Genomic DNA, 121,896 nt, shown 5'->3' on the forward strand with positions numbered 1-121,896 from the left:
TGAGCATCATTACTCGACACCAGAGTAACTCGCTGAGCAGATTCAACTTGTGCTCTCGCGAGAACTCTGGATTACCAGGGTACTGCTTTTGCGTCTTTCTCTGAATCGCGCTATTAACGTCATCATCAGGCCTCGTTTTTCTTAAAGGGGAGGTACTCTCTTTCTTATAAGTTCAAATGCCACCTGGCTACAAATGTAAATTTTGAACCATTCAATTTAGTAAACCATTACAAAGTTATTTAACAGTATTAATCTTTGCAAACCATGTTTCTGTTTGTTCTTTGTGTGTTTGACAGATGAAGTGAAGTCAGTGTCAGTGAAGGAGGGAGATTCAGTCTCTCTAAACTCTGATCTTACTGAAATGAAGGATGATGATGTGATTCAGTGGAGGTTTGGAGATGAAAACACTGTAATAGCAGAAATCAATAAACGGGCCAACAGAATCACTGTATATGATGATGTTCTTGATGGGAGATTCAGAGACAGACTGAAGCTGGACAATCAAACTGGATCTCTGACCATCACAAACACCACAACTGAACATGCTGGATATTATAAACTAAAGATCAACCATGTGAGAAAGAGTTTCTTTCTCATTGTCTTTGGTGAGTTAAATATTTGTTTCACTTGTTTTTTTTTTTGTTTTTTAACTGTTTTTTTTTTAATCAGCACAAAGATACCATTAATAATTCCATTTTGCTTTTGGTGTTTAATGATGATATTCATTTCAAATTTAATTTTCAAAATATTTACTTTTATAAATCATTAACTGATCGTCTTAATCTGTGACGAACCCTGTTTGTGTGTGTGTGTGGTGATTCAGGACTGGAGGCAGTGAAGGAGGGAGATTCAGTCTCTCTAAACTGTGATCTTACTGAAATGAAGGATGATGATGTGATTCAGTGGAGGTTTGGAGATGAAAACACTTTAATAGCAGAAATCAATAAACGGGCCGACAGAATCACTGTATATGATGATGTTCTTGATGGGAGATTCAGAGACAGACTGAAGCTGGACAATCAAACTGGATCTCTGACCATCACAAACACCACAACGGAACATGATGGAGATTATTATCTACAGATCAACAGTGAGATCAGAGAGAGATTTAGGCTCATTGTCTTTGGTGAGTTAAATATTTGTTTCACTTGTTTGTTTTTTTTTAATCAGCACAAAGATACCATTAATAATTCCATTTTGCTTTTGGTGTTTAATGATGATATTCATTTCAAATTTAAATTTCAATCTATTTACTTTTATAAACCATCAAGTGACCATCTTAATCTGTGATGAACCCTGTTTCTGTTTGTTCTGTGTGTGTGTGTGTGTGTGTGTTTGGTGATTCAGTCCTGGAGTCAGTGATGGAGGGAGATTCAGTCTCTCTAAACTCTGATCTTACTGAAATGAAGGATGATGATGTGATTCAGTGGAGGTTTGGAGATGAAAACACTGTAATAGCTGAAATCAATGTAACGGCCGACAGAATCACTGTATATGATGATGTTCTTGATGGGAGATTCAGAGACAGACTGAAGCTGGACAATCAAACTGGATCTCTGACCATCACAAACACCACAACTGAACATGCTGGAGTTTATCTACTACTGACCAACAGTGAGATCAAGCTTTTCATTCTCGCTGTCATTGGTGAGTTCAAAAACGTTTACACCTTTTTTTTAATGAAAAATTTTAAATTAATTCATAGCCTACATGATTTTGTTTTTGTTATTTATATTATTTATTTTTAATGTAAATTTTAAACTATTCAATTTAGTAAACCATTATAAAGTTATTTAACAGTATTAATCTCTGACAAACCTAGTAAAGTAAAGCACCATGGTACAACAATACTACGCGTGTTCTAAAGAGAGAAACCCGTAATTTAGAGCGTAAATGGAAACAAACTAACTTAGAGGTCTTTAGAATCGCATGGAAAGGCCCTAAAAGCGGCCAGGGCTGAGCATCTCCGCAAACTAATAGAAAACAACCATAACAATCCTAAGTTCTTATTTAACACCGTGGCTAGACTAACAAATAAACAGATGTCTCCTGAACAAAATATTCCATTACAGTTTAGTAGTAATGATTTCATGAAGTTCTTCACTGAGAAAATAGAAAACATCAGAACCACAATTGTAAACATTCAATCCTCAATCGCGCCTTATAATTCAGCCTCGATTATCACCCCGCAAGAACAATTACAGTGCTTTACAACTATAGAACAAAAAGAGTTAAATAAACTTATCACTTCATCTAAAACAACAACATGTTTATTAGATCCTATACCAACTAAATTATTGAAAGAAGTGTTACCTGTAGTGGAAGAGCCTCTCCTCAATATTATTAACTCGTCTTTATCTTTAGATTATGTTCCAAAAACATTTAAACTGGCAGTTATAAAACCTCTCATTAAGAAACCACAATTAGATCCACATAATCTAGCAAATTATAGACCCATTTCAAATCTACCTTTTATGTCTAAAATACTAGAAAAAGTTGTGTCCGCTCAACTGGGCTCTTTCTTACAAGAAAATGACACCTATGAAAAGTTTCAGTCTGGGTTCAGGCCGCATCATAGCACTGAAACTGCGCTCAATAAAATCACAAATGATTTACTTTTAGCTTCTGACCAAGGTTGTATCTCAAAATTAGTTTGACTTGATCTTGGTGCTGCGTTCGATACTATAGATCATACAATACTCTTAGATCGATTACAAAATTATACTGGTGTTCAAGGACAAGCATTAAGCTGGTTTAGATCGTATTTATCTGACCGCTACCATTTTGTTTATTTAAATGGAGAAAAATCTATCATAACTCCAGTAAACTATGGAGTGCCGCAGGGATCTGTGTTAGGCCCTCTGTTATTCTCAATATATATGCTGCCACTTGGAAATATTATTAAATTAAATATTAAATAATTATTATTATTATTAGTAAAAGACCTGGGTGTTATATTAGACTGCAACCTGTCTTTTGAAAATCATATTTCATATGTTACAAGAACTGCCTTTTTCCACCTTAGAAACATTGCTAAGCTACGTAATATGCTATCTGTTTCTGATGCAGAAAAGTTAGTTCATGCATTCATGACCTCGAGACTAGATTACTGTAATGCGTTATTAGCCGGTTGTCCTGCATCCTCAATAAACAAGCTACAGTTAGTCCAAAATGCCGTCGCTAGAGTTCTAACTAGGTCAAGAAAATATGATCATATAACACCGATTTTATCATCACTACATTGGTTACCTATAAAGTTCCGTATTAATTACAAGGTACTGCTACTGACTTATAAAGCCCTAAACGGCTTAGCTCCAGTCTATTTAACGGATCTTCTATCGCCCTATAATCCATTGCGCTCTTTAAGGTCACTAAATTCGAGGCTTTTGGTCATACCTAGGATATCCAGATCCACCAAAGGAGGGAGAGCATTTTCACATTTAGCACCAAAACTCTGGAATAGTCTTCCGGATACTGTTCGTTGCTCAGACTCGCTCTCCCAGTTTAAAACTAGATTAAAGACGCATCTCTTCAGCCAGGCATTCATTTAATATTTTAATCTTACAGTTAAATCCGACCTCTAGTTTATAAACGCCAGAGGAGAACTGGCCCCCGACTGAGCCCGGGTTCTCCCAAGGTTTTTTTTTTCTCCATTAGGTCACCTGATGGAGTTTTTCGGTTCCTTGCCACTGTTGCCTTTGGCTTGCTCAGTTGGGGATATTTGGGGATATTTAATTTAATCAATCAATCAACGATACTATTGATCAGCCTTTCCAAACGTAGACGTTCCACTAGAAACAAACATTGATGTATTGTTTTAATTTATTACTGTGAAGCTGCTTTGATACAACCTATGTTGTGAAAAGCGCTATATAAATAAACTTGACTTGACTTGACTTGACAAACCCTGTTTCTGTTTGTTCTCTGTGTGTTTGACAGATGAAGTGAAGTCAGTGTCAGTGATGGAGGGAGATTCAGTCTCTCTTAACTCTGATCTTACTGAAATGAAGGATAATGATGATATTCAGTGGAGGTTTGGAAATGAAAACACTTTAATAGCTGAAATCAATAAACGGGCCGACAGAATCACTGTATATGATGATGTTCTTGATGGGAGATTCAGAGACAGACTGAAGATGGACAATCAAACTGGATCTCTGACCATCACAGACACCAGACCTGAACATGCTGGAGATTATAAACTACTGATGTTTTCAGAAAGACTGTCATCAAAAGTATTCAGAGTTTCTGTCTATGGTGAGTAGAGATCATTTGTCTTCTCCTTCAAATTTTCTTATTTACTATTTACATATAGAATTTTTTTAATCATTTTATAGTCAAGAGATCGACTACTTCAACCACTATTCGGCGCTGTCGGAAAACAATCGACTACTCGAGCGCCCATTAACCATAAATGAATTCAAAATTGCGAACATCACCAACAGACACCACACATCAGGTGTGTGGAAGTGTTTCATCAAGGATGACAAAAATATCGTAATTTGCCAACTCTGTAAGGGGCCGTTCACATATCGCGTCTAAAAACGCTCTCCCTCTTTCCACACGTGCTTGAGCTCTCATGGCGTCTGTCGTTGCTATGCAACCATGAACTGCGCTCTCCATGATGACGAGGAAGTATCAGCAAAGGATTAATAATTTCTAGCCCTTGCATTAGCTTTACTAGGCTACTAGATATATTTATGGAGATGAGAAATAAAAACCCGCCCTGTACAGCTATGATCAGCTGTTCGGCCGAGCTTTCGATGTTATTAAAGGCACAATATGTGACTTTTTTGCTTTAAAAAAAGCAAAAATCACTATATCTATGTTATATATTTTTTTAGTTGTGTACTTACATTATCCCGACTGTTTCCAACAACTTTCAAACTAGGAGAAATTTTAATTTAATTCGAAGACACGGACCGTGTCTTTATTTCCGTTTTGTCGCAGTCAATGGCGTCATATCCGCGTTGTCCCTGGTTTCCGCTCGTGCTGCCATGGCAACCAGAGCTATGAACCAGAGCCCTCTGATAGTAACCAAAGCGACAGACGTGGACCACTGTAGTTCGCAATGTCTATTTGCACGCTGTTGTTGTTTCGTTCAAACATTATGGACCATGGCAAGCAGACTTTGGATAAAAAAGGAGAACTAAAACGAGGATCAATATCAGCGCGGTGTTTTCGAGATGCCTAGAGCTCCCATAGACAGTATATAAACGAGAGCTCCACATCCGAGACTTCGACAACTCCTACATGTACTTTATTAAACAGGTGAGCACATTTACATAAAACTAATCAATGTTATATAGTTCAACAATGATAAAATGTTAGAATATGATCTGTATGTTATTCTAATGTTGATCTAGCTTACTGCTAGTCTCATACAGGCAGACTAAAACATACATTCAAACACATTCAAATGCAGTTTAGTGTGCTAGTGTAATGTTAGACCAGGTGAAACAGCGCTGCGTTACCTCACAAGTTTAATTTGTCTAATAAACTGACCTGTGAGTAGTAATTCTGCGTGTAGTTCGGTAGAATGAAATGTCCATATTCCTTTTATATCCGCGGGACTCGCGTCGCGTGTGGAGCTGATAGCTGTTTTAGCAATCCCGAACTGCTTCATATCACAGTCATGATAAAAGCATCGATGTATTCAGTCATCCATAAACATTATTAGATCGGTCGACTTGACGTTGACGACAAGATCCATAATTCTTAGCAAATGTTGCGTCATCAAACTACGCCTTTGTTATTGTAAATAGGTTAGCGACCCCTAGAGGAGAAAAAATCCCATACTGTACGTTTAAAGAAATGCAAGCTTATCAGTTGGTTTTTGTCTCATGACCTGCGGTGTGCTTGTGGCATTCTGAAAAGTTGAGATGTTTTCATTTCGCCGTGGCATAGGCGCGCCTGGAAAAACAAGGATATGAACTGGGCTAATAAACATTTATTGACAAGAACTATGTCTTTTTATTTACAGTCGCATGAAACACGAGTAGTCGAGTAACTCGAGTATTGTTTTGATAAGAAATCGACTTGCAGAAATCAGTAGTCGTGCAACCCCTAGCGCTGATATTAGTGTTTATTGACTGATCTGATCTCAGTTTGATATGTTTATTCCTCAGACTCTGAGAACAACTGTTGTGGTTCTACTGAAGCTGTGATCCGATTGGTCCTCTCTGCTCTGGTGGGCGTGGCTACTGTCATTGTGTTTTAAGAGCTGAACGAGATCAAGCACATATTCACACATCAGGTACATGATTGATGATGTAATTTCTCACAGACTGATTTTGCATATATTAATGTATGTCAGATAGATGTATGCCTTAATATGTTCATCTTTTCAGGAAGTATTGAAATCTAAAGCAAAATGCTGAAATTTAAAGGTTCTTCAAGTGTGTTTTCTGTTTTAGTTTTTTTTTTTGTTGTTGTCATAATTAATACTGAATATTTGAGATTGATTATTTTGGGATTTTTTAAAAAAATAAGTCTTTATTCTCTGTCGGATGTGAATGAAAGTGAATGAAAAAAAAAAAGTGAATAGAGAGACACAGATCTCACTTTACTACTGCCGTGTATTTGCTGTGTGTTTTTTCTTGCCTTTATCAATAAAGTTTCTCACTCTGAGGTTCAAGAGTCTCCCCATGTTTTATTAATTTATTATGTCGAGCGCCTCCTGGAGGAATACAGACTTTATATATAGTTTAAAGATTTCAGAAGTGTGGAACATATAAAGCTTTACATTATTAAAATATTATTTAAAACTAAATGTTTACATTATTAGCTCATTAATTTCTTTTCTGTCCTTCTATCCAGAATGATAAACAAACAACTTCCCCCAACTTCTCCTTTATCCTGAGAAAATACTGATTTGGGATACATTATAATATACTTTGAGATCACAGTGAAATACATAAACACAACATATCGATGCTCCATTTCCTCCAACAGGGAACAAATAAAGTCTTTAAATCTCTAGTGTGATTTATCTCTGTGGTCTCGTCTGAGGAGCAACACCTCCATCTAGTGGCTCACCCTGAACTCACATGTTATCAGGAGTTATTTACTCAGTCTCTGTAATGAGATCCAGTGATTGTGTCTGTTACCCAAGAAAGCCACTAGATGGCGCTGTGTTCAGTATTATGTGACGAATACTGTGAAACGAGTAATGAAGAATAAAACCACACGTTGAAGTGTTCAGAGAAAATAACCAGACATGTTGAAACTGCATTGAGAAATATTTTATTCAAATCACTGAACAAAACATGATACCAGGAGTGAACTCAAACTAAAAACAGCTCACTGGATATTTTCTCTTTTTCTGACCATTCTCTGTGAACCCTAGAGATGGTTGTGTGTGAAAATCCCAGTAAATCAGCAGTTTCTGAAATACTCAGACCAGTCCGTCTGGCACCAACAATCATGGCTGTGTCTGAAATCGCCCCCTATACCCTTAAATATGGCACTATTTGACAGGAAGGTGTACATTTTAGGACATCCTCAGATCTCAATAATATGTTTGACGAAAAGGCATTTGGCGCAGCGTCCTCAGAAGAAAGCATAGAAGTTTTGAAGTTAGCTAAATAACACATTGCAACTATAGCTAGCTTGTATGTTGGCAAACTACAGTGAAGTTAAAGAAATCTTTTGAGCTGGACTGTGTTTTTATAAGCACAACGCTGCATTGTGTTCAGAGGTTACCAGTGAAACAGCTTTATTTCTGCTGATCCATAAGCGCCATCTACTGTCAGAGAGTCCATTACATTTCCATTCGGCCCGTCGCTGTTTTTCTGCAGACCAATGTGAAAAATGTCATGTTCTCTTCTGTATAGAACTGAACCAGTGTAACATTTAGTTAAAACTGTGAGAATAAAATATTTCCGGTACAGCTTGCCGGTCCGGTACGAAGCGGCTATCTGATTGGTTGACCCATCTGTCCATCATCAAAATGCCGGGTGACGACACAACGCGGCTTCTCCAATGAGGGCGCGCTATGTGCCTTTAAAGAGCGCACCTGTGTGGGAAGCGATAGATGATTTGCACGCTAGAGCACTTGATCCTTTTTTGTGATGCATGTTTACCTGACCTGTTCTGTTATAGTGTTTTGAGAAATGTGTTCTTTGAGAACTTGGTACTTGAGGCTCATTTGGGTTGTCTTTCCTCTGTGAGTATTTCGCCGTTTATTTTGTTCTGGCGGTTTGATCTGTTATTAAACGGGGAAGAGAAAAGAACAGCTGAGATATCACGTGATATACATGTGCTACACTGAGTTATCAATCATGTCTAGAACACTAGTTTAGCGACCTGTGCCACTGTTTGTATTTTTCGTGTTAGTTAGTAAGAGTAGTTTATTTAGGGCGTCTTTGACGCTCAAGATCTTTTTTTTTTTTTTTTGTTGAATGTTAATTTAGTCAGATTAGATATTGTTTGTTTTTCTAGTAAGATTGGATTTGGTTTTACTTATTTCTTTGATTTGGCACGGTTTAGTTCTTTTCTCTTTACCTTTTTCCTTTTTGTGAACCTTTTCTTTGGTTTACATAAATTGTTTATATAATTAATTACTTTGAGGTGTCCATGTCATATTGCTTCTCATTGTAATAAATCACCACTTTTCTTACACTAAATTGATTTGTGTGTGTGAGATGTTTTCCAGTACGCGTTCAATATAATGTTGCATGCCTTATTCCCTCTAGACTATAACAGGGGTTTGTAACATTAATGGGGGCTCGTCCGGGAGAGTTATTTATAATAACCTTTCCCGAGAAAGTAAATATTGTTCATGTACTGGAAACACTTGTAATGGTACAGGTTATGGATTGTTGGTATGTGTAAGTTTGTATCGTTTATGTCGTGGATTATAGTGTGCTGGATAGGGATAACAGCCATGACTTTGTTTAGTTTGCAAACTTTTATTGAAAATCCAACTGTGGAGCAATTTGAAAAATGTAGAAAGGACGATTTATTATCTATTGCGGGTCATTTTCAAATTCCGGTAGTGAGACAGGCTCTTAAAAGGGAAATTAAAAGTGTTGTGTGGAATCGTCTAGTGGAATTAAGTGTATTGGTAGGACCTGTTCCAGACGTAGAGTTAGGTGGTGCAGAAGGGTTTTCTCCTGATCCTGATCTTGCGGATCGAGACAATGTGCAGAGTGAGGTATTTGAACCTGTGCTTGGAACTGCTAGGAGGTCCGGTTTATCGCCGTTTGATCCATTTTCACCTGGTTCTTCGCAGTCCAAGGAGGATATACGAAGTTAAAAGTGCATTTAGCTCGTTTGCAGATGGAAGCTCAGGACAAAGCTCATACTCGACAGGCAGACTTGGACTTGCGTCTTAAAATACGCACCCTTGAGATTGAGGCAGAGAAGCAAGTGAAGATGCGACAACTAGAGTTGGACGCTATGAGAATTGTTGGTGGGGTAGCTGTTCCTTCTGAAGTTGCGAGCGCTCTTCCTAGAGTCATAAGTGTTTCTTCGGTTCCAGTGTCAAGTTCGGCAATGAACACATTTGATGTAGGTAAATATATATCGTTAGTACCTCATTTCAGGGAAACCGAGGTTGACTCTTATTTTTGCGCTTTTGAGCGTATTGCGACTTTGCTCGCTTGGCCAAAAGAAGTGTGGACTGTCCTACTTCAATGTAGATTGTTAGGGAAAGCACAAGAGGTATTTTCAACTTTACCTATTGAAGAGAGTTTAAAATATGAGACCGTAAAGCTGGCAATTCTCCGTGCGTATGAATTAGTTCCTTCGTCATTGAAAGAAGTTCGAGAGTGTTTCTATTGCCATAAGCAAGGTCATTTAATTGCCGACTGTAACGTTTTAAAACGGAAACAACAGCAACAACAGACAGCTCAGACGAAAAGTGTTGGCTTTCGTAAACGCTGTAGGTCTATCTCATATTGGACGAGCAGAGGAGGAGAATATCCTTGATGTGAACTATAAACCTTTTGTGACAACTGGGTTTATTTCGTTATCTGATGATGGGAATGAACAAAAAGAAATCCATATATTGAGAGATACTGGCACAAGTCACTCTTTTGTCTTGGCAGAGGTATTGTCTTGGTCGGCTGAATCATATAGTGGTTCGAGTGTTTTTGTGCAAGGTATTGAAATGGGTGTGGTTAAGGTACCACTGTATCGGGTGTACCTAAACAGTGCGCTTGTTACAGGGTTTGTTCAGGTTGGAGTTCGTCCTTCACTTCCGGTGAAAGGAGTAACTTTCATTTTAGGGAATGACTTGGCAGGGGGTAAAGTCACGCCTATGCTAGAAGTAGCAGATACACCTGATATGCGGTTCCCTTCTGACGAGTTATCCCGAGATTATCCGGAGGTGTTTTCAGCGTGCGTAACTACGCGCGCACAGTCCAAGAAAAAGATTACTGATGTTGATTTGGAAGATACTTTCATGGTACACAATCTGTCTGGTGAAGAAATGATGAAAGCTACATCGGAGAAAAAGTCTAGTTTGAAAGGTCTAGACAGTGTACTTGATGACAACGTTTTAAAGTTGCCTGTAACTCGCGAGAAAATTATTTTGGCACAAAAGAAGGATCAGTCCTTAAATAAATGTTTCTCTAATGTTGTTCGATCTGAGATTGTTGAGAAGGGAAACGGACTCAATAACACGGCCTATTTTATAGATGCTGGATTGTTGATGCGTAAATGGAGTTCTGTGGCTGATCCTGATTCAGATTGGAATGCTGTCTATCAAATTGTCATCCCTAGTGAGTATCGTCAATATATTTTATCTTTGGCGCATGAACATGTATTATCTGGTCATCTGAGAGTGACAAAGACCTACCATCGCATTCTTAGACATTTTTTTTTGGCCAGGACTAAAGAGAGATGTGGCTAGATTTTGTAGATCGTGTCATATTTGCCAGGTAACGGGAAAACCGAATCAGCTGATTAAACCCGCTCCTCTGTTACCTATTCCTGTTGTGGGTGAAGCGTTTGAACAGGTGCTTGTCGACTGTGTCGGACCGTTACCTAAGACGAAGTCCGGTAATCAGTTTTTATGCACAATTATGTGTAGGGCTACTCAATTTCCCGAGGCTATTCCGTTGAGAAGAATCACGGCTCCGGTGATCATAAAAACGTTGCTTACATTTTTTTCCACTTTTGGTCTTCCTAGAGTTGTACAAACTGACCAGGGAACAAATTTTTGATCACGACTTTTTGCACAAGTTTTAAAATCTCTATCTATTGAACACCGAGTCTCAAGTTCATATCATCCCGAAAGCCAATGAGCTATTGAACGATTTCATCAGACATTAAAATCAATGCTCAGAAAATACTGTCTAGAAACGGGAAATGATTGGGATGAGGGTGTTCCTCTGGTGTTATTTGCTGTGCGAGAAGCCATGCAGGAGTCATTGGGTTTTAGTCCGGCTGAAATGGTCTTCGGACACACTGTAAGAGGACCACTCAAAGTTCTCAAAGAGAAAATGTTGGAGGTTGGTTCTGGGTCAGAGGTTCATGTTTTGGACTATGTTAGTCGTTTTCGGGAACGACTACATTATGCTTGCAGTTTTGCACAAAAATCCTTGGTGAATGTTCAGTCTGGAATGAAGAAAAGGTATGATGTGAAAGCTGTTTCTCGTTCTTTTAAACCTGGTGATGAGGTATTGGTACTGCTACCTATCCATGGTTCTGCATTGTCAGCACGTTTCTCAGGACGTTATGTTGTGTTAAAGAAGATCAGCGAGACCGATTATGTCATTTGAACTCCTGACAGAAAGCGGCAGTCGCGCGTCTGTCATATTAATATGCTTAAGTCTTATCACACTAAGATGGTTCACGGAGCGGATCTACTGAGGGGACCATAGGGCCCATGGAATCTTCTGTGGCTCTGATCTGTGGACTACCATTAAACCTGGAGGATGAGGTTAGTGCAGATGATGACATAATCCTGCATAACACTTCTCAGCAGTGTGCTAAGTTGGAGAACTCTGAGATTCTGAAGAATCTGCCGACACACCTTACTCATTTATCTGATGTTCATGTGCAGGACATTGTAGGTGTTGTCACTGATTTTCCATCCTTGTTTAGAGACGTGCCGTCGCAAACTACGGTGTTGCAGCACGACATTAATGTTGATGGCACATCCCCTATTAAGCAACATGCATATCGGATGAACGCTGTTAAAAGAACGATAATGAGACAAGAAACTGATTATCTGTTGGAGAATGGGTTAGCAAAACATAGTAGTAGCCCTTGGAGCTCTCCTTGCCTGTTAGTGCATAAGTCCGATGGTTCGTTCCGTTTTTGCACGGACTATCGTCGTGTAAATGCAGTTACAGTGCCTGACTGTTACCCACTTCCTAGAATGGAAGATTGCATTGACAATTTGGGGTCAGCGAAGTTTGTCAGCAAGTTGGATTTACTAAAGGGGTATTGGCAGGTTCTGTTAACTTCCCGCGCATCTACTATTTCTGCTTTCGTAACTCCGGATTGTTTTATGCAATATCACGTGATGGCTTTCGGGTTACGAAATGCACCTGCCACCTTTCAAAGATTAATCCAAACTGTATTGGCTGGGGTTTTCTTTGGTTTCTATTCTTTGGTTTACATAAATTGTTTATATAATTAATTACTTTGAGGTGTCCATGTCATATTGCTTCTCATTGTAATAAATCACCACTTTTCTTACACTAAATTGATTTGTGTGTGTGAGATGTTTTCCAGTACGCGTTCAATATAATGTTGCACGCCTTATTCCCTCTAGACTATAACAGGGGATTGTAACAACAACCATCATAGTAGAAAATGAAGTTAGAATTCTAATCAAAGCAGTTAAAATTACCACTGTTTTGGGAATGATCATAAATGTGCATGGCTTCTCCTGTCACACACCTCAACGGCACTACACGTCCCAGCATCCCTCTTGTTTCTCACCTGCGCACTATCAGCCATCACCGGATCACCTAATTACATCAGCACCTGCACATCATCATCTACACACTATAAAGAGGCACTTCTCCTTCACTTCGTGGTCTGGTCATCCGTCATTAGCCCGCTGTATCCACAGTCATCATCTGCATACAAGAGATCAAGATCCCCATCCAGCTAAGTTCATTATCTAGTTCAAGTTCTTCAATATCCACTCACCAGTCATCTCTGCTGTTCCACTCCATGCCTCTGTTCAAATAAAACCTGTTATTGAACTACTTACCTCTCTGCTTCTCTCAATAATGTGACACTACCACTGCTATGCAGAAGACATGAAGCTCTATCTCTATCTACAAGGTGATAGAAATGTAAAAATTCTAAAAATTCTTTAGAAATGTTGGCCCATATTGATAGGATAGCATCTTGCATTTGATGGAGATTTGTGGGATGCACATCCAGGGCACGAAGCTCCCGTTCCACCACATCCCAAAGATGCTCTATTGGGTTGAGATCTGGTGACTGTGAGGGACATTTTAGTACAGTGAACTCATTGTCATGTTCAAGAAACCAATTTGAAATGATTCGAGCTTTGTGACATGGTGCATTATCCTGCTGGAAGTAGCCATCAGAGGATGGGTACATGGTGGTCATAAAGGGATGGACATGGTCAGAAACAATGCTCAGGTAGGCCGTGGCATTTAAACGATGCCCAATTGGCACTAAGGGGCCTAAAGTGTGCCAAGAAAACATCCCCCACACCATTACACCACCACCACCAGCCTGCACAGTGGTAACAAGGCATGATGGATCCATGTTCTCATTCTGTTTACGCCAAATTCTGACTCTACCATCTAAATGTCTCAACAGAAATCGAGACTCATCAGACCAGGCAACATTTTTCCAGTCTTCAACTGTCCAATTTTGGTGAGCTCGTGCAAATTGTAGCCTCTTTTTCCTATTTGTAGTGGAGATGAGTGGTACCCGGTGGGGTCTTCTGCTGTTGTAGCCCATCCGCCTCAAGGTTGTGCGTGTTGTGGCTTCACAAATGCTTTGCTGCATACCTCGGTTGTAACGAGTGGTTATTTCAGTCAAAGTTGCTCTTCTATCAGCTTGAATCAGTCGGCCCATTTTCCTCTGACCTCTAGCATCAACAAGGCATTTTCGCCCACAGGACTGCCGCATACTGGATGTTTTTCCCTTTTCACACCATTCTTTGTAAACCCTAGAAATGGTTGTGCGTGAAAATCCCAGTAACTGAGCAGATTGTGAAATACTCAGACCGGGCCCATCTGGCACCAACAACCATGCCACGCTCAAAATTGCTTAAATCACCTTTCTTTCCCATTCTGACATTCAGTTTGGAGTTCAGGAGATTGTCTTGACAAGGACCACACCCCTAAATGCATTGAAGCAACTGCCATGTGATTGGTTGATTAGATAATTGCATTAATGAGAAATTGAACAGGTGTTCCTAATAATCCTTTAGGTGAGTGTATATATTATACAGCAGTCAACATTTGAAGTGGATCAAAACCTTTCATCAAAAGGTTCAACATACATTTCGAACAATACCCGTTCTTCTCTTTTGTTCTGTTCTTTTTTTGTTCCATTTCAAATGTTGACTACTGTCGTTTTTGGTTTGGTTTTCATTGTTTAGATGTATCTGATGATGACATCTTTGGCTTTTTTTCAAAAACCATCCCTTTAATATATAAATCTATATAGAAGTAATGCATTGAATAGGCCTAATATGTTTTTTAAGTGTACTGAGTTTGTGAAAGAGTGTAGACCTATAACTACTGTGTACAAATAGAATCACAATGCTGAAACTTTTTTATATTATTTTATAAAAGACGCTGATAATAAAAACAGTGCTTTGAAATAGAGAAATGTTGTGTTTGTGGTACAGCCGTAGATCAGTTGCGCACTGCAAACGCAGCACATGTGAAAGCACAACAGCGCGTGCTGCTCCTGCACTGCACACACACTGCACACGGAGTGTGTGTGAAACCGGCGTTACAGTTAATCTGTCGGCCGGGTCTCCTGCAATATTATTAGTTAATTACTCATTAATTGTACATTATTTCTCTGATAGATCGACAGTTATCCAGCAGGAGGCGCTCAGTGGTTCAGAGGCTTTTTTTGTTTTTTTTGGAGACTTTTGGTTCAATAAAATCATGGAATATTTTGACTCAATCTTTTTTTTTTTTCTTTCTGAGCCTTGTTACCGTTAGTATACAGGATTATAGTGTTCGCTTGTCATACTTGTATTTCAGGGAAACATTGATCCAGGCCTCTACACTTCTCAGTTTCTTCAGAAGAGAAGACCAAGGTAAACTCGCATGTGTTTCAAAGGTGTTATTTTGCTCAGATTTGCAAAAACACCAAAGTCTGCATTCATAAAACCTAGAGATCTTGTTGTAAACCCATATTTTGCAAACCTAAAATATCTGGTAACAACTGTAAATTTCTCTAAATGAACAATAACATTTACAGGTTACAGTGCTTTTTCTCATTAACATTCACTCATGAATTTGGTTGTAACAATGCAGGCAAACACTATAAATGTTATTCACTGGTTTTAGTGTAAATGGACCCTTCAATATTATTCCTGTTTGTTTTATTGGTACAAAACTTGGGTTTGATCTGTCGAGTGAGTAAACTGCTTCTGCTGGATGTTTGTGGTTGCTGTGTGTGCTAATAGTTTGTGGCTGAATTTTCTTTTCTCCATAATAAACATTGAGAGTACACACTTTCACTGCATGATATAGCCTATTATAATATAGTTAGAATGACCACTGTAGGATTGAGTGCGAAACAAACACAAATGAATCTTCCAGGTGAATTGTTCAAACATAATTTCTCACAGAACTGAACATTCCAGACACCAAATCACCAACCCCAGAGCCATAAAAGAAGGCTCCAGCCAGCCAGTCTCCGTTGACCAACGAAAACCCCCAGCTAAGAACTTTATGGCCATGCAAGCTTCAAAGAAGATGAGCCCAACTAAAGAAAGAACTGGTCAATGTAAGATAGCTTGGAAAAGAATGATTGGCTCAGAGATAGCACAATTCAGCCCGATCAAGATAACAGCAGAAGCTGCTCGAGCCCACAACATTCCAGACTCCCCCCTCCGTAAGGACCTCTGATAGACCTCAGGGTGTAAAATCGTTTCAAACCACAGAGCTGAGATTTTACCTATAACATAAATAAAATCATTCAAGAACAATTTTCAATGGACTTATAGATCAAGCATCATGCAACGACATGATTCTATATTGTTCCTACAATAGATGGGTGTATCTGATATGCTTAGATGCCATACAATTCATGTAATTGTTATAATTGTTAGATTTTTGAATGAAAATGTGTTGTGTTTCATATCGATATGATCGTATGTTCTTAATTCAAAGGATGGCTTGATTGAAATCTGTGGAAAATGTTTCGGATTCTTATAATAGTAATAATGTCTTAGCTGTGGCCTCTGTACTCTTTGCTAGAGCTTAGAGAGTAAGGAGAGCACAGATAAGCTTGATTTATGATAAGAAGTGAAGAAAACGCCACCTCCTAAACAAAGACAGTGTCTAATTGGTTAGAACTGATCCAGGAGGCTGGGCGGACATTTGAGTTTAAAATCTTAACACCAGAACAAAGTTTAGAGTTTCAGTGCAGAACCAAAAATGCAGCGGGAGATGAAGATCTAAGACAGACAAGTAACCATGTAAAACGCGCAGACGAAATAACCCAAATCAAGATCTGAAGAACATGGGTTAAACAGCTTCATTCAAGCCATCATCTACTCTTCTCAATTTCCTTTCTTTTCTTAGTTTCCTTTCTTTTCCGTTGTGAGTCTCGGTTCTAAGTTAAGTTTTGCGACAAGATTTCGAGCCACGTTTCTTCTGCAAAGCCAGCTTCAAACAAAGACTTTCATTCCGCCAGCACGCCACGTGACTGACCACGTGACCCAGACATCAGGCACGGAGACCAGCCAACGAACGGACCGGGAAAACCCTTTACACGCAACAAAAGGGGAATCCCCAAAAGCAAAGACAAGCAAGTACTGCCTCCAGACTCTTAAACTGAACTGGTGTATTTGATACTGATTTAATAACCTAGGAAACGATAAAAGGGTTAAACTAATGATTGATGGTTCATTCAGGTTGTGTTTTATAAGTGCATAGAAACTTGGGATTACATCATCTCACTCTTAAACTCACTCTTAAAACTTAATCTTTCCTTACTCTCTTTCTTTCTGCAACGCGTATGAATGTGTGTGTCTGTGTTAGATATTAGTTGTATGTGTTAGAATAATCAATAAAGTCTTGTTTGTATTTTAAAGAGAAATATTACTTGTGTTATTGTGCTTACAAATTTAATGTCTTAAACTTCTGATCTAAGTTACCTTGCTAACTATATAGTGTTTCACTATAGTTCGGATATTTATATCCGTTGCAGAGTTGATAATTGCAGCCAGTTCAAATGAACCGCGAACGAGTCATTTGCTCGGTTGTAATAAGTGACTCTTTTGAATTCCCTATAAATTAATTAATAATTCCTTTGAGCTAAATTGTAATCACTACAAATTACAAATATCTTACATATTGGTGGAGATGCTGGGGAGTTTAACCTAAAATTGTAAGCATATACGAAGTAATTATATTTTCATAGTAGCCTATGCGGAGAGATCCGAACCTCCGAGTCTGTGTGTATGAGGTATGCAGCGCGCGCCGCGCGCTCTGTTTGAATGAATGACCTGCTGCTTGAGCTGTTACTCTAGTCTAGTCTGCCTCCCCATTTTATTCTTTTTATTTGTTATTTTATTCAAACTGCAGTAAAATAACCCAAGATATAAGATCCCACGCAACGATAAGGTAACAATTGAGCGTGTCCCTCGATTCTGAAATACTTTAATTATAGCTTAAGACATCTGCGTGTTCCAGAGTCTTTCAAATAGCTATAACGTTATGTGTGTTTGTATCAGTCAGAGAGATGAATTAAATTAAAACTGCAGTAATTAAAATAACCATGTAAAGGACGGACGAGCGTGTCCCTCGTCTAACGTGAACGTTAGTCCTTATTTATCTGATCGTCACTCAGTGCGTGTTCCACTGGGACGAATATTCTCCTCACAGATTAGTCTTTGTTTCTCAGGTTGTCTGTGCGTGTCCCACGGCAATCCCGTGATAAACTATAAGCTTATCTGTGTCTGTTCAATTAATTCTCGTGTAAACACTGCGTATGTCCGAGTATAGTTGAATAGGAATTATTTAAAGTTGTGTTCAAGTAAAGCTTGACGTTGAAACTCAACCAACAGTTAAAAAACCCTGTTGTTTTTGTGTGCTCAGATAACATTGCACAGAGACGATCCACTGAGATCGTTATTCCATCTATTATACAGCGAAAAGCTGCTGTTGCTTCCTTTAAAGTTAAAACTCACTCTAAAAAAAAAAAAAAGGAAAAACTGAGTGAAGCCCCACGTCGTAAAACAGCTACGAGTGGCGTCCCATTTGTACAGGTTGAAATGCGCCGACGTTTCACGTAATATTATCAACTGTACGTGCATATTTCTTTGAACATTGTTGAAATGCGCCGACATTTCATGTAACATGCATTACTGTTACAAACTGTAATTCACATGTTTGCCACTAGAGTTTGTTTTGTCGCCATAGTTACAATCGTGACACGGAAGTCTTAACCAACGCTTCCGGAAGAACTCTGAACCCAACAAACTTCTTTGGTGGCTAGGCTAGCTAAGCTAAAGCTAAGCTAAGTAGCTGTTTACCATTGAGGCCTAAACTATGCTAAAGCCTCGAGCATTATTTACGGTTATCATTAATATTAACATCTGTGGTTAATGTGTCTGTTTGAACAACGTTAAAGTGATTTAACCATTTAAACACCTCGACTGTTACACCTGTTGGTCTTTTCTCTTCTTTCCTATTTTACCTGTCTCATACTTTACCCATATTTTTTTTCCTGTGAAAAGGAAATTTCGGTTCACAATTATTAATTTCATTTACCTGCATTTTACTTGAAAAGAAAATACTGGTTTATGATTATTAATTGCCAAATTCTAATTTGATTTAAAAAAGGAAATATTAAATCAAGATTGAAGTTTTATTTTTCTAAACAGGTAATTTCTAACGATTTCTAGATTTATTTTTAATAAATCTAATTTCATAATTTTCATAATTTCTAAATTTCTCTTTTGATTCCTAGCTTGGGAGTGAAAAACCTGAGCCTCAATAGGAGACATTGGCATCTCACTACAAGTTTCAAATAAATCAGAGATAAACCTCTCTTACAAAGTTTTATTTTTGAATGTTTAGTTGTTGGCAACTATCAATTCTATACTCGTAGTTCGACAAAGGCTCCAGAGCCATTTGTGGATCCAATCTCCTTCCCTCCTTTCCTTCTTACATCCTTCCTGTTCTGTCCTGCGTTCCCATCCTTCACATTTGTGGGAAACAAACCTGGAAGAGAACCATCAATCGAGTCTAAAGAAAGAGAAAGATAATTTTTCCAAAGAAAACAATTATTAGGTATTTGATTGGTAATCAAACCCTCTCTTGTTCTCCATACTCTCTCTGTCTTTGTAAACACAATTTACAATTTAACATCTTATCCAAGATTAATTAACAGAGACAAGTGTTGAGCAATCGTCGCCTTCATAGCATCCCGGCTGTAAGCGGTCCAACTGACGGTGTGTGGTGTCAATCCTGTAAAACTCGGAAAAAGGTATCCGCATTATTATTGTATTATTTTTCCTTGTAAACATAAACAATAATATTGTTTACCTTTCTGGAAATAGATTCTCACCGATAGGAAGCATTTACGAGAAAAATAATATTTCTCCTACTTAAGAATTTTCTTTCTTGTTTTATTGAAATTGGTTTTAACCTCTCTCTCTTTTCCCCTTTTCTCAGTGACACATCACAAGTTTAAACCAGCTTTTCATTGATAGAAAATATTTATAAAAATATTTCTCCCATTGAAAAAAAAATCCTTTCAATTGAGATTTGTTTTAACCTTTTTCTCTCTTTTTCCCTCACTCAGTTGAGTGACGAAGTTTCCACATCACTAACCTACCTGTCTACACTGAGACCAACACTTAGACATTACAACACTTCACTATTTGTTGTACAGTCACTTAAACGACACTTAGCTGTTCAACCACATAGGCTTACACCCCACACAGATCTGTGTCAGTCTCTTCACCCCAGCGTGCCAACATGTCGCGGACAACAAACCCCACTGACGTGGACGCCATGCTCAGAGGCATTACAAACTGCCTCACACCAAAGACAATTGAACTGTTATTATTTTTAATAATAATCATAATTCTGAGAAGACTCCTGACACATGATTCAAGCCAGAATCAGAACCACAACCACGTGGAACTAACCAAGATCATCTGTTCCCTAAGCAATGCCTTCACAGCCCAGCTGACACTAAGCGACAAGCACATCACCCACCTTCAGGAGGAGCTGACACGTGCCCAGAGCCGCATGGACAAGCTGGAAGTGAAAGTCCAGGACGACTTCAAGCGTCAGACCACTGAGTTCCTGAGAGAGCTGATGCACACTCAACGCTGCACAGACCAGCTCAAAACGAAAGCTCAAGACAAACTCATGCCTGATGTAGTGGAGCAAGAAACAAAGAAGCAAGTTGACAGGCTCCAAGAAGCCCTTGCAGTCACTGAATGTGACAAACAAGAATTAAAGACTGTCCAGATGCACCTGGTAAAACAACTCCAGTCTGCTGAACATCAGCTAGAGAAAGCTAAAGCTGACATTAAAGACAAGAACTCTAAAATTAATGCTCTGAAAGACAACCTGGAAAGGTGCAGTGCTGACATTGATTGTATGACCCAACAGCGAGATGACGCCAACGACGAGCTCTACGCGGTCAGAGATGAACTCCAGCACATTTTCCAACAGAAACCAGAGCCAAGAAGGGAGAGACCTCCCTCAGCATCACCACTGCTGAACAGAACAGAGTCCTCCGTCCAAGAACTGCCATACAACAGAAAAGGTGAATGGCCGCAACCCAGAACATCACCAGCCTTCACCACAGAACCGTTCACTGCCAACAAGCAACGAGAACTCATCCAGGCAGACTCCAAAGCTGCACAGGGGATGACCTTTAAAGATCTCAACCAGCTGGTTAAGAATATCACTCAGTTCAACCCGAACTCCACGGAATGCCCAGACATCCAGTCCCACATCCGAGATATCAACTTCCACCTAGAGGTGAGACCACATGTGACTGACAGAGACAGGTTCTACCTCCTCAGATCGACATCCAGTTCAGAGGTACGAAGCTTCCTAGACCGACAACCTGCTCATGTCAAGTCAAATTACCAGCTACTATGTGAGATACTGATAAAAGAATTCACAGGCCCAGAGTTGGAACACGGTGTGTTAATCGCTTTGGAAACCAAACAAGGTCGACAAGAGACTCCTCAAGCCTACTACCACCGTTTTCGACAAGCCTTCTTTGGTGCACATAACTCACCTGAACAAGAAGAGGATGTGCACTTCAAAAACCTCTTTCTGAGAAACCTGCACCCTGGATTAAGTCATCATCTTGGTCTCGAGGCCTGTGCAGACACAATGACAATTCAGCAGCTACGTGACCTGACACACAAGGCCCACATCAAACAGAAGATGTCCTCAAAGAAAGGTTTGAAAACATCCACAGTGTCAAACTCCTTCAGCCAAGACACAAGCTATGCACTGGAAGACACCCAGTGGCATGACAACACCACAGTCCTTCGCAAGGTGCCCAGAGAACGTGACCCCCAGGCCAATGACGGCTACCACACCAACCGCATGGAAAAGCCATGGGACCAGCCACGCTTCTCAATGAACCCACAAGAAGGAAACAACTGGAATCCTAACTGGATATCCAAAGGCTGTCAACCAACGCATCCAAATGCATTTAATGTGAGTAATCGACGACGAAACTCACCCCGGCACCACTCAGTCAACAAACACAACACTGAGTGTGCCCAAGAACAAGACAGTTTACCCTCAGAAGACATGGAGCAACTAATGAGGCAAATGAAAGTGTTCATAGAAAACAAGCTGAACACGAATGACCAACAAGATGAGTCAAATTCACTATGACTAGCGATGGAACGGAAGACCAATGATCATCTGGTACACCTTCATAATGAAGATGACGACCACCTGTTCTACAACAACACAGAACAGAGGGGTCTCTCACAGCCAACCACTGACAAACACCCAGAGGTACCAGAAAACACCACACTGGCTTCCCATCACTCACAAAGAAACCATCACACAAGCTCCAAACTCAAGAACCACGTGTGTGCTACAGTAACCACAGTAAGCACAGAAGGTCAGAAAGTCTGTCACAACCAGAAGGCATCACAAGAGGAGTACAACAACGGAGACAAAGTTTTGCACCACAGCTTCACGCATCCATGCCAAACTGCCTCCCAATGTCTGCCAGAGAACTTCCTGCCTTACTGGACTGACCCCCAGCAGATCATAGAAGATCCCTTTCCTAAGGCAAAGATGCAACAAGCCAATCTTCATCTAAGCTCATCAAAGCTAAGCCAAGAAGCACGTGGGCAAGCCTTCAAGAAAAGGGGGGAGCCAAACAGACTGAGACAGATCTGACCATACATACATACATACATACATACATGCATTACCCTACGCCACTAACATGCTCACTAACACGTAGAGGTTAACCACATCTACCATGGAAAACATTCAACAAACATGTTTTCCCCACAGGTAGAAAACTAACTTCAGAAACTAGCTTAACGACTTAGCTACACTTACCATAGGAAACATACTAGCTATCCATCCAACAAGTAGAACACCTCTCATTACCCTGTGATACCTGACACCTTAGCTGCACAACAGTAGTTATAAGCCATACTAGGAACACTCAATTGTTTTGTTTTACCTCTTCCTTAACTTTCCTTCTTCTTGTATTAGGTAAAATGCATGTCTACCCCCTTAAGGGTCAAGGTCATGGTAGTAGGATTGACGCACCACGCCTGACACTTGTAAGCCGCCTTAAAACGAATGTGAGCCAGAGAGCTCCATGCATGATGGTTCACATAATTGTTACCACAAATTATGTCACCAGAAAATAAAAGGTAAAACGTCTTAACGTAAAACAACTTAGAAGAGAAGATAACAAACAAACGTAATCACAGAATTTGATCAAAGAATCACCGTACCGAAACAAATTAGAATAACAATCCCAAAATTTAAACTCTACTCAATATAATAGACCATATTGAGAGAATGAACTTGAACTTTTAATACTTAAGTAATCTAATGCCCTGCACCAGTACAGTGACCAGTCATGGAGGTGTTGTCTTGTTGTTTGCTTTGTATGTGTCTGTTTCTTCTACCCGTGTTTCTCCAGCGTTCACCGATGTCTTCATCTTAACACATCGCCGTACGAAGAGGGGATATGTAGGATTGAGTGCGAAACAAACACAAATGAATCTTCCAGGTGAATTGTTCAAACATAATTTCTCACAGAACTGAACATTCCAGACACCAAATCACCAACCCCAGAGCCATAAAAGAAGGCTCCAGCCAGCCAGTCTCCGTTGACCAACGAAAACCCCCAGCTAAGAACTTTATGGCCATGCAAGCTTCAAAGAAGATGAGCCCAACTAAAGAAAGAACTGGTCAATGTAAGATAGCTTGGAAAAGAATGATTGGCTCAGAGATAGCACAATTCAGCCCGATCAAGATAACAGCAGAAGCTGCTCGAGCCCACAACATTCCAGACTCCCCCCTCCGTAAGGACCTCTGATAGACCTCAGGGTGTAAAATCGTTTCAAACCACAGAGCTGAGATTTTACCTATAACATAAATAAAATCATTCAAGAACAATTTTCAATGGACTTATAGATCAAGCATCATGCAACGACATGATTCTATATTGTTCCTACAATAGATGGGTGTATCTGATATGCTTAGATGCCATACAATTCATGTAATTGTTATAATTGTTAGATTTTTGAATGAAAATGTGTTGTGTTTCATATCGATATGATCGTATGTTCTTAATTCAAAGGATGGCTTGATTGAAATCTGTGGAAAATGTTTCGGATTCTTATAATAGTAATAATGTCTTAGCTGTGGCCTCTGTACTCTTTGCTAGAGCTTAGAGAGTAAGGAGAGCACAGATAAGCTTGATTTATGATAAGAAGTGAAGAAAACGCCACCTCCTAAACAAAGACAGTGTCTAATTGGTTAGAACTGATCCAGGAGGCTGGGCGGACATTTGAGTTTAAAATCTTAACACCAGAACAAAGTTTAGAGTTTCAGTGCAGAACCAAAAATGCAGCGGGAGATGAAGATCTAAGACAGACAAGTAACCATGTAAAACGCGCAGACGAAATAACCCAAATCAAGATCTGAAGAACATGGGTTAAACAGCTTCATTCAAGCCATCATCTACTCTTCTCAATTTCCTTTCTTTTCTTAGTTTCCTTTCTTTTCCGTTGTGAGTCTCGGTTCTAAGTTAAGTTTTGCGACAAGATTTCGAGCCACGTTTCTTCTGCAAAGCCAGCTTCAAACAAAGACTTTCATTCCGCCAGCACGCCACGTGACTGACCACGTGACCCAGACATCAGGCACGGAGACCAGCCAACGAACGGACCGGGAAAACCCTTTACACGCAACAAAAGGGGAATCCCCAAAAGCAAAGACAAGCAAGTACTGCCTCCAGACTCTTAAACTGAACTGGTGTATTTGATACTGATTTAATAACCTAGGAAACGATAAAAGGGTTAAACTAATGATTGATGGTTCATTCAGGTTGTGTTTTATAAGTGCATAGAAACTTGGGATTACATCATCTCACTCTTAAACTCACTCTTAAAACTTAATCTTTCCTTACTCTCTTTCTTTCTGCAACGCGTATGAATGTGTGTGTCTGTGTTAGATATTAGTTGTATGTGTTAGAATAATCAATAAAGTCTTGTTTGTATTTTAAAGAGAAATATTACTTGTGTTATTGTGCTTACAAATTTAATGTCTTAAACTTCTGATCTAAGTTACCTTGCTAACTATATAGTGTTTCACTATAGTTCGGATATTTATATCCGTTGCAGAGTTGATAATTGCAGCCAGTTCAAATGAACCGCGAACGAGTCATTTGCTCGGTTGTAATAAGTGACTCTTTTGAATTCCCTATAAATTAATTAATAATTCCTTTGAGCTAAATTGTAATCACTACAAATTACAAATATCTTACACCACTAAAGTCAAGATATGAGGATAAAATATTTTTGAATTTTTTATATATTTTTATGCTTATGTCACACAAGCCCAAGTTAAGCAATATCACATGAGCGAGAGTGTTGTTTTCCTGAACATTAGCACGATTGCAAATGTGATATTGAATTTATCAATGAAGTTTTCTCACTCTGAGGTTCAAGAGTCTCTCCATGTCTTATTACATTTATTATGTCCAGCGCCTCCTGGAGGAAATCTAACTTTATGTATATTTGATCAATTTCAGCAGAGCGCCACCTAGTGGCTCACCCTGAACTGACATGTTATCAGGAGTTGTTTGCTCAGAATCTTCTGTCACTGACTCGACTAGTTCTGTCTGATTGGTTTTGCTGTTCAGCTGGAGGGTTGTTTGCTTTCTCACTAAATAATTTCTTCACAAACATGGTATTACTCTTATATCATGAACATCATTTCTTTTTGGACACTAGTTTATGGATCTTGGTCTTTTCTTGTCCTATCAGATCTTGGTCCTCCACCTCAAGCTGTGAATCTCTAGCCCTGTGACGGTGAAGCCAACTTCTCTGGTTCTCTGGCCTCAACCACAGCATGAACCCTTTCAGCGGTCGGTCAATCCCCTTTTCAGAAAGAAACATTCCCATGAACACTAGCTTGTTCACATTGTATTATGTTGAGTGTCAATCCACAGTCTACGAGCCTCCGCTAGACTGCATGTCGTCTCTGATCATGTGTCTCTTGGTTTGGAGCAAGTATAATAATATCATCAGAGATATTCTCCACTCCCTCAATACCTGTGAGTGCTGATGTGACTTCATGTTGATTTTGCCCGCTGGCCGACGACACACTCTCTTGTACTCTCCATTATGAACAGCAGATGTTGTGATTCCTCTGGACTGTGCTGTAAGATCCAGTTGATCGAAATCCCATTTCAGATCACGCTTTCTGAACACAGTGGAGCCGTTCATACCTTGAAGAAGCTCGTCTAGAGTTGATTTGGGCACCGGACCCGAATCATTGCTTTATTTGCTCGCCTCATATCCAAACATTTGCTCAAAACAGCATCTCGTAACTGATTATCTTTGTCAGCTCTGACGTCACAGTCTTTAGCAGCTTGTCTGAGCCGTGTGAGAAATTATTGCACAGTTTCAGTGTTTTTGTGTGAGCGTCTCACTAATGCGTGTTCACTCTGAACAAAGTGAGCATTTAGAGCATCACATCAGGGTCATTATCCATAGCTGATGAATATTAATCATATGAAGATATCAGAGGACACTTTCATACACACAGTTATAGCAGGCGATCTGTTCCTGATCCATAAAACCATTAGAGAAACTCTGAAATCAGTCTGAGAGGAGAAACAATCGAGACATTTGATCAGAAATGAGCAACAAACGTCCTGAAGAGAGTTACAGGAGAGAGCAGAAACAAACACTCACAGGATCTCAGGACAAGATCAAACTGTTACTTTAAGATGTTTTTAACATGTTATCAGTCAGTTTATTTCTGTTGAAAGTCACACCTTTGACTTACAGGAATTGGAGGCCTACTGGAGCTCAAAGTGACAAACTGACGATGTTCAGAGTGTGAATTAATCAGCTAAGAAAGAGTTAGACAGTCACACCCATTAACACTTAAAGGTGTGCAGTTATTTTGCTGATGGTGGAGTTTCACTTCACTTTACTACAGAGCAGCTTCATATCAGTGTGTCTGTTTATCACTGAACCAGTTTTGAAGAGTTTGTCTTTTCATATTTGTGGACTGAAACTGATGAAGATGTTTCTCCCTGTTTTGCTCTGCTTGTGTTTCTGGCGTCTGGATGGTGAGTTTAAATGTGTTTTTATGGCTTCAGTTGTTTCTGTTCTGATATCATGTGGTTAAAAAAATATTCACTGTTATTCTCATATAGAAGTAATTAATCTGTTGACATTTTAAATTTTTTTATTAAAAGTTTAAATTAAGGTTTATACTCAGTTATTAGGGATTGATTTCATTAAATAAAATATTTCTGTCAGGAGGGACCACTATCGTCAAATACGATAGAGCATTAGCATATAGTTTGGATTGGTGGTATGGTTCTGTTCTGGGCGCGAACTCCCTGCGCATCCGTGCAGCCGATAGCATAATAGGATATAAAGCTTACAAAGTGTTTATGATAAACTAAGACCCGGAATCTGCCCTACCTAAATTTACAGCCAGGAGCCGCTGTTTGTGCTGTTGCAAAATATTCTTAATTTCACAGTTAAATGATTAAATGTATTTTAGTAAAGCTTCATTAAAACATCAAGTGATTTTAAAGCTTTAATCTGTGAGAAACTCTGTTTTCAGGAGTGTTTGGAGTTAATGGTGTTTGGCTAGTGTCAGTGAAAGAGGGAGATTCAATCACTCTAAACTCTGACACTGAAATGATGGATGATGATTTGATCCAGTGGAAGTTTGGATATAGCATCACTTTAATAGCTGAAATCAATAAACGGTCCGACAGAATCACTGTATATGATGATGTTCTTGATGGGAGATTCAGAGACAGACTGAAGCTGGACAAACAAACTGGATCTCTGACCATCACAAACACCACAATGAAACATGCTGGATATTATAAAATACTGACCAACAGTGCAAGAAAGAGTTTCGATCTCACAGTCTCTGGTGAGTTAAACATTTATTTCACCGGTTTTATGTTTTAATCAGTACAGAAATACAATTATTATTCCAAACTCCATTTTGCTTTTGTTGTTTGATATTCATTTCCAATTTAAACTTCAAACTATTTATTTTAGTAAACCATCAAAAAAAAAAAAAAAAAAAAACTGTTTCCGTTTGTTCTGTGTGTGTTTTGTGAGACAGTAGTGAAGGAAATATCAGTAAATAAGGGAGATTTTGTCACTCTACACAATGATCTTACTGAAATGAAGGATGACGATCGGATTCAGTGGAGTTTTGAATATGGACCTGTAATAGCTGAAGTCAATAAACGGTTTGACAGAATCACTGTATATGATGATGTTCTTGATGGGAGATTCAGAGACAGACTGAAGCTGGACAATCAAACTGGATCTCTGACCATCACAAACACCACAACCACAGACTCTGGAGTTTATGAACTTGACATCAACTATATGAAGATGATTTTCATTCTCACTTTCTACGGTGAGTTAAATTTCATTTCTCTTTCAATTCGGTTCACCTCGGCATTGCATTTGCTAACGCTTATGGAAAACCCCTTCCTCCAAGTAGGCTACTAAAACCCGATAAGTTCAGAATACTCACATTTTGAACGTGCAGGCGGCTTTAGCATATCAATATTATTCTGTGAAGCAGGGGAGTCTCAAGACGTTAACATTATTGCCCTGTTTTGACGTTAAAATTACACTATAAGCACTGACTCTAAAATAGCATTCAAAATGTGCAATCAAAAGCACTGGGGAAGCACAGCTTTACTGTTCTGCCTGAAAACAGCGTTTGCCAATGATTGAAACATGTCTTCATCATGATATTCAAACAATCAAAAAGCATATAAGAAATGTTCACAGATGTTTGATTTACTTACAAGTTGTTCCATTGAGTTTGCTCCGGTCGCTTGCGAGTGTCCGCCAGTGTTGAATGGATTCTTCTGATAACGTTGGTTAGAGTAACTGTGACGTAGTACTGTTTGGGTTTACAGTGTATTTAATCACAGCAATAACACCCGAAATATGGACGGGCTTCCCACACTGTATAAGGTGGAGCTTGAACTTCATTCACTCAGAAACTTTTCCTTCAGTCAACCTTCTGCAAGAAGCCTATCATCAAGCAAGACTTATAATGATCTACACGCTGCAGTGGACAACGTCTTCTCGTCCCTTGCTGTGTTCTGGGGAGCCTTAAGGATGAGGATAAGGACGGCCTTTTGTAATTGCTGGGCATGAGACGTGACAAGTCAAGTCACCTTATCATGATTAATTAGTTAAAAATACTAATTAGCATTTTATTTTACATCAGTAGCATCTAGGTTTATGTTTAACTTTCTATATCAAGTTGTTTAAATGCTTTACTTTTGATATTAAAGTTTATTGACTGAGCTGATCTCAGTTTGATGTTTTTATTTCTCAGACTCTGAGAACAACTGTTGTGGTCCTACTGAAGCTGTGATCCGATTGGTTCTCTCTGCTCTGGTGGGCGTGGCTACTGTCATTATTGTGGTTTATGAGATCAGATCCAGAAGAGCTGAAGGAGATCAAGCACATATTCACACATCAGGTACATGATTGATGTAATTTCTCACAAACCAATTTTTCATATATATTTGTGAGTTTTAATAATTTATGCCTTTTATGTTTATCTTTTTCAGAAAGTATTGAAATCTAAAGCAGAACACTGAACTTCAAGTGTGTTCTTGTTCCTCTAGTGTTTTTGTCATAAATACTGATGATTATTTGTGCTTGTGCTCTCTCTTTCAGTGTCAGATTTAAAAAATTCCAATTTGAAAGGCTTTTTTGTTTATATTTCTCTACAAGACACAGATATCAATTTACTACGACTGCTGTATATTTACTCTGTTTGCTTGCCTTTAGCAATAAAGCTTTCTCACCCCCTGGAGGAATAGTAATTTTATGTAAGCAATTAGTGTGCTGTATTGTGAATAAGTCCCTGAAAAACATCAGTTAACGGCCTCATCTGATGGAGCTCAAATGAAAACAGCAAGACTACAGCAAGTATAATTTTTTGGAGTTTTCATTTGATCCAATAGTGTTTCCACGACTTTCCAAAAGGGAAAATATAGAGAGATTGATTACAGCAGTCAGAAGAGAGAAAGATGTCAAATTAACCGTCACTCCCTCAGAAACACCCTCACAGCAGTGTTTACTAGTTTTTCTTTTGTAATGTAATGCCAAGGTAATATAACAACTGTTTTGATTGTTTCTCCTCTCAACAGTCTCTCACGTGACATCTCTTAACAATGATCTTAATCTTTCACATCACCTGTTGTTTACTGGAAAATCCCTGACTAAGCAAAAACTGCTCAGTGGCTGCACACTTCTCTTGTTGACCTTTGTAGTCACATATGCAAAAACACATATGGCTTGTATAGTATTCAAACTACTTCTACAATTCTTTTCTATAGAATAGATATGATATATTAACACTACCCCTCTATAATATAATGCAAGCATTCTGCCATAGGAACTCAGGTTAATTCGACTGAAGTGTGCAGCATGATAGCAAGGCAAGTTACACAGTACTCGTTCCTGTTATCTTGGAACTGAGGCTACGTTAGTAACCGACTGAACGTACTATCTATACAGTTCACTTGTAATGCGTCACTTGACCCAGTCCAATCGCTCTGCTTATAATTGCGTAACGGCAGTATTTCAAAGGCATTGGCCCAGGATGCTTGAATAAAGGCCCAGAGGGCACCAAAGCTAGGTAGGGCGAGGTAATCACTCAACATTAAGAGACTCAGACCGTATGCCGGAACCACAAGGAAGGAATCTGGTGGTCAACCTCATGTAGCAGTCAAAGCCCAGCTACACAGCGTCATTCGAATCTATAGACGGCAGGGGGTGGTGTTATCCAGCGAGCCCGACCAGTCCTCCGTGTCTGAAGCCGCCAATGACATGCTGTCATCAGGGAGATCAGATCCCCTGAACGAGACCAGGCCACTCGTGCCAGAAGAGGGGCGCTTAACTGCGTGGTAGTAGAGCACCTGAGAGTGAGGCACACAGGAACTGTGCCGATGTGAGCAAAACCACCCTAGAATGATAAAAATCCACCCAGTAGTTTTTTTACTATCTCAATAGATCATTAACACTGTCTCAGAACGAGCTGTTCTAGATTTTCCTCACTGTGACGTAGAAATGAGCTAAGCCCCACCTACGTGATTTGATTGACATCTGGTTTTGGCATAGACCCTGCCCTCGGTGATCTGCATCCTCCATTGTATCAACGACAGCCGGTAATGTCTCCTAAGAAGTGTAGGTGTTCTGTTGTGGGTTGTAAGAATGGACATTCTAGTTATTACGCCCCGCCTCTAGGGGAATATAAAACACTAAAGAGGCATAATAAATAATTAGTTGGGTTGTGGAAATGGAATCCCAGCACGCCTCCCTCCGGTCGATAATCAAAAAACAAATGCACAAAATTGAGACAAAAAGTAATACATTTATTAAAGAATAACAAGTGAAATAAAGAGCAAATCTTCAGGGTGTCCAAAAGGCCAAAATAACAAACAAAACGAATATAAAAAGAAAAGAGGGAAAAATGAATAACCTAATCAAATACCAAAAGAAAATACAATTATCTTACCTAACTCCCTGCCCAAAAACAGAGCTCAAACTATTTCAAAATAAACAAGGCAGGACACCCCTACGCTCCACACTGTTAAGATGGTTTAAGGCGGGTATACACTGTGCGATTTTCGTCCGATTTTGAGCCGAATTCTGACTCGTGCGACTCTTTTTCGGGTCGGGTCGATTTTCAGCTTTGTCGTGCGTCGTTTGTCGTGCAGTGTTCGTACAGTGTACAGGGGGAAAAGAGAGGCGATTAACCTCTCACGACCGGCAATCGTATGGTCGGATGAATTTCTGGCATGTTAGAAATTTTGGTCGCTCCTCGTGACTATATCGCACAGTTGAAGCAGTGATAAGAACCGATTGCTCTAAACTCTGTGTTTTTTCCCTCACTGCGCCTGCGCGAAAACATTTCATTGCAGCAAAAAAAAAAAAAAAAAAAAAAAACGAAAAAAAACGAAAAAAGGGAGATCTTTAAGTTCTGTAGTTCAAAGCTACAAATTACTGTTGCTTACCTCCAGTTTGTGTTGCAAAATGGATTAACCATTACCCACTTCTTCCAAGCCACTTGCCTCTTTTATTGTTAAAAAATGTTTTTGAAATAAAGCTGTTTTTAATTTTCATTGATGAATTATTGCAGTGTTCGGACATATTATAGACTGTTAATAATTAATTATATGTATATAATTAATTGTAATCGACCTAAATGTTTTAGACCATTTTTAATGAGGAGAAGTATAAGCTTCTAGCCTATGTAATATTTTATTATCCTCACAGCGCGTTGGTTATGCGGTGATGCGCTATGAAATTGTTGCGTGGCAATTTAATTATAGCCTATCACTTTAATAGCCTAGGCCTTCCCTAATAATAATAATAATAATAATAATAATAATAATACAACAATACTAGCCTACTAATAATTTAATATATAAATTGGAAATGCTAAATCTTCTTGATATTGATAGCTGATGCTTGTTTCGACAATATCTCTGGATAGGCTACATATGATATCATCCATAGGCACAACCCGGCACGAGGATTTATCGCGCTGATTCGCGCATATTTCACACGCATAGTGTGAGCAGTCAAGTCGCAGCTCGACGTTCGGACCGTACAGTGTGAGCACATAAATCCTGAGCTTTGGCTTTACATCGCATGCGATCTACTCGTTCAGTGTGAGTAGGTTCCTTGCTGAAATCGCACAGACATCGCACAGTGTATGCCCGCCTTTAAACATAGGAGAACGCGTCAGAGGTTTTCACAGGATGCACGTTCACTCATAGGAGAACGATTCAGAGGTTTACACAAGATGCACGTTCACTTGAACGAAAATAAAAGTTCTAAGACACAATTTGATCATCGGCCGGAGGAGGGATTCCGGAGCTCTCAACCCACGTGCGACTAGGCAACCAATGGCTGCTTACATCCCATGATTGGAGAACCTGTTTTGGATTAGAGAAAACAAAGAGAAAAGGAACACAAAGCAATAGAAAACAAACTAACACAGGTCGTAACAAGCCACTGGAAACGCAGCGGATGGATTTTATTTATGAAGAAAAGGAGCCACTTAAACTTCCTAAATACGAGAATCATTTCTGACTGACTGTTTAGTGAACAAGGGTTAAAGTTAATCCTCAAGTGTGGATCGTTTCCTACTGTTCGCGATCCAACGTCACCTCCAGAAGTAGTAAGTGTATTTTATTATTTTTGAGCAAATAGTCATTTCAATCGATGTCAGCCAGTTCAACAACAAATGCGTCTAAAGCTATTTATTGTCGTCGTCATAGGATGTCTCAACAAACAACGTCAGACAGTTTTATGTCACGTAGGCATTTTTTTGCAGCATTTACAAATGTAAATAAATTAAGGTCTGCTCTATCTCCATAGACAGTAGCCTATATAAACATCTATCTCCCTCCCCTTAAGAAATAAATACAAAAAATCGTTTGTACTTAGCAAACGTTATCACAGTAGTGTGTGTGTGTGTGTGTGTGTAGTTTCAAAAAATTGCACGAACGTTATCACAGTTTGTGTGTGTGTGTGTGTGTGTGTGTTGCACATCCATAATGGCAAAAGGGACGCGATTAAAACTTTGTAAGTACATAAATGTATCAAAAAAACATTCCGAGACGTTTAGTCCATTCTCATTCGTGTTTATTCTGTGCCGGAGTCTCTTCATTATCTAGGTCCAGCGGGGCGGGGATTATGCAGCTCATTTACATTTAAAGTGGTACACGACAAAACAGCTCTTTTTAAAACAGGCTCCAAAAATGACATTTTCAAATGGTTATAATAAATGGTATTTTGTGGGGTACTGTAGGGTATTTTGTGCTGAAACTTCACAAATGCTATTGCTACTGACTTATAAAGCCCTAAACGGCTTAGCTCCAGTCTATTTAGCGGATCTTCTATCACCCTATAATCCATCGCGCTCTTTAAGATCAATAAATTCAAGGCTTTTGGTCATACCTAGGATATCCAGATCCACCAAAGGAGGGAGAGCATTTTCACATTTGGCTCCAAAACTCTGGAATAGCCTTCCTGATACTGTTCGTTACTCGGACTCACTCTCCCAGTTTAAAACTAGATTAAAGACGCATCTTTTCAGCCAGGCATTCATATAATATTGTTAATCTCACAGTTTCAAACTACAATCCGGCCTCTAGTTCATAAATGCCAGAGGAGAACTGGCCCCCGACTGAGCCTGGGTTCTCCCAAGGTTTTTTTTTTCTCCATTAGGTCACCTGATGGAGTTTTAGGACACCATTAGGCCACTTAAAGGAGTTTTTTCGGTTCCTTGCCACTGTTGCCTTTGGCTTGCTCAGTTGGGGATATTTTGGGGATATTTAATTTTATTCTATCAATCAATAAATTCCACTAGAAACAAACTTTGTTGTATTATTTTATTTTAATACTGTGAAGCTGCTTTGATACAATCTGTATTGTGAAAAGCGCTATACAAATATACTTGATTTGATTTGATTTGAAATGCATTCTGGGGACACCCAAGACCAATATTACATCTTCTAAAAAGGGGCATAATAGGTGCCCTTTAAATTTCATTCAAAGTGGCATTAAAAAGGTCTTAAAAAGTCTTAAATTTAACTTGTTTATATCTGTAGACACCCTGTAACACAATATTGTAATGCATTACTTTTTTTAAGTAATTTTCCCCAACACTGACCGCGACACAGGTTCGTGGCCCTGAGTGTTGCGATTTCAGTTTCATTTCGCATATAGCCTACAGCCCTTATAATCATAGATGACGCCACGGGTTTTTATTTAAAATAAACAGTGTAGCTTACGTTTGTATGTAGGTCTATGGGCAATTTAAATTCATAATACTTACTAAAATATAATTAATATCATTTTATTGCATTTGTATTAGTTGTTTGAAGACTAAAAAAAAAAAAAATCGGTCGGTCGGTCTTAACGCAAGTTTACAACGGACTAAAAGGGGGGGGGGGGGGGGTTATTGGGTCGGTCCTAAATTGACAGGGTCGGTCGGGTTACGGCAAACAAGAATATTTTTAAGGATGGCCTAATCTGACAATAAATGTGGCACACCCAGATTTTCAGATGCACACCAAGCGGCAACCTCCCCGTCTCTCTCTTGAAACCAACACGGAAGTGAGTTAAACTGCAATTCGTTGACTGGCCGCTTGAGGCTGATGTCAAAAGTGAGTCAAATCTGTATCTCCCCCATGTTAAAATGCCAAATTTAACAGCAGAAAAAAACGTGTTTACAGCCTGGTGTCTGTATGTGGCTTTGGTCTATACAGCTATTTTTGCCCTTCATGACAACTGTGAGGGGGGTGAATTTTTTTATAACTCATCCATTTAGTTGATTAATATTTAAAGTTCTGCATAATTAAGGGTGTGGCCACTTGAGTGACAGGTGGGTTGTCGCTGACGTCAATGCTAGCCGCTTGTCTGTTGTTACCCGTCACTTCACCTCAGCAAGTGTTAGCTGCTGAACTTGCCATCTCTGCCGTGTTTTGTGCTTTTTTTTCGGGATTATTTCATACAATTGAATACACCCATTAACGTTAACTTCGCCCACGGCTTAGGATTGTTGTCGTCGAGTATCGTTCGAGAGAACAACCAGCGCTGTATTTCAGTTTTCCTCTGTGAACATGCACTAATGGATGTCTGACAATTTCGTTGCTTTTTGGAGTTTTCAGATTTAAAAACGTCAATAAAGGCTCGTTCGTTCTGCTCTCACGGAACAGATATAGATTATAATATGCTTATGTACCGTCAGATGAAATCATGCAGGCGTCGGCGCTTTCTCCGTCCATGCTATAAATGCACATCCATGAATGAGCGCGGATTTTCTAGCGCATTTACTTGAACTTCATAGGCAATATATCTATAACCCATTTAAGAGGCGGCCAAAATCAGAATTTAAAATGGACTGAATAAGCTCTATACGAACATGACGAGCGATGCCGCGCTGACGGACCATAAGAAAGAGTGACTGACGTGCACATAAATCACTTTCACACACACACTCTCAGAGTAATATTAAGTTACTGCATAATACATTTTCAACTAACGTTAGTAGAGTTCTCAACGGGCCTGAAAATTACAACCCGACCCGACCCGGCCCGTGGCTTTTAAAGCCCGGACCCGATCTAACCCGACACATCAACATAATTATCTGCCCGAACCCGGCCCGCGGCCCGACGCGCGTCGGATTTATTTTTTTCAGACACGTATTATCATGACCAGCAGACGGGAATTCAAACCAACCTTTAATGTTCACGCCTTTTAATAATACAAACAACTGAAACAATAAACTTTAAAATATCTAAATAGGCTGTAGTAGCGACGGTGAATTCACCTGCGGCAAGTTTACTTTTCACCAATACAACTCTATCTTCTTCTCTCCAGGCTAAAGGCGTGCACGCAGCGGCGTCAGGTCTGCCCCGCCCCTCTCCATGATGCACGTTGCACGCAGAAGCCAGACTTTCTTTACGGTGAACAGCAGCGATGATTAATAAATGTTTTGTTTTTTTCACTGAGCGGAAAAGATTAAGCCCGAGGTCCGACCCGACCCGAGTCATTTGATTATATTTTCGACCCGAACCCGGCCGGAACCCGCGGGTCCCGTCAGGTTTGTCGGGCCGACCCGACCCGTTGAGAACTCTAAACGTTAGCAGAATAGTACAGAATCACAATACACAGTCTCACTTGTAGCCATGTCTTTTAAATATTATAATATTTCGAAGGGCAAAAACAGGAACTTTTAATTGGCTTTACATCATCAGCTAACTCGATCACGTCGAGCCATAGATATAAACAGTGTTTATAGATATATCATAGATATAAAACAGTTTTTATATCTATGACGTCGAGCTAGGTGATTTCGGCTCCTCAGCTCCACTCACGCCCCGCCTGTTTGCCTATTTTCTGTAATCCGGGAGTGATGCAAGGCCAAGATGGCGATGGCCGGCTCCGCCTACTTTAGGCTTCAAAAATGCTCTTCAGAAACCTACGGGTGACGTCACAGACACTACGTCCATTTTTTTTACAGTCTATGATGCACACCCAGAGTCTCTTTTCTGGCTACGCTACTGTCTTGGATGTGTAATTTGATATCGGATGTTTTAAGCAATGTACGAAGTAAGAGCCTCAGGTTAAAAACTAAGCTCAGAATCGTTGGAGAGAGAATCGCGATGCATCTATGGATCAATTTTTTTCTCCCACCCCTATTAAACACGGAAGGGTCATTCCAGACTCATCCTGCATGTGGGCTCTGCGGGGGTAAACCACTCCAGTCTGAGCTCCTCGACTGCTTTTGAGAGGAGGCGGATTTACTCGCCGCCTATTCCAGCTCTAGCGTCACTCGAATCTCTATAAGGCAGGGGGGTGGGGTTATCCAGCGAGCCCGACCAGTCCTCCGTGTCTGAAGCCGCCAATGACATGCTGTCATCAGGGAGATCAGATCCCCTGAACGAGACCAGGCCGCTCGTGCTAGAAGAGGGGCGCTTCACCGCACATTAGTAGAGCACCTGAGAATCCTCTTGGGGAGAGTGAGGCACACGGGAACTGTGCCGACATGAGCTCACTCGTGCCCGATCTCTCAGTCCTCTGGCTCTGATGTTTCTTCCTCCGAGGTTCCTGGGAGGAAGAGAACAGGAGATCGTGAGGGGTGGGACCATTGTCTAAAAATGATGTCTGATAATTAAGCGGTCCACGAGCGGAGAGAGGTGAGACTCATACTCTTGCAGTGAGAACAGCTCGTCTCAGTGAGCGCAGCTTCTGTGTGGGATTTCCCCAGACAGGGGACGCACTCACTGTGCTCATCAAATGGATGCAGGGGTGCCCTGAACGTGCCACACTCATGGTGCAGCATTTGCAACAACGCCCCATGAAATTTGCTCTTTTAGAAACGCCGGATGGCCACAGGGGAGATCGCTGAATCAGCTCGAGTGCAGAGTGCTGTCAATCCGCTTGCTTGCAGAGCGCCGATCAGTCAGATTGATAGCAGGATAGTTCCTATGGCAGAATGTACGACGCAGCACGAGTGAACTGTATTGATAAGGAACGTGTTTGTTTCAAAAGAGTTATTTTACTCAGATTTGCTAAAATACCAAAGTGTGGTAAAGTCTGCAATAAAAAAAAGAGATCTCTTTATAAACTCAAGTATTTCTAGATAAAAATTTCCAAACACTAAATCTCTCTGGTAACCAAATGCAAATTTCTCTAAATGAACAATTATAAAGGTTATTGTGTTTTTTCATTATTATTCGCTGATTAGTTTGGTTGTAACAATGCAGGCAAACATTATAAATGTTATTCACTGGTTTCAGGATCAAAATGGATGCTGCAATGGTTTTTGTCTTAGTTTTATATTTACAGAAATGTGGTTAGATCTGTTGGGTGGATAAACAGCTTCTGCTGGATGTTTGTGGAACGTTTTTTTCTCCAAGTACGATAAACTCCTGCTTGTGCACTTTAAGAGTGCACGCTTTCACTGCGTGATGTAGCCTCTTATAATGCAGTGTGAATTCCCCCAAACATCAAGATATGAGGATAAAATCTGGATGACCTTTCATATCTTTCTACACTTATGTCGTAAGACCATGTTAAGCAATATCACACGAGAAAGAGTGCTGTTTTTCCTGAACATCAGCATGATTGTAAATGTGATACTGATTTTATGTAAAAGTTCAACAAACAAAAAGTTAACAGTCTTAGACACAATATTACATCTTAGACACAATATTGTCTGTTTTTGCTCTGTTTCACAAAGAATATAGTTATATCATATAGGCTGCAAACAAATCCACAGAAGAGCAGTCACATGTCTCTGAGAAACACACACACAGCAGTGTTTTGTTTGAATCTGCATTTTTTAATGAATTGGGAGAGTCAAAGATGATTCAAAGATCCATTATTACAGGGCCTTTACAGTAACAACACAAGCAAACATTATACATGTGATTTACGTGTGGATAAACAGCTTCTGCTGGATGTTTGTCGTCTCTGTGTGTGTCAGTAGTTTGTGGCTGAAGCGTTTCTTCATTTTCTCTCCTGCTAATAAGAAGCTCACAATCTTCCACTCCACACAAAACATCTTTACACTGAAATAAAGTGAATCCATCAACAGTCAAATAAGAGTCACAGGTCAGAGGTCAAATATGATTGACAGCTCACAGCACTAAATAACACACCAGTAGATACAGATATCTAATCCAATATTTCACTCTTCTGCTATTAGTTTTCATTCAGGGCCAGAATTCATTTGAAAATGTAAGATCAGCAAAAGCTTGTTGATTTTCGTGATGTTAAAGGAGACGGATGTGTGAGCGGAAACTAACTGAGGTTGGGGGAGGATTCACACACAACCAGATAAATATCACAGTTCAGTCTTTCAGATCAATCTGAGTGTTTCAGACATTAAGAGTTACCATCGTGGGCTTTTCAGTGAACCGATGAAGAAAATGTTCCTCAAATTAGTTTTGCTCTGTTTGTGTTTGTGGCGTCTGGATGGTGAGTTTTAAATGTGTTTTTCTGGTTTCAGTTGTTTCTGTTCTGATGTGATAAATTACTGGTTAAATTAGTCAGAAAGGATTAACATTCATTGTTATTCTCGTATAGAAACAAATAATGTGTGATTTTGAGAGAAAACACTCTTATTTGAGATTAAAGTCAATCTTTTTAATGCAGTTATTAATTATATAAAACTGTTTAACTATGTCTAATTTTCATTCATCATCTTTTGTCTTTGAACTGCTGCAGAATATTAATCACTTCACATTTACATGATTAAAAGTATTTTAGTGAAGCTTCACCAAACCAACATCAAGTGATTTTAAAGCTTTAATCTGTGAAAAACTCTGTTCTTCAGGAGTGTTTGGTCATGAAGTGAAGTCAGTGTCAGTGATGGAGGGAGATTCAGTCACTCTAAACTCTAATCTTACTGAAATAAAGGATGATGATGTGATTCAGTGGAGGTTTGGAGATGAAAACACTTTAATAGCTGTAATCAATAAACGGACCGACAACATCACTGTATATGATGATGTTCATTATGGGAGATTCAGAGGCAGACTGAAGTTGGACAATCAAACTGGATCTCTGACCATCACAAAGACCAGAAAAATACATGAAGGAGATTATAAACTACAGATCAACAGTGAGATCAAGAGTTTCAGTCTCCGTGTCATGTACAGTGAGTAAACCTTTTGAGGGATTTGCAATGTTCAGTGATGTCACATAACTGTCAGATTGAAACTGTTCAGACACTTTGAACTGCGGCGCAAACAAACATGGCGGCGCCATCTCACATTTTAAATCAAGATCATGACAAGCATGACGGTTTGCCATGGAAACAATAAGGGGGAAACGTTCTAAAATAAATGTCAGAAATAAATGTAAAAAGTCAGAATATCACACGTGAAAGGGTTAAATAGTATATTGGTTTCACCTGTTTTTAATGACAAAATTAAATTAAACTGCATTTTTTTCCTTTCTTGTTTTATGATATTGTTTATTTCAGTCACTCTAAACTCTGATCTTAGTAATAGTAGTTTATAGTAATCGTCATAGTTGGAGGCGTCTGCATTTCTCTTGTGGGGATCTACACCATAGATATCATATATAAAGGCTAGGGCTGCGTTCGAAACCGCATACTCAATGAGTAGGTACTTAATTTCAATAAGTACTTACTTAACAAACGCGCTAAAAGAGTAGGTACTTTATAGTAGGCTAGTGACAAATGGTCAAAAAGTCCTTTAGTTTTTGAGATACCCTTACCCAGGCACGTGCACAGGTAGGGCTCAACCATAGACAGTATAAGAAGTGGACAGAGCCATCTCATTGGATCTCAATTGAGACAAGTGAAGCCCATTTTTAGCGATTTCTTAGCACTTCCTTTCCTGACAATCATACTCAAACCGAGCAAAGCGTTACACGGACCACGTGAGCAACCCGTCTGTCTTCTAGTAGCTGTGCCAAGAGAAATCTGAATCATTCCCTTCCGAATCTTGCAGAGACGGAGAGTGTGAGTAGGAGCTGTCCATGAGCTTGGAGCAGGAGAAACTTTTGCTAGGTATTCTGATTAATTATATTGTCATTTTGCCTCCACGTCCCCCCGATTGCCTGCGAGCTTCTCCTCCTGTCCATAAGGTAATCTCTCTACTGTGCGACAGAGAGTCGCGTGGTTATGACGCAATCGTTAGCCTACTTTTACAAAAACTGCTTCTACGGGGCCATAACATAAGCTACAAGGTAATGGAGCATTTTATACATTGTCGTGTTTCTTTAGAAATAAATAATGGACAAATGGAGTCTTTAAACGCCTCAGATGTAAAGTTATTCGCTGTCAAACTGACGCCAAAATGAATGGGAGTCAATGGGATGCTAACAGCAGGTAGGGCTGCACGATTATGACAAAAATCATAATTGTCGATTATTCCCTTGAAATTGTAATTGCGATTATTAATTACGATTATCACAATTTACATTGAATATATATATATAGGCATATTATTATACATGTTTACTTAAAAATTGTGAACACACACACTGTCCCCCTTTACTTAACATACACATAAATTGTAAGAATATGACTAATAGTAAAGACTACTAAGAAATAAACATTAGGCCTATGCTAAAGCTATTAAATAGCAGTCCCAAACTAGCTTTTGTTAATACAATGTTGGTATGAGCCACCACAGTCATTTAAAATATAAAAAATAACACAAAGTGAAAATAAAGTGGCATTTTGGGGTTAAAGCAACAACATGGAACTTTTCCTCTGCAGTCGCCCTACAGGTTGGAAGCGGAATTGTCCATTACCGCTGTCGTAAAACGATTTACGGTTACTGTATATGAAGCATGCAGGTTTTTTTCATATGGGCAATGATAATATTATTAATCTTCCCCCTTTCATAATTTATACATGTTTAGTAGACTAAACATTTTAACTCAAACATTTGCGATTTGCATGTCGATTGCAATGCTCAAATCTGAACGAGAATGATAGCGATAGCATCCTAACCATCTAAAACTACCATGTTAGTGTTTACTAGCTACCAGATTGATAATTCGCTCATCTACTAGCTGATTCATGAAGATAAATAAATGGAGGACCAGATAGTTTCCGTAACGTAGCCAGGCAGACAACAGATTAGAAAAACTAAAGATAGTATGCAAGCAATTTACAGTTACTTACTAGTTCAACAGCATGACGGCCAAGTCAGCATCGGTCTGGTAACTCTCCTCCTCCATAAGCTAACGCCAGCGAGCAAACGCTCGACCAATATTGATCCTCGTCCTGCCTTTCAGTTTATCACTCTCCCTTTTCCTCTTCCGACTCTACTCCGACAAAACCTTGGACTTCTTACGTTTCGCTGCTGCTTCAGCCATGACGAAAACAGACGCACGAAAACCTATAACGGCTGACATGACAGGAACGTCCGTTTTTCTGAGGTGAAAGACTTTATTTCAGCGTACACATACGTCGCTGCCTGGTAGTTCCTTCCTATTGTGCTGGGTTTTCTGAAGTAGTTGTGATTTGCCTCTCATAACATGCTCTAAATGCACGCAGAGTGTTTTTTTTTTTTTTTTTTTTTTTTTTTTTTTTTTGTAATCGCGGCTTTGAACGATTACGTAATCGTGGCATCCATAATCGTAATCGCGATTAGAAATTCGATTAATTGTGCAGCCCTAACAGCAGGTGAAGTTCTGCTACAAGATGGTGGCACGCGGCCGGCTTCAACTTCCGGTCGACTTCCTTCCCGATTGGGCTCAACCACATGCCCTTTTTGCCCTTTCACTCCGAAGTGCCCTTATTTTGGTGGTGTTTTTATTTTTTTTAAATCAATGCTATTGGTCACCCTTTACGTCTATCTGTCTGTCTGTCTGTTTTACAAATATTTAGCCAATGAAAGTTCTTAAAACGAGCTTGTGTAAATCTTATTCGATCCTCAAGCTGTCAGTAGCTGATAACTCCGCCCCCTCTATATTCACCGAATCAACTGAAGTTCCACAGCAGCCGCACAGTAGACAGCAGCTGAACAAAGTTTTGTGAAGGGTAAATAAATATATTTTTGTTTGAATAAGTACTACTAAACACTATGTCTATAAAGGCTCATATTTTATGTATTTGATGTCTGACTCACTGACTGAGACATGTGGGACTTCGCCTGATTGAGAGGTAGCATTTGCCATCTAGTCATAGCCAATACATAGCCTACACTTAAATAGCCTGTGCGTGCATACAGTAGCATATGATCTTTTATGAAATGCGATTTTGGCCAAATGTATTTTACAACAGGAAAAACTGAGCGCCCCGCCCATATAGCTACAACAAACTAGTTTGTAACCTGTTGATGAAAATGTAATGTGATGCCGGCAGGCGCTGGCACCGTTTTAATGACGGACAAAAAAAATGCACATTTGCATGCATTCGCTGGTCAAAAACTATATATTGATAAGTAATACAACAACATATAATTTGTTTTTACCATCGGAAAATCATAACAGGTGCGCCCCCGTGCTGTTGCGTACGGGAACTTACACAAAGCGAAGAGTGATCCTTGTCACCTAGGTAACATATTTCTAAGAAATTTCTTGTTTGATTTATGATTGCTGATACACTTAATTTAATTTATTAACATTTAGGCTAATCATGTTATGGTAATAATATTAAATTATGGTTAATTCAAGGCTGTTAATATGCACATATTCGCTATCTAGCTAATTTTTTAATCTATAGTATTCTATACTCTCTGCTCGTCCTCACATGTATAAAATGTAGTAAAACATGGTTTTACTACAGTAATGTGTAGTAACTAAAATAAACATTACAGAAGATCACTGTGAAATCTTTATATTTTATCATGCATAATGTAATTCATGATTTAATTCATTCCAAGGCTTCATTTATTTGATCCAAAATACAGCAAAAACAGTAATATTGTGAAATATTTTTACAATTTAAAATAACTGTTTTCTATTTGAATATATTTTAAAATGTAATTTATTTCTGTGATCAAAGCTGAATTATGGTTGTTATTAATCGTGAATAAATCTAAAGCTTTTGAGACTATTATTTTAATATTATTTTTATATTGTCTTATTGAATTTGTCATGAAGATGTGACCATTTCTTCATTTTATGTAGGCTTACTAAATAATCTTGATATAAAAAGAAAACGGGAGGGGGTGCCCTTTTTCAGTTTCAGCACATGCCCCTCAAAAGGTCTGTGCACGGCCCTGCCCCTACCGGAGGTAGAACTAAACCCAACAATCTTTTTCCTCATCTCTAAGGTCTCCCATATATGAAATGGATTCTTGGCTCAAAATATTTTACTGCTAAGATTGTTAAATTAACAGATATTCTTATACACCCGCAAACCAAAAAAGGACTAAAATATTGCCTGTCCGTATGGGAGTTAAGGCATATTAACTAGTGCAGATCAGTCACACAAGCTCAGAGAGCTTTGAAACTTGGCATGTTTGTAGTCAGATAGTTGCTTTACCTACTAGAAAAGACTGGATGTGAATATTTTGATGTATGGAATAAATAGAGACATATAAACGCATACCTAAAATAAGCGGACATGCAAAAATTGAATATCTATGCTTGAATGTTTTCATTTACTTTGTGGTTGCTTTGCCAGGGATTATCATAGAAACACACATGATGACTTGTTGGAAAATGGGGTTGTGCTGAATCCAGCAATACCAAAAATGTAAATATAGCACGACAAATCAGGGTGTTCTATCACTCAATGTATGAGGTGTCTAAAATTAAAGAAAATGGAACACTGACACAATTTAGTCCAAATCACATCATCAGAGGTAATGGTGAGAAATTATAATATAAGATACATTTAATAATGAAACATTTCATATGGCACCTTGTACTATATGGAAACAAAGATTGATATCGAAAGATAAGACCTTACCATAGCACAAACAGGAACCCAGGGGCCTCATTTATAAAACTTTGCGTAGGATTTGCGTCAGAAGTGGCGGTACGGATAAAACATAGGACGTGCGTACGCACACAAATATTTGGATTTATAAAACTGTGCGAACACACATCCTACGCAGTTTTCCCTTAATAAATCACAATCAATTCTAAATGTAGTGCAGCTTTTGCGGCTTCACGTCACGCCCATAATTGCCCATAAATAGTCCATCTGCCCGACGGTGTTGCCATTTCTCATTTCACCTGTTTTTGTGTGTACGCCTGGGTCAGAGTTTGCGTGAAGGACCGCACATTTTCCCGTCAAGTTTGCTTTTTATAAATACCAATTATTGCGTAGAGGGCAGCGTACGCCTTCTTTTGTGCGTACGCAACGTTTATAAATGAGGCCCCAGGAGTCAGAATTGCAGTTTGACCTTAATGAGCCTTTTAATAAAACTATAACTTTACTTAACACAATACAAATTAAATGACTGTCTTAAATCAAACAAATGGCAATCTAACAAAACAAACACTCTAAGGGGGAATGAGCCCTCTCTTCTCAGGATGTTTTTTTTTTCTAGCAGGAACCATTTGGAACATGAACTGCTTTTGGTAGCCATGCTGGTGCCTGCGTTTGAAACCGCATACTTTCCTACTATTTAGTATGGGAAAAAGAGTAGGCGAGCGAAAAAGTATGTACGAATCCAAAAGAGTAAGCGAGCATTACCTGGGTGACGTACTAATTATCGTGAGATTCGGACTTGAGTGCGTTCGAATATGCCTGCTTTCAGGGCCGGCCCGCGGCATAGGCGGAATAGGCAAATGCTAGGGGCGCCACTCATCCATAGGGGCGCCAGAATTTTTTTTGTAACTTTTTTTTTATATAATACTATTTTAAAACCGTTAATTCGAAATACTACCAAATAAAGCAAAAAAAGTCAGGCTCATCAATCTTCCCCCGCCCAGCGAGTGCTTGAAGTGCGTCAGAAATGCAATAAATTCATGACACTTTTTTTTTTAAATGCAATTAATACATTGAATCAATATACAAGTTATTTTTCATATTGAAACTGTTGAAAATACACAACAAAGTAAGTTGATCCACATGACAGCCTCTGAACTCGGTCAATACTAATCTTATATTTAGCACGTACTGGACTAAACATTCAATCAGCCATCGCTAAGAAATACCTTCTGAAATTTTTTGACGGCGATCAGCTGTAAAATGGCTTGGTCCTGCTCGGTTTTCGTTGACTGAGTACAAGAATTAAAAGTTTTTTAAAAGATCCCCTGGGGTTCACGTGTCAGCATTCGACATAAGTTTGACGCTGTCGTGTGAGAACAAGCAACAGTCGGCATTTCTCTTCCTCCCACGTGCCTCATCTTGTTAATCTCCTCACGTAAATGATTAGATTTCGATGGCTTACGTTTCTTCCCTACGGCAGAATCCACCACAGGTTCATCAATGCCGTCAAATATATTAATTTTTTTGTTTGTTTGTTGATCAAAAAGTGCAAAGTAGATAAGGAAAACTAGGATGCCGGTGTATTCAAAGCACCACCGTTACTGTTTACAATGCGTGGAATGGTGCGCTGTGATTGGTTGAGCGGATTTATCACATTCTGCAGAGAAAGGAGACTGGTGTTTGTCGCGGTTTGGAAAGAAAGGGAGAAAACATGACAGAATAACACGGCGGGCGGTGTGTGTGGCGAGCTGTACCTCCGGGAATGGTACAAAAATAAATAAAAAATAATAATAAAGAAGCGTCGACACAAAAAATATGACGTCGACGTAATTTTATCGACACACCGCTACAGCACTAATAGATAGATAGATAGATAGATAGATAGCTTGTGTCAATTTTAACATCTTGTAACATCATCAGAGAATGCCCTTTTAATTGGTCGTTTCAGTCATTGTGAGTCACGTATCGTAGCAACGATGAAGACAAGTGACAACAGGGGGAAATGTAAAAATGACTACCTCCGAGCATAGACGTTGGACGTTCCCCACCCCTCTAGGGGTCAGCTAGCTGTTTGTTTCGTTGTTTTTGTTTTCCGTTGTTTTATAGAATCTGAATTAAAATGTGTTTGATTTAAGCCTATTTCAAAATTTTGTGTCATAAAATTTATTGTTTTTAAGCCTTTCGCACATATGATCACACCGGTGTGATTAGAACGGTCAGTGCATCACATGATCAACTGCTAAATTCAAATGTTGAATTTAGCCAGAGACAGGCGCGCTCAGAGCTGTCAAATATCACAACTTTTCAGTGTTTTCAACCACATACTGTTTCACGAGTTCACATGTTAATGAAATCTGATGTAATATTATAATGCGTATTTGGCTTGCTGTCCGGGGGGAGGGCTCCGAGCTCGGAATTCGGCCCGACCCCAGAGTACTCCCCCCTATGAATGTATAGATCATAGGTATCTATGAGCAGGCCCATCTGAATGTGAGGTGATGGGGTGGTGGCGGGATGCTGAGAAATTTGTCATGAGACAGGAGGTAAGGGAAGGCTTTATTTATACTGGCTTCTTCTTGTGCTGATTGGATGATTACCTGAACATGCTCCTCCCGAACTTTGTTACATAAAACTTCATTTATTTTAGGTTTCAGACATATAAATTCACATAAGTAGGCTACTAAAAAAAACAATACATTTAGAGTTTGTAAAATACACACTGATGTCTATGGAAGAGGTAATAATAATCCTTTCCATTATAATTCGACACGTTTTATTCACATCAGATACACATTGTGTAAGTAACTTTAATGTTTACTCTATTCTTCTCCCAGTTCACCAGCCACTTACTTTTAAGTATTTCGGGAGATGTGGATGAATTCACGTGTTGTAAATCCAACAGATCCGATTGACCTGCGTCTGCGGCACAAATTAACATGGCGCCGCCCATCGCGCATACAGCTCAACTAACGCGATGCGATCGTTATAAATGTGTTTAAACAACAATACAAAACATTCCACTTGCATGTATTTGACAATCGGAATATCAGATATGTCATGCCATAGCTAACACATTTGTGAATATTCTGAATAAAAAAGGGAAAAAATGACATAAAAGCAGATCATCATTCATTCAGCTCTGTTGCTGCTGCGGTGTGTCACGTGACAAGCAATGACGCGTCACCATGGAAACCATAAAGTGACATTCTAAATAACGATGAGTTTTGAATGTTAAATGTTGTATTTGTTTAAGTTAAAAATAAAACGTATTATAAACTAAACAAATCCATGGTTCATTGTTGGTAAAATGATCATGATAGCCTTTATATTTCACATCTATGTGTTTCAGTCTTGTATATTGATTAGGCCTACTTTGCTATTCTATAAATATATAAGCCTAATAAGTTGTATAATATGCTATAATGTATGAAATATATAGGCCTTTTCAGAATGTTTGTAAACAATAGGCGCCGAGTAACTTCCGGGTGGCAGAACGCGAGCGGCTTTCACTGACTAACTGAAGAGATCCAGCCGGCGACTGCAACAGTCACATAGTTAAAAACATTGTTGTTGATCAAAGTTGAAACGATGATGAAAACGTTGTGTTTGGGGTTGCGCTGCCAGATATACAGCAAAAGGTGTAACGTTAGGGGTTTTATCGATTTCCTGTGGGTGGTTATAGCGACGTCGTGTCGTCAAAAGTAGGAAATCTTAACGATCCCGCTAAATTATGATTCATCCAACGTTTACATATCTGCTGCCAACCCTGCTTGCCCTTCAACTCTGCTTCGTGTATTCTCAAAACGGTCCATCTACAAAATCACAGCAGAGCATTTATCTTCCGCCGGGGAAATTCAAGACTAATATTAGTAAATTGTCTCTTTTGATGAAGAGACTGCATTGACCGTGAGACTCACGCAATTGTATGAGGCGCCACGTAGGATTTAAATCAAACTTCGCTTATCAATAGCCTACATACATAACGCACGTGCATACACCTATAAATTACTCGCATGTACATGTATACTATTGGATGTTCAAAATACATATATGAAATACATGTGCACACTAATATGAAATTCATACATATGTTAGTAATGAATGCATATGAATATTGCATATAAACTTGACGCACGCATACACCTATACTCGCATACATATAGCCTACACAACTAAAGCATGCGCGAGTGTTTTATGGATGTGTATGCGCGCATCGAGTTTATATGTAGGCCTATGTGCGAGTGTTTATAGGTGTGTCTGCGTGCTGCGAGTGTATGTGCGAGACGAGTGTAGGTGTATATGCATGGAAGTTTATAAGTATTTATAGGTGTATGCGTGCGTCAAGTTTATATGTAGCCTATGCAAGTTATTTACAAGCATTCATTATTATAGTGTGCACGAGTATTTCATTTATGTATTTTGAACATCCAAAAAATGTATATTCGAGTAATTTATAATTGTATGCACGTGTGTTATGTATGTATTGATCAGCGAAGTTTGATTTAAATCCTACGTGGTGCCTCATACAATTGTCACTTTTCACACGCTCTCACTACACATCCATTTTCTTGCGCAACTTACCTAAATATTCCTCAAACATGATATATCGACCAATCAGTGTTTTTCAACCGCGCAAAGGTCGATATAACAGCTGGAGAACCATTGTAACATAACAGTTACCTCAGGAAAGCCATTTAATGACCATGATAGGCTATATAGCACGTTATTTTGGCTGGAAAAAAAGAGCTAGAGAGTATTTTGCTAGTTATGTGTAGGCCTACTTACTATATTACATATTTATTATATGTTTTACTTATATCATTAAACACAGTTGTTATTATGATGAAAAAATGCATTATATTTAATTAAATGTTTTATTTTTATTACACTTTTACTGTCAACGGTGGGCCTCCTTTCCAAGCAATTTACTAGCGTTGTCATAGGAACGCTTTTGCTTTTGCCACCCGGAAGAACGTCTGTTACTGTTGTGACGTCATGGTGAATTGTCGTATATATGTATCAATTAGTTTCCACAATATTCACCAGAAGTCATCATTTCAGGGGTTATTTTTCAAAATTTTCTTCCATGGGAGCATGTCAACCCACAAGCCCCCCACAAGTCACCACTTTAGTTGAGGGGCCACACACATGATGAAGTCAGATAAATAATGCTTAGTTAATGATGACTGCTGTATTTGAACGCCAACAGAATTTGTATAATATGTGCTGTGATTGGCCAATTTTGGGGTCTGTCCATTTACCTGCAGGCTATGAAGAAGACATGAACATGCTTGGAAACTCAGATCATAATTCAGAAAAAAAAGTTCTCACATTAATTGATATACTGTTCTAGCCTGTATGCATGCATTAGAAGATTATGTGGATTTTTGTACATTCCTTTAATAATTCGAAGAGTAGTCTTGCATGCATGAATTAATACTTTTTTATGCATGAATTCATGATGATTCATGTACCATAACCATAGCTGTATCCACAATGGGTGGTAAAGACCAATTTTTTGTGTGAACAAAGAAAACATCATGATCATGCGTAATAAATCATAATTCATGATGATGTACTCATCTTAGTTAATGTTTTAATTAAGGTGTTGTTCATCAATGAAGTCATGAATGAAAAACGTTGAACTCGTGTTAGTTCCTGATGATTCATGAGATATTAATGCATGAATTAATGCATATTTCATGCATGAATTTATACATGAATTCATGATAATTCATGTACTCTTACCATAAAGTGTTACCCCTAAATCTAACTGAGAGCCAGTGTAAAGACCTGAGGACTTGTGTTAGCCTGACTTTGTCATACTCATATTCTAGTCTCAACCGAACCAGGAAAAAAAAAAAAACTCTGCACTCAATTGGATAGACCTACAACCAATCAGAGCAACGGAGTAAATGACGCATGTTCTTCATTCATATTTTCAACCAACAAAATGTCGCGGCTCTCTGTTCCTCTTTTAAAATGAATGCGCTGTGGATATCTTCTATAACAGACGCGATGGCGGAACCTACACATGATGTTTCATAAACAAAGTTCGGGAGGAGCACGTACAAATAATCAATCCAATATCAACTTGTCATCAAACAATACCATGTCTAGCGTTACCCTATATCAGCATGAGGAAGCATATTCACTCTGTCAACTTACCTAACTCTCCTTGACAGTTTTTCAGCATCCCTCGGTCCCTCCACCACCCCGAATCCTCACTCTTGTCTTGTTCTCTCACAACCAGGAATACGAGTATGGGGGGAGTATGGCTACCGAGCCCACAGCCCTCTCCTCGGACAGCACGTCATATACGCATTTATTCTATCTGACTTATTTGTAAGTGTGAACTCATGAAATCTCAATTCTCCAGCTGCAGTCGTCTTTGTTGTAAACTAATTCAAATCAAGCGCTCTTTGGTGACGTGTGTGATTACGTAACCGCAGATCATCTGTCCATCATCGATTAAAGCCCGCCCTGGCAATTTGATTGGCTCGGCCTTCTAGGAGCCGAGCATAATTACTCCTCAACGGATCGAGTCCAGACCGAACTTCCCGACCAAAAAATGTTGTGGGCGGGGTTCGGGCTGGCACCCAGGCTAGACTGGTGTGATATGTTCATATTTTCTGGTTCTGCTCAGAATCCTGGCGACAGCGTTCTGTATGAGCTGCAACTGTCTTATGGTCTTTTTTGAAAGGCCAGTGAGGAGTCCATTACAATAATCCACCCTGCTGGTGATGAAAGCATGCACAAGTTTCTCTAAGTCTTGTCTGGAAACAAAGCATCTAATTCTTGCAATATTTTTCAGATGATAGTATGCTGATTTAGTTATTGCTTTGACATGACTACTGAAGCTAAGGTCTGAATCTAGTGTCACACCAAGATTCCTGACTTGATGTTTGGTTGTTTGACCCCTAGAGTGAAGGTATGCGTTCACCTTGAGAACTTCATCTTTGTTTCCAAACGCAATGACTTCAGTTTTGTCTTTGTTTAACTGAAGAAAGTTTTGACACATCCAACTGTTGACTTCATCGATGCATTGGCACAGGGAGTCAATGGGGCTGTAATTGTTAGGCAATAGGGCTAAGTAGAGCTGTGTGTCGTCTGCATAGCTGTCGTAAGAGATTCGGTTCTTTCTCATTATTTGGCTCATTGGGAGCATATACAGGTTGAACAGGAGTGGCGCAGGAATTGAGCCTTGAGGGACTCCGCATGTCATGGATGTCCACTCAGACTTATGGTCTCCTATACTCACATAATAACCTCTCCCAACTAAGTATGACCTGAACCATTTTAGGACTATCGCAGAAAGCCCCACCCAGTTTTCCAGCCTGTCAAGAAGTATGTTATGATGGACAGTGTCAAATGCAGCACTGAGGTCGAGTAGTACCAGCACCGATAATTTGCCTGAATCAGTATTTAAGCGAATATCATTTATTATCTTTATGAGCGCTGTCTCTGTGCTGTGGTGCGGTCGGAAACCAGATTGAAAATTGTCAAAGTATCCATTCGAGCATAAGAATTTGTTCAGCTGATTGAAGACAACTTTTCAATGATCTTGCCTATGAAAGGAAGATTTGAGATCGGCCTATAGTTGCTTAATATGGTCTTATCCAGATTGTTCTTTTTCAGGAGGGGCTTGACAACTGCAGTTTTCAGGAGAAGTGAGGCATTTACCACTTCTAGAAGATCTGCTTCTAAACTGTTTAACACACTTTTGAAAAATTATGTGGGAAGTGTGTCAAGAGCGCAGGTTGATGTTTTAAGGTGCTGTACGGTTTCTTCCAAAATTTTGCCATCAATTTCTCTGAAATCAGACATAGTAACTACTTTCTCGGGTGGTTTGATCTGTCTGACCCCAGTGCAACTCAAGGATGTGCTGATCACCTTTCTGATATTATTGATTTTCTCAGAGAAGAAAGAAGCAAACTCACTGCACTTGTTGTCTGAGAGCATTTCACTGGGAATCTGGCTTGGGGGGTTTGTCAGTCTCTCTACTAGGGTTGGGAATCGTAAGACATTTTCCGGTTCCGGTTCCGATTCCAGTTCCGCCAAACGATTCCGGTTTCGGTTCCGGTTCCCATTCAATACAAATTATTAAAACAACTAATAAAAAAATAGTAGTAAGGCAAAAATCCTTTTTGTGTTTATTTCTTATACTTGTCAAATGAGTTTAACAGACTGGTAATGTTAACAAATTCAACATATTATTTAGCAATTTTTGCAAAAATAATTAATTTTTCTGAAGGAAAATAAATATTTCTGCATTCTCTAGGATAATTTGGGACCTCTCCTATAGCTTAAGCCTAATTGTATCTCCAGCAGTGGAGAATACCCTCTCAGAAGGGGTAGAATATGATTGAACACACATGTAAGATCTAGACAGGTGAAACATAATATTTCGATTTGAATGATTGATTCATAAAGACTTCACTTCATTACTGGATGAATCAGCGCTCTAGCAGTTAAATAAACAGAACGTTTTGCGGAAGAACATTGTAGCCGGAGCTACTTCTCTATGTTTATTTCTATGATGCGGGTGAGTCACTCAGGCACTGTGCTACTCCGCAGCGGTGCCGGTGTAAAGTAGTCCGAGTATAAATGCTTATTACAGGCTTGCAAGGCAAAAAATTACAGGCAAAAAACACTACCGGTTCTGGATAAGAACCGGTTTTCGGTTCCCAACCCTACTCTCTACAGTAGCAAAAAGAGTGCGTGTGTTGTTTAAATTACTGTTTATAATATTTGAGAAGAAAATCTGTATAGCTTTGCCTAGTTCCATATTGAAAGCATGAAGGCTGTCTATGTAGATGTTATAATGGACTACAAGTTTTGTCTTCCGCCACATGCGCTCTGCTTTTCTGCATTGTCTTTTCATATTTTGCACCGCTGTTGAGTTTCTCCAAGGTGCTTTTTGTCTTTCACTCTTCTTCCTGACTTTCACAGGAGCAATATCATCAATTACACTTTTAACTTTTGATTTAAAAGAATCAAGGAGAAAATCAACAGAGTCTGCAGATATGCTTGGTGTTAAGGATATGTCACATGCCTGTCCTGTCTTGTGCTGCACATGGGTGTTTTGTTATTTTGGGCCATGTGCTCATGTCATTGTCTGATCCCTCCCACTTGTTATCTGATTATTGTTTGAGTTCTTCCACCTGTTCCCTCTTGATTAGTTCCCTTTATAAGTCCCCTCTTGTTTGCAGTATGTGTCGGTTCGTTGTCTAATGTTTCCTGTTCCCTGTCATTTCCCAGTAAGTTCATGTTCTGTTTTGGTTTTGTATTTACTAGTTGTTTTCCCCCCGTGGGTTTTGTTTTGTATTTGTTTTTGTTTTTGTTTTGTATTTGTTTTTGTTTTATAATAAACTATATTTCTCCTATATTAGTCCTCCTATAACTATATTAGTCCTCGCACCTTTTGCATTTACCCCACCGTGACAGAACGAACCGACCAAATGAGGACTCAGCGGAGAAGAGAGGCGCAACCAGTCTCCTGTCCGCAATGGGAGCGGATTCTTCAATTTAATGAGCTAGTCTCCCTCCGTCAGCAGGGGACGGAGGTAAGAGAGTTCAGCCAGAGGTTCTGTAGTGCAGCTGAGGGGCTGAAGCACTTAAGGATTTATTCAATCATGCACTTGACGAACCGATGGACTGGCTGATCCGAAGAGCATTTGATCGGGTCAGTTTTGTGGCAATGGTAGAGGGTCTTATTCGCCATCGGGGGAGAATTGCCAGGGGTGTGGTCCCGGGTCCGGTGGTCCCAGTTCCGGCGGTCCCAGTTCCGGCGGTCCCAAGGCGCAGGAGGAGGAGAAAGGCTCCCTCCGTCCCTGTTCCGGTGGTCCCTGTTCCGGTGATCCCGAGTCCGGTGATCCCGAGTCCGGTGATCCCGAGTCCGGTGATCCCGAGTCCGGTGATCCCGAGTCCGGTGATCCCGAGTCCGGTGATCCCGAGTCCGGTGATCCCGAGTCCGGTGATCCCGAGTCCGGTGATCCCGAGTCCGGTGATCCCGAGTCCGGTGATCCCGAGTCCGGTGATCCCGAGTCCGGTGGCTCCTAACATGGAGACCATCCCGGTGGTGACTGCCATCCTTGATGCACCGCCCAGGCGTCTTGCTCTGCCCGCGCCGCCCAGGCGTCTTGCTCTGCCCGCGCCTCCCCGGTGTCCTGCTCTACCCGCGCCGCCCAGGCGTCCTGCTCTGCCGGCCCCGCCCGAGCTGCTCGCACTGCCTGTGCCACCCCAGCGATCCGTCACGTCTGCCCAGCCAGAGACGGTGCACGTCACGTCTGCCCAGCCAGAGACGGTGCACGTCACGTCTGCCCAGCCAGAGACGGTGCACGTCACGTCTGCCCAGCCAGAGACGGTGCACGTCACGTCTGCCCAGCCAGAGACGGTGCACGTCACGTCTGCCCAGCCAGAGACGGTGCACGTCACGTCTGCCCAGCCAGAGACGGTGCACGTCACGTCTGCCCAGCCAGAGACGGTGCACGTCACGTCTGCCCAGCCAGAGACGGTGCACGTCACGTCTGCCCAGCCAGAGACGGTGCACGTCACGTCTGCCCAGCCAGAGACGGTGCACGTCACGTCTGCCCAGCCAGAGACGGTGCACGTCACGTCTGCCCAGCCAGAGACGGTGCACGTCACGTCTGCCCAGCCAGAGACGGTGCACGTCACGTCTGCCCAGCCAGAGACGGTGCACGTCACGTCTGCCCAGCCAGAGACGGTGCACGTCACGTCTGCCCAGCCAGAGACGGTGCACGTCACGTCTGCCCAGCCAGAGACGGTGCACGTCACGTCTGCCCAGCCAGAGACGGTGCACGTCACGTCTGCCCAGCCAGAGACGGTGCACGTCACGTCTGCCCAGCCAGAGACGGTGCACGTCACGTCTGCCCAGCCAGAGACGGTGCACGTCACGTCTGCCCAGCCAGAGACGGTGCACGTCACGTCTGCCCAGCCAGAGACGGTGCACGTCACGTCTGCCCAGCCAGAGACGGTGCACGTCACGTCTGCCCAGCCAGAGACGGTGCACGTCACGTCTGCCCAGCCAGAGACGGTGCACGTCACGTCTGCCCAGCCAGAGACGGTGCACGTCACGTCTGCCCAGCCAGAGACGGTGCACGTCACGTCTGCCCAGCCAGAGACGGTGCACGTCACGTCTGCCCAGCCAGAGACGGTGCACGTCACGTCTGCCCAGCCAGAGACGGTGCACGTCACGTCTGCCCAGCCAGAGACGGTGCACGTCACGTCTGCCCAGCCAGAGACGGTGCACGTCACGTCTGCCCAGCCAGAGACGGTGCACGTCACGTCTGCCCAGCCAGAGACGGTGCACGTCACGTCTGCCCAGCCAGAGACGGTGCACGTCACGTCTGCCCAGCCAGAGACGGTGCACGTCACGTCTGCCCAGCCAGAGACGGTGCACGTCACGTCTGCCCAGCCAGAGACGGTGCACGTCACGTCTGCCCAGCCAGAGACGGTGCACGTCACGTCTGCCCAGCCAGAGACGGTGCACGTCACGTCTGCCCAGCCAGAGACGGTGCACGTCACGTCTGCCCAGCCAGAGACGGTGCACGTCACGTCTGCCCAGCCAGAGACGGTGCACGTCACGTCTGCCCAGCCAGAGACGGTGCACGTCACGTCTGCCCAGCCAGAGACGGTGCACGTCACGTCTGCCCAGCCAGAGACGGTGCACGTCACGTCTGCCCAGCCAGAGACGGTGCACGTCACGTCTGCCCAGCCAGAGACGGTGCACGTCACGTCTGCCCAGCCAGAGACGGTGCACGTCACGTCTGCCCAGCCAGAGACGGTGCACGTCACGTCTGCCCAGCCAGAGACGGTGCACGTCACGTCTGCCCAGCCAGAGACGGTGCACGTCACGTCTGCCCAGCCAGAGACGGTGCACGTCACGTCTGCCCAGCCAGAGACGGTGCACGTCACGTCTGCCCAGCCAGAGACGGTGCACGTCACGTCTGCCCAGCCAGAGACGGTGCACGTCACGTCTGCCCAGCCAGAGACGGTGCACGTCACGTCTGCCCAGCCAGAGACGGTGCACGTCACGTCTGCCCAGCCAGAGACGGTGCACGTCACGTCTGCCCAGCCAGAGACGGTGCACGTCACGTCTGCCCAGCCAGAGACGGTGCACGTCACGTCTGCCCAGCCAGAGACGGTGCACGTCACGTCTGCCCAGCCAGAGACGGTGCACGTCACGTCTGCCCAGCCAGAGACGGTGCACGTCACGTCTGCCCAGCCAGAGACGGTGCACGTCACGTCTGCCCAGCCAGAGACGGTGCACGTCACGTCTGCCCAGCCAGAGACGGTGCACGTCACGTCTGCCCAGCCAGAGACGGTGCACGTCACGTCTGCCCAGCCAGAGACGGTGCACGTCACGTCTGCCCAGCCACTGGGCAGACGTGACGTGCACTGTTCCTGAGCCTGTGTCTTCGGACAAGATGGCCGCCGCCGAGCCTGTTCACGTCACGCCTGCCGAGCCTGTGTCCCCGGACAAGATGGCCGCCGCCGAGCCTGTTCACGTCACGTCTGCCCAGCCAGAGACTGTTCCTGAGCCTGTGTCTTCGGACAAGATGGCCGCCGCCGAGCCTGTTCACGTCACGCCTGCCGAGCCTGTGTCCCCGGACAAGATGGCCAGAGACGGTGCACGTCACGTCTGCCCAGCCAGAGACGGTGCACGTCACGTCTGCCCAGCCAGAGACGGTGCACGTCACGTCTGCCCAGCCAGAGACGGTGCACGTCACGTCTGCCCAGCCACTGGGCAGACGTGACGTGCACTGTTCCTGAGCCTGTGTCTTCGGACAAGATGGCCGCCGCCGAGCCTGTTCACGTCACGCCTGCCGAGCCTGTGTCCCCGGACAAGATGGCCGCCGCCGAGCCTGTTCACGTCACGTCTGCCCAGCCAGAGACTGTTCCTGAGCCTGTGTCTTCGGACAAGATGGCCGCCGCCGAGCCTGTTCACGTCACGCCTGCCGAGCCTGTGTCCCCGGACAAGATGGCCGCCGCCGAGCCTGTTCACGTCACGTCTGCCCAGCCAGAGACTGTTCCTGAGCCTGTGTCTTCGGACAAGATGGCCGCCGCCGAGCCTGTTCACGTCACGCCTGCCGAGCCTGTGTCCCCGGACAAGATGGCCGCCGCCGAGCCTGTTCACGTCACGTCTGCCGAGCCTGTGTCCCCTGACAAGATGGCCGCCGCCGAGCCTGTTCACGTCACGTCTGCCGAGCCTGTGTCCCCTGACAAGATGGCCGCCGTCGAGCCTGTGTCTGTTCCTGAGCCTGAGCCGGTGGTGTCTGTTCCTGAGCCGGTGGTGCCAGTTCCAGTGCCTGAGCCGGTAGTTCCAGTGCCTGAGCCGGTGGTGCCAGTTCCAGTGCCTGAGCCGGTGGTGCCAGTTCCAGTTCCAGTTCCTGAGCCGGTGGGGTCAGTTCCAGTTCCTGAGCCGGTGGGGTCTGTTCCGGTGCCCTGGCCGCCCGAGGGGTCGTCTCCGCCCTGGCCGCCCGATGGACAGTCTGCTCCGCCCTGGCCGCCCGATGGACAGTCTGCTCCACCCTGGTCTGTTGCTACCGTCCCGCCCTGGTCTGTTCCTCCCGTCCCGCCCCGCCCCGCCCCAGTCTGTTCCTCCCGTCCCGTCCCGGTCTGTTCCTCCCGTCCCGCCCCGGTCTGATCCTCCCGTCCTGCCCTGGTCTGATGGAGCGTCTGGTAGCCGCTCCGTAGGGAGGGGGTAATGTCACATGCTGGGTGTTTTGTTATTTTGGGCCATGTGCTCATGTCATTGTCTGATCCCTCCCACTTGTTATCTGATTATTGTTTGAGTTCTTCCACCTGTTCCCTCTTGATTAGTTCCCTTTATAAGTCCCCTCTTGTTTGCAGTCTGTGTCGGTTCGTTGTCTAATGTTTCCTGTTCCCTGTCATTTCCCAGTAAGTTCATGTTCTGTTTTGGTTTTGTATTTACTAGTTGTTTTCCCCCCCGTGGGTTTTGTTTTGTATTTGTTTTTGTTTTATAATAAACTATTTCTCCTGCACTTGAGTCCTCGCACCTTTTTGCATTTACCCCACCGTGACAGGATATAGCCTTCATAAATAGTACACTAGTGTTCTCATTTAAGCATCTCTTCTTGACACACACAGATCTAGCTTCAGTGGCAGGAGAGATCAATATATCAAAGAAAATACAGAAATGATCAGACAGTGCTACATCCTTAATAACAATCGATGAAATGTTTAAGCCCTTATTGATAAGTAAATCTAGAGTGTGTCCACGATTGTGTGTGGGTCCATGTACATGCTGAGTCAGATCAAAAGTTTTTAAAACAGTTTTGATTTATTTTGCCATATTGATTTCTGCATTATCTATGTGGATGTTAAAATCTCCAGCAATGGCAAAACAGTCAAACTCTGAGGTAATTGTTGATAACAGTTCTGTAAAGTCCTCAGCAAAGGCTGGAGAGTATTTTGGAGGCCTGTAAATAATGATAAGTAAAATGCGTGGAGCACCTTTTAACACAATACCCAGATATTCAAAAAGATGGGTAATTCCCAAATGATATTTGCTTACATTGATAGATATCTTTTAAAAGAGCAGCTAGACCCCCACCTCTCTTAACAGCTCTACAGACACTCATAAAAGTAAAGTTAGGAGGGGCTGCTTCATTGAGGATTGTTGCACTGCAGCATAAAATCCAGGTTGTTTGTGGTTAAGTCGTTGACTAGAAGTGATTTATTTTTAAGTGAGCAAATGTTTAAAAGTGCTAACTTAACAGTCTTACTTTTTGTCCCCACAGCAATCTTAGTTAGACGTGTAATAGGCACCAGATTAGTTAGGTTTGCTGTACGGCTATTGAAGGCCTTAGACTTTCTATTTGTAATAGAACAGCAATAGAGAAAGATACAGGCACACTGGGTTCCCGCTTGTTCTGTAAACATTTGAGAAAGTTACTGTTATCATAGCGGAGACCCGACACACACATCACTGAGAGCTGGTATCAGTTGTTTTTGGTTCACCTCGAGCTGATGGAGGGGGGTGTGGGTCCTGGCATTTTGGCACAGGCCGAAGAGCTCTCACAGGAGGGGGAGGGCGAGCTCGGCGCACAGGCTTTGGTGGTTGAGGTGCCTGGCGTTTTTTGGTTGGTATCTGGGGGCTTGCAGCAAAAGAGTGGGATAGTTTGGTTCCAGCATACACCAGTTCTTCCATTTTCTGTGAGAAGCACAGAAGTGGCGATGCTGGAGAGAGGGAAAAAGTGTCTGGTGAAAGAGGCTGTTGCTCTGGTGTTATTGGAGGCTGTGATATGTTGTCCTGGCTTCCCTGGCTGTTTTCCAGGAAGTCGTCCTTGGGTGCTGAATCTTCAAGCAGTTCTGATATGTCTGTCTGTGGTGAGCTCTGTGGGCAGGGCTCAGCTGAGATTGAGTCCGTGAGCAGAGGTTGTTGTGGCTGAGTGGTGTTATCATTGTCCTTGTGTGATATGTCAACCGCATGTCCATTTTGCTGCTGAAGTGAAGTCCCGTTGTCATTCATACTGTGTCCAGGTGTGTGTGTGCCGTTCAGATTGAGTGGATTGGCACACACTGCAGAAGGATGATTGAGGGAGAAGTAGATATTGTCCTTTAACACTCTTGAACCAAGTTTGTTTGGGAGATGGCAATCCTGATGAAACAGTTGTCTCTGACTCCAGAAAAGATTGAAATTGTCAATGAAGTTCACTGCTTTTATATTGCAGGTTTTTTGCAGCCACGTATTAAGCCCAAGTAACCGTGAAAACATGTTTGTTCCTCTTGCTGGGAGTGGTCCACTGATGAATGTTTGAACTTTCAGTCTTTTAAGTGTTTCAAAAAGTTCATTGAAATCCTTCTTAAGGAGTTCTGACTGCTCTTTATGAATATCATTCTTCCCCACATGAATGATGAGTCGATTTGCAGTCTTATGTTTCATCAGAATGTTCTGAAGTTCCCTGTTTATATCAGAAGTTGTTGCTTGTGGAAGGCAGCATGTATTTGTATCCCTGCTGCTAATGTTTCTGATTATGGAGTCCCCCACTATCAGAGTCCTGGGCTCGGCTGCGCTCTGAGCTGAGTGCCGCTGTCTGCTCGACCTTGAGCGCCAGTTAGCATCAGTGTTAGCTACTGGCCCATTAAGTCTGTGATCGATCACATTCATCACATTTGGGGATTCCTCATTTACATTCATTAGTACTTCAAATCTGTTCTCAAGATGTTTAGGCGGTGGTAGGAGACCAGTGTTTTCAATCCTTGTCAGAGCTGTATCTGGGGTAGAGGATGCTACTGCAGTAATATGTGATGCTCGTGACAATCTGATGTCTCGAGTGCTTTTGGGTCTCGCTCCCTGTTTGTGCCATCGATTTGTATGTCGATCGGTTTGTTTCTCTACCTGTCGAGGAGCACTAATTTCATGGGACACACCGGCTATATGCTGAGGGTGTCCATGACGAAGCTCTGTTGTGTGCTCCGTCTGGTTTGGTGGTCCCGTAAGTAACTTTGTTTCAAGAACTGCAATCCTTTGTAAAAGTCTGTGGCAGTTAGTGCAGCAAGTAGATTTCAGAAGAGGCATTTTCTCTTATCCTTGTAGGCAGTTGTGTTTTCCTTTCCCGGAATGTAAGCTGGTCGGGTAAAAGAATTCTGCGTTTTTGTAGTAATTCAAACTTTGTCGTATGAGCACTGTGCTGATTTGCTGAAGTTAAAATTAGGTGATAAAAGGATATAAAATATAAAAAAATAGGAGATAAAATGTAAAAGCGATAGAGCAAAGCGCGGAGCAGTAAGCAAGAGGGTCCGAACTGCTCAGCATAAATAAATAAAATAAATAAAAATAACATAAATATGAAGCTCAGATACTCAACAGCATTAGTTTTAGTGTGACATTAAACATTGAAGTTAAAGTATATTTTTTAGTTGTTCCATATATAAATCTATTTCTCTTTTCATTTATTATCTTTACTCTTTGTACTGCTGCAGAATATTATTAATTTCACATTTAAATTATTAAAAGTATTTTAGTGAAGCTTCATCAAACCAACATCAAGTGATTTTAAAGCATTAATCTGTGAAAAACTCTGTTCTTCAGGTGGGATTGGTTATTCAGGACTGGAGCCAGTGATGAAGGGAGATTCAGTCACTATAAACTCTGATCTTACTGAAATAAAGGATGATGATGTGATTCAGTGGAGGGTTAGAGATGAAGACACTTTAATAGCTGAAATAAATAAACGGGCAGATAGAATCACTGTATATGATGATGTTCTTGATGGGAGATTCAGAGACAGACTGAAGCTGGACAATCAAGCTGGATCTCTGACCATCACAAACACCACAACTGAACATGAAGGATATTATAAACTACAGATCAACAGTGTGACCAAGCATTTCCATCTGAACGTCTATGGTGAGTAAAATAACAGTTTCACCTGTTTTATATATTAATCAGCACAAAGCTGCTACTACTATTAATCCAAACTCCATTCTCCTTCTATTGTTTAATGATGATATTTATTTAGAATTTAAATTTCAAACTATTTACTTTAATAAACCTGTCATGATTCCTGTCTTATGTTTCTCTCTTGGACTTTTGTTATTTCCTGTTCTGTGCCGTGTTTTGTAGTCCTTTGTAGTTTTTCTTGTTTATTAGTCTCCCCAGGTGTTTCTGATTAGCCATGCACCCTTGTTATCTTGTTTAGCTTGTAGGGATGGGACGATATGAAAATTTCATATCACGATTATAGTGACCAAAATTATCGTGATTATCAATATTATCACGGTTTTGTTAAAACGAGATGAAAGTGTTAAAAAAGAACTGATGCTCACACTAAAAACAGTTTAATATTTGAAAATCAACAAACAACAAATAAAACAAGCAGCTCAATGCATTTTTTTAAGCAAGATTATATTCTGTGGCTTTTTTTATCCTTTATTTAACCAGGTAAAACTCATCGAGATTAAAATCTCTTTTATAAGAGAGACCTGGTAGCCTGGTTAAAACCAGGCGGGAAGGAAGTCGACCGGAAGTTGAAGTCGGCCGGGTGCCGACATCTTGTAGCAGAACTTCACTTGCGTTAGCATCCCATTGACTCCCATTCATTTTGGCGTCACTTTGACAGCGAATAACTTTACATCTGAGGCGTTTAAAGACTCCATTTGTCCATTATTTATTTCTAAAGATACACGACAATGTATAAAATGCTCCATTACCTTGTAGCTTATGTTATGGACCCGTAGAAGCAGTTTTTGTAAAAGTAGGCTAACGATTGCGTCATAACCACGCGACTCTCTGTCGCACACTAGAGAGATTACCGTATAGACGGGAGGAGAAGCTCGCTGGCAATCGGGGGGACGTGGAGACAAAATGACAATATAATTAATCAGAATACCTAGCAAAAGTTTCTCCTGCTCCAAGCTTATGGACAGCTCCTACTCACACTCTCCGTCTCTGCAAGATTTGGAAGGGAATGATTCAGATTTCTCTTGGCACAGCTACTAGAAGACAGACGGGTTGCTCACGTGGTCCGTGTAACGCTTTGCTCGGTTTGAGTCTGCGCTTCAGGAAAGGAAGTGCTAAGAAATCGCTGAAAATGGGCTTCACTTGTCTCAATTGAGATCCAATGGGGTCGCTGTGTCCATTTCTTTTACTGTCTATGGTTAAAACCAGACCCTTCTCAGTTGAAACTGAGTATAGGGTCTGGGGAAGCTATGTAGACAAATCATTACCAAAGGGGCGTCACCAAACGACGTAGCTCAAATTCCTCTGGGCGCAATTTGATAGTCTTAAAACCAATCAGATCGATGAAGGAGATGACGTATGCTTCGAGTGTTGTTCTTTGCTCCGGTTTTAACGAAAACGGTAAGTTTAAATCGTTCAAAACAGACGCGATAACTGATTCGTTTATATACTGTCTATGATTCGAACGAGTGATGTTCCACGGCGGCAACCGGCGTCACATATTGACGCTAAAGGGTTCCCTTTGCGTCGGATATTGAAGAAATCTCAAAAGCGTCAGTATTATGACGCCCTAGGATGAGAATGCGTTGCATGTAAATCCCTCCCCAAACGTTTCTGATTGGTAGGGCTGTGCAAAAATATCGATACAGCTAACTATCGCGATATTTTTTTTCACGATAGTGTATCGATATTTCAACCTCTAGTATCGATATTTAAAAAAAAAAAATAATAATAATTTTTCATCAAATCCCGTCAAACGACCTCCTCCGCCGCTGCTGTAGTTGTCGCTGACTCACGACAGTTGTCAACTGTCACTCAACTGTCCAGTTGTATGAGGCGCTGGACTGGACAAAAGCGAAGCGAACTGCGCGAGCGAGCAACAGAGCTCGAGAGAGAGACCGTGTATCCGCGCGCGAGAGAAACCGAGTGTGTCTGCGTGCGAGAGAGACCGAGTCCGAGCATTAGTATTGGACTGGTACATACATAGTAATATAATTACTATATAAGAGGCATGGAAGTTCGATTAATGGACAACAATAATCAGTGCAAACGTCTTGTTTTGAACTATTGTTAAATAATTCGAGCACATAAACTTCCATATGGAGGATTAAATAAGATTGAATGTATGTAGTAATAATATATAAATATTATATAAGAGGCATGGACGTTCGATTAATGGACAACAATATAAATAAAAACAACAATTAAATTATTATAAACAATAGTTCAAAACAAGACGTTTGTAGTACTGATTATTGCTGTCCATTAATCGAACTTCCATGCCTCTTATAGTATATAATATTATGTACCAATTAGGCTACTAATGCTGGGGCACACTCGGTCTCTCTCGCGCGCAGACACACTCCGTCTCTCGCGCACTGTCGCTCGCACGCAGACACACTCGACACAATGCAAATACCTTTGCGAATAAATTGGAATTTAAGTTTTTGTCTGCTGAGTTATCAATATAATGTGATACACATACCAGAATACCCCAGGTGGTACATAAAAAGTTGTATATTCAGCTCTATTTTTCTTTTTTATTACATTTTTGATTTAAAAAAATATATATTGCAATATATCGCAATATGTATTGTATTGTATCGTATCGTGATATATCGTATCGTGACCCATGTATCGTGATATGTATCGTATCGTGAGGCCCTTGCCAATACCCAGCCCTACTGATTGGTGCCGCGATTTCAGCGGCACAGTAATGAGTTTGAATGGGCTCTTCTCCAGACTATCCTGGAGAGAGAATTAAAATTTGCCGGAAGTAGTCTGGGTTTTCCCAGGCTAGAGACCTGGCCAAGATGCAGCATAAAAAACAAAGAACAATTTACAACATATATAAAAGAACACATCAAATTCACACACATATATATATATATCACAAGACCCTGTGCTGAAAAATGCTTAATACAACTTCATGAACAGTTACACTGACCAATGTTCACCTGCTCCACATTCTTCAGAGTTGAAACAAACTGTCTATAAGAAATAAAGGTAGTCATTTTCAACGATTTCTGAAGAATGTTCCAGGCAGAAGGTGCTGCAAACATAAAGGCTTTTTTGCCTAAATCTGTTTTGACACGGGGTACCAACAAGTGTAGTACATCATTTGAACGTAATCCATAATGGCCGTGATTTCTTGTTAAAAGGACACTCAAATACGTAGGAGCTAGTCCAAGAAGTGCCTTGTAAATGAAACATAGCCAGTGAGTGTACCTTCTTGCATAAAGAGAGGGCCATTTAGCTGTATAATAAAGGATACAATGATGTGTCCTATAACCACAACCAGTGAAAAAACGTAATGCACAATGATACACAACATCCAGTTTCTTCAAACATTGGGCAGAAGCATTCATATATGCCAGATCACCATAATCTAATATAGGAAGAAAAGTGGCCATCACCAGGTTTTTTTCTTGCGCCGAATGGATAAGCATGATTTTGATCTGTAAAGATAGCCAAGCTTTATCTTAAGCTTAGAAACCAGATTGCTAAACATGAGTTCTAAAACATAGTTTAGAATCAATGATTATACCCAAATATTTATAACTGTTAACTAACTCAATTTCGTTTCCTTCAGAAGTTGAGATGCTTGAAGAAGAAACTGGAAGTTGTCTTGAGTTTGTGAATACCATTATTTTTTACTTTTGTACATTTAAGACCAGTTTAAGCTGTTTTAAACGGTTCTGAACAGTATTGAATGCAGACTGCAAAAGTTTAAGGGCGTGTGCAGTAGATGATGCAGTACAGTAAATAACAGTGTCATCAGCATAAAAGTGATACATAGCATTCGATAAATTTTCACAAAGTTTGTTTATATAAACTGAAAATAATATGGGCCCTAATAGGCCTATGTCACGAAAAAATTGAAGAGCGGAAGTATGTCTTTTAGTAGGGATACGGCTCTTCCGGTTAGCTTTTTCCAATGGCAGAGTCCGATAGATACCGCTGGACCAAATATCTCCGCAACCTGCCTGAAGTCACATATGACGATGTGGTTCAGATGGTAAATGAAAACTCTCAAGTGGAAACGTCAAAACTGAGGAAAGGGTACAAGTTCTTCTGAGAGAAATTCATTTTCAATTACAGAGGTAAGTGTTTGAATTCCGCCGCCAGTAAGGTAAACTTTTCTATGGTAACAGCGAGTTGGACCAATCAGCAGACGTTGCTGCTACGCTCAGGATTGTGGCTATTGTAGTTTTTTCATAAGATCTCGAATAAAACATGTTTTTCTTAAAACAAGGTTAATTTCATACGAACGTATAGCTTCTACAGGAGCAAAAACCTTCGTTTTACAACCTCATAGCTCGTGGTCAGTCTACCTCGGATGGTTTAGACATTATGGATGATAATCTAAATCCTTATAGAGAAATACTGTTGACCGGAAGTTCTGAATCCCTACTCCGCGTTCCAGAAGCAGGAAGTGTGACATAGGCCTATACTGAGCCTTGAGGAACCCCCTTGGAAATAGGCAAAAATGAAGACACAGAACCAGCCACCCGAACACTTTGGGTTCTACCTGACAAATAATTTGCAAACTAATCTACCGAATGCTTAGACAAGCCAATGCTCACTAGACTATTCACAAGAATGCAGTGATCAACCGCATCAAACGCCTTCGAAAGATCTATAAACAGCGCAGCACATATTTTCCTATTATCCAATGCCCCAGCAATATCATTTATCACCTTTAATGCTGCAGATATGGTGCTATGTTGTTTCCTAAACCCTGATTGAAAAGGTGATAAGATATTGTTTATGTTTAAAAATTCCTTTAGCTTCTCACCAATTAGGCGCTCAAGGAGTTTAGCTAAAATACACAGATTAGAAATAGGCCTATAGTTATTTAAAATAGATGGATCTCCCCTTTTAGTAATGGTGTAACATGGGCTGACTTCCATACTTTAGGGATGTCGCTTTCAACAATTTAAAAAATATATGATAAAGGCTCCGCAATAAAGTCAGCTGCTAACTTTAGAAAGAAAGGATATAAATTGTCAGGACCAGCAGACTTTTTTGTGTCTAATTCCTGAAGGGCTTTATGGACTTTGTTAATTGATAAAGGAGAAATAAAAAATAGTTTTTCTGAGGTTAAACATGGGTCAGAGGGGTTCTCCTGTACGCAGGAACCAGAAGAAGCAGGACATAAGGATTCAAATAGGGATCCTGAAGAAATAAAATGCTCATTAAAGCAAGCTAACATTTTTTGTTTAACAGTCACCTTGCCTGAATCAATCATAACATGAGGAGGTAGTTCACTACAGCTAATATATCCAAAAGAGGCTTTAATAATTTTCCAGAACTTGCTTGGATTATTTAAATTTTTTGTAGTTTCATTAACGAAATACTCTGATTTTGACTTTTTAATGAGAGATGTAAGCCTATTTCTCAATTGCCGAAAATAAACCCAGTCCGTATCACTCTTTGATTTCCTGGCCCTTGACCAGGCAGCATTCCTATCCTTGAGAAGCCAGGGATTATTTTGGCCTTTGACTCTGACTTTACGTACAGGGGCATGCTTATCTATGATCCTAAGAAAACCATCATAAAAAATAGTTCCAGGCCAGTTCTACTTTATCAGTTCTAAATACTTCCTGCTCAGCTACTGTTCGGACGCTCTCGCTTACTGCTCCGCGCTTTGCTCTATCGCTTTTACATTTTATCTCCTATTTTCTTATATTTTATTTCCTTTATTTTATTTCCTTTTATCACCTAATTTTAACTTCAGCAAATCAGCACAGTGCTCAGACGACAAAGTTTGGATTACTACAAAAACTGAGAATTCTTTTACCCGACCAGCTTACATTCCGGGAAAGGAAAATACAACTGCCTACAAGGATAAGAGAAAATGCCTCTTCTGAAATCTACTTGCTGCACCAACTGCCACAGACTTTTACAAAGGATTGCAGTTCTTGAAACAAAGTTACTTACGGGACCACCAAACCAGACGGAGCACACAACAGAGCTTCATCATGGACACCCTCAGCATACCGGTGAGTCCCATGAAACTAGTGCTCCTCGACAGGTAGAGAAACAAGCCGATCGACTTACTAATCGATGGCACAAACAGGGAGCGAGACCCAAAGGCACTCGAGACATCAGAGTGTCACGAGCATCACATATTGCCGCAGTAGCATCCTCTACCCCAGATACAGCTCTGACAAGGATTGCAAACACTGGTCTACTACCACCGCCTATACATCTTGAGAACAGATTTGAAGTGCTAATGAATGTAAATGAGGAATCCCCAAATGTGATGAATGTGATTGAACACAGACTGAATGGGCCAGTGGCTAACACTGATGCTAACTGGTGCTCAAGGTCGAGCAGACAGCGGCACTCAGCTCAGAGCGCTGCCGAGCCCAGGACTCTGATAGTGGGGGACTCCATAATCAGAAACATTAGCGGCAGGGATACAACTACGTGCTGCCTTCCACAAGCAACAACCTCTGATGTAAACAGGGAACTTCATAACATTCTGATGAAACATAAGACTGCAAATCGACTCATCATTCATGTGGGGAAGAATGATATTCATAAAGAGCAGTCAGAACTCCTTAAGAAGGATTTCAATGAACTTTTTGAAACACTTAAAAGACTGAAAGTGCAAACATTCATCAGTGGACCACTCCCAGCAAGAGGAACAAACCGGTTTTCACGGTTGCTTGGGCTTAATACGTGGCTGCAAAAAACCTGCAATATAAAAGGAGTAAACTTCATTGACAATTTCAATCTTTTCTGGAGTCAGAGACAACTTTTTCATCGGGATGGCCATCACCCAAACAAACTTGGTTCAAGAGTGTTAAAGGACAATATCTACTTCTCCCTCAATCATCCTTCTGCAGTGTGTGCCAATCCACTCAATCTGAACGGCACACACACATCTGGACACAGTATGAATGACCACGGGACTTCACTTCAACAGCAAAATGGACATGATAACACCACTCCGCCACAACAACCTCTGCTCACGGACACAATATCAGCTGAGCCCTGTCCACACAGCTCACCACAGACAGACATATCAGAACTGCTCCAAGATTCACCACCCAAGGACGACTTCCTGGAAAACAGCCAGGGAATCCAGGACAGCATATTACAACCTCCGATAACACCAGAGCAACAGCCCCTTTCACCAGACACTTTCTCCCTCTCCCCAGCAACTCCACTCCTGTGCTTCTCACAGAAAATGGAAGAACTGGTGTATGCTGGAACCAGACTATCCCACTCTTTTGCTGCAAGCCCCCAAATACCAACCAAAAAAAGACAGGCACCATTACCACCAAAGCCTGCGGGCCCAGCTCGCCCCCCCCCTCCTGTGAGAGCTCTTCGGCCTCTGCCACAACGCCAGGGCCCACACCCTCCTCCATCTGCTCGAGGTGAACCGAAAACAACTGATACCAGCTCTCAGTGATATGTGTCGGGTCCCCGTTTTGATAACAGTAACTTTCTCAAATGTTTACAGAACAAACGGGAACCCAGTGTGCCTGTATCTTCCTCTATTGCTGTTCTATTACAAGATAGAAAGTCTAAGGCCTTCAATAGCCGTACAGCAAACCTAACTAATCTGGTGCCTCTTACACGTCAAACTAATATTGCTGTGGGGAAAAGTAAGTCTGTTAAGTTAGCACTCCTTAACATTCGCTCACTTAAAAATAAATCACTTCTAGTCAACGACTTAATAACCACAAACAATCTGGATTTTATGCTTCTAAATGAAACCTGGCTAGAAGACAGCTGCAGTGCAACAATCCTCAATGAAGCAGCCCCCCCGAACTTTACTTTTATGAGTGTCTGCAGAGCTGTTAAGAGAGGTGGGGGTCTAGCTGCTCTTTTTAAAGATATCTATCAATGTAAGCAAAAATCATTTGGGAATTACTTGTCTTTCGAATATCTGGGTATTGTGTTAAAAGGTGCTCCACGCATTTTACTTATCATTATTTACAGGCCTCCAAAATACTCTCCAGCCTTTGCTGAGGACTTTACAGAACTGTTATCAACAATTACATCAGAGTTTGACTGTTTTGCCATTGCTGGAGATTTAAACATCCACATAGATAATGCAGAAACCAATATGGCAAAAGAAATCAATACTGTTTTAAAAACTTTTGATCTGACTCAGCATGTTCATGGACCCACACACAATCGTGGACACACTCTAGATTTACTTATCAGTAAGGGTCTAAACATTTCATCGATTGTTATTAAGGATGTAGCACTGTCTGATCATTTCTGTATTTTCTTTGATATATTGATCTCTCCTGCCACTGAAGCTAGATCTGTGTCTGTCAAGAAGAGATGCTTAAATGAGAACACTAGTGTACTATTTATGAAGGCTATATCCTTAACACCAAGCATATCTGCAGACTCTGTTGATTTTCTCCTTGATTCCTTTAACTCAAAAGTTAAAAGTGTAATTGATGATATTGCTCCTGTTAAAGTCAGGAAGAAGAGTGGCAGACAAAAAGCACATTGGAGAAACTCAACAGCAGTGCAAAATATGAAAAGACAATGCAGAAAAGTAGAGCGCATATGGCGGAAGACAAAACTTGTAGTCCATTATAACATCTACAAAGACTGCATCCATGCTTTTAATATGGAACTAGGCAAAGCTAGACAGACTTTCTTCTCAAATATTATAAACAGTAATTTAAACAACACACGCACTCTTTTTGCTACTGTAGAGAGACTGACAAACCCCCCAAGCCAGATTCCCAGTGAAATGCTCTCAGACAACAAGTGCAGTGAGTTTGCCTCTTTCTTCTCTGAGAAAATCAATAATATCAGAAAGGCGATCAGCACATCTTTGAGTTGCCCTGGGGTTAGACAGACCATCAAACCACCTGAGAAAGTAGTTACTATGTCTGACTTCAAAGAAATTGATGGCAAAATTTTGGAAGAAACCGTACAGCACCTTAAAACATCAACCTGTGCTCTTGACACACTTCCCACATCATTTTTCAAAAGTGTGTTAAACAGTTTAGAAGCAGATCTTCTAGAAGTGGTAAATGCCTCACTTCTCTCTGGGAGTTTTCCAAACTCCCTGAAAACTGCAGTTGTCAAGCCCCTCCTGAAAAAGAGCAATCTGGATAAGACCATATTAAGCAACTATAGGCCGATCTCAAATCTTCCTTTCATAGGCAAGATCATTGAAAAAGTTGTCTTCAATCAGCTGAACAAATTCTTATGCTCGAATGGATACTTTGACAATTTTCAATCTGGTTTCCGACCGCACCACAGCACAGAGACAGCGCTCATAAAGATAATAAACGATATTCGCTTAAATACTGATTCAGGCAAATTATCAGTGCTGGTACTACTCGACCTCAGTGCTGCATTTGACACTGTCGATCATAACATACTTCTTGACAGGCTGGAAAACTGTGTGGGGCTTTCTGGGATAGTCCTGAAATGGTTCAGGTCATACTTAGATGGGAGAGGTTATTATGTGAGTATAGGAGATCATAAGTCTGAGTGGACATCAATGACATGCGGAGTCCCTCAAGGCTCAATTCTTGCGCCACTCCTGTTCAACCTGTATATGCTCCCAATGAGCCAAATAATGAGAAAGAACCAAATTGCTTACCACAGCTATGCAGACGACACACAGCTCTACTTAGCCCTATCGCCTAACGATTACAGCCCCATTGACTCCCTGTGCCAATGCATCGATGAAGTCGACAGTTGGATGTGTCAAAACTTTCTTCAGTTAAACAAAGACAAAACTGAAGTCATTGCATTTGGAAACAAAGATGAAGTTCTCAAGGTGAACGCATACCTTCACTTTTGGGGTCAAACAACTAAACATCAAGTCAGGAATCTTGGTGTGACACTAGAGTCAGACCTTAGTTTCAGTAGTCATGTCAAAGCAATAACTAAATCAGCATACTATCATCTAAAAAATATTGCAAGAATTAGATACTTTGTTTCCAGACAAGACTTAGAGAAACTTGTTCATGCTTTCATCACCAGCAGGGTGGATTATTGTAATGGACTCCTCACTGGCCTTCCCAAAAAGACCATAAGACAGTTGCAGCTCATACAGAACGCTGCTGCCAGGATTCTGAGCAGAACCAGAAAATATGAACATATCACACCAGTCCTCAGGTCTTTACACTGGCTCCCAGTTAAATTTAGGATTGATTTTAAAGTATTATTACTGGTATATAAATCATTCAATGGCCTAGGACCTCAATATATTGCAGATATGCTCACTGAATATAAACCCAACAGATCACTCAGATCACTAGGATCATATCAGCTAGAAATACCAAGGGTTCACTCTAAGCATGGCGAGTCCGCTTTTAGCTATTATGCCAGCCGCAGCTGGAACCAGCTTCCAGAAGAGATCAGATGTGCTCCTACAGTAGTGACTTTCAAATCCAGACTCAAAACACATCTGTTTAGCTATGCATTTACTGAATGAGCACTGTGCCAATGTTCGTCCGACTGTTTGTACTGTACTGTATTTTATTTTTTATTTTTCTAAACTGTTTTAATTATTCTTATTTCTTTTTATTATTTTAATTTCTTCTATGTAAAGCACTTTGAATTGCCACTGTGTATGAAAAGTGCTATATAAATAAACTTGCCTTGCCTTGCCTTGCCTTGCCTTATCTATAAGATAGACTTTGTTCCAATCAAAATGAAACAGATCATGTAGAAAGGCTTGTTCACAGAAATGCTTCATATCCCTTTTAAAAATAATCCGTGGCCTCTGTTTCGGGATTTTAGCATTCCTAACTGCCGCGATTATACAATGATCACTCAGGTCATTTGCAAACACACCTATATCTGAGAATTTGTGTGGAGCATTAGTTAAAAACAAGTCAAGTAAAGAGGACTTTTAAGGGCACTTGAGGTTTGGATGAGTTGAACTATCAATCAACAGAGTAAGATTAAAAGCGTCACAGACAGATTTAAAACTATCTGAAATAGAGGTCAACCAATCCAAGTTAAAATCCCTGGCTAAAAGTACCTCTCCAAATTCAAAAGTCGATAGATGATGATTTAAAGAGCAAAGAGACTGAGTACTTGCTGAGGGCGGTCTATAGCAACCTATGACCGTCAATGTTTGCCCCAATGTATACTCTATCTTTAGGGCTAAAAGCTCTAGCTGCTTACTAATGGATACTGTATACACAATGTTACAAGGAAAACGATTTTTTATATAAATGGCAATGCCACCACCCTTCCTAGGGCGGTCACAACGGTAGATATCAGTGATGCGCGGGTCAATGTATAAACAACCCGCACCCGATCGACGTTTTTAACTAACCCGCCCGCAACTCGGACTGCAAAAAAAGAAGAAAATATTGTACCCGACCCGCTTCCTGACCCGCATTTTTTAAAAGTAGTAAATGCATAGCAAGAAGTACACATGACAAAGCCAGCACTTTGGTCATCATCTTTCATTATTTCGTCAAATGTCTCCCACACTTTGTGTGTATTTGCGGAGCTTCCACTCCCCAGTCTTCACCTTTTCTCTTGCTGCCTCCATCTCTACCTGCAGACTGAGCTTGTGCGTCATCTTCGCGCCAGTTATTCAGCCAATAAAGTGTAGGCCTATGTATTTCATAGAAAATTGTGGCGCATGTGAGCGGAGTGGAGCGGGAGCGAGCGGGGAGCCCGAGCGGGCGGATCTTGGACAGAGTGCAGAGCGCTATTTCCCCCTCCAATTTCGCTCCGCGCACACCACGATTCTGAAGCATGCTCAGTCTAGCCTGACTCAGTCTACTGTTCATGACTGCAAGATGGATTCTATTTTCAGTCAAAACTCCGCTCAATAATGGAGTTCAAAAAGTAGCCTACTTCAAAAAGGAAAATAAGAAGTCATACAGGTGTACTATAATATAAAACTAACTATAATGTGGTAGAAGAAAACGAATGTGGAGACATCGTTTCAGTCAGTAAAGATTCATTTAGGAATCTAAAAAAACTGTCACGATCCACACAAGAACAGAATAAAGGTAGATCCAATATGCAGTATGTGTTACTTTAATGTTAGGGTAATCCAATCTCATAAACAGTCCATAAACAGAACATAAACAGAAACAAAACAAACAGCAAGAACAGAACTCGGAAGTGGTGTGATACAAACAAGGACTCTGTGACACACACTAAAACAGACAGGGTTAACCCTCTGAGGTCTGAGCTGTTTTCTGGGCCCTGGAGGTGTTCTGACATGCTCTGACATTTCTGGTTATTTCTGTTACTTGTGACATTTTCATGGCTAAAGTCTAATTACACTGTATTCAGCACAAACTCTGCTACAATAATATATCAGCAGCATGTATGTAAAAGTTTGTAGTTTTGAGATAATGACATTTATGCGTGGTTTTTGAAAATACAAAAAAAAATTCTCACTGAAATAAGGCCATGAAACCCATACTGATTATTTCTTCACAAGACTTTTGAAAATTGTATGACGTAGCCTAGAATATTTGCTGCAAAACTATGTGAAAATCACCCTGACTGCTCATTCAGATAAGACAATATATTGATTTAAAAATTTTACGACGTGTTTTGTGTGAAAAAGCCTTATGCGAGAGCTCATTAATATGTAAGCTTTTCTCACCTGAGAAAGACAAAGAACCTCCCCTAACGGCCCTATTAGGAGCTATCAGGCCCCTATCATTCTGAGCAACCTTGCACAATACTGTAAATGAGGAGATTTAAAAAATAATGGCTTTTAAATTGTTTGGATTTATTTACAACACAACATAATCCAAAGATACACAACAAATGCCAAAAAAGCACTTCAAAGACAGAGACCTTTGTGCCATTCCTAAAAACATTGTACATACCTTTCATTTCCAAGATTTTCACTTTACCATGTTCACGTACTGAGACTCATGTGAATGTTGAAGTCCTCAGTGGCATCTGGGACCTGAAAAAAAAAAAAAGTGAACATACTGATATCAAGAGAAAGGCCTGCACGATTTTGGAAATAAATATTAGATTTTTCTGGTTAAAATTGCTTTTTAAAATTCCTTTTTAAAATTCACAGAATACACACACACACACACGTTTCCAACGATATATAATATAATGAACACCAGGTTTGTTGTGCCTTGTAGGCATAAGGTATATGCGCAGTGCGGATAAAATAATAATAACAATAAATAACCTATAGCAGCCTATAAATCTTCCAAAAGAAGCTAGAGAAAAATATATTGATTATCATGTTACTTCAAATGTTTCCATCCGTTATGATGATATGAAATGAGATAATAATAAAAACATGAAGCCGTTTGGTGCGTTTTGCTTTCATCCAAAATATGATACATTCAAACGCGATCGCTTGCAAAATATGATACATTCAAACGCGATCACTCTCAAATATAAAACATTATGGTTACCATAAACATATCTATGTTTGAGCAGATATCCACAAACACAGTAAACACATATGATACATTCAAACGCGATCGCTTGCAAAATATGATACATTCAAACGCGATCGCTTGCAAAATATGATACATTCAAACGCGATCGCTTGCAAAATATGATACATTCAAACGCGATCACTCTCAAATATAAAACATTATGGTTACCATAAACATATCTATGTTTGAGCAGATATCCACAAACACAGTAAACACGGGTCTAAATATTATAATATTCCCCATATATCTAGCAACAGTTCAGCTGCAACGTGACATTTATGCAACAATAACAAACTAATATGTAAGAATGTCTTACCTTATCTTTCTTGTCTTCAAATCGCGTTCTTCTTCTTCTGAGGTAGCCTAAATCCAATGTAAGCTCAGGCACGTCTTTCAAACTCGACGAAAAGTGAAGTGAAGTGTTTTGTTGTTGAGGTAACGAGCGCGTTCGCGTTCCATGTGGAGATTTGCATGTGAATATCTTTTGCGCGAGTAGGCGTGGCCAAATTAACTGTAATGAGCAAGCGTTTGAGAAGCTGGACATCTTGTTGGTTTTATACAAATTACTTAAACAGAGAATATTTGTTTTCGTTTTGAATCCGATCATTTAAAAGTACACACTTAAATGTTTATAAAGGTATATGGCTCATAAATGTGTGACAAGTATTCGCTGAGTTTTGTTTCAGTTTATAGACGTGCTCAAGAAAAAAAAGTTCACCGCGACGGAGAGGCAGAACGCACACCCTGTTTATTTTCTTTATTTTACAAAAGCACAATGTTTTGATTTGATTGTAAGTGGACACATACAAAAGGAGAAATATCACAGATTCTTTTTTTATATTTCTTTTTTCTGTATGACCATAAATGATGGAGTAATTTAAGTTTATAGTGCTACAATGTGGAGAAAATCCGGCAAAACGCGTCGGCGCGTTTGTCGACCTCAGAGGGTTAATATACACAGGGGAGAGACAATGATAATGGGGAAATGTAGTTCAAATGTGAAAGACACCATGGGGAAGGAGGACATCTAGTGGTGACCCAGGAAACACAACCCAGACACTGTGACATAACCCCCCCTCTACGGAGCGGCTACCAGACGCTCCAAGACGTGACAGACAAAACAAAGTTCAGGCGGGAGGTGGACTGGTGGAGGATCAGGGGGAGGGATGGGGGGCCAGGTCCATGGAGGGAAACGGGGAAAGGGAGTGACAGTCCATCTGGCAGCCAGGTCGGAGACGACAGTTCATCGGGCGGCCAGGGCAGAGACTCTCCCTCGGGCGCCCAGGGCGGAGCGGACAGTCCATTTGGCGGCCAGGGCGGAGACTTTCCCTCAGGCGGCCAGGGCGGAGACTTTCCCTCGGGCGGCCAGGGCGGAGACGACCCCTCGGGCGGCCAGGGTGGAGATGACTCTTCGGACGGCCACGGCAGAGACGACCCCTCGGGCGGCCAAGGCGGAGACGACCCCTCGGGCGGCCACGGCGGAGACGACTCCTCGGGCGGCCACGGCGGAGACGACCCCTCGGGCGGCCAGGGTGGAGACGACCCCTCGGGCGGCCACGACAGAGACAACCCCTCGGGCGGCCAGGGTGGAGACGACCCCTCGGGTGGCCACGGCGGAGACGACCCCTCGGGCAGCCAGGGCACAGGAACAGACACCGGCTCAGGTACTGGAACAGACACCACTGACTCAGGGACTGGAACAGACACCACCGGCTCAGGAACTGGAACAGACCCCACCGGCTCAGGAACAGACACCACTGGCAAAGGAATAGTCAACACCGGCTCGGGAACAGACAACACCGGCTCAGGAACTGGAACAGACCCCACCGGCTCAGGAACAGACAACACCGGCTCAGGTTCAGGAACAGGTTCAGGAACAGGTGGCTCAGACACCACCGGCTCAGGAACAGACACCACCGGCTCAGGAACAGACACAGGCTTGACTGCGGCCATCTTGTCAGGGGACACAGGTTCGGCAGGCGTGACGTGAACAGGCTCGGTGGCGGCCATCTTGTCCGAAGACACAGGCTCGGCAGGCGTGACGTGAACAGGCTCGGCGGCGGCCATCTTGTCCGAAGACACAGGCTCAGCAAACGTGACGTGAACACTTTCGGCGGCGGCCATCTTGTCCGAAGACCCAGGCTCGGCAGGCGTGACGTGAACAGGCTCGGCGGCGGCCATCTTGTCCGAAGACACAGGCTTGGCAGGCATGACGTGAACAGGCTCGGCGGCGGCCATCTTGTCCGAAGACACAGGCTCGGCAGGCGTGACGTGAACAGGCTCGGCGGCGGCCATCTTGTCCGAAGACACAGGCTCAGGAACAGTCTCTGGATCGGAAGACGTCCTGTGCTTCCTCCACGCCTGCAGTACCGCCACTGCATAAAAAAGGAAGACCACTTTCTTGGCCGTGGCAGGACTGATGGTGGGCGGCTCCGAGACGATCTCAGGGATGACAGCGGGCTGCTCGGAGGGGACGGCCTCCGGTACGACAGCGGGCTCAGAGTGGACAGCCTCCGGGCCATTGTGGAGGCAGGAAGTCTTCCTCCTCCTCCTCTGCCTCCAGACCACCGGACTCGAGACCACCGAACCGGGGACCACCGGAACTGGGACCACCGGAACTGGGACCAATGGAGGCAGCTGTGCTGGCTGATGGTGCGGTCCGCGGAGGGTCTCGCTTTGCGGCCGACAGAGACACTGGCTCAGTGGTGACCATCTTCTCCGGAGACACAGGTGCAGGGTCCGCCCTCCCGTGAGGAAACGCCGATGTGGACTCAGTCATCCTGTCAGAAAAAACAAATCGGTCAGACGTAATCCACCGGCTGCGTCTCTGCAGATAATTAGTGAACCCGAATATCATTAAAAATACTTATGGATTACTCGTAACCGCGGGTAACCGCGGGTGACCGCAGGCACCCGCTCATTTCGGATCAACCCGCGCATCACTGGTAGATATTGTAGCCCTTAATTGCTTTATCCCTATCTAAAATAGATTTACTAAGCCATGTTTCTGAGATTATAATAATATCAGCATCTGTTGAGTGGGCCCAAAGTTCTAGGCTCTAGTTTTGAATTCTTCTAGAGTATTTAAATTATTTGGCACTGGACCAGGATTTGGATGAACAATACCAGAGAGTATAAGAAGGAAAACAACTATACATTTTCTTTTTGTATTGTAACTAGGCAGTGCTATTTTTCTATTAAAAAACAGTAGTCTGGTCTAAAAGGAAGATAAAAAGAAAAACATTTAAACCAATAATGTAGACCAAATAACTTAACTAGATCAGATAACTATAAAATTCTGTAGTCACCAATAGTCTGTGGATTCCAGCTGAGTTTGATGTCCATAGAGCCAAAATCCCAGATGGTGCCCAGATATTTTTGGGAATGTAGGGAGAACTCATCATATTCATCATTTCTGCAAATCACCTCACTGGTAATAGTCAAAGATAAAATGAGGACTAATGATAAAAGCATCGTGTTAAAAAACACTCCAATTGTTACTCCAGTTTATTGATGGAATCAGTCCAAGCCAGATTCTCCCTTTCGAATCCAACCGTGGCGATGAATGGCGTCACGATGTAAACAGGAATAGTTCTCCGGGGTTTTGCAAACTAGCACAGCACAGAGACGGGACACCCTCCCACGGGGAAGCCGACAAATCGGCCCCGATGAGCGACCTCTCTACTGGAACCCAGCAGTTGGCGAAAACAGTCGTCTGGAGAAGCAAATTCCCCGGGATCACCTCCCGCCAAGATTATCCACCTTCAGGAAAAACTCTGACAACTCAAAATCCAACAGCAGGCCGACCAAGGATTTGCCTGTAGTTTCAGGAAAACTCCAACAACTCAGACTCCAACAGCAGACGAACCAGCAAAAGCAATAAAATCACGTCCAGGAGAAACAGCATCTCAATCTAAATTTTACCTACACAACCAGGGTGGCTTGTGAAATCATCAGTCACTCAACATGTCATTCACACTATTAAAAGCCGACAGATACGAGACAGACACAAGATACAGGTACTAACAAGCCGCCATCTTGGATGGCTTTCCTTCTTTATAATGACCGTCATCAATAGCAACGCATTATAACACAGCGCACATCCATGTATCGCAACCATAGACTGTAAAAAAACAGACTTTCTGAAGAACGGTTTTGAGGCCGTTTTTGGGGGGTATGGCCAGCGCCATCTTGGAAAATCTTGGGAAATCCTAACCCCGCCCCACTTTCCGGCCAATCCATATATGGGTAAAAGGGCGGGCTTTGTGTGAGACTGAGCCAGCCGGTGGACCCACCTCTTCATCCAAGCATTTTTATTTATTCATTTGGCAGACGCATTTACAGTGTTTCAACCGTCATAGGGTTATAACTAACACCAGTATGTTGACTAACATTAGCTGTCACTCGTTATCACAACTCCGTGTTCAAAGTATACAGTCAAATGGTGCAGTGCAAAGCGGTTCACAATTTTACCTCAGCTAGCCATTGACAACAATCTGTTTAATGTGATGTGAGTAAGCTTTGTGTGAATTTATGCTATGAACGAACGTTTTACCTTAAATGTGACAACCATAGACTGTATAAATTGACAATGGATTAAAAGTATAGCGGAGGATTTTTTACTTCCGGGTGGATCACCTATACTATTGGTCCTCCTAATTGTCAATCATTCTGGTGAATCAATCAAACTTTTCAAAAAGTGGAGAGGGCGGGTCTTATCTAAAATTCGGAAAGATCCTCCACTATACCTTTAAGTATTGCCACAGAGCTATTCACAAAAAAAAAGGTTTATTGATGAGAACTATATGCTTCGTTGCCCTTAACGTTATACAGTGCTACGTTAACAGGACGCTAATTTATCTGAGACGATTTAATGCTAACTGTTGCAGTGCCCGCAAACATTGATGCTAAATAGTGCTAACTGAAATAGTAGTGGAATGTCACTTACCAGAAAAACTGGAGCGAAGTCCTCCTACAGTGTCGGTTAGTGCAGTTTATAGCAGAGCAACCCATTTTATGTACGATATTTTAATACAAATGTTCAGAAAGGATACAGAGGTGGTTTGATGTGTTGTGTCAGATCATGGCCGAGACGTCAAATTTCAGGAATTCCACTCTTGCGACTCCGAAGAATCACCACAAATAAAGGAGAGAACGAATACATTTCATTGCTCAGAACAGCCGTTTTATTTCACATTGTTCTTTCCAACAAGCCGGAATTCGACTATTTACAGCTATCTGTATCGCCGCGAGACATCAAATACCGCCGTCATGTCGAACCCGAGCAGAACCCCCCGCCAACATGACCCAACAGCTTTTATAGAGAGCGAAGAACCTGCGCACCGGTGCTCCCAATCACGCCGCAATCAGCCAGACACCTGCAGACAATACAAACGCAACACAGATACACACAAAAAATAAGAAAGGACTGACAGGGACGTCACACCTTCCCCCATAAAAACTCTGTAATTGTAGGGTAAACCCCATAGGAACTTCCATGTATCCAAGCATATCGAGGTCACTCAGACCCTGTATCAGTGCACATCTCCTCTGTTCCACTACATTCACTATTCCCCGACCTGGAACCTAGAAAAAGAACACAAAAATAAACACAAATACATTAACTCTTGAGACACAGGTGCCCGGGACAATGCGTCCGCCAAAACATTTTCTGTTCCCTTTATATGGCGAATCTCCAAGTTATAAGGTTGTAGAAATAGTGACCAGCGCATCAACCTCTGATTTGGATTCTGAAGGGTTATTAAAAACGTAAGAAGATAGAGAAGAGAATAGTTCAGCTGATATAACAAGAATTTTATCGAAAAACAAGGTAGAATACTCCCAAATTAACTCAACCAAGTCACAACACTTTTCAATAGGAAGATGTTCAAGGAACACAGGCAATTATCTCAAAGTTTCCGAATTACTTAACCGAGGACATATAAAGCAGTCTTCCGGTTCCAAGACCTCCTCACAATCCATCAAAGGTAACTCATCCTGTGATGAGCCCTGATCCGCGGACAAAGCAACCGATTCGATTTTATGGGACATACCCATTCCTCCCGCACATAAGCTGCCTTTTGTTCCTTAATCAATTGTTGTACATTTATCGTCTTAGTAACTAAGAATAACGAAGCGAGACGTTGCTTCGTTTTAGACGTTTAATGAAAAAAAACAAAGGTAAATACAGCATGTGCTTATTCAGCAAATCGATCACAAGATGACTCTTGCCCCACTCTCGCGGAACCATAACAACCTTTCCGGAACCACGTGACTTTCACCATTGCTTAATGCATCCTGGGAAATGAAGTCAATTCACAAATCATAATGACACATAGTTTGTTTTAACCACATATCTATCTGAAACATGAACTGTTAATCTTAGTGGTGTGTATTAACTGTCTGTATTAATGTTAACTTATTCATTTTAACTTATTAATCTTAACTTTCGTAACTATTCTTTTTAAATAGTCTTCTAACAAATAAATTCTCAACATCAATTCACCCTGAGACACATAGAGAAGAGTATGTGGCCAGGAGCCTTCCTCCGCCAAAGGTGATTTCTCACTTTTTGTAGTTGCAACCGTTCGACTGGCAGCACGTGCAACCCCACATGTTGAAAAAACATCAGGAAAACTCTGCACACTCTCCTCAATATCCCCAGAAGAAACAGGTTTAGATGAAACAATCAAAGGTAAGGACACATCACTCCAAACCCGCCCCCCAGCCAGATTGTTACCCAGGATCACTGAAATTCCTTCTACTGGGAGAGCTGGTCTCACACCCAATTCAACTTCACCTTGAATTAAATAGGAATACAAAACAACCTTATGTAAGGGTACAGACATTTTAGTCATACCTATTCCACGAATCAACAGTGAATCACCAGTAAATGTTTCACTTGAGAAAGGCAGTACCGATCCCAGAATAAATGAAGCAGAAGAGCCAGTGTCTCGCAAAATTTTCACCGGAATTTTCTCACCCTGCAATAGAGATACAAAACCATCAAAAACAAAAGGTGAAAAATTTGAATTTGAACAAACTATTTTGCCAATTTCCTCAACACCTGACGTGAGACAAGAGGGAACCAAGCCATCAGTTATGGGTAGTACAGCCGCTAATGCCGACGGCTTGGCCACACAATAGCGGCTTTGATCTTTCGCTTTCAGTACAGGGCAATCTTTTTACCAGTGACCATGATCGAGACAATAGTTACAAATTAAAACCAAATCGGATTTACCAACCAATCTCGTATCCCCATAACGTGAGGATGTAGACATATTTGAAGACTGATTCGACGATGCTAACTTTTTCCCAGTACATACATCTTCCAAGCGGCCAACATCAAAGCAGGACCGGTGTATCAACTCATATTCATCTGCTAAAACTGCTGCTTCAGCCGCTGTAGACACCTTACGCTCTGCAATATAAACAGCCGTTTGACTCGGCAGCGTGTTCTTAAACTGCTCCAAAACAAGCAAATCCATAAGCTCCTCAAAAGACTCCACCCCAGATGCATTACACCAACGTGTAAAACACAATCCTAATTCACGTGCCACTTCTATGTGTGTTTGAACAGAACGTTTCCTTAACCCACGAAATTTCTGGCGATATGCCTCCGGAACCATTTCATAAACTTTAAGAACCGCACTTTTAACCTTCTCATAACTCTGTCTATCCGACCAGCTTAAAGCAGAATAAGCTCTCTGCGCCTTACCCATCAGAACACATTGCAACATCAGGGTGCATTCTGACTCAGGCCATTTTTGTTTGTCCGCAACATGTTCGAATAATACAAAAAAAGTATCTACATCTTCCTCATCAAACAAGGGCATAAGCCGCAAATTTGCTGCCACATTAAAATTAGAAGATTAAAATTAGAAGATTAAAATCCTCCCCCTCATCGCTCTCACGCCACGTTCTTCCCTTACCTTCTTTCATAAGGTCAAGACGCTGTTGTTCCATGTCTAATTGTCTTCCTTCTAAAACCTGCTGTGCAAACACAGTCTCCTGCTCTAGTTTTCTTTTCTCAATTTCCATCTGAAACTCCATTTTACGCTGTTCCATTTGGAGAAGAACTAATTATTTTTGTTGCTCAAAAGACAGCGTTACAGACACGGGCATAATTCCCGGTGGATCTACCAACTTCGCTTTAGACGAAATAATTCCTTCATTTACCAGTGCGATTTTTAAAACCGTTTGAATACTCTTTTATCATTCGTGGAAAGACTAACATCATAATGCGCTGCAACTTCAATCAACTGATCTTTTGTTAATAAATTTAAACCCTGCTCAGACGGACTTTCAATAAATCCAATTATTTCGGTAGATGTCATAATTATTCCATACCAGATAGCTCTTTAACAATGAACACTTACTTTATTACCACAACTGCAAAACCACAAAAAGATAACTTGGAGAACCAACTTCACACCCTCCCTAAACACACATACCAAAAAAAAAAAAACACTAACTAAGTAGACCCTAATCTTCAAGCATACAGTGGTGGGTTTTTATGCACCTAATACCGCAAGTCGAGCAGAACAACCAATTAAATCGGCGATTCCCTCAAACCTCTGCGTGCTCCCGAGACTAGTGCTCTAACCACTGATCTGCCCAAAAATAACAAACTAAAAAAAAAACCCCGACATATATCCCAAAAGGAAATGTCGTTAAATCCTAACAGTGAAGTCAGTCCAAAGGCCTCCCACTAAATCCAATACAGCTGTGAAAAAAAAAAAAATTAAGCATTCAAAAAATATGCACTCGTCTCTCCTATCAATAACTTCATCAATAAGCTTCACCAAGCCAAAATATAACAACAAACCTACACACAAACTCTAAATATCAATTACTCTCACCAAACTAATCCCAATCAATACAAACCCATAAACAATTTGCAACGTAAACTGTTATCTAGGCTATAGGCTACTTACCAAACTTGACAAAAAAAAAAAAAAAAAACGAACTATAATTATTTTGGACAAGCCCCCATTTGTTGCGACTCCGAAGAATCACCACAAATAAAGGAGAGAATGAATACATTTCATTGCTCAGAACAGCAGTTTTATTTCACATTGTTCTTTCCAACAAGCCGGAATTCGGCTATTTACAGCTATCTGTATCGCCGCGAGACATCAAATACCGCCGTCATGTCGAACCCGAGCAGAACCCCCCGCCAACATGACCCAACAGCTTTTGTAGAGAGCAAAGAACCTGCGCACCGGTGCTCCCAATCACGCCGCAATCAGCCAGACACCTGCAGACAATACAAACGCAACACAGATACACACAAAAAATAAGAAAGGACTGACAGGGACGTTACAGCAACCTATGCTCGTTATCAGCTGTCAATCAAAGTTAACCACACCCTTATTTGTCATACATTTTATATCTAAATACGATTTAAACTAACGAGTTAGAAAAAAATTCACCCCCCTCACAGTTGTCAGGCACTCGGAACCTATCAAAAAATACAATAAAAGTCCATGGGACCAACCAGTAAAAACATGAATTTATGCTGTGAAAACGGACATTTTAACATAGGGGTCTATGGACATTTGCTCCCTTTTGGGATCTGCCCCTAGCGGATTTTCGATGTATTGCAGTTTTTCGCACTTCCGGGTTTAAGCTTCATTGTTCAGATTAGAATGTTGCCCCTTGATCGCAACGGACGCGCTCTCTTGTTTTAATTTAAATACCGTCTTGCCGTCTTGCATCTCCGTTTTTTGAACGATTGTTTTGTATGCTGTACAAAATGGATTTATAAACGGGAAATATTTAAAACATTAATCTCAATTCAATATGTCCCCGTAATTGTGTGGTAAAATTGTATTTATTTTTTTTAAATCGGTGTAATAATTGTACAATGATATACATTATTATCCCTTAAATGTCACTCTTAATAGTCTTGTTTGAACTTGATCGTTCGTCTTTGGCTCAAAGCCACTTGCTGTGAACTTTTCCTCGTGGAAGCTTCACGTTTATTTCAAGTGACTGAGATAAAATATTTCAACTCAAAACAACATTTTGTGCCCAATTATTTCCCAGACGTAGTTTTTGTTATTGAGGTTGTGGTAAAGTTAACTTGCCTTGCGGGTTCGCTATAAAAAGTGGGTGATGGTCTCACAAGATGACACGGCAGATTTCAAAGTGTTTCCCCCCTATTGTAGTGACCATTGTGGTGGATTTTAATAGATAAAATAGTCAACTGTATATTAAACTAACCTAACATCTAACCTTATACTTCTCTTTTCAGGCCTAACATGATAACACTTTGAAACACAATGTACTAAAATGTTCTGTCCTGTGTTTTTGGATGTTGTATTTTTGCCATACCCCTTTGACTTTGGTAGTGTGAGTGTATAAATAACACATTTGGGAATTGAAACTAGACATTACTAAATTTGAACCTTGTGATTAACAATGAAGTAATCATTAATACAAAGTTTGCTTTACCTGGTAACAGAAGGATTTGTCTATCAAATTGTGGCGAAATGATGTAATGCAATATGACATTTTTGCCATACCTCCCTATTCTATAAAAACTGTTGTATTCTTTTAGTTGGTGGGATTCTCAATGGAATATGTCAGCAGCCATATCACCCTGTAGCCCAAGACTGGTTGCCCGCTGAAGCTAAGCAGGGCTGAGCCTGGTTAGTACCTGGATGGGAGACCTGGGAAAAAGTAGGTTGCTGCTGGAAGAGGTGTTAGTGAGGCCACTAACTCACCCTGTGGTCTGTGTGGGTCCTAATGCCCCAGTGTAGTGACGGGGACACTATACTGCCAAAAGAGCACCGTCCTTCGGATGAGACGTTAAACCGAGGTCCTGACTCTCTGTGGTCATTAAAAAAATCCCAGGATGTCTTTCGAAAAAGAGTAGGGGTGTAACTCCGGCATCCTGGCCAAGTTTGCCCAGTGGCCTCGGCATCATCATACTGATTGGCTTCATCACTGTCTCCTCTCCACCAGTAAGCTGGTGTGTGGTGGGCGTTCTGGCGCAATATGGCTGCCGCCGCATCATCCAGGTGGAGCTGCACATTGGTGGTGGTTGAGGAGATTCCCCCCTTCTATGTATAGCGCTTTGAGGTCTCAGAAAAAGCGCTATATAAATGTAACGAATTATGAATTATTATTATTTGCTAAGGTCTGTTTCTCGATTATTCCTGCGCAGGAAGAAAGCTAGTTAGGGAAGCAAGTTAGTTAGGTAGCTATATAGGGAATGTTGAATAGAAAGGGGTAGAATAGAAAGGGAATGTCGATTGGAGACAACCCAGATAGTTAGGTTTAGGGAAAAATCTACGACTACATCCTCGATTAAGGTTCACTCAGGACTTTTGTAAAAGCCAAAATATGACCACACCTCAGATTTGGTCCTCTTAAAAGGCTGAAAAATCTCCCGAGCATGGTCCCTGCCTTCCGCCATTCCTTCTCGAATAAAAAGAACACCAACATTGAGCGTTGCGCCTGCGTCAGAGCTGTTGCTGGCTGGACAGGATTTACAGTGAGTTATTAAAATCGCTATAATCAAGCACGGTTTTAATGAAAATTAAATTTTAAATGATAATACTAACCGTCAGTACATTTTATCGTAGTTTATAGTGAAACTGGTAATCGTCCCATCCCTATTAGCTTGTTTGCCCTGGATTTCCTGTTTGTTTTATTAAAGTAGTGCTTGCATGTGGAGTCTCTCTCCGCTTCGTAGGGATGGGGAAATGAAGCCTCATGAATCGCTGAGGATTTCCCCTGACTGTCTCAAGAAAAGATTCAAAGCTTCTGGAGTGTCGACAACAGCGCCATCTGGTGCTTATTTAAAATAAAGCAGCCAGAAGCCTGTGTTAGAAGCTCTGGCAGATGAAGCAACAACAACACACTCCATATTTTTGTAAGGGTGGATTCCTTCAGTGGTTCAAGTTGCAAGACGGCTGCCGAATGACTAAAGAAACGTTATTAGCAAGATGGTAAAAAATTGCAGATTTCTAGTCTGTTCCACCCACTGCCACTATACCAAAGGCGGAAATAAGTGCAGTTACAATAGCTAATATGTGGGAGAGTGTTGCTATAGAGAGTAACAATATTGTATTGCAATAGGTAACACTTCAAAGTCAACACCAAATCAAAACTAGTTAGCACGTTAGTTGTATTTGAAAAGGTTTAATGACAAAATATGGTTATGTTTACACTTAAAATAGGTATGAGATGATGATAACTTATACCAATAATCTTACCCAGCATGTAAATGTTACCAGAGAGAGAGAGAGAGAGAGAGAGAGAGAAGGAGGTAAAGAGAGAGAGCCCGAGCATAAAAAGAGAGAGAGCAACAGTTTGAATCTTCCTTTATCCTTTCCCAGACCATGTGACTAAAGAAATGTGAGACATTCAAACTGACCAATCAGATAATTACACTTCCCCCACCGTACTAAAGGTGTGACAATTCAGACCCCCAAAGTACAAACATTTTGTTTTGTTCACTCCTTGATCACTATCAGAAACCCCTGTGGCTTTAGGAACTCCGAATGGTCCTTGTGGTGGAAAGAGGGGGTGGAAACAGTAAAGAAATGTCTTTGTTCATTTAAAATATCTTGGATTATTTTCAATCCTACAGTTTCAATGTTATGTGTACAAATAAAAGCCTTGCATGTTCGTGTTTGATTTGTTCATTAAACAAATTAATTTTCTCTCCTCACAAACCCATCAACCAGACTGAACCAACAATGACTCCTTAAACAAGATCTGGGCTTTGAGCCTTCTGACACCCAAAGCAAAACGCGCACGTGATTGGACAGAAAATGAGGCTTCATTTGTCATCGATCACGTGACACTAGTAAACCAATCGCTCTTGCTGCTCCCTCCCCGTTCTGTGATTGGTTCCCTTTTTCAGGGGAAAATCTGGTCCATGGTGTCCAGACTGCCTAGCAGCGTGAATGAAATCGCGCTGCGAGCAAGGCAGTATGGAGAAACCCAGGCTAGTGAAGCCCCGTATTGGGGTGTGTCCAACCAATCACAGAACGGGGAGGGAGCAGCAAGACGATAACGACACCGAAGCAGTTTGTTTATATCTATATATCCAACATGGCATCAGACTCGACTTTACCATTTACCCTCATGTTTATCTTGCACAAACGGTAATATTCGCTAAATGCCATCATGTACAAATAAATCTTTGACCCATCGTCTTTTACCTCATCGAATTTCTGTCACTCTACATACGTCATCTGGTATAATTGAAGCGATTGGCTATGAGCTACGTACAGGCGCATTTGATAGACATTCAAAGTGCCCAATAAACGGCTCTGGGCATTCGTAAACCACGCCTCAAATACGAGAAAATGTACACGTGGTTCCCAGACCAAGTCTGACGTTAGCCAGGCTTCACTAGAAATTGTGTCGCATGTCCGATACGCACATCGAAGCTTCAGTATCATGTAACATCACTACCGCTTCATTCCTACCTCCTTGTTAGAAAACCATTAAGTGACCGTCTTAATCTGTGATGAACTCTGTTTCTCTCTGTGTGTGTGTGTGTGTGTGTGTGTGTGTGTGTGTGTGTGGTGATTCAGTCCTGGAGTCAGTGATGGAGGGAGATTCAGTCACTCTAAACTCTGATCTTACTGAAATGAAGGATAATTATGAGATTCAGTGGAGGTTTGGAGATGGATGGACTTTAATAGCTGAAATCAATAAACGGACCGACAACATCACTGTATATGATGATGATGATGATGATGATCTTGATGGGAGATTCAGAGACAGACTGAAGCTGGACAATCAAACTGGATCTCTGACCATCACAAACACCAGAGCTGAACATGCTGGAGTTTATGAACTACTGATCAACATTGAGAGCAAGACGTTCAGACTCTTTGTCATTGGTGAGTTTAAAAACGTTTACACCTATTTTTTAATGAAAAACTTAAAATGAATTCACACACTATTTTGTTTTTATATGAAATAGTTTTTTATGTAAATGTTAAATCATTCAATTTAGTAAACCATTACAAAGTGATTTAACAGTATAAATCTTTTCAAACCCTGTTTCTGTTTGTTCTCTGTGTGTTTGACAGATGAAGTGAAGTCAGTGTCAGTGAAGGAGGGAGATTCAGTCTCTCTAAACTCTGATCTTACTGAAATGAAGGATGATGATGAGATTCAGTGGAGGTTTGGAGATGAAAACACTTTAATAGCAGAAATCAGTAAACCGGCCAACAGAATCACTGTATATGATGATGTTCTTGATGGGAGATTCAGAGACAGACTGAAGCTGGACAATCAAACTGGATCTCTGACCATCACAAACACCACAACTGAACATGAAGGAGAATATCTACTACTGAAGTTTACAGATCTACTGTATTCAGGAAGATTCTCATCAAAAGCATTCAGAGTTTCTGTCTATGGTGAGTAAAGATCATTTTTCTTCTCCTTCAAATATTCTCATCTACTATTTACATGTTGAATTGTTGAATAATTTTACAGTTTGAGATGACAGACCGTATAAAAACTCACTTGGAACCGAATATAAGATTGTTGATTAGATTTGATCATATTTCTGTGTATTCAGAAATATTAGTTGATGTCAGTGCTGATATTAGTGTTTATTGACTGATCTGATCTCAGTTTGATGTGTTTATTCCTCAGACTCTGTCCACTGTTGTGGTCCTACTGAAGCTGTGATCCGATTGGTCCTCTCTGCTCTGGTGGGCGTGGCTACTGTCATTATTGTGGTTTATGAGATCAGATCCAGAAGAGCTGAAGGAGATCAAGCACATATTCACACATCAGGTACATGATTGATGATCTCATTTCTCACAAACTGATACTGCATGTATAAATATCTGTGAGATTTATTAATGTATGGCTTTTTATGTTCATCTTTTTCAGGAAGTATTGAAATCTAAAGCAGAACGCTGAACTTTAAAGGTTCTTCAAGTGTGTTTTTGTTCGTCTAGTGTTTTTTCATAATAAATACTGATGATTATTTGAGTTTGTGCTCTCTTTCAGTGTCAGATTTAAACAGTGTCACTTTATTGTTCATATTTCTCTCAGATACAATAATAATAATAATAATAATAATAATAATAATAAATAGACACAGATCTCTCTTTACTACTGCTGTATATTTGTCATATGTATTTTCTTGCCTTTATCAATAAAGTTTCTCACTCTGAGGTTCAAGAGTCTCTCATGATTTATTCAGAGGAATACAAACTTTATTTATATTTTAAATATTTCAGCAGTGTACCATATACAGCTTTATTTGTACTTTTTTAACAGGTGCTTCTTATAGCCTATCTGTAAAAACATATTTTTTTTATATTACCAATTCGATTTTTTTGTTATATATTCTAGTATAAACAACATACATCTAATATATATATATTTTTAATGTTTTTAAATTGTATTATCTAGTAGCAGATTTACTGCAAGAAAATATACAATACTGTGTTAAGTTCGTGTTACAGATCACATGCAGCGCCACATATTTTGTTTATTATTACATCAAGGATCTCACGATACTTGTTTTTAAAACATTTGATGCATTTCAATAACAACAAAACATAATGTACATACAGGAGTACATATAACCATACATGTCAGGGGTAAACTTGAATCTATTAAACTGCTGTGTAGTTTTCCTTGTTTTTAAGTTTTTATTGTTTGTAAATATATTTTAATATCGATTTTAAATTGTTCAAAATGTGGCATTTTTTCATTCCAAATGTGTCCATTTGACTTTATGTATATATTATCGGCAAATCATAATAATTTAATCAAATATAAACAACAGATTTTTTAGTTTGGGTCTCATCAGTGCTCCATTTCCTCCAACGAAAAAGTCTTTAAATCTCTAGTGTGATTTGTCTCTGTGGTCTCGTCTGAGGAGCAACACCTCCATCTAGTGGCTCACCCTGAACTCACATGTTATCAGGAGTTATTTACTAAGAATCTGTAATGAGATCCAGTGATTGTGTCTGTTACTCAAGAAAGCCACTAGATGGCGCTGTGTTCAGTATCATGTCATGAATACTGTGAAACGAGTAATTAAAGCTACACTGTGTGATTTTTACCCCCATCTAGCGGTGAAATTGTATATGACTACCCAGTGAATATTAGTTTCTGTTCCTCTCAATTCCGAGGGCGTTTTAACTCCTACGGTGGCCGTATTATTCCAAGATTAACATGGCTTCCAGTTCGACTTCGTCCATGACAATAATAAACAATACGTCTAAAATGAATAAAACTACAGGACAGATGTCAGGAGGTAAACGTCACCCTTGGAATCGGCTATCCCAGCATAATCGGATTAGGCTAACGTTACAATGTGTACAAAGTAAAAGCAATTAAAAATAACTAAAATTTACAGTGTCCTTTTTTTTAAATAGCTTAAAAAATTGCGCCTTTAAAACTATTCATCACCTGTGATCCTTCGCAGCACAGATTTATGTTACAAGGTAAACAATACTTTTTCACCATTGACGCGAGGATGAAGTTATACTAGAGGTCGTTCTGGCGTTATGCACAACCATGCTATGGTTAGACAAGCAACTATAAAACTTCGAATTTACACAAATGAATTACAACAGGCTGAATTACCTGTCGAGAAGAAAGCAGGCAACCTCGGCGTCCGTTTTAAAATCTTTTCTCCCCATGAGCTCTTTTCATCTGGGAAAAGTTACTCCAATATTGACTATGGTCTTGCTGATTTGCCTGTCGCGTTGACGTTTTAATTCTCTCTTTCAAATGTGAGTACACACACACACACAAACCACACTATCTTTCAAATCTGCCGGCACTCGAGAGCTCGCGAGTAATCTCCCCCACGCATTCGTCACAGTGTCACTGAGTGAAAAACGCAAAAGGCGAAGCTTGAATTTACAGGTATGTCCCTCTTTGGCTAATGTAGTTTCAAGATGGAGGGGCAACATGGCGACCGGCATTCGAACCCCTCACCCGTATGTACTTTCAATGGCAGATTATAAACTTAAGAGAATACTTTATTACTTGAAAGAAGTTAAAATACATTAATGAGAACATATATTTTTGAAAGAACTAAGTGTTTTTTGCTAAGAATCAACTAAAAAAGTTACACAGTGTAGCTTTAAGAATAAAATCACATGTTGAAGTGTTATGGCACTATTTGACAGTACGATGTACATTTTAGGACATCCTCAGATCTCAGTCATATGTTTGACAAAAAGGCATTGGGCGAAACTTCCTCAGATGAAAGCGTAGAAGTTCTGAAGTTAGCTAAATAACACATTGCAACTATAGCTAGCTTGTATGTTGACAAACTACAGTGAAGTTAAAGAAATCTTTTGAGCTGGACTGTGTTTTTATAAGCACAACGCTGCATTGTGTTCAGAGGTTACCAGTGAAACAGCTTTATTTCTGCTGATCCATAAGCGCCATCTACTGTCAGAGAGTCAATTACATTTCCATTCGGCCCGTCGCTGTTTTTCTGCAGACCAATGTGAAAAATGTCATGTTCTCTTCTGTATAGAACTGAACCAGTGTAACATTTAGTTAAAACTGTAAGAATAAAATATTTCTGGCACATCTTACCTTCGGTCTTGAGAAAAGTGTCTTCTATCAACACATAAAACTTTATTGTTCAGTGGTGGTCGGATTTCAGCCTTCCTCACCTTGGCCATTAGCCTGGCAAGCCAGACGTACATCAAGATGTTTAGTCTGGAGACTCACCATAGACACGGTCAATCTGATGGGCGGGATAAACGGCTGTCTTTCAAATTCCCTCTGCACGCAATAGGACAGCGCTTCAACCAACCAGAGCGTTCTCCCACCAGCGGAGCTTAGTTGATAGATTCAACTTTTAAATCTGGCCGACAAAACTACGAACACATCTTCCTTTTTTTAAGAATGACTTAAGTGCCGTTCTTTGTTCTTTTCTCAAAGAAAAACTTAACTCCAACTCCTCCAGAGTTGCGGCCAAAGCCGATTCGAAAGACCGTTGTTCTCCATCCGCAGCAGCCATTCTTTGTTTTCAAGTGCCAGGTAACCGTCGCAACTCTGTCGTCATATGTTAAGCCCGCCCCCGCCTACTCTATACACGGCGTGATTGGCCTTACCCAATTTAGGTTTTTGCAGCAAAAAGGTCTATTGAGAGTGTCTAGACCCACCCTGGCTGCAAAATAATTTTGCTGCCGCTAGGGTGCGTCTAGATTTCTAGGCTACTTGGCCATGTCTCTGAACACTGAACACCTTGTACTTCTGGGCACTCCAGGTAGGTTGCAGTTCTGGAAAATGACAGCACTGGAGGATAATGGGTTCCTGGTGGCTTCACATTTAATTCTCCTCAAATCTTTAGCAGTTAATTTGCGGGGGTTTTTTGTTTTTTTCTCAACACATTCCTTGCGACTCTGTTGAGTATTTGCTACAAAATGTTTGATGGTTCTGTGATCACGCCCCGATATTATAGCAATATCAAGAGTGCTGCATCCCTCTGAAAGACTTTTTACAATTTTTTACTTTTCAGAGTCAGTTAAATCTCTTTTTTGGCCCATTTTGCCTGCGGAAAAGAAGCTGTCTAATAATTATTCACACCTTGATATTGGGTGTTGATCTCCTTAGGCCACACCCTCCCTCATTACATAAAAACACATCATCTGAAATGCTTAAATCCAATAAGCATTCAGGTTTATACAGCTTGGAGTTGGAAAAAATGCATAAAAATGGAGATATGGTCAACAAAAAATATTCACTTTATTCAGAAAAGTTGGAATTTCCTTATTGTTTTTAGAAATATCTCTTGTGTACATCCGGTCTTGTACTCTTCCGGGTTCAAGAAACTGTCCTCCGTAAAATACACTTCACACACATGAACATTTGGGATTTACTGTTCTGGAAATTGTTGTAAATAAATCTTATCCACTGATTCTTAAAGGTGCTCTAAGCGATGTCAGGAGACGTAACTTCTTGTTGACGTTTGAATTGTTGTCAAACAAAACAGAGGCTAGCTAGACCCTCCCTCCTCCCTCCTCCCCCCTCCCCCTCCCTTCCGGCATAAAGGAAAGTCAAAGTAGTCACTACAAACAAAGTTGAGTTTTACTGATACTTCATTCAATGTGTAATGTTGCCAAGTTAGATAAATGCTTTTATAAACTGCAGAACAGAATGCAGAAAAAGAGAAACATTATCTTAAAATCGTTTCGCCACCTATAACTATATAACTATAACTATAGCTCCCATACAAGGACGCAATATTAGCAAGATAACGTTAGCTTCGCGTTTCCCAGTGAGCATAAACAACGGCAGCGTCAAAGTTGTCAATAGCCTATAAATCAACAGTATCGGGAGAAATGATGCAACTAGGCTACTAGTCGACTCGAAACTGAAAAGACGGTGTTTTATGGTGAGATCCCCCTATGAGCGGGTTGAAGACATGCGGGACGAGCTCCTCCTACTGGCTGTAGTCTCTCGCCTCTGGACAGAAAAGCCTCTGATGAGCTAAATGACGATTTTTGCGTCATCTGAGGTTTTTTTCCAAGACACACAATACAGAAATCTCTCGTCTCAGGGGGACATGAGGGAGGGAAGCACGGTCACTCGAAAATACTACCGGGTTTCTACTGATGCAAAGCTTAATGCTAATCGGTGAAGTGTCCCTTTAATTCAGAAAGCCTAATTGCAAATTTAAACCTTTGTCAAAATATATTAAAATCCCACTGTAGTCAATTTTATCCTTTAAAACTCATCTTTGATCACCAAAATTACATATTTAAATGTTTTTTCCTTGAAAAAAATTCTTCATGCCTTAAAATAGCTTGGATGTAACTCGACACCCTTGCCTCATTTAGTACACAAGGTTCTATGAATATGCAAATGAGCCCCGCCTCCACTCACTCAGCTCACAGATCCACTCGTTGATCTGATTGGTTACAAGGTAGTTTGTGACGTCAGAAACACCAGCGATTTCAAAGCGTGTTTTTGAGACTGTCTTTGGTTCACTGCAGTTTTAAGGAGGAAATACTCAGCAATGGTGTCGACTTATGAATTTACACATGTTTTGTCTTAAAGCATATTAAAAACACCACATAGACATATAAACAACATTAAAAACTTAATTTTCACCACAGGGGGACTTTAAGAAAAATTACAGAGCAGATTACGTGTTTTCTAAATCTAATCCCATCCAGATTTTAAAATATATGATATGATGCTGCTTCACATTTATTTTGAACATTTTGAATTTTTAACTGGTGGCGATTGAATGATTATCCCTATCATCCCATCTATTATAAAAAGAAAATGTATTTAAATTTAAATAAATGCATAAATTTATACAAAATGAATTAAATGAATCCAGTTTAAATATTGATTTAGCGTGCTGTTGACGTGAAACCCCGTCTCTCCGCAGCTCCACATCTGGGTTGGGTTCAGCTCCCGCCGCGATCCCCGTCGACCTCAGGCTGGGCGAAGAAAACAAGGGCCATCAGATGCTCATGAAGATGGGTAAGTGATCCAGAAGACTGCGTGTGAACCGATGCCTCCACTGATGCGGCGCTGAATGTGTCCCGTTCGTCCTGCAGGCTGGAGCGGATCAGGAGGTCTTGGCATTAAAGAACAGGGCATTCAAGATCCCATTAAAGGAGGAGACATCCGGGACAAGTGGGACCAGTATAAAGGAGTGGGAGTCGTGCTGGACGACCCGTACGTGAACTACAGGAGGAACAAAAGCTACAATTTTGTCGCAAGGATGAAAGCACGAGAAAAGGGTATTTGTGTTTTAAAAAGCGGTCCTGTTATGATGTTTTCCATCTTCATCTTTCTTTAGTGTGTAATGTTGCTGTTTGAGTTCTTCTCTATATCAGTTTCACTGTTTCTGAACTCCTGAAACACCTCCATTGAAGTCTTGAGTTTCTTCCAGGAACGAACACGTCACAATATTCCTCATTTAAATAATTCATACGCAGAATAAAGGGGCGGGGCCTGGTTGAGTTAGTTAGTAGTGTGTTAAACTGGCGGTTATGGTAATTAGGGGTGGGACATTTCCCAAACACACTCGAAGCGCTCGACCAATCACAACACTGATCCAGCCGACCAATCAGAGCACAGTGTGCTTTTCAGAAGGAGGGGCTTCATAGAGACAGAGCGTTACTGACAGACTGGGAAGAGAGGAGCTGCAACAATGGAGAATATGAGGAAAATAATCAACATTCAAGCTGGAAAACCTGTTCTAGTTAAAAATACAAAATCAAGACTTTGGAAAAAGATCATAACAGGTCCCCTATTACAATAGCCAAGTCAAGCATTACTATTATTGATGCTAATACTTGGGGTTAGGGGTTTGAGCAAACCATTAACCTTAAATATTAAACTTTGCACACTTGTATATTTTATATTTCTGACCAAATTTGAATGTGTTTGTGTTTCGTCCCCAGTAAGCAGAGACCCACAGGAGCCCTCCAGCACAGAGTGATCACCGTCACACGTGGTCTGTTTTTTTTTACTGTAGATGTCAAAGCTGTTCTCCACATTTGTTTGGATGTTTTCTCTCACCCTCAGTTCATTTTTATAGTAAAATGTATCAAAGCTTCATATTGTAACTCATGGAAATGTCAGCATCATCGCAACCCTTTCGTTTGATTAATCTGAGACTGTGTACAAGCAAAATAAAGACATTTTAAAAAAAGGCACAGTGTTTATGTAAGCATTTAAGTTGTGTGTGAATTCTTATGTCTTGATAAATGTGAAGCACGATGAACAGGTAGTAAAAAAAAGCTGTTTTATTTAGGCACATGTAGCATTTACAATGATTGAAAAGTTGTGGCTGTTTACGATTTATGGACGATGCATCCAAAATGTTGATCTGTTTATTTACATGTAATGATAGTCCTGCATTTCCTGTAGAACTTCTTCTAGAGCGTCTTCAATACTTAGTTTGGGCGGCCTGTGAGCGCGGATGAACTACAGGAAAAATAAAGAAATTCCTGTTAGCAAACATGAAAGATATTACGATAGAAACATTTTAGGTATATATATATATATATATATATATATTAGGAATGCACGATATATCGGCCGCCATATCGGTATCGGCCAATATGTGTTTATTTTTATCGTTATCGGCCCGATGAGAAAATTTGGCTGATGTATTAAAGCCGATAAATAATGGATTATTTCCTTCAGCTGAGACACTTCAGATACACACTGTTCAACATGATGGTTTTAAATTTCTTGAAATATAATTGGAATCACTTCAAAAGAGGAAAATACAGTTCAGTGTAACGTGCAGTGCAAGTCTGTCATATAGGGTACATCAAATTATAATGAGAACACTATTATTGTGTGTTTGGACATGTCTTGGGTGAGACTTTTGTTTTTGTAATCAGGCTCTCAAAAATTCTATAAAAATGTAGACTTATCGGCCAATATATCGGTTATCGGGTTTCAAATATAAATAATTATTGGTATCGGGCAAAATTTTCATATCGGTGCATCCCTTATATGTATATATATATATATATATATGTGTGTGTGTGTGTGTGTGTGTGTGTATATTATACTTCTAAATGTCTTCTAACAGTGTGCACTCGTCTAAAGTGATTGCCAGGGTAGATGTCAGGCTTATTTAATTTGATGAACTTTTAATAAAGATGTATATTATCTGTGTTTTATAGGCTAAATGATACTTCTATCTATCACCTTCTTATCTTCATTCCTTGACAAATGAAATTGAGGATTAGTCATTGCAGTAAAATGCGTTCTTACCTCTTTAGTATCTTGTAATGTGGTGTATTTGTAGTCAGCCGTCCCCAGGGACTCGTGCACTGATTTGTAATGGCGTCTGGTGGAGTCGATGAACGATCTTGTGAGGGCCAACTGCTGTCGCAACATGTCGTTGAGTGCAATAATGGCAGGATTATATGCCGTCAAACCTGTTAGCATGGGAGATAATGAGCTACATCAACTCTTATCAGTTATATATCAGTTCTCATTCTTAACAATAACCACTTGAGATGTTCATGTTTTTTTAGGTTCATGTTTATAAGGGTATATTCACATCGTACACTCACTCTCTATGGCTTCAGCGCTGACTGTGTGACTGGCTATTGGAGTCGGGTCCACGTACGTCATGCCCAGAGACGGACCAACGGCAGCCATGCCTGGAAAATGGCCAACATAAACAGGTGGATCTCACAAAAACACTTTTATAATAAAAATTTGGGATTAAAATGTGATTAAAATGTCATGAAAATAGTCACAATGCAAAAACTATTCTTTTTAGGGCCTGAGCACCAATGATGCAAGTTTATTTTCTTTTGATTTTGAAATTAAATATGGCCTAAACATGTTCTTGGACAGGTTTTGTGGGATTCACCCACATACATTTCTCTCAGAACAAGAACAAAAGTGGTCCAAGGCTATAACCCTGAGGGATGCCCCAAATTGAATCTGCCATATAAAGCGATTGTGTCTCTTCTTTTCTTCTTTTTCATTCATATGGATTAGTTTTATGATATCTTCATGAACTTTTTAAAGTGTCTAAAGTTTCAGTAGCAAAGCTGTCTATGGAGCTCTCAGATTTTCATTTTGGGGTGAACTAACCCTTTAAGCGAGACACTACAGGCAAAAACTTTTCTTTTTTTCATGCATCTGTCAATTTTGGGCATTTTGGCTTTTCAATTTTCATAAAGTGTTTTTTCAGACTAGTGGAAAGAAAACATCCAAAATACACTTTTAACTGTATCTTTTAGACTATAGCACTTGATCTATGTGTGTAGGTTTCAATTACAGTATATATCTTTAAAGGCCGTTTTCTCAAAATTAGTTTTTTCTAAGGAGGTTTATACATAGGGTTTGTTCATATATAATTTTCCTGATTTTATACAACATTTTATTCCTAAAAAAAGATGAATTTACTGTAGACAGTATTTTCTGGAGTGATAAATGGAGATATCCTGAATCCCCTCTGTAGGCGCGTTTCCATTACAGATTTGCGCAAAACTTATTTTTTTATTATAAATGTCAACAAAAAACTACGTTTGATGATGCCGTTTCCATTAACTGATGTTATGTGACTAAAACTTCATTTTTTTCCTCTCGCGATAAGTAAAATCAGTCCAAAAACCATGGCAACGGACATTGGTGGGTTTATGTACTATATCCCAGCCACTGCACTGGCCATTATTATTAATGGAAGGAGAGGTATGTGTGTTTTCCAAGCATTAATGGTAAGGAACGACCCTTATTATACTTGTGAGTGGCACATATGAGGTGTTTCTGGGTGTTTCTCCCTCATTTCTGCTTCGAGGTCTTGATTGTGGCATTTATTTGAGGTTTAGAATCCATTATTCCTGTAATTCTTCTGTCTATTATGAATTTAATAAAGAACTCTGTCTCGTATTCTGTCCAAACACACCATGTCATTTACGTCAGGTGACTGTAAATGTGCTAAAACTTTCCATTGCAGTTTTGTGAAATATTTATTTTTCGAATTGCCTGAAAAAACACCTCATGCGAGCGTAAAAACTTTTTTGCGACAAATGGGAATTTTTGCGAAATTGTCGTGTTTCCATTGGGCGTATTTTCAATTCAATTCAACACGCAATTTCAATTTGCGCAATTTGAAAGGTAATGGAAATGCGGCTTGTAAAAATCTTTGACTCTAATACACTTAAAAAAAAAAAAGAAACAAGAATTTTGAACCTGACTTTATCCAATGTTCAGATTTTCGTTCTAAACTTTTATGCAAATTAGTGCATATTTAAATCGATAACACCTCATTTGCATATTTAGCCTTAACATTTCAGAAGACTAGTAATACAATTATTTTTTGCGATTATTAATGTAATCAATTAACTGGAGAAGAATGGTGATATAAGTTAATTTTATTTATCCTATTCACCTGGGATGTCTTGCCTTAAGTTCGAAATATGACTTGGATGTGTTATTGAGTTTATTTTTCTAAGATTCGCCCAAATACGTGTCCTAAAAACAAGAACAAAAGTGGCCCTCAACTATAACTCTGAGGGACGCCCCAAAGAAACTGCTCAAATAACCGATTACAGAAACCTACCAGAAGACCACGTGTAGGCAAATCCATCCATCTGCGTCTGTACCGCAACCTCCTTTACCTCGTGACGGTCAGGACTGGGGCCGTGGGTTACAGTCGCATTGGACGAGCTAGACCTCGAGGAAGAGTCTGAGTGGCGACTGGATGACAGTGATGATTGTGATAAAGTACGATCATCATCATTGTCGTCAACCTGGGATTTGTACGAGCTGTACTGGAGCTCGCTGACCAATGAGGCATCTTTAGCTTCATCTGTGAGACGTTCTGAGATCTCACTGGCACTTGATGGCGTCTCTGATGGGATCTCGCTCTCAAAATCACTTTCGTAGGCTGCCGAGGCTTCTTCCGGTGTGGGTGGCGAAGCGAGCTTTGAGATGTTGGATGACTTCTTGTTCCTGTCTTCCTTTCTGGCTTCTGTTTCTTTCTGTGATTTAAAAATATATATTTTGTTTAAATTTGAAAACATAAATTAAAACAATTGAAAATCACGCTTTTAATGTTGTTTACATGTATATGTGGTGTTTTTAATATGCTTTAAGACAAACTATGTGCAAATTTATAAGTCGACACCATTGCTGAGTATTTTCTCCTTAAAACTGCAGTGAATCAAAACCGCGGTTTGAAATCGCTGGCGTTTCTGATGTCACAAAGTGACGTGGAGGCGGGGCTCATTTGCATATTCATTGAACTGTGTATACTAAATGAGACAATTGTGTTGAGTTACACTCAAGCTATTTAAGGTATGAAGAATATTTAAAAAAATATATATATATATTTTGGTGATCAAAGATGAGTTTAAAGGGATTGACTACAGGGGGATTTAAAAAAAAATGCATGTTAGGCATTCAACAAACCTTTTCTTGTGATATTTCAGCTGTGGCAAAAGGTATAGGGGCAAGATCATCCAGTGTCATTACATTGATTTTGAAATCTGGGTAAAAAGAAATTTGTTGAGAATAAAAGTTTTGGGCATACAATTCTATTAAAGAATAGTTTAGATCAGGGGTCGGCAAGTAACTTTGGCCGCGGGCCAATATTTTTTTTAGCCAGTAGATGGTGGGCCAGCTACACAGAGTAGGCCTATGGATACAAATTAAATACTCTTATATAGGCCTATAATTGCAGAATATGATGGGTCCGTCACCGTCCGTGGATCATTCGTTCAATCGAAAATACCAAAAATAAAAAGATGAAAAACGACTTGTTTTTCCATTAAAAATGAAACTGAAAAAACTAAAATGAAAAAACGAATAACGACGGGTTTTCTGATTTTCTGATTGTGCTCAGATCAAAAATTGAAAAAATTAATTACTGGATTAGACAATTTTTTTTTTTTTTTTTGAATTTAACACCTTAGGCATATATCAAGGAAATCATTTTAAACAGATCAAGTACTATTGTGGTAACAGAACAGATTACAGTCATTTTAATAAAGGTGTAAATCATGCCTCATTCGCTTACAGTCCGACTTTTGAACTTTATTCCTTTTTTATTATTATTATTTATTCGGGACACACACATACACACCTAAGGTTTAAGGAGGTCTGTCAATATAAATATTAGGCTATTTTAACATTGTAGGCCTACTGTCAGCAGAGAAAAAAATGCCACAGAAAAAAATTATGAAATATAAATAACAGAAATTAAATAGGACAAAGCCTATCACTCAAATTTCTAAGCAACATAAACGAAAATCATATTGCCCTACTGACAAATGAAGTAGGCTATTTTCTGCCGAACTATTTCAAACATCCTTGCAAAAAAAGAATGTTGTTGACTGACAATGGTTTCAGTACCAAACAGCTCCTCAGAGCTAGGTGTACAGGTGGTCAGAATTAAGTGCGGATACGCTGTCAAAAGGTGTCGGGATGGGCTATTGTCAGTCAGACCGCCTGCTCCGTCCAAAGTACACCAGAGTTCTGACCGCTACCGTCTTTTGACGTGCGAATGGACACAAAGTGGTCAAGTGTATAACTAGACGCGGCAGGCGCGAATTTGATGCGCTATTCGCGTCCGGTGTGAACGCACAGTTAGGCTATACTTTAAAATGTAATCCCGCGCTGCATGATTCCCTATGGGCGTTTCACACAGTATGCGGCGGTGAAATCGCCGCGCGACTACGGCTTTCCTCAAGTATTGGAAGAGTTTTGTGCAGCATTTAGGACTTCCAAAATAATCCGGCGGGCCAGAAAATATTGCCAGTTGCCGTTCCCTGGTTTAGATGATTGCTAGATGTTACATCGACAGGTGTTTTACCATCCAATACTGCACTCCTCTCGCTCAGAGTGTCATCTGAGTCTACAGGAAAGAGATCATCCAAAGACCGGATCTCACTGTGATCAGATTCAGAGGACACAGAACGTTCAGTGAACCGGATCACGCGAGACTCAGGCCTGCTGGGGGATGGAGAAACACTTCTATGGTGGAGAACTCTGTGTCTTTCAGGGGTTGGTGAAGATTCACTGCTCTTCTTGTATAACTGGAGAAAGAGAAAAGCAGAAAGATGTTTGGAAGGACATGAGGGTGAGTAAAATGTGTGGTCAACTAACACTTTAACTGGGTCAATACCTTTTTAACTGGTTGAGGACTCGTCTTCCTCGCTGCATTTTGCAAGGAACTCTCTGATAGGCTAAAAGAATCTCCTAGAAGTCTTCGCATGTCCTGTTCGTCGCTGTCTAAACTGACTCTCCTGACTTTATATTCATTTAAACCAACGGTTCTCTCAGGAACCCTTTCCTCTTGAGGTGCGGTTTCTTCAGAAAGCGAGTCCCTGTCATGCTCAGATCGCTGCTGGACTGGACAGATAAACGTGTCTCCTGTGGTTCTGAGAGGTGTGTATGGTCACTGGGCCCGTCACCTTTGCTTTTCTGGTTTAGCGCTAGTCTACTCAAAGCCGTGCTTTGTGAACTACGTTGAGGTATGAACTTAAATTCATCCATTTCTGCAGGAGCTCCACTAGGAGCGGACGACTGTCTGTCTTCTGTGGCATTTTTAGAGGTCTTCTTCAGAAATCGACTCCCGCCACCTATAACGAAACTCTTCGCAAGGTCCTGGTTTTCCCTCGGTGATGGTGGGATGTCACTGAGGTCATGGGTCTGTCTGGTCAGTGCCATCAATTTTGCAGAGTTTTCCTGAATAAACAAGAACATTTCATGCTGGGACGTATTATAACATTAACACACTGGAAACAATGTCAAAAATGCAGTCAAAAACAGGCACTTTATCCTGAGGTTCAATTCCACCCTTCAGAGGATCTTCACTTATCCCAATGATAGTGTTTCTTTCTCAAATCTATCATTATTATGCACCATTATTACCCTAACCCAGGGGTGGGCAAACTTTTTGGCTCAAGGGCCACACTGAGTTTTAAAATTTGACAGAGGGCCGGCCCAGTAGCAGATTATGAAACACGATCTCATGAAAGTGCGTATCTATACCACGAATTTTACTTCTCGTGCCATTTATACGCCAAAAATGTTTTTTGTGTGCATATGCTACGCACTGTAAACCCCTTGGTTAGGATTAGGGGTGCGGAATGCATACCTATTAGGCTACACGCCATAAAGTGCGTATCATATGCACGCGAAAACTGCGTATCATAAGCACTACAAATACAATTCGTGGTATTCGCACTTTAATGAGATCGGGCTGAGCAAACACATTTACGTTGTGGCAACGTCTGGGCGAAATTCATTCAACAACTGAGTAACGACATTCTGACAATACATTTTTTATGCTAGATATCCCCCATTTAGCATGTTATGTTTTGAGGTTAATTTTTAATTAGTCAGATGTTAGATAATTATAGCCTAGATACTTTTTAAATATTGTTTATCCTTATTATTATTTAATGGGCCTAACAGTAAATTAGAAACAAAACACCTGCAAGTGTACACTTAGAAGAGTAAAAATGACAGATGGTTACGTTAATTCAACTTTATTAAAACTGCATATGGCAATCAATTTGCACTTCCAAAAGTCATACATTTGTGGAAAAAAAACGAAATAAACGAATATACAAATTTATTTTAAGAATAATAAAATAAAACATAAAAAGCAAAGGCAGATCAGAACATTTAATGAACAAAACCGGGTTCTGTACATGGCAGACGTCAGGGGAGCGTAGTCGAAAGCCGGGCGATAAAGGTCGGCAAACGGAATCAGTCAGGATACAAATCCAGAGGAGCAAAGAAACTAAATAGCAGACAAATCAAAGGAAAAACTAAACAGGTCTGCAAGCGGTTACCAAACATTTTTCTGTGAGTTTCCAAAAAAGGAAAAAACATTAACATGCAACAAGTCTATGCGCTTAAGTCGCTGTCTGTTTCAAGAAGTCCTCGCTGCAGCCTGTAGCACGATGACGTAGTTGGATGATCCAATACGTATTGGATAGGAGGTTCGGATCATTTTGCTGACTCTCTTGTTCGATCTCGTTCATCAAAATGAATGAATCTTTTTTCGAGTCATTTCGTTCATTTAAGGGGCTTTAAATGTTATACTTTTAACTGGCAAATTCCCCGAACACATCCACCTACGCAATCTTGATCATATTCTGAATTAAGAAATCATTATAATGCAGTCAAAAATAATTTACAGGGAACATAAATAATTACTTTACCTTCCGAGTCTTTCGTTCATTTGTCACGTTCATGAACATAATTTGCATGCGCTGGTCTTAGGTGAGATGACGTTCTAACCTGTGTAGTAGTAGCCTACTGATAAATAGTAATAAGTAATTATTGATGAATAAGTAATTATTTACATAAATGTGATGCTTTCCTCTCTCTCTACATACATGCAAAATAGTTAATTTTACAACATTTTAAATCACATGATTTTAAACCTAAATGTGATGGATTTATTGCGTGTATACAGAACATTTTAAAATAAAGCATTTTATTTTATTCAGGTCATTTGCTGTTGAGTGAAAGCAAGAAATAATAACAGCTAAACTAAATCTTGTCAGAAAAAAAAAGTTCTTAATGATATTTTTCCACAGTGCTCTGTACATAAGGTCCCTTAAAATACGGAATCGTCCCGTATTTACAAGTAAGATGATGCGTCCCGTATCAAATCCCGTATTTTTCATTAGGCCCACACATAGTTGAATACAAACATAAGGATTTTGCAGTATGGATAATACTAATAGCAAATATAAAAATATCAATTTCACAATTAGTAGAGAAGCTCATTGCATGATTGCATTTTAGCGTCTTTGTTTCTATAGCTTTGTTTATATAGTTTTATATAAAAAAATAAAAATAAAAAACCCCCCTGAATTTAAGTTTAATATACAAACTGATCACAGCAGTCAGATCACGCAGTTGTCACTCAAGTGATCATTTATATTTAACTTAAATTCAGTTTTTTTATTTTTTTTTTTTATTTGTACAGACCAAAACGCACCACCGCGCATGCGCGTCCAGTACGTATTGAATCATCCAACTACGTCATCGTGCTACAGGCTGCAGCGAGGGGTGTCTCGTCTGTTTGGTTTCTATGGTGACGCGTCATTGCTTGTATGTGACACACCGCAGCCACAACAGCGCTGAATGAATGATGATCTGCTTTTATGTCATTTTTCCTTTTTTACATTTGTTAGCTATGGCATGAAATATCTGATATTCCGATTGTCAAATATAGCCTATGCAACGCAATATATATATAAACGCAAAGTATTGCAAGAAAAAGGCTAAATGAATGCGATCTTAAGGCCGGATTAAACAGCCTAACGGGCCGTAGTTTGCCCACCCCTGCCCTAACCTGTATTACGACAATATTAAACATCAATATTATCATTATTAGCAAAACTTAAAAAGAGCATCATCACCTACAACATTTATGGTAAAACAATGACTTATTATATAATCGCATATTGGCTGCTGAAAAGGGGTAGTAAGTTATTATTCTTTGAGAAAGTTTACCAAGATTTTGTTTTTCCAACAACACAAAACGAAGTAAAATAAAGTTTCATTTCTCTAGAGCAGCTGTGTGTATAATGAACACTAACCACATCTCGTTTGTCCGCTGATATCGCGGTGTTTGAGATTCTCTGCCCCGAGAGATGAGCTTTAGCCCGATCCAGAGCTGAACTCCTCAGTCCTCCACGACTCCCCATCTTGACTAACGTTAGTTAGTAGGTTCACCTAAAATGCAACCAGAACGCCTCGTCTGCCTCAAAACCAAGCAAACGAGCTCTCGTAAAGGCATTATAAATCGCTCTAAAGTGTGCAGTACGCCGAAAGGTAGTGTACTAACAGAGGCTCTGATACTAACATGTTTACAACGGAATCTTTCCTCGACGAGAACGCGACGCTCGAGCTTGTTCACCATGACAACGTCGCGAGCGTTCTGACGTCACCGGAAACGTCTGAGAATCTGTTGGTTCCTGTTTTTATAAACATTAGAAAATGATTTTGACTACTACATAAAAAAGAGAGCACTCCATCAAATTATTAATTTAAATGTTAATAGTACATAGTAGTTAAATACACTGAATATGAAGTGGGTCCTTGTATTTTATCTCTACTGTAGAAAATGTGTGTTTGATGTTTATTTTTATTTTAATAGAAAAGATAAGACATTTGAAAAAGAGATGCATTCAAAGAAAAAAAAAAAAAAGACCAATAATTTTAATAATTCACAAATACTCTTTTTTTTTATTAAAATAATTTATTAATGGTCTGCTTGATTTGCCTAATGCTATCATAAAATTGCTTTTTATATTAAATCTTTATGAAAAAAGTATGACATTTATAATTCATAAAAACATTTTTTTATTGAATTTGAATCTAAAATAAAACCGTTATCAGTTCAGTTTTTAAGTGAAATTGAAACCAGCTATGGGTTTCCGCAATCTGTAGTATGTTCTGTTGATGGATAAACAGCTTCATCTGGATGTTTTTGAGAGCTGTGTGTGTCAGTTTGTGTGTGAAGCGTTTTTTTTTCTTTCTATGAAGAACCTCACAATCTTCCACTCCACACAAAACATCTTTACACTGAAATAAAGTGAATCCATCAACAGTCAAATAAGAGTCACAGGTCAAATATGATTGACGGCTCACAGCACTAAATAACACACTAGACAAATATTTTAATTTGATCTTTATCTTTGTTCTGCTGAAGGATTCATCAAATTAACATCAAATGATTTTAAAGAGACATGATGGCTTTATATGATGAACAGATTTGCAATGCAGTAAACACAGACATTCGAGTGCACATTTTAATATGTGACTGTCTTCAGGTCGTTCGTTGTTAATTTCTTATAAAATGTCTGAATCACCTGCAGAATACAGTCAGCTACAGGAACGTTTAGAGAGAAACACTCACAGGATCTCATGACAAGATCAAACTGTTGCTTTAAGATGTTTTTAACTTCTCTAGTCCGTGATAAGTTTATGAGGCACTTGTGAAAATAACACTATCTATCAGATCTAGTGGTTGTGGCCGACTGAAGCTCAAAGTGGTGAAGCTCAGATGACGTGAAATAATCAGTAAAACACATCAAAACTGTTAAATGATGATTTGACTGATTGTGGAGTTTCTCATGAATTTACTGATCTAGACGGCTATTTAAAACCACAGCCCAACCCGTGACTGGTTTCTGTCGAGGTAGTCTTGCGACGGCAACACAAGCGTGGGACTCGAGGTGATACCAGGGCCTTCCACAGAGAAAGCGTACAAAGCATCTGTGCATTCAGGGCTGTTGTGTTCATCTCTATGTGCAGATCCTCCATCTGATCTGGATACAGACTGTCGGGTAGGCCTGGTGTATAGAGATGAGGAGGACTCAAATGCAGTGATGAGAAGTGAAGTTTATTAGAAAACTTAGTGAACAATATGAAGTTCAGTGACACAGTGAACAAATGTTAAGCTTCTCCAATTGGTGGTTCCTGTGAGCACAGCCCGCACACATACGGACGTGTAGAGAAGAGGAGACCACCGACAGACAGAGAGATCCCAGGAATGTCCAGCAATAGATGAGTACTGCAGGCGAACAGTCCTGCACCGACCCCCACATCTAGACTTCCTGAACACAGCACACTGGCAAGCAAAACAGAGACCACAAACAGACATGTAACAATCCACTGACAACACTGGTAGACACAGCTGGGAATATAAAGGGTAGGGGAAACGAGCGCCAGGTGAGGAAGATCAGCTTGTGATTGTGCTAATTGCCCACATCACGAGCTGCAGAAATGGCAGGACAAAAACAAACAACAAAGAGGGGCCGGTGACACACCCTGACCCGTGACAACGGACCAGATCCAGCTGACTACAGTAACCTCGGGATAAAGAAAGAGACAGACAGACTAATATTAGTGTAGATGCTGTTCCTCTTATGATGTTACATGTACATTGGATGTTATGGGAAGTGTTCCTGTTCCGGCTGAGCTGATTTATACAGCCTAACAATCCTTTAATGCACTTGAATTATAGGAATGTGATAATGTGTTATGTGTATGCCAGGTTAAAGAGATGTTTTACGTACATATTACGTCATTAAATGGCAACTTTACACATACATACAGTGACAAATTTGCATGTTGCCTTCCAAACAGGGACAGCAAAGGTCAAGCACTCAGTACAGAATAATAGAAAATATAGGACAGTTCATATACTGTCATTCTCACACATATATGAGTGGAGAATGTTCTCCACTCCCTCAATAATTGTGAGTGCTGACTTCATGGTGGTCTTGTTGGAGATGTTTGTGCACTGAAGTGTTGAATGTTTTCAGTGTAGTTTTTCCAGTCCTTATACCGTCCCTGTTGAAATATGAAAGTTGTTATATAAGCTCATCATTATTTCAGAAAACACTGATCCAGGCCTTCTCAGTTTCTTCAGAAGAAAAGACCAAAAGACTCAGTTTTTACCAAGACTAAATCTAGCAGGTCACCAAATGCTAATTTCTCTAAATGAATGATTACATTTACAGGTTACTGTGTGTTCCTTTAACTCTGACTCTTGTTGTAGCAACACAAGCAAATATTACTTAATGACGTAATTTACTGGCTTTCGCGTCAAATGAACCCTGCAATGGCTTTTCTATTTTATTTTATCAGTACAAATATCTGTGTGTCTGGTTTGATCTGTCGGTGGATAAACATCTTTTGCCGGATGTTTGTCGTCTCTGTGTGTGTCAGTAGTTTGTGGCTGAAGCGTTTCTTCATTTTCTCTCCTGCTAATAAGAAGCTCACAATCTTCCACTCCACACAAAACATCTTTACACTGAAATAAAGTGAATCCATCAACAGTCAAATAAGAGTCACAGGTCAGAGGTCAAATATGATTGACAGCTCACAGCACTAAATAACACACCAGTAGATACAGATATCTAATCCAATATTTCACTCTTCTGCTATTAGTTTTCATTCAGGGCCAGAATTCATTTGAAAATGTAAGATCAGCAAAAGCTTGTTGATTTCTGTGATGTTAAAGGAGACGGATGTGTGAGCGGAAACTAACTGAGGTTGGGGGAGGATTCACACACAACCAGATAAATATCTCAGTTCAGTCTTTCAGATCAATCTGAGTGTTTCAGACATTAAGAGTTACTATCGTGGGCTTTTCAGTGAACCGATGAAGAAAATGTTCCTCAAATTAGTTTTGCTCTGTTTGTGTTTGTGGCGTCTGGATGGTGAGTTTTAAATGTGTTTTTCTGGTTTCAGTTGTTTCTGTTCTGATGTGATAAATTACTGGTTAAATTAGTCAGAAAGGATCAACATTCACTGTTATTCTCGTATGGAAACAAATAATGTGTGATTTTACTGACACTCTTATTTGAGATTAAAGTCACTTGATTATATAAAACTTGTTCAACTATTTCTCATTTTCATTCATCATCTTTTGTCTTTGAACTGCTGCAGAATATTAATCACTTCACATTTACACGATTAAAAGTATTTTAGTGAAGCTTCATCAAACCAACATCAAGTGATTTTAAAGCTTTAATCTGTGAATAACTCTGTTCTTCAGGAGTGTTTGGTGTTGATGTGAAGTTAGTGACTGAGGGAGATTCAGTCTCTCTAAACTCTGATCTTACTAAAATGAAGGATGATGATGTGATTCAGTGGAGGTTTGGAGATGAAAACACTTTAATAGCAGAAATCAATAAACGGGCCGACAGAATCACTGTATATGATGATGTTCTTGATGGGAAATTCAGAGACAGACTGAAGCTGGACAATCAAACTGGATCTCTGACCATCACAAACACCACAGCTGATCATGCTGGAGTTTATCAACTACAGATCAACAGTGAGATCAAGAGGTTCAGGCTCCATGTCGTCTACGGTGAGTAAACCTTTTGAGTGATACGGTCCCACATTTGGGATTTGGAATGTTCAGTGATGTCACATAACTGTCAGATTCAAACTCTTCAGACAATTTGAACTGCGGCGCAAACAAACATGGCGGCGCCATCTCACATTTTAAATCAAGATCATGACGGTTCGCCAAGGAAACAATAATGGAGAAACGTTCTAAAATAAATGTTGCCTTGAATAAACTCACCCAGTCAGAATCACGCGTGAAAGGGTTAAATAGCCTATTGGTTTCACCTGTTTTTAATGACAATTAAATTAAAAATATATATATTTTCGTTGTTTTATGATATTGTTTATTTCAGTCACTCTAATCTCTGATCTTAGTAATAGTAGTTTATAATCATCAGGATTTTTAAATGTTTCAAACGCAGTGTTGACAGAGCCGGACTAATATGTATTTAAGTATTTTAGTGAAGCTTCGTCAAACCAAGTGATTTTAAAGCTTTAATCTGTGGAAAACTCTGTTCTTCAGGTAGGAGTTTTGTAGTGGAGTCAGTGAAGGACGGAGATTCAGTCTCTCTAAACTCTGATCTTACTGAAATGAAGGATGATGATGTGATTCAGTGGATGTTTGGAGATGAAAACACTTTAATAGCTGAAATCAATAAACGGGCCGACAGAATCACTGTATATGATGATGTTCTTGATGGGAGATTCAGAGACAGACTGAAGCTGGACAATCAAACTGGATCTCTGACCATCACAAACACCACAACTGAACATGAAGGAGATTATAAACTACTGATCAACAGGGAGATCAAGAGATTCAGGCTCATTGTCTACGGTGAGTAAAATATTTGTTTCACTTGTTTTATATTTTATTCAGCACAAAGATACAATTAATAATTCAAACTCCATTTTGCTTTTGGTTTTTAATGATGATATTCATTTCAATTTTAAATTTCAAACTATTTACTTTTATTAATCATTAACTGTGTGTGTGTGTGTGTGTGTGTGGTGATTCAGTCCCAGAGTCAGTGATGGAGGGAGATTCAGTCACTATAAACTCTGATCTTACTGAAATGAAGGGTTATGATGAGATTCGGTGGAGGTTTGGATATGAAAACACTTTAATTGCTGAAATCAATAAACGGACCGGCAGAATCACTGTATATGATGATGTTCTTGATGGGAGATTCAGAGACAGACTGAAGCTGGACAATCAAACTGGATCTCTGACCATCACAAACACCAGAACTGATCATACTGGAGATTATAGACTATATATCAACAGTGACACGATCAAGAGTTTCATTCTTGTTGTCAGTGGTGAGTTCAAAAAAGTTTACACCTGTTTTTTAATGAATTTATTTTAATTAATTCATACACAGTTTTGTTTTTGTTATTTTATATTGTTTATTTTTAATGTAAATTTTAAACTGTTCAAATTTAGTAAACCATTATAAAGAGATTTAACAGTATTAATATTTGCAAACCCTGTTTCTGTTTGTTCTCTGTGTTTGACAGATGAAGTGAAGTCAGTGTCAGTGAAGGAGGGAGAGTCAGTCTCTCTAAACTCTGATCTTACTGAAATGAAGGATGATGATGAGATTCAGTGGAGGTTTGGAGATGAAAACACTTTAATAGCAAAAATCAATAAAGAGTTCGACAGAATCACTGTATATGATGATGTTCTTGATGGGAGATTCAGAGACAGACTGAAGCTGGACAAACAAACTGGATCTCTGACCATCACAAACACCACAACTGAACATGCTGGAGATTATAAACTACTGATGATTTCAAGAAGATTGTCATCAAAAGCATTCAGAGTTTCTGTCTATGGTGAGTAAAGATCATTTTTCTTCTCCTTCAAATATTCGTATCTACTATTTACATGTTGAATTGTTGAATCATTTATAGTTTGAGATGACAGACCGTATAAAAACTCACTTGGAACCGAATATAAGATTGTTGATTAGATTTGATCATATTTCTGTGTATTCAGAAATATTAGTTGATGTCAGCGCTGATATTAGTGTTTATTGACTGATCTGATCTCAGTTTGATGTGTTTATTCCTCAGACTCTGTCCACTGTTGTGGTCCTACTGAAGCTGTGATCCGATTGGTCCTCTCTGCTCTGGTGGGCGTGGCTACTGTCATTATTGTGGTTTATGAGATCAGATCCAGAAGAGCTGAATGAGATCAAGCACATATTCACACATCAGGTACATGATTGATGATGTCATTTCTCACAAACTGATTTTGCATGTATAATTATAATTATATAATTATATGTATAATTATCTGTGAGATTTATTAATGTATGGCTTTTTATGTTCATCTTTTTCAGGAAGTATTGAAATCTAAAGCAGAACGCTGAACTTTAAAGGTTCTTCAAGTGTGTTTTTGTTCTTTAGTGTTTTTTTCATAATAAATACTGATGATTATTTGAGTTTGTGCTCTCTTTCAGTGTCAGATTTTAACAGTGTCACTTTATTGTTTATATTTCTTTATTGTTTATAACTTCTCTCAAGTACAAAAAAAAATAATAAATAGACACAGATCTCACTTTACTACTGATGTATATTTGTCATATGTATTTTCTTGCCTTTATCAATAAAGTTTCTCACTCTGAGGTTCAAGAGTCTCTCATGATTTATTCAGAGGAATACAAACTTGATGTATATTTGAAATATTTCAGCAGTGTACCATATACAGCTTTATTTGTACTTTTCTCAAAAGTCTTATAGCCTATCTGTAAAAACTTTATTTATTTAATTTTAATATTACCAATTAGTTTGTTTTTGCAATATTCCGGTATAAACAACATACAGCTAAAATATTATTTTAAAAAAAGTTTCTAAATTGTATTAACTCATAAAACTAACTCTGTTACATTGTCAGGATTCCATCTCCACCACGTTCATCATCACCTCCCACTCATTCTCTCTCTCCGCCCACTGAGCCTTTCTCCCGTTCATTATCCCCGGACTACTAATCACCGTCACCTGTATCCCATCACCTGCACTCCCTATATAACATGCACTCTCCCTGCAGTCACTTGTCTGGTCTCGTCATTTCATGACTCACAGACTCCCTGAACACTTACCTGTTCACTTACCTGAGACGCGATCTTCTTCCATCTGCCTGCCAACCATCTTCACCAATCTTTCATCATCATCTGCAAGAAAGAGAGAAAGAAGGACTCTATTACTATTCAGCTAAGCATCTCTGATATTCTGTGTTGTTGTTACTCACCATTTGTCTCCGACTCCGATTCAGTCTGCAATTAAAGCATTGAACTTACCATCTTGTCTGTATCATCTGTGATTCCTGACAGAAGACCAGACCACCATGCAGAATCTAGAGAGGATCCCTCGCCAGCTAATCCTCCGGCCGCCGCTGCATCCATTCCCCCACCTTCAATTCCGCAACCTGCCGCTGCTTTGTTCACTGCCTCTGCGAGTCCCATGGCCCGGCCAGCGACATACTCCGGTTAGGCGGAGAACTGCAGTGGGTTTCTTCTCCAAGTATCCTTGTATTGCTCGATGAATGAGCATCAACTTGGAGCATGCATTTTCTCCAAACTGGACCTTAGAAGTGCGTATATCCTGATCCGAATCTGGCACGGTGACGAGTGGAAGACAGCCTTCGTGACCCCCTCAGGCCACTACGAATATCAGGTTATGCCTTTCGGATTATCCAACTCTCCTGCCGTCTTTCAAGGTTATATGAATGAAGTCCTTCGAGAATTCCTCAACCGTTTCGTAATAGTCTACATTGATGATATACGCATCTACTCGTCTTCGATGTCTGAGCACCGTCAACATGTCATCCAGGTCCTCGAAAAACTGAGATAACACAGGTTATATCTGAAACTGGAGAAATGCGAATTTCATACCACCACCGTTCAATTCCTGGGTTACATCATCAACCAACAGGGCATCCAAATGGACCAGAGGAAGGTGGAAACCATCCAGAACTGGCCACAACCCTCTTCCGTAAAAGAACTGCAACGTTTCCTTGGTTTTGCAAACTTCTATAGACGATTCATCCGGAACTACAGTCAGATCAGTGCTCCCCTCACATCATCCCTCAAAGGCCGGCCCAAGTCTCTGTCCTTATCTCCCACCGCAATCCAAGCCTTCCAGCGCTTAATAGAAGCATTCACCACTGCTCCCATCCTCGTCCATCCCAACCCGGACCTTTCGTTTGTGGTAGAGGTGGATGCCTCTTCCACTGGAGTGGGAGCAGTTCTCTCTCAGCGGCAGGGTGAGCCTCCCAAACTCCTTCCATGTGCCTTCTTCTCCAAGAAGTTAGCCCCGGCGGAGCTGAACTATGACATCGGCAACCGGGAGCTGCTGGCCATCAAACTGGCCCTCGATGAGTGGAGGCATTGGCTGGAGGGAGCCAACCATCAATTTGAGGTGATAACAGATCATCGCAACCTAGAGTACCTAAGAGAGGCTAAAAGACTGAACCCTCGACAGGCCCGCTGGGCTCTCTTTTTCACACGCTTCGACTTTGTGGTATTGTACCGACCTGGGAGTAAGAACTGCAAGGCAGACGCTCTATCACGATTTCATCATGCCTCAGTTGAAGACCTTCATCCAGAGCCTATCCTCCCTCCAGCCATAATCCTCAGTCCTATCCTCTGGGAACTCGACCAACAGATCTCCCAGGAACTTGCACGCCAACCCGCTCCGCCGGGAGGTCCAGAAGGGCGTATCTTCGTACCTCCACATCTTCGTACTCCCCTTCTGGACAGTTCCGGGCTCTGGACATCCGGGTAGCAAGCATACCCTCTCACTCCTCAGTCAACGGTACTGGTGGCTGTCCATCTCCGAGGATGTTTCCAGGTTCGTCCGCGGATGCTCAGTCTGTGCCATAACCAACACCCCGAGGAGGCTCCCCGAAGGCAAGCTCGTGCCATTACCTCTTCCCCGACGACCGTGGTCACATATCGGGATCGATTTCATGACTGATCTACCCAAATCAGGAGGCTTTACCTGTGTATTCGTCGTTGTGGACCGGTTTTTCAAAGGCTGCAAGCTGATTCCCTTACCTGGTCTTCCCACAGCTTTTGAAACAGCAGAAGCTCTCTTCCACAACGTCTTCAGGAATTTCGGCATCCCAAAGGATATTGTTTCGGACAGGGGACCCCAGTTTATCTCCCAGGTATGGCACGCCTCTTTCAAGCTCTTCGGGGTCACCGTCAGCCTCTCCTCTGGTTACCATCCGCAGACGAACGGCCAGACTGAGCAGAAGATCCAGGAGATAGGACGTTACCTGCGAACATACTGCCATCAGTACCAGGACAGCTGGAGCCGCTTCCTCCCCTGGGCAGAATATGCTCAGAACTCCCTTCGGCAGAACACCACTGGGCTCACCCCCTTCCAGTGTATCCTAGGATATCAACCTCCACTCTTTCCATGGTCGGGTGAGCCCTCGGAGGTACCAGCTGTCGACTTCTGGTTCCATCAGAGCGAGGGGGTATGGGACTCAGCTCATGTGCATCTCCAACAGGCAGTTCGGGGGCACAAGAAACTAGCGGACCGTCGTCGACTCGATCCACCTCAGTATCGGCCAGGACAAAAGGTGTGGCTATCGACTCGTGATATCCGCCTCCGTCTGCCTTGCCGTAAGCTGAGTCCTCGATTCATCAGACCATTTACCATCCAGAGGCAGTTGAACGAAGTAACCTACTGTGGGTACTGTCAGGATTCCATCTCCACCACGTTCATCATCACCTCCCACTCATTCTCTCTCTCCGCCCACTCAGCCTTTCTCCCGTTCATTATCCCCGGACTACTAATCACTGTCACCTGTAACCCATCACCTGCACTCCCTATATAACATGCACTCTCCCTGCAGTCACTTGTCTGGTCTCGTCATTTCATGACTCACAGACTCCCTGAACACTTACCTGTTCACTTACCTGAGACGCGATCTTCTTCCATCCGCCTGCCAACCATCTTCATCAATCTTTCATCATCATCATCTGCAAGAAAGAGAGAAAGAAGGACTCTATTACTATTCAGCTAAGCATCTCTGATATTCTGTGTTGTTGTTGCTCACCATTTGTCTCCGACTCCGATTCAGTCTGCAATTAAAGCATTGAACTTACCATCTTGTCTGTATCATCTGTGATTCCTGACATACATGTTCTAGTTGCAGATTTACTGCAAGAAAAATATACAATACGTGTTAAGTTCGTGTTACAGATCACATGCAGCACCACATATATTTTTCTTGTTTATTATTATGTCAAGGATCTCACGATTTGGCATTTTTTCATTCTATTTGAATTTATGAATATAGAAACGGGCAATCATAATAATTAAATCAAATATAAACAAAATATTTTTATCACCATCAAATGAAAAACATTTTAGTATAACATCAACTTCTTCAAAGTTAACAGGAATCACAGCTTTTCTTTGTAAGAAATAACTGAGTTCTCTCCAAAATATTTGGGTCTTGGGACACCCCTAAAATAGATGATTAAAATTTGCCAAAAAACACAAATATCTTCCATGTTCACTTTAAAACGCTGTACCACACGTGACTTTATTATAAGAGTCCATGAAAGTAATGCTTGTACTTCCTCTGTGTTCCAATCACGTGCTTCACAGAAGCCCCGCCCACAGCGCTGACTCTTCACTCGTGGTCTCCTCTGATTGGCTGCGTGTCCGGCCAATGAGTCTCAGCCATCTGTGCAGGAACACAACCGAGCCATATTTCACTGAGCATTAGCTCGAGCAGCATTCATTATTATATCAGGATCTTCATCTTAATATAGATCCTTTAACAGTGCAGAGATGCGGGTCGCTGCAGCAGTGTGCTTTATATCTGCACTGGCTTTCACTGTACATGCAGATGTGTATTTTAACAGTTTAGATGTGTTTTACTGATTATTTCATGTCATCTGAGCTTCACCACTTTGAGCTCCAGTCGGCCACAACATCCTGTAGATTTATCGATAGCAATCACGATGTGATAATGTGTTATTTGTATGCCAGTTTAAAGAGATGTGTCTTTACTCTAGATTTAAGCTGACAGAGTGTGTCTGCCTCACAAAGCTAGGAAGACTATTCCAGTGTTTGGCGCTAAATAGGAAAAGGATCTACCGTCTCCAGTGTATTGTGATATTCCAGTTATTATCAACTGGCCAGAACTGTGAGACTGCAGTGGATGTGAAGGACTATAAAGTGATAAAAGCTCACTGAAGTACTAAATCATACAGGGCCTTTACAGTAACAACACAAGCAAACATTATACAAATAAGAGTCACAGGTCAGAGATCAAATATGATTGACAGCTCACAACACTAAACACACCAGTAGATACAGATATCTAATCCAATATTTCACTCTTCTGCTATTAGTTTTCATTCAGGGCCAGAATTCATTTGAAAATGTAAGATCAGCAAAAGCTTGTTGATTTTCGTGATGTTAAAGGAGACGGATGTGTGAGCGGAAACTGACTGAGGTTGGGGGAGGATTCACACACAACCAGATAAATATCTCAGTTCAGTCGTGTTTCATAGCAAGTGTTTTCAGACATTTTAAGAGTTGCTATCATGGGTTTTTTCACTGAACCGATGAATAAAATGTTTCTCAAATTAGTTTAGTTCTGTTTGTGGCATCAAGTTAGTAATTTTTTTAAAGCAACACCATGTAAGTTTTGCTCTCGGGGTCCCCCTACAGTTGGGGAACAGTATTGTCTTCTACTACTGTTGTAAAGTCTGTCATGGTTACACCAGGGGATACACGTGCATTTGTTGACAAGCCGATACCCCCGAACTCTGCAGAAGGAGTTCTCACGTCTTGGGCAGACTGCCTGCGTTGTGTGTGAAATGTCTTCATCCCAGGTACAGTGGCATAATATTTCAGCATGTCATATGAATAATTTCATGGATTTTATTTTTTTCAAACGCCAAAAGATCGCGTAGCTCACGTTTACAAGCCAGCGTCATTATAGTAGCCTATTGGCTACTGTTTTACAGAATGGATGCTAATTCAATTCAATGTTTGTGTGGTAGGTAATAGCCATATATCGTCAATATTATAATATCAAGCTACCAAGTCAGCATCGGTCGGGCACCCCTCCTCCTCCTTTAGCTCACGCCAGCGAGCGAACGCTGGACCAATATTGATCCTCGTCCGGCCTTTGATTTTGTCACTCTCCCTTTTTCTCTTCCTAGTCTCCTCCGACAAAACCTTTGCCTTCTTCAGTTTCGTTGCTGCTTCGGCCATGACAACAACATACACACGCTATACCAGCCGGCAAACAAACGCTAGTTGGGCTCTCACGTTCGAATTTGAGGAAATGGGGGGTGTGGGGTGGGGGGATGTGGGGTGGTGGGGGAAGTGAGGTGTGCCGTAAAGCAGTCGAATTTTGTAGTTCTTTTTGTGCTCGGGTTACTACCCGAACCCGGAAGTTGCGTAGTGCCAGTAAAAGCGATACAGACCCCGTCAGGCTATGGCAGACGTGTCATTCAACCTATTGTAAGTCGATGTACCATCACAAGGATCTTGGAAATATATTATGAAGGTTGAAAAACTCCATGGTGTTGCTTTAAAGTATTTTTATTGTCATGATTCCTGTCTTGTGTTCCTCTTGTCTTGTGTGCACTTTTGTTATTTCCTGTTCTGTGCCATGTTTTGTTAGCCTGGGAAAACCCAGACAGCTTCCGGCAAATTCAGATTTCGATCAGAAACGTTGAGGCGGGCTTTACACAATGACGATCGCTCTGATTGGTTTCTCTGATTGGCTCTCCAGAGGCATTTGAGCGACGTCCATTCAACTTTTAAATGCATTATTATATTCAAATTGTAAACACATGAGGACAGTCTCCATGAAAGACCCACTGGCAGATGAACATGCTACTACATTTCTCTCCGAAACGGTAAGAAATTAAATTAGATTTAATAGAGGATTTTAACTGTGACGAGATGATTGACAGGGCAGTTTAAGTGACAGGATGCACGCGACAGATCCGTCCGATAAAGATGACGAAGTAATATGTCCCAAAGCTTGCCTACTTTTTTGCTACACATTCAAAAGTAAATACCTTTTCTTCACAAAAAGAGTACATACTTTTATGGCGTAGTGTAACTTAGGCGAATTGGGACGCAGCATATGGCTTTACATGATGACGATCGCTCTGATTGAGCGACGTCCGTTGGTGACGCCCCTTTGGAAATGATTTGTCTATGGAGCTTTGCCAGACTATAACTCAGTTACTACTGAGAATGGTCTGGTTTTAACCAGGCTAATGTTTTGTAGTCCTTTGTAGTTTTTCTTGTTTATTAGTCTTCCCAGGTGTTTCTGATTAGCCACGCCCCTTGTTATCTTGTTTAGTTTGTTGGCCTTTGTATTTAAGCCCTGTGTCTAGTTCAGTCTTTGTGAGTTCTTAATGTTGTTGTATTTTGGTTATTTTGTTCCCGAGTCATGTTTCCTAGTTTGTCTGGTTTTGAGTTTGTTTAAATAAAAGCTGCTGCAAGTAGATCCTGCATCCTTCCCTGCTTTAACTTACATCGTAACATTTATGGCTTCAGTTGTTTCCATTTTTCTACAGAATTTAGTGATGGTGAAATGAAGCTTTGTGAAGCACCGGGGCTTTCCCCCTCGACTGTATTGTAAAATGGTTCATTACTCGAAGCTTTTCAACACATTGCAAACGGTTGCAAACAACGACATCTTGTGGTCAAAAGGTGGAAAAGCTGTCTTTCTGTCCCTGAAGACCCAACCATTTTTTTGATTGTTTCATGTAATAAAACACTTTGTGCTCTGTTAACCGCAAAGCAATAAAATAATCCTCACAATTCATGTGTTAGTGTTGATGTAGTTCTTACACAATGTATGAACAAACATATAAAAAATAAAATAAAAATAAATGGGAAAAATTAACATGTACAGAAACAATTCTTATGAATCTGCTTTGATCAACAAATGCAGCCTTATTCACATAAACTTTAGCCTCAGTCCTATATATATATATATATATATATATATATATAATAATCAAAATAATAATTATTGTGGAATGGTGCAGTGCTTGTGAACTTATTTTGTGGGTAATTTAAGAAATTAAAGATTTTTATTAAATTAAACATTTAATATTTAAAGTGTACAGTAAAAAAAAAAGTTTTTAAATTCTCAAAATGTGACAGCCTTGTGCAGTGCTCCGACAGAGTCCCAGCTCGAGGTCCATTCCGATGCCTGAAAAACACTGAAAACTGAAAACACTGAATACAAAATAAATCATGTTCAAGATTTTCACTTTACAGTTCAATTTGTCGGGTAGAAAACAAAGTATACAACACTATCCATTCTAAAACACATATTTTATGTGATGTAGAAATGTACATTATTTATTTACTTAACAACAATCAAATAGTACAAGAACAAAAATAAGACAAAAAACTGAACAGAAAAAAATATATCTTTTTGATCTTCTCAGCTCTGTGAGCTTCGAATTGATAGATGTGCCTATCAGAGCTAGGCATCATGTATGACAGTTGCCAAAGTGAGATATGAGCTACAAAATGACCATCCTGCTATGAGCTATATAGGAGGCATATCTTGTATGTACATATAGGGCTTATATGTGGATATAAAGAAGCAATACAGGAGACCTATATGGCCTGTATATGCACATATATGCACCTCAATTTTGCCTATATGTGGCATATATACGCATATATGCAGCATATATATTATCATATATGTGCATATGCTGTATATATGCAGCATATATGTGCATATATGCTGCATATATACAGCATATATGCACATGCTGCATATAGGTTTCATATATGTGCATATATCCACATATAGGTTCTTTCCATGTGGGATTCGCTGAGTTTTGTTTCAGTTTATAGACGTGCTCAAGAAAAAAAAGTTCACCGCGAC

General features: G+C 40.6%; 5 protein-coding genes and 1 pseudogene across 9 annotated transcripts; 5 read left to right on the top strand and 1 right to left on the bottom strand.

The window, feature by feature from the left end:
• Positions 1–829: 829 nt before the first annotated feature.
• Positions 830–6,642, top strand: LOC311084260 (uncharacterized protein). Its single transcript, XM_084116180.1, has 4 exons — positions 830–1,126; positions 1,348–1,647; positions 3,940–4,257; positions 6,129–6,642. The coding sequence occupies exons 1-4, from the start codon at positions 880–882 to the stop codon at positions 6,218–6,220; spliced, it is 957 nt and encodes a 318-aa protein (XP_083972306.1). The 5' UTR covers positions 830–879; the 3' UTR covers positions 6,221–6,642.
• Positions 6,643–26,813: 20,171 nt separating this feature from the next.
• Positions 26,814–29,501, top strand: LOC311085945 (uncharacterized protein; the record flags this gene model as incomplete). The annotated part of the gene is made up of 5 exons (XM_084118564.1): positions 26,814–26,976; positions 27,483–27,803; positions 28,002–28,304; positions 29,247–29,393; positions 29,485–29,501. 5 exons carry the CDS (start codon positions 26,814–26,816, stop codon positions 29,499–29,501), a joined length of 951 nt encoding a protein of 316 aa, XP_083974690.1.
• Positions 29,502–32,872: 3,371 nt separating this feature from the next.
• LOC311085057 (uncharacterized protein) lies at positions 32,873–90,759 on the top strand. Of its 4 annotated transcripts, none has more exons than XM_084117457.1 (5): positions 32,873–33,110; positions 61,900–62,217; positions 89,228–89,539; positions 89,732–90,064; positions 90,306–90,759. In XM_084117457.1, the coding sequence occupies exons 2-5, from the start codon at positions 61,932–61,934 to the stop codon at positions 90,455–90,457; spliced, it is 1,083 nt and encodes a 360-aa protein (XP_083973583.1). In that variant the 5' UTR covers positions 32,873–33,110; positions 61,900–61,931; the 3' UTR covers positions 90,458–90,759. The 4 variants fall into 4 exon arrangements, with proteins under 4 accessions (XP_083973583.1, XP_083973585.1, XP_083973586.1 ...); XM_084117459.1 differs by having other exon boundaries at positions 32,885–33,110; positions 62,093–62,217; XM_084117460.1 differs by lacking the exon at positions 61,900–62,217 and having other exon boundaries at positions 32,885–33,110.
• LOC311085058 (calcium homeostasis endoplasmic reticulum protein-like) lies at positions 82,345–97,298 on the top strand. The gene is made up of 4 exons (XM_084117461.1): positions 82,345–82,362; positions 96,043–96,137; positions 96,215–96,400; positions 97,067–97,298. Exons 2-4 carry the CDS (start codon positions 96,122–96,124, stop codon positions 97,102–97,104), a joined length of 240 nt encoding a protein of 79 aa, XP_083973587.1. The 5' UTR covers positions 82,345–82,362; positions 96,043–96,121; the 3' UTR covers positions 97,105–97,298.
• Positions 97,299–97,393: 95 nt separating this feature from the next.
• On the bottom strand, positions 97,394–107,038 carry LOC311085056 (annotated as a pseudogene). Its single transcript, XR_014609604.1, has 8 exons — positions 106,712–107,038; positions 103,270–103,832; positions 102,958–103,180; positions 101,556–101,632; positions 100,705–101,125; positions 98,702–98,791; positions 98,397–98,563; positions 97,394–97,592 (listed from the first exon to the last, which is right to left on the bottom strand). The product of XR_014609604.1 is annotated as an uncharacterized misc_RNA (transcript).
• Positions 107,039–110,202: 3,164 nt separating this feature from the next.
• Positions 110,203–113,610, top strand: LOC311084257 (uncharacterized protein). Its single transcript, XM_084116176.1, has 7 exons — positions 110,203–110,344; positions 110,683–111,000; positions 111,505–111,816; positions 111,999–112,301; positions 112,500–112,817; positions 113,058–113,201; positions 113,327–113,610. Exons 1-6 carry the CDS (start codon positions 110,287–110,289, stop codon positions 113,174–113,176), a joined length of 1,428 nt encoding a protein of 475 aa, XP_083972302.1. The 5' UTR covers positions 110,203–110,286; the 3' UTR covers positions 113,177–113,201; positions 113,327–113,610.
• Positions 113,611–121,896: the final 8,286 nt, after the last annotated feature.

The sequence above is a fragment of the Abramis brama genome (assembly GCF_963993115.1).
Source record: "Abramis brama genome assembly, chromosome: 6".
Classification (NCBI taxonomy): Eukaryota; Metazoa; Chordata; class Actinopteri; order Cypriniformes; family Leuciscidae; genus Abramis; species Abramis brama.

Bases quoted from the DNA above. Each gene is read 5' to 3' on its own strand.
- LOC311084260 (XM_084116180.1), top strand. From the start codon at position 880: ATGAAGGATGATGATGTGATTCAGTGGAGGTTTGGAGATGAAAACACT. The intron at 1,648-3,939 runs GTGAGTTCAAAA...TGTGTTTGACAG, and splicing joins TTTCATTCTCGCTGTCATTG to ATGAAGTGAAGTCAGTGTCA. The intron at 4,258-6,128 runs GTGAGTAGAGAT...TTTATTCCTCAG, and splicing joins ATTCAGAGTTTCTGTCTATG to ACTCTGAGAACAACTGTTGT.
- LOC311085057 (XM_084117457.1), top strand. From the start codon at position 61,932: ATGAAGGGAGATTCAGTCACTATAAACTCTGATCTTACTGAAATAAAG. The intron at 62,218-89,227 runs GTGAGTAAAATA...GTGGTGATTCAG, and splicing joins TTTCCATCTGAACGTCTATG to TCCTGGAGTCAGTGATGGAG. The intron at 89,540-89,731 runs GTGAGTTTAAAA...TGTGTTTGACAG, and splicing joins GTTCAGACTCTTTGTCATTG to ATGAAGTGAAGTCAGTGTCA.
- LOC311085058 (XM_084117461.1), top strand. The intron at 96,401-97,066 runs GTATTTGTGTTT...TTTCGTCCCCAG, and splicing joins GATGAAAGCACGAGAAAAGG to TAAGCAGAGACCCACAGGAG.
- LOC311084257 (XM_084116176.1), top strand. From the start codon at position 110,287: ATGAAGAAAATGTTCCTCAAATTAGTTTTGCTCTGTTTGTGTTTGTGG. The intron at 112,302-112,499 runs GTGAGTTCAAAA...TGTGTTTGACAG, and splicing joins TTTCATTCTTGTTGTCAGTG to ATGAAGTGAAGTCAGTGTCA. The intron at 112,818-113,057 runs GTGAGTAAAGAT...TTTATTCCTCAG, and splicing joins ATTCAGAGTTTCTGTCTATG to ACTCTGTCCACTGTTGTGGT.